Source organism: Aplidium turbinatum, chromosome 17, assembly GCF_918807975.1.
Source record: "Aplidium turbinatum chromosome 17, kaAplTurb1.1, whole genome shotgun sequence".
Classification (NCBI taxonomy): domain Eukaryota; kingdom Metazoa; phylum Chordata; class Ascidiacea; order Aplousobranchia; family Polyclinidae; genus Aplidium; species Aplidium turbinatum.
In genome coordinates, this window is record NC_137488.1 from 15,372,422 (window position 1) to 15,516,600 (window position 144,179).

The following is a 144,179-nucleotide window of genomic DNA, read 5'->3' on the forward strand; positions in this document are numbered from 1 at the left end:
GTGTAGCCGGGGGATTTCATGAAGTCGGGGGAGGAGCTGCTTGAGATGGAGCATTACGATTACAGGATGTACACGAATAGCATGGATATCATTGGTCATCCCAGGCCTAAATACTATAGCACGTGCCCGGCGTTTCATGGCAGACACACCTTGATGACCAGCATGCAGCGTCGAGAGTACTCTAGGCCTAAGCGATGGTGGTACAACAATACGATCATGATATAGAATTACGTCGTCTTCAACAAACAACCCGCCAAGACAGGGGAGATATGGGCGAAAGTCACCGGTGTTGAGAAAGGTAGAGGTGAATCTCATTTCAATAGCTGAAATTAACTTGCTGAGATTTGGATCGGCGGCTGTTTCCCAAACGATTTCAGGCCATTGCAAGCAAATCGTATTGGCGGCGTCTGCCTGTATGGTAGTCACCAGTGCCATTTCTGCTACATTACTTTCTGCACACGACGCTACAGCAATGAAATCGCATGATACTGAGTGACGTGAGGCAGCATCGGCTGCGCAGTTGGTTGTGCCGGGTAAGTGTGCGATATCAAAGCGCCACATTAGTGTACGCTGTTTTAAACGAAACAGGCGTCCAACGTACGTTCTCCGTGATTATTAGTGATTACGTCCAACGTACGGTCTCCGAATATTCTTACCAATGGTTTATGATCCGTTGCAATGACCAAGTTATCACAGCAGGGCCTGATTAAGGCTCACGGGGGCCCGAGGAACAGCTAAATTTAGGGGCCCCTGTTGGCAATCGCTTTCAAAGCAATGCCATGTAGTCTCAGCGAAGCTCAATTGGTTAGCGCGTCACTTCTGGAACAAAGAAGCTTCAAGATCAAGCGGCGCTGGTTCGACTCTCGGGGTGTGCGCTTGAGCAACGCACGTTAAGGACTACTCTCCATTCAGCGGCATCTAATGGATGGAATAGTTCCCCGGCAACAACACTTTAACAATCGGAAACTTCACTCTGTCAATCTCGGTGACCGGGCCTGCGTCAGTGATCCAAAAGCCTCTACAAGTATGCGAAACTGCCAGGATTAAGCTCTGCAAGAAGCTTTTCCAGTCCGAAGATAAAGATTCAATCAATCAATCACCGAATGATGAAATATGGGCTAAAAAATAGTTCAAGCAAAACTATAACTTCATAAATATTAATTTAGCCAATTTACCTACAACTTTCTAACAGTATGAACACTTTTATACTGATTACAAAAATTATTGGATGAAAAATCTCTCTAACAAATTGGCAATTGAGCTCATTTCAATTTCATACAGGAAACACTAGCAAAATATAGGCTATATTTGAATTTGAACTAGCAGAGTTTATTAATGGTCCTTGAAACCAGTGCTGTGTTAAACCCTTTGTGGGCCCCGGGGCCAGAATAATTTTGGGCCCTCTATCGTCAAGCAGACCTATAATATTGTGTATATTTTCACTGCATTGACATGGAAATGTGGTTCATTTCAATAGACTTTCTCACCAGTTTAGAAATTAGAAAACAACACAAGTGTAAGGAACCGCAAACACAGGTCTATCATTTCTTAGCTACATCTTTGCTCGGAATGAAAGCCAAAAGTGTTAACAATTTCTAATAAAAAAAAATACTGGGAAGCTGATATACAAGTCCCCCCCCCACCCTTGGCAACTCATGATAAAGAGGAATTGACCAAAACATGTGGATTGAAGTGTGTGAACAGTAAAGCAAAGGCAGGGATATCTAGCGAAGGGGATATGAAGGCTCGCAGCGATTGCCTTATTCTCATGACACTACCAGGGCGGTAGTTTGTAGCGCGTGAAACATGTGGTTCTTTTTAAAATCGTAGAAACTTTTGTAGTGCAGCTGGTACAATAAGCTACAGAAGACAGTTAGAAAATGTTACGTAGAGCATATTTAAAGAATACTTGTTTGGAAAGACAGTTGAAAAGTTACCAGTAGGCCTAAGCTGTTTTTCTTAACAAAGCCTTTGCAGTAGGCTAAATGTAAAGCAAGTATATGGGTAGTTGAATTAACAAGCAACCATGAGCATGCAGTGAATATCCAGGCCTGATGCTAATAGCGCAATGAGTTATCATAACAAGATTTATTAAACTATTATCGGTGCCAATTGTCATCTTGCGATAAACACAGATTATTTACAATAAACAAAAGCCCTTCTATTGTCAGACGAAATAAAAGCCTTCGTATATCCTTCTTTAGATATCCCTGAGCAAAGGTAAAGTAGTTTCACCTTATATGTTTGGTTGAGTCCTGTCTTTGTCATGAGTTGCCAAGGGGGGTAGGGGGGACTTGTATACCAGCTCCAATACTGGCAATGGAACATTATCGGTCACGACGCGGTCATACCATCGTACCACACAAAATTTTGACTGTTTTAACTTTGCCCTGCTTTGCCGCCCGGTACCGCGCAGATAAAATCTGAGGATAAAACCAAAACTGTAGAAATTATTAATTTCCATTCAAATTTGGTCATCTGGTAACATTATTGTTTTTCACTATTTTTATGTTTTATCTGGCAACATTACTTGTTCTGTCAACCAAAGTGAAAACATTGTGATTGCACGGTAATTTGTAAATAAAAGCAGTGAAAAGCGTTTTGAGGATCAGGTGTTCAATTATTTTTATTCAACATTATTTCATTCCAAGGCAAAGCTTTCATAATTTTATGTAGGTATTCAAGTTAATTAAAGTGTTTAGGGTATGGTAGCCTAGGTTAGTGGCAAGAATAAACAGGTCCCTTGTGTTAAGAATGATTTTTGTTTTGTACCGTACAACATGTGATATGCCAGGCTTATAAGGTATTTGAAGATAAGAGCAATTTCATGTGCATATATTCAGAAAAACTAAATACAGAAGAACGTTTCTGCTAAAAATACAGGACAGGTTTTTCCTGCTCGCAATATCACTAGTCAAGGATATTTATAATTATGGTATATATTATAAATGTTAAAATTGAAATGATAATTAAACTATAAAATCCGAAATGCTATTTTGCTTACAGCTAACAATTTTTTAACACAAAACACTTTTATTGATGAAAATAAATTAAATATGTGAATTCACAAAGGGCCCAACCCCATTTTTTTATTTTACTTTTTGTGCTTTCCGATTTCTTTCAATGAAAAGAAATTGAATATGTGAATTCAAAAAGGGCCCTCCAGTTGTTTTTTTTTATTTCACTATTTGTGCTTTCCAATTTCTTTCTATGTCTTCTAAATGATACTTAAAAAAAAACAGCCAGATTTTTCAAACATATCGGTAAACACATAAAAAATACCCTATTAATTTTTCCATTGATTTTGAAATGGGCCCAACTACAGCAATTGCACTTCAACTTCTCTATAGTTTCTCCACAGAATCTTCACTGAATGAACTTTGTAGGTATGATGCTTCTTACCAGTATGTTTAAGCATAGAATCATTATCGAAGTTTCACCACAAAAGTAAATGACCAAAATAATTAAAACAGTTGTGCCAAAAACACTTTGTGGCAATTGGGCCCTTTTTGAATTCATATATTCAATTGCATCCAACCTGTTATAATATATGTTAAATACATTTCTGCAGATCATGTTACTAACGTTATCGTATTTTAACTTTGTTTTTAGGTAGTAATGGTGTTTTTAGAGATGTTTCAGTGTAGTTAGGGCCCAAATTTGTATAATTGGCCCCAAATTTGAGATGTTTTAGTATAATAAGGGCCTAAATCATATTCTTAATGGACAAGTACATGCAGTGAACTTTAGCAACTCAAAAAACACTTTTCTGAAATGCAAAAATGTATTATTTGTGGGCCCCTTGAGATGGTGGGCCTGGGATCTGGGCCCCCCTTGACACGGCACTGCTTGAAACCTATAAAAGTATTGACGCCTACGGTACCAATGTAAAAAAATTGGGGGCCCCCAAAACCAGGGGGCCTGAGGCCTGTGCCTCGTGTGCCTCATGGTTAATCGGGCCCTGTATCACAGCCTTGCGTAAAATACTTTGTCTGTTCCAGGCCCCACGCAACTGCTAGAGCTTCGCCTTCTTTGGGGACATTTTCCAACCTGTGGAGCATCAGTCCGGTATAGTGGAGGCACATGCGCAATGTTTTTGGAGAAGGAAATATCCAATGCCTTTATTAGACCAGTCAGGGCGCAAACAAGTTTGACAGCTGGGGTCGAAGATTTCTATCCCGTAGCGAATAGCGTCAACAATTGCCGATTTGGAGGCGGTAAATGCGGAATCCAACCCCTGAGACCATTCCAACTTATGCTTTGAGCTAAGGAAGGGCTTGAACGGTGCCATTAGGTCACGAAATTGAGCATAGTTTTCTACTTGATTGATCAATCCGAACCAGCTGCATATGTCTGTGATATTATTCGGACTGAAAATTCTTGGATGGCGTGCAAGTAATTTGGGGAGGGGCTTAACCATTGCTTCTGAGTTACGAAATCAAGCAAAATTTACGGTACGTTGATAAACTGGAACTTGTCAGGGTTGAGGACAATGTCCGCCCGTCTCACTAAATTGAGAAATTCTACCGTTCGCCACCAATGTTCTTCCAGGTCGCTATCGTAAAACACTGTGTCGTCAACACAACGTTCTTTGCCCACAAAATCAGTTAGTATGGTATTGGAACGGCGATTGTAGCCATCTCCAGAGGACCGAAATCTTTGCGGTGCCCTAGTGTAGCGCCATCTTCCAAAGGGAGTGATAAAAGTTGTGAGGTGCTGATCAAAAGGATGTAGTGGAACACTGTGATAGTCGTTCCATGCATCAGTCACCCATTTCCAAGTGTTTCTGGGGACACGACGAGATATCTGGAATGGAACTTCAAAGTCAAATTTCTCTCTTTTGGCAGAATTTATTTAAAGGGGATAAGTCGACGGTACGGCGTGGTGAGCCATCATATTTCCGTATGATAACCATGCGATAACACCATGTAGTGGGTTTGCCGTGGGGGACTTTTTTATGGATTCCCAGAGCCGTGTCGCGGAAGAGATCAGCGCGTACTTTCAAGGAGATAGACGCTGGTGTATGAACGGCCACTGGTTTCGCGCTGGAGTAAACATGAATTTCTATTGAAGGACCAGCCATGCAATGTAGCGCGCGGTGCGGGCAAGTGTTGAAAATGGATGCAGCGTACCTCTGGAGTAGCCAGTTTGTCATCCTGTCAGGGGAACGGAAGCCTCGTTGGGTCACTTGAACTGCACCACATTGAGGGCAAGTGCACGGCTCCAGTTGCTGACGACTTTGATTTCTGGTTCGATGAGATTGTCCGCCATTTCTTGCTTGATCTGATGTTCCTTTAGAGTTGGGAACTTCTGAGATAGGGCACCTAAGTTCAACAGTGTGTCATGAGATAAGTATAACTTGTCAACGTGTTAACGGATGTAGGGCATGCTCCGACATTCAACATTGCAGCCGTGCGCTGTATCCCGAATGATGGCACGAAATGCTTTTGTAATGGAAATAGTAGAGCGATTTGCGGCTATTAGGTTTGGTGAGGGTACAAGGGTCTCTTGTCCAAAGCCGAAAGGCACAAAGTTTTTCAATGACCATACATTTATTTGGGCACCAGTATCTGCGATTGCTGTCACTTGTTGTGGTATCACGCTAGTGTAATGGCCATGATGGCATGAGTCATCCATAGATATGTCTACCTGAACTGTGGGATTTTCTCGCATGCGGAATGGTGTCCAATGCCCTTTTTGGAACGTGTGGTGAGGACCACGAATTGTTGAAGATATTGGGTCTTGGGCTATGATGTTAGTATGTGTAGCCGCAAATGTGCCTATTTGAGGTACAGTATAGGTGCTAAACAGAGTGCTACGACTGATGCATCTTTAGGAGGAGCGCCCCATTTGTTTTTATGACGTGGTGAACGAAAGCAATCGAGACATAGGAAATAAGGCGTAGTGTTCCAACCTCTGGGGCCTTCTCTGTAAACATTGAATAATTTATAGCATTTAGGGCAGTGAGTTTGTTTTGACCGATTGAGAGAGGGGGGTGCTGCCTGAATGTGTCCACGGCCTCTTGGAATAGGGTTTTTCTGCGCTTGAAAGTCAACACTGCAGAAACATCATGAGGTGGTACAGCATTGCGAGCCATTTCTTTACTCTCGACCAGGGCAATGATATCGTTAATGGGAATAGACAATTATCATGTCGCAACGAATCTCATTGTCAGAAATTCCACTAAGTAGTGTATCTCGGATCATGTGATCTGTATAGCTGACTTTCAGGCCTCAAGAACATTTAGTAGTGAATGCACATACGTCCGCTTTCATTCGCACACGAGCTGCAAACGCGCAAAAAATTTTCATCTTGTGCATAGTCATGAACTCTGTCCGTAACACACCTGTGGCGATAGGTATTACGGACAGTTGTCACATTGCAAGTAAAAGTTCAAACATTTGTTCTATTTGGAGAGGCGACAAAATATACCAAAAATCCAATTAAATTCTTTTTAGGGGTTCGCGATCGCTTCGAAGGCACCAAAAAGGATCTACAAAGGCAAAAAGGTTGAAAACCACTGTACTTCAGAGAAGTTGCTATTTTGTGAAATTGAATTGATGTTCTTGTCTATTCTTTTACAAGAAATTACGTTTTGACCTGACAAAGCTAATCTCTTTCGAGTTCATTTAATTAAATCGTGTGAGCCTCTGGGCCAAGGGTCTATCATTTTACCACAACAGATTTACGATGTTCCCGAACTACACTGGAAGGCTGTTGCTGTAGAAAACAGCCAGTCTTTGGTTGATCATCCAAGACACACAAACCTTCCATTCCGTTCGGTGGCTTGAAGATGTTACAATCGTTGATGATTTGGTATGCGATCTATTCCTCGACACCACGTTAACAGGAAGAAAAAGAGGCCATTCCCATTTGGTGCATGGTTGAGTGAAAAAGCTTGACACCCGTACAAAGACTGTTGAGGAAGAAGATGAATTAAGTGAAGCTCGTTAATACATGCCAACAAAAAATATCTACAAATTTATTGATCGCTTTTAAAATACGTGTTGTTATACAAAATATCAAGTTCGTTGGGTAAAAACAAAATAGAATTGAGAAAATTTTTAGGTTATAGGAATTGGCATCAGATATCGAGCTTGCAAAAAAGCCCAGCTGAACCGTTTGAGTTTTTTTTTTATCAAGCTGCGCAAAAACTCTGTGTATGAAAGAGGACAGGTCATGATGAGAAAAAAATCATCTGTCTCAGAAGTTACACAAAGAGCTAAATTTATTGAAATCTCGATAATTTTATATAGAGTACAATGATTGAAAAAAGCAAAGGAAACTATCATATAATAAGATTTGCTTGCACAGCACTGGATAAATAAATGCGACTAACACAAAACAGATGGACTATCCAGTGTTGAGAAATCGTGACAAACAAAACCATAAAACAAAATTTACGCAAAACACGTAAACGTTTGCTTTGTAAATGCTATCTTGTATTTCATGATCGAATTCATTAGCAGTTTACTAAAGCTTGTATTTGATACAACCATGGCCACCTGGAGATGATACAACAATTAACTACAAAAAGCACAATGTAAAGATTAAATCTAAAGTTGTTAAACTTGTATCAACGTTACTTTGCAAGAAACACAGACATTTTTGTTGACCGACTGATGTTGACTTAATGGAAAACCTGCTTGTTTAATTTGATTTAGCAAACTGATTTTACGACAACACAAGTCGCAAAATCTGCCCAGGTAGTAGACGTAGCCAACGAAAATTATTGGAGGAACCAAATGAACAGATGAACCAAATAAATATTATTCTGAAAGGACAATGTAGAAAATTATTTCAGTATTTCTGAAATAGCAAGTACAGTAGAAACGTTAAGTGTTAAGTAAAGACTTTCGTTAGAAAATGACAGCTAACTGAAAGATTTAAAGACAGGATTATGAAAAAATATAATCAAGATTGGCAGCGCCACACTAATAGAAAATGAAATTATATTTTGCAGACACCAGCTTGTGATAAGCCAGGACCAAAATAAGCAGATTGATTCAATGAAAACACAGTGGAAAGATTATAAAAAAAAAGTACAGAATCACCATCGAAGATTGTTTATCAACATTTGAAGCATGCTGTCCTTTTATTTAGTATGTTTTGTCATGATTATCATCTGCTGTCATCAAATCTTTGCACGTAAGTCGATGACTTCCATACTTTCGCTCTTATGTACCAACCTTAACCTTCCTTCTTCAGTTTAAGAAAAATCATATTTTGTTTTATTATCAACCTAGGAAAATAAAAATTATCCATCGTTCAATAAAATGCAAACAAAACTTGGCAGCACTGCGACGCTGCATTTACCATTATACAAAACAAAACAACAAGTGCTAACGTTTTCAGCCATAAGCCTACGTCTGAAAAAATGCTAATTTTTCACTTATGTTTTTATTTTTGAACAATTTTTACTGCTTAACTGAAAATACATTTCAATAAAATAAAGCATTACTTCTTATGTTCTTAACACAGATTTTATGGCGTACCATGGCTTTGACGTGGCGTGAAAAACGTTTCAGAATCAAATAAATAAAAAAGAAATAGAACCTTCAATAGATAATAACTAGACTACTATTAAATCCAGATCCTACATAATGATAAACGTATTCAATAATGCGTGGGAAGGTTTAATGTTTTTTTAATGCAAGTAAACAACAAATTGAAATACAACAGTGTTAAGATATATTTTCACAAACATCAAATTATATGCGGTAATAGCAACACAATAACAGCTCGTTTTTGTTGGTGAAATTCTTTGCAAGCAAAGTTTTAGCTTTATTTAAGCCTAACATCTTTGTGTTGCTGCTTATTAGATGCTAAAATTTGCTTTGCGTAGGTGTAGCAGCAAAATAGACTTTGATAGTACTGAATTTTGATTGCCTAGTTGTAATGTAAGCTATAACTTAGGTTTACGTTAAAAGTTATGCTTTAGCATGGACACAAGCAATAAGCATGATTAGTAAATCAAAATCTTCAGACCACTAAAATGTGAAAATGTAGTTACTTATAGTAAGAAACGCTCTTCTCAAATTATTTTGCTCTCTCAATAATGTCAGAAAAGTATGGATAAAATCAATGAAATCAACAAAAAATATAGATTGAAACTAAATTAAAAAAAACGAAAAAAAGACAACGTTAGACAAACTCAACGAAAATAAAAATTAAGCTAGAAGAACAAATTGGAACAAGTCACTACCCACACATACTTACGGTCACACATTACACGAGATGGAAGATACACCAATTATGTAAATAAACGAATCGGTCAAGCAAAAGAGTCATGTTGGAAATGTAAGGAATTTTTAAGAAAAGATATAAAATAAATTTGCAATTAAAACTGAGATTATTACTTTGTTATATCAAACCAGTTACGTCACATAAAAGTAAACTTTGGACCTACAACAAAGAAATTCACAAAGAAATTAACGCTTTTCAACTCTGATGCTATAGAAGAGTATTAAAATTATCATATAAAAAAAAAACATTACAAGCGAAGCAATCATTAGAGTGCAAGATAGATAGACACACGATTTAGTACAGTAAAAACCGCCTAACTTAACGCCTTAACCCTTATTAGCACAGGAATTTTAGGTAACTTAATCGGCACAGATGTTGACGATTTGTCAACATGGCATTTCCTTGTATTTTTCGATACAATTGCGCTGGTCTCAAAGTGAAGTTGTTATTTTAGATCAGGGGTCACCAAACTTTTTTCTCTGAGGGCCGGATTGCTGCGAGATTGTCAGCTGCGGGCCGGATGCATCTTGCGAAAAGATATACAACTATTTAGAATTTTCGTTGGCTTGAATTGAGCACAATAAATAACAAAGTCAGCATTGGAATAGCTAAGTTGTGATGAAAATCGAAAGGTTGCTGCAAAAGTTATCCCCTGCTGTGATACACTATAGGCCATCGTGCTGTTGAAAAAGCATTACATCTTTCCAAATTTGGCCTAGGCTGTCCCCATTTGTGGTGGCCTAATGATAAACAGCAACGTCAGTCCTTTACAAAAGTTTGGTAACTTTTTTCCTTAACTGTTGTAGTGCAGCTGTTATTTCCGCAGCACGTGGAGGCCGGATGAAATCAGTTCGCGGGCCGGTTTCGGCCCGCGGGCCGTAGTTTGATGACCTCTGTTTTAGATGATTTGATGTTGATAAAACTTTAACAGAACAACCATTAATGCTAATTGGGAAGTCTGCTTCCTACCCAGAACATAGTTTTTTTAACTTACTAGCTCTCAGAAAAAATGCAAAGAAATCTTAACAAGCGAAGTTTTACCACGTATATTTCGAACACAAAAACGTGGAGCACTGCAACAAATGCATTCCAAGCAATATTGGTTCTTCTGAAGTTTTTTGTGTCGCTGGCAAACCCGTCGGCTACAAGTGACACATTCAGAGCAAGTATGCTTTGCACATCTGTAGCATCTTCTCCGTTTGATACTTTGAACTGTGCGATTGAAAGTGCTTGAAGTAGCAGCATCGATGAATCCGAACTTTTCGGCAAGTTTCTCCCGCCAATTTACTTTGTTTGACATACGGTTGAGCAAAGCTAAGTTGTTTGAGAAAATCTGTTTTTTTGTTACTTTTCCCATTGTCTCTCATTATGAGAAATGCGTTATTACTGGCAACATTTATCAAATTGTAATTTATAACCATTGGCCAACAATTTTTTTTCCTCAAGCAATTAAAGTCTTCACAGTTTTCATCAAGAATGTCAACTCCACCTTTATGCTTGTTATAATCCATGACAACTGTAGGTTTTCTGTAAGAGTCAGTGATGGAAACAGAAGAGTGTGAAGAAGACATCATGAGGACATTCCTGTTTTGTTTTGGTACATATGACAATAGCAAAAACTTGTTCAAATGGTCATACAATGCTTCAGTACTTTCCACCTCTCTTCCCCTTTTTGATTTGAGCTGCGATGGAACTTAACGGCGATTAGCCATTACTGTTGCTACCAATGTAAGATTTTAAAGCAAAAGATTGCAAACCAGTCCACAAGATGTAAAATATCTGTCAACGTATATATCCCGACCACTACCAAAGTAAACAAAACACAGGTTCATCACTATATCATCTGCAAGATTTCTGTGAGGAGCCGAGTCGGGTTCTCTTCCGGAATAAAGAATGCCACTTAGAGCAAAACCTGATGTGGCTTCACACAGCCAAAAGACCTTTAGACCATATTCCCTTGGTTTCGATGGCGTGTAGCCTATGTTTTTCCAAGAATTTTGCCTCGATATCCGACCAGTTGTTTATCCACAGTCAATGCTTTCTTAGGAATGTAGACGTTGCTGTTGAATGCTTCCCATACTTCTCGAATAGCAGCTAACCTGTCGTTCTTTTGTCTTTCTGGTCGATTGCGATAGTTATCAAAAAGCATGCATCACAGCAGAAAGTTGAATCGATTTAGTGCCATAGCCACTCTATAAAAATAAAATAGCCTGCTATATCAAGAGGATCCCACAATCGACGTAAATCGGTGAAGTTATCTCTGCCCAAGCCAGCACGTATCATAATTGCAAGACCTGTCTCAACTTCTTCAATTGTGAAGTTTTTGTGTACAGAATTAGGCAACATCTTACATTCGTGCCTCACGTCCCTTGCTTTTCTGCTCATCTCACGTACTATCTGAAGTATAATTTCAGACCGATAAAATAATTTGAAGGCATCCACTTCAAGTTCAGGAGCAGCATCAATCCGAGGCTGTTGCGTCAATATATTACTTCTTCTGAGCCCGACTGGAAAAGGTTTGCATAATAGGTTGCATTTCCAGCTGTTATTGGTAGTTTTCTTCTGTTATCTGTTACTTTATCTTCTTTAGCTGTTATCTTCATCTTCTGAGGAACCATCATTATATTCTTGATTTGCATCACTACCAGTCTCGTCATCTTCATTTTCTTCCTCAAAGACATCTATATCGAACAGTTCCTCCTCTTCCAAAGGCAGGTCATCAACATCTGGTATAGACTCACATCCACTAACTTACTATTTGTAGCCTCAGCAATAGAGTCGCTATCAACATCATCAGAAGTTATTTGCTGTTCTTAAGGCCTCTTGAAATGAAAATCGTATCCGTTTGTCCATCAGTAAATTTGCACCTTACTGTCATTAACCGAAACAACCTTTGAATTTCAAATAGTTAGTACGGTATTTCATGCCAAGTATTTTGTAAGAGCAAATTAGAGCTAAGGCAAACGTTTTCGACACAACTGCTTAGACCAGGGGTGTCCAACCTTTTTGGCCAAAGGGCCACATGCAGTTTACGAATGATCGCGCGGGCCACTTGAATATTTATACACTGCTAATTTTTTAATCTTAAAAATGACTGTCTTATAATTTCTAATTAAAACCCTCACACTAAAATTCTGATCTTAGAAATGTCTATTATTTCTATTTTACAGTTATAAGAACAATAGACAAACCAAGATATAGTAAAATCAACAAAGTTTTTACTACACGTCAACATTTCCATGTAAAGTTTGGCACTGTTTTTCTCTAACAAGTTAGGCCAAATGCGGTGAAATGGACGATTTAGAAATGCAAAGCGAGTTTTCCATATGGCTGTCAGAAATTAGTGATCACTCAGGGGATTTAACATGGTTCATCCGCGAAAAAACTTACCCGCACAAGTATGTGCTGCCGAATTATAATGTCACGAAAACTGCCAATCTGTGGATTCTCTGATATTTTTCTTAAGAAACAATTGTTTGTAAAATTCTAGAAATAGAAAGTTTTGAACTTCTCCTTTAAAACAAGAAATATTACTGATTGACTGACTCTTGAACCACGAGTACGATTGTGTGGGAAAAGGCGGACGTAACAGTGTGGAAAATATGATGCGTAACAATGTGCATGGTGATGCAATAAAATTAACTTGAACAGTTGTGCACCCCTGCACTACGGACTATAGAATAATAGACAAAGAAAGCAAACAATAAAATCAATTTCTCGAAATGTAAGTTCGCCATAAACTACGTAGGCGATTGAATTGATTATAACTAACTGTATAATTATGTCATTTCGAAAAATATCACGCGGGCCACTCAGAACCTTCTAGCGGGCCACGAGTTGGACACCCCTGGCTTAGACAGATATTTTTCTTCTGAGTTATATCAACTGGCAGTCCAACTCCTTCCAGTGACTAGGACCTAGTCAGACAGCGATTCACTAAATACACCTGCACCATCCTATAAGTCGCCCTTTATCACTTTGTGATAATACCTAGATACTGCATAGTGGATTTAAATTCCAAACTCCTATTGTTTGTGATTGTTGACATCTTGTCAACAGATGTGCCGATTAAGTTAAAACGCAAATAACTCATCGTGGAAACAATTTAACGTTTTTAAATTGCTACAGCACTAAGCTACTCCGAAGTTCTCCTTCGTCACTAGAAGTTGCTGAGCTAGTGCATAAGGGGCGAGAGCAACCTTACACAAAAAAGTCTATGTTGACAAAATGTCAACGCATGTGCTGATAAGGGTAAACCCTTTGTTTTTCAACCTTTTTTTGGAAGTTAACTGCTCAAGGGGGGGTCGTTTTTGGATCAAATTCAATCAGCTGTTACGTCTTATCCGCTGGTGCTATTTCAACAGAAGTTGCTCTGGCGTGAAAAAAAATTATTTGTATATAAGTTTGAAAAGTCATTATTCTAAAATTTTATATGTTAAACTTGATATTTCAGCTTTTGCAAAGGTACCCAAAAACGACAATTTTTCTTTATCTTGCCGCAATTTAATTACCGTGCTAATCTGATTTCATGCAAATTGCTGAAGGAACAAAGAGATCGATCAATCGCACGAAGTGTGCGCGCGGTTGATCGGCCGCGGCGGCGGGGAGCGGCGTGATTTAGGGGTGACGATGCACCTGCAGGGGTAAGTCCACCAGCTTAGGTCGCGGGGTCAGGCTGGAGAGTCGAGGTACCTGTGGAGGGAGAGTGTGGATCGAAAACGTTACATGACCCGTCCACAAATTTACAATGGCGGATCGGGCCAGGGAGACAGGCTCTTTCTGCATAGCCCAGAAAGATGACCTGCGACGGGCCGGGCGACCCGTCGCGTGTGGACGCTGGAACCGGCAGTAATTGACCGCCGGGCGGCGCCCACATCTCCTTCACGCGTCCTCGGCGCAGGTACTTTGACTCTTATATCCGGTCTGCCAGTAGGCAGAGCGGATAAAATTGTGGTCTACCACGAGGAAGAGTCGAACTATTTAAGGATAATTTTGACTCTCGTGGCAGACAAAATTCGAATAAAAATGTGGAGCAGAGGCTCGATTAATCAATAGAAACAAAACAAATATAGGTGGGAGTGTAATAAATACTCACTGGAGAATAGCAAGCTTTGATTCGGCGTGCACGGATGTTCACTGACCAGACGTTGAGGCAGGTTCGCCCAGCTGGGTCGGGGAGGCTAGCGATCGAAACCAGAGGCACTGATAGGCTACATTACCGGTAAAAGTAGAAAATAGGGGTGAAAATTTTGAGGCTGCATCGAGTTGATCAGGAGATCGTGTTGATCAATGCGCTGAAAGCAAAGCTAGGTTGATCCGAGCGGGCAAGAACAGCGTCACAAGGCGAAGGCAGCGTATGCTAATTCGAAACAATTAATTGATTAATACATAAAGATCTAGTGATGATTGAGGTTACTTAATTGCTGTTAAACCAGTCTCGATTCACAATGCATATGAGGCATTTTATTCCTTTTCTTTGTTCATTTTTGGGTTTGATGAGACTGGAGCATTATAAAAATAGTGGCACTGGTTCATAGGCAAAAGGTGATGATATAAGGTGATGAATCTTAGGCAATTGATATAAGGTTATAACATCAAAACGGTTTGCTGTCTTGCGCGCTCGGATACTTACTGCAACGTTTCTGTTATTTGAGAATAAGTTTCTGATCGCTGAAGTCGTCTTTTCTATGACGTAGCCCCTCCACAAGTGAGCCCGTCGTTCCAAGCTTTCCAGACGCGGAAGGATCCTTCGATTGAGAGGGAGGCCACTTTTCTAGCCACCTCTGCTACCCCACGAGCAGGAACGCCCAAGGCCGTCAGAGCTCGAGAGCTCGTCGGGGCATAGCTCCCGAGGGAGCCTACGACGAACGGAAGTGACAGGACGTCCCTGCAAGGGCGCTTCCTGTCTTCCTTTATGTTGACACATAACTCGCCGTACTTGTCGTGTTTCCTGTCGGCGGCTTTTCGAAGAGAATCCGCGCCGTAGTCGAACGGGCATGTGACGTCACATACCACCGTGACACCGTCAGGGCGTTGCAAGACAATGTCAGGACGCAGATCGGCACCGCCCGCTTCCACGTGCTGTGGAACCGTACTATCTATGGCAAGCCCGGGTTGCCATTCGGCAGGCACGTGCCCCACGATCTCCCTCAATACTGAATTGTGTCGTTCCGTGACGACAGTCATCGCGGTAGGGCAGTGATTCAATATGTGGGGGAGAGTATCTTCCGCTTTCCCACACGCACGACACATGGCAGGAAGGTAAAGACGGCCATGGCTTGGTTTTGATTTAGTTGGCATTAAATTCAATCTAGCTTTGTACGCAAATACTCGGTTTGCGTGATCCAGGAGCTCCGGGCGCCGGGTCCAGGAATTTGAAAATCCGGAAAGGCAGTGGGCACTGACCGTCTTGCCTTGGTCAGGTTTAGATTCCCACTGTCTCCTCCAACACAAGTCATTGTGTTGATGGAGGGTCGGCACCACTTTTTTTCTTATAGGAGAGGTGATTGCGGAGCTCCCCGCAGCCAACTCAAGGCCACCATCCGGGTGGGCGGACCAACGTACGTTCAGGCGACGGGTGGCCGCCGGTACACGGCCCCACAGGCTCTCGCCTTTAGGGCACGGTCTAGAACGGGCGCCGTCAGGAGGGAGGTCACTATTCAGATAACTGGCCAGGTGGTCAGTCGTGGGATCTGGAGTGCCGAACCTCAGACAGGCATGACGCCTAAGCTGCCCGAGAGCGACGGCAGAGACAATGCTGTCAGGAGACGTCAGCATCTTGAAAGCATGAGCTACCGAAAGCGTGTCACTTTCGCGACACAAGTTCGTGATGCCCAAACCTCCCAATGCAGGCTTACAGTAAAAGAACGCGCTGCAGGCCCACCTGGGAAGACGCCACGCTACCTTCAAACACCGCAAAACCAGTCGGTCAAGCTCAGAAGCTCATACTGTCTAAAGCGCCGCACTCGTAGATGGCATGACGCGGACGGGAGAATGATGGAAGTGAGGGCAAGAAGTTTCTGGCTTGGGGTAAGAAAGGATTTCATCAATAAAGAAATGTGCTTCTCCAGAGTGGAGATGAAGGGTTGGGTTAGGGATGCGTCCGAGGCGTAACCGGTTCGAGCGCCGAGGTATTTATACGTCTCGCCTTTGGGGATGACTCGAATTTCCTCCCCGGCAAGGGAGAAAGGTTACGGGTCGACCCGCAGACGGGACGCCGACACTTTCCCATACGAAAAGGTGCCACACTTGCGTGGGTTGAACCGTAGCCCGGACCAGGAAGAGAAGGGTTCAGTAGCAGATAGGAGAGAGATCATCTGCTGGCGATCGGAAGAAACGAGACAGATGTCGTCCGCATAGGCCATACAACGTACTTTGATATCTTCTTTGGCAGGAAGGTTGTAGCAATCCGTTTTGTCACGGACGCCCCTGAGGAGCACCTCGATGACCAAATTGAATAGCAGCCCAGACAACGGGCATCCCTGACGGACTCCCCGCCCCACAGGGATACGGTCGGTTTCACCATTGCCGCAGCGGACGGTGCAGGTGTTGTCGACGTATACGTCGGAGATGCACCCAATAAGGTCTGCGGGGGCGTCGAAATGACGCAGGACCTCGGCTATGCATTCGTGCCGTACACTGCCAAAGGCGTTTCGAATGTCCAGAAACGCAACCGACACAGGCCTTTTGCGTGACTGTGCATCCGAGAGGATGGTGTCGAGCATGAACACATGCTCATAGACGCCCTCTGTGGGCATGAATCCCTTTTGTTCTCGGCTGATAACATTCCCCTCCACCGCCCATTGCTGCAGGCGCCGGGCCAATACGGCGGCGTAGATTTTATAAATGTTTCGGCAGATGGAGATGGGCCGCAAGTTGCTGACGTCGTGCAGGTCACCTTCAGGGTCTTTACATATGAGTGTGATCCTGCTGGTTCTCCACTGGTCCGGTACACGACGGTTGATACGGCAGGTCTCGAAAAGGCTGGCCAAGAGTCCCCCTCTTGGGTCCAGGTTCTTCCAGAAACCGTAGGACAATCCGTCAGAACCAGGGGCGGAACCGACATCAAGCGACTGGAGGACCGCCTCCACCTCCCGGGCCGTAATGGGACCTTCACCGTCATCGACGGGGAAGAGGTTCACACTATCATGCTCGTAACGTTGGGAGTTCATCCACTCGGGCATCTGCGAGCAACTCCCAGCTTCAGGAGCCGTCATGTCGCGTCGAAATCTCTCTTCAATTTCTTGAGATGGGATTTCGCAACGACGGTCACTGTTTTTTCCTTCAACAATCCGGCGGACCGTTTCCTTCGCGTCCCGCGAGAAGGCGGCTCGCAATCCCACGCCCCTACGATATCGGGCTCCGTTCCCGCGCGAACCCCCGCCGTCCGACCGAGGAGAAACCCCGTTCGAACGACGGCGAGCCGCACGAGCCCGGGCGCCACGATTGAAGCGTGGTTTGCGAGGACGTGTCTTCTTGGGCGGCGAAGTGCCAGCGGTCCACTCTTCCACATCAATGCAGAACTGGTCGAAATTTATGCCACCCGCTAAAGTAAGGTTCACTAAAGTGCAAAAAGCCCGCCTGGAGCTCTTCGTCTTACTTTCCCTGACCGGTTCAACAGGGTCTTGGATGGATCGTTGAGTGTTGGGTGTGATGGACATCCCTGGGGTAGTCTGTGGGAGTCCGGGGTCATGCGTGGCTTGGTTGCATGCCATGGTGTCGCTTCGGGGTCAAGTCAAGGTTTGGGAAGAGATAGTTGAATGGAATTCATTGCTATCTAATATAATACACTGGCACAAACACTCCGCATTGCGTTGGAGCGGGCTCATTGTTTTGCAGCGCTTTGCGTAAAATTGGATTAGCACGGTAATTAAAAGGCCACAAGAAAAAGCAAAATAATCGTTTTTGGGTACCTTTGCAAAATATGAAATATCAAGTTAAGCATACCAAATATCAGAATATTAACTTTTCAAACTTATAGACAAGTGCTTTTTCTACACATTAGTACAAATTCTCTTCAAAAAGAGCCAGCATATCACACGTAGCCTAACAACTGGTTGAATTCGGTCCAAAAACGGCCCCCCCCTCCTTGAGCAGTTAACTTGCGAAAAAGGGTTGAAAGGCAAAGGGTTAAGAAGTCAGTTGTTTCTATCGCGTCGTCTAAATTTGATTGATACACTGCAGAATGACACATTCTTGGAGTTATATATATCGCCGGAGTTATATACTGAAAAGGGCCACATACTGTACTGAGTGGTAAGCTGAGGACACATAAGAAGATGGTCCACTGTTTAAAGGTTTGGTGCCAGAAATACATGTAGCCTAACTGAGCTTCTGTTGTAGCTCCATTTTACCACTGCAGATTTAGTAGGCTACGGCCAACACCGGTTCCAAGTCGAGTTAATGTTTCAACTGTCCTCAGGGTGGGTTTGCTCCTAGGGAGAGGGACGCTGATGGTGGAACCTTCATTTCAGTATAAGATAAGTCATTTTCGAGTTCCTTGTTCCATTGCATAGGCTAAGTTTTATGATTTCTTTTTGTTGAGGTTAGTGGCTGATCGTGTGTTAGAAAGCTTTTGCTTGACTTCAACCTGGTGTGTGCAACTGTTTGTCTACAGAGAAGATGTTTTTTGTCACATGTTTGCTTTAGCATTTCATTTTGACTGTTAACATCAGCAAGCGCAGGTAGTCTCGTCTTTCTTCTTTTTATGAGTGTCGAATGAAATGTTTTAGCACGAATTTCGAAAGACATGATCATTGGTCATCTAGCGAGATTGAATTCTGAAATGCAAAGACTGTTGTGTTGCAATCCATAAGTCAGAATTTTACTTTGCATAGGATATTAACCTGTAGACTTCTTCTTCTGGCTTTGTTCCCACTCCAAGTGGGGTCGCCGATGCAGATTGCAGTCCTCCACATTATTCTGTCAGCAGCATCGTTTTCTTTTACTTCTACTGCTTCCACATCTTCTGCCAGACACTCTTTCCATCTACGTTTTGACCTTCCTCACTTTCGTGTTTCAACTTCCAATTGTGTCATTCTTCTTCCGAGATAATCATCAATTCTTCTTACTACGTGACCCAACTATTTAAGAAGTGTCTCTCTCTTCCTGTCTTTCAATGCTGAAATACCTGGACTATTTTCTCTAGAGTAAATGGTATGTGAAATGAGCATTGTAGTTTGTCGTATCGGGCTATAACTTTTGGTTTGACAAAAGTGAGCCGGTTTAGTTTCTAAATTCCCCGGGACACCCAGTGCAGAACTAACATCACATAAAAGTAAAAACAATAACACTTGATAAAAAAAAAACAATAATACCATTAAATTATATCGTCATATTTGATGAGAAAGCTCAGAATTAGCTTGCCTGGGGTAATTAGTAATTAGCTTGACTGGGGTCAATAATAAAGAAACAAGCTCTGCTCAGTGAACCAAAGTACACTACTAAACAAAAACATACTTTTTAGCAGAAAATGGATTGCTGGAAGATTTTGGCAAATACAAATTGCTGCATTTTTTCATAAATATTTTTTACGATATGCAACTATGTTTCTTTTAAATATAATTATGCTTTAGTCATAGTACCCTAGTATGGTGTGATCATATCCAAGTGAACTCTATTAACTTTACCCGTCCACCAATTTGCCAATTTAAGCCATCTATTCAGTGCTTGATATAATGTAGGCTACCAACATTTAGCTTGTTAAAGCTTTGTCGATTAAGGAGAGGAAGAGGCAAATTTTACTTCAATGTTGAACTTGTTCTGCCAAAGGCTCGTCTTCCAAGTAATATTTTTCTTGTTACTTTATTGTTTACTAAAGTCGACTGTGATTTGTTTGACCAAGGTAATGACTTTTCTTTTTTTTTTAAAATAGACAAAATCAGACATCAGAAAAGTAAGCCTTATCAATAAAAATTATGAAACTAATTGTACTTTTTGTAATCAGCATTCCAAACATATCCATAAACAAGCTTAATATTCCGTGAATCAAATATTGTACACATCAACAGTGGTATCATTGTTAAAATATTTTAATCTTATATGGTCCAGTCTACAAAAAATCAAAAGCTTCAAGTTATACTACAGTATTAATTTATTAAGTTTTTAATTTTATGTTTCCTTCTGTGCACTACGTCAGTGGTACGCAATGCACGTTAAAACAGTTTTATTAAATTTCTGTTCAAATTTTATCAGGTCCGAAAGCACCAGAAGACATACAAATATCAAGCTCGAATACCACTTCACTTGACATATCGTGGGAAGATAATGACGTGCAAAATGGATTCCCTTGTACTGTTATTCGATACGATATTGCTTACGAACTAACTGAGGATGTATCAGGGCAAATCAACTCATCTCCAAGACAAACTTCTCCGCCAACATTTCTCACTGTCACCGGCCTCACTTCTAACATGAACTACATCATCACTGTTACGTCGAGGACAGAGTATGATACCAGTGATCAGCGACGAAAGTTCGCCAGAGATCGGAACAACTTGTGAGTTGTGTGTTTATAGTTGGTATATAATTTCAGTTTGTATATCATGTAGTGCAATATTCGCTTTGTTGAATATAAGCTACACACAAGCTACACATGAAAACATTACCAACTAACTGCATTCAAAGCATTGTTTGACATTTTTATTACTAACTTACAAGAAAATTATTTATTTGCTGAGGTTAGGATTTTTCAAAGCTTTATCCCAAAAAGTGGGGCAACATTATTTTCAATACAACAAACTTTTGTAGTTTGTACTAATTAATGAAGGCTGTAACTTCTCATTGCATAATCTATAAGGCCTAAATGTAAAAGATCCAATTTTTTCAATAATGCTGCTAGACTTCAGAGTCTCAGACATACCTATACGATATGGAACAAAATTTGTGATTTTAGTCACAATCCTGAGAAGTCTCCAGAAGAAATTGAAGCAAAACAATAATATTGCAACAATTTATTCCTCTCTGGGAGGCACAACAAGAAATGAAAGTGACCACATGGGCATGGGCAAGCCGTTGTCGTCTTTTCAAAGTGCATAGCTTGGCTTTACATTGGTAAGTCACTCGCACATTGTTCTCGTTCACGCTGACTGCGCAAAAAGCAAATGTTTTGCGTCACCTTTGTGGTGGGTAGAAACATTTTACGCATAACACCTAGGCCTATAAGCATTGTAAACTTGACTGCAAATGCACTGTGATCTAGTGCCGCAGTGCATGCACCCATCTCATTAGTTATCTAAAATACCACGTGGGTATTATGATTGGATGCCTGCATCCCAACCAGCATATAAACACCCGCCTATTCTTGCAGGATTAATTCTTGCAAATCATTAAGTTTCTCATAAAATTCAATGTAAAATCAATCCGAAATAATCTCGAAAAGTAACCTAGCTGTTTCAAATTCGAATGCTAGCAGTTTTAATATGGACTGAGTAGACTACGCTACAACCCTAACCATACGTTTGGTCTAGGGCGTTTTTGACATTTTTTATCGTAGGGCGCACCTGTAGACCTCTGAAAATGTGGTGGCGCACAACCTGAAATTTGTTGGATGTAACGTACCGATATTTCTTATAAATTACTTGCAAGGTTTTCATTACATAGGCCTCATAATTATATTATCTTTAAGGTAGGCTACTGTATGCTCAATGAGATAAGCCTAAACAGAAAAAAAACAAATAAATAAAGTATTCAATATTATAATAACTTTAAAATGTGAAAACACACAACACAACTTTTGGTTGAAAAAAAAAAATTGGGGCTGAGTTCAACAAAATATTACACTATTTAGTAAACCAAATTACTAAACTTCCCTGCGAACAGAAACTGAAAGTATACCAAAATCATACAATCTGAAAACAGCAAAATAGGCTATTTATAAGAACTGGCACACACTTTGATTGTTACGCATTGGTAAAATAGGCAATTTAATGTGAGACATGCGCTAAGCTAACTTGGCGACTTTGCAAATGCTAAGTTGGTGGTAAACACACTCTTATTTCTTCATCAACGCATGTTAAATTTGATTTATTTTTACATTTGATGTTAGTTAGAATCTAAAATCCTTGTTTACGTAGATATGAGGTAGAAATAGAAAACTGTAATAGAACGATTATTGTTTTTTTGCGATTAAACCTATTCTACTATTCTGCTTTGCCTGAAATCCAAAAATGGCATGTTTTTAATTCCATTTTCCTGCATTGCACTTGGCAATTTCCCATGGCACACAGGTTAAGAAACGTTGGCCTGGGATATTAGTAATTGGGCTTTTTTATAATTAGGTATGCTTGAAGAGTTCATTGGTGGTACAAAACTTAAAAATTGCAAGTATAGAATGTTGCTCATGGTAGCTCAAAGCTGCAGGTTTACGTCTGATTATTTTCAGGAACTATCGTCAAAATAAAATATGCCTAAAGATGGTGAAGTATTTATAGTAGAAGAAAAACGAAATGTAAATTTGGCTAATCAAAAGAATTTAAAATTAACTAAGAAGTTTCAAGGCATAAACGAATTCTTTTTGGCGGCATAAGATTGGATCGAGAGTTTTTATAAAGACTGCTTAAAGTGCTGCGAGGTGGAACGAGAAACGGCCTTTAGCAAGAATTGAAAACATTTCTAGTCTAAAGTTAAAAGCACATTCTTCATTATCCAGCCTGTGTTGTCCTATTGCAGAGTCACTAGATATACTTTTCTCATTTACATTTGTAAATCATTTAAATTACTTACTGTTGTTATTACTGTTAAAACTGGCCACAGCCCAGTAACTACTTGAAGTAAAAACATGATTTTGGTGTCTAACAACGCTAAATCATATACCAGCTATCCATCAAAGTCGTCATTGATATTTTGAATACTGGAAAGTGCCAACAAATGGCCGATTTCAAAAAACTGGACAATTTTAAGTATGCAAAATAAAAACATGTTATGTACTGTATTGGCGTTAAAAATACGAAATGATATTGTTAGTTTGTTACTTATAACAATTTATTAAACGTTCCGCTTATGTTTGATATTCCAAAGAAAACAATTTACATGCTGTTGACACATCGTTATGATTTGTTATCGTCAATGAAGATGAATCATTATGATCAATTTCATTCATTCAATAGCACTGAAGATGAATACAGTCTACGTTTCAAAACGTTTTTCTGGAACACGACTTTAGTATCTACACTTTAGGCTCTCTATTTTTTGATTAGGTAAAAGTTGTTGAAAAATATACGAAGTTTTCTGATGCATTCTACTGGTCGTTTATTCCATAGCAAGCGATGCAAATCTTCCGTTCTCTCAGATCAAATACAGCAATATTTAAAAAGAATACTAAAAAATTGTAAAAAAAACTTTATCTAAAATATAAGGAATCCTGAGCAATTAAAGTTATTCCACAAACAAGTTTATAAGAAAATCGGATCTGCAGAGTCAATTTGATCTTGGTTGTGCATCCTTGGATTAATCTTGTTTGTTATTTACAGTACCGAAAAAATCTAACTCTCCATCGTTCAACGTTGATAGAACAACAGCAACATCAATTACTTTGTTATGGATGGAGGTTAACGAAGGTTCAGCTTCAAAAACTTACAGAGTCAATTGGACACCAATTGATGGGACAGCAGGTTATAAGGGCAACATTGATGGACCCTCAACAACTATTGACAACTTACAATCAAACACAGAGTACAGTTTTACAGTTGAAGCAAGAAACGATGCTGGTCTTTGCGAAGCATCGGATGTAGAAACATCTTTGACTTGTACGTGATGTGGTAGCAAAACATCCAATACAATATTATGTGATTGTGGATAAACTTTTAAATGTAATATTCCGTATAGCCTAATAATCCTGCCATAGATTGAAACGGTGGTCAACACACAATTTGGTACCGTGATTGTATAAAATAATTTTAAAATTTTTTATTGAATCGATTAAAACAATAACACCGGTTATTTAAAGAATTGATGGTGGTAGAGCATTCAATGATAGCTAATAAAAGGTGGTTGATTAATCAAAGTCCTTTTCTATGATTCTTTTCAATAACTTGTCTACAGAATGAATTCAAATCCACCTTTACGAGCAATACCATTAGTTTGATTTCTTGCTTTAAAGTATGGAAATGCTCTTTAAATTGCGTTTTATTAACCTTGAAAGAACAATGAACGAGAGCGCTTAGCAGAATTATTGTTCATTTAAAGACCATTTTTTAACTAATAGTCAATTTCAAGTTAATTGAATGCAAAGTGTCCATGTTTGAGCACAATTTGCAAACTATTCCATTATTATGAGGTACTGCATGTGTTGCATTCAGTTCCTGGAAGACCTGCATTGCCAACTGATGTGCGACTTCAAATATCAAACACCACAGTCACATTTGTATGGGGAAAACCAGAAGGTGGAGACGCGATTTCAAATTACTCTGTGCAATACAAAATTGACAAACCAGACATCGATTAGGCCACAGCTGCAGTTGTTGATCATGTGATCGGAACTTCTTTGTACAATTATACGATCGAAGACCTGACTCCCGGTCAGCATTATGAAGTGACAGCAACAGCTCGCAATTCAGCTGGGGTGGGCAGTCTTTTGAGTGTCAAGAGAGATACAAGTTTCTAATAGCCTATGTAATCCTGAAAAAAAATTCCTGGGCAATATCTTCATTTTTATGTCGTAGTGTAATTTTTTTTTTTGTATTTTAAGATAAGTTACTTTGATAGAAAAGTAGGCTATTTTCCTTTAAACTATTGCAATATTATTGTAAAACTTATTAGAAATCGCATGGTTGATAGATGACAGGTGTAAATCGGGTAAAAATTTATGTGGTACCAATAGATATCTTTCCATGAATATGATTTTCAGCAGAAAACCTTAGATTCGATCAATTTTAGATACGTAGTATTTGCACAAGAATTGACCATATCAGTTTAGTTTATCACAAAAAGCCAGGTTTATGAATTGAATTACACCACGACAAAATTTGAAACTATAAAAACGACTTGTTTCATTTCTAACATGAAGAGCTTTGTATTTAAATTAACAAACAACCAATTTGCACTGATCTAATCTAATAGATCAATTTAGATCAGTGCTCTTCAACATTTAGTGGAGTTCCGTGGGTTTAAAGGGTTCCGCAAAGATTTCTCGTATTTTGAGAAATTGATTTCTTGTTCCAGTACATTGATGAGCCATTCAGAATCTTTAAACTACCGTGTCGCATTTGCACTCTGAATAGGACAATTAAACAAGAGGTTGAGTGTAGTCAATGGACGAAAAAAAAACACTGATAGTTGTTGCGTCACTTGTTCATTCTTATGCTATTAAAAGTAATAAAATTGTTTTAATCTAAAGTTTTGTTAGGGAAGGGGTTTCGCGACAACGCGAAAGTATATCAGGGGTTCTGCGATGACAAAAAGTTAAAGAGTGTTGATTTTGATTGTCACAAATAAAGTGAAGAATTGATGCAAAGTTTGTAGGAATTAAATGAAAGTTTCGTAAACATTCATAGCAAAAGTGATTATTTGAAATAATTCAAAGATATCTGAAAAGTTTATTAATTTTCAAAACTGGCAACATGTTGCTTTTTCACAACTCAGTTTTCAGTTCAGTTTAATTTTATTTCCAACCTTCACAACGAATAAACAGTATATGATAAACATACAGTAGCAGAGGTCTAGAAAAAAGTAGAAGCTGATCATATGTTCCATAATTTATGGACCATCAATGGAAGTTTTGTGTGTGTTTTAATTGATTGTTTCATAAATTTCAGTTCCTCATCCAGTTTCTTTACTTCGATCTATTCAGAACCAGGAAAATAAAACACACATTATCGACTTAACATGGAAAACCCCAGCGGGAGTAGGAGATGTTATTCAAGTAATTAATTTTGTTGAAAATTCATATTTATGTAGCTTATTGTGAAATTTACTGAACAAATAGTTATGTGGCTTCGAATTTTTAATAGCTTATGTACATTGTACATACTGTTGGAAGTCCTACATTATCTTAAGTTTCTAGGCATATGCTAACTTATTTGCAGTGATATCCGAAATATTCAAGGTCAGTTCAGTTAATTTTTACAGCACTAAGTTTTACGAGAAATAAACTGAAAACGAATATATAAACTAAAATTGTGCTAGAGTCATTGATCAGATTCTTGTGTTGTCAGTTACAAGTGTAGTTTGTGACATAATTGGTTGCTTGTTTTAGATAACCTACCGCGGGTCACACGAAGCAGCATCAACTAACTCGTCTATTTTTCAAGACTTCGGTGTAGAAATGTATTCTTTGTTAGTTCAACCTGGCAACAACTACACAATCACATTGACAACTATTTCTGAAGTCTTAAAAAGTTCAGAAAAATCAACAGTGACAACTTCAAGTTAGGGTAGTTGCTATTTCATCTGAGGCGTATCTAATTTGTTGAAAAAAATTTCATTTTGTTTACTTTCTTACTTAACTACTGGTTGATTTTTCTCAAAAGTTTCACTGTAATAAAGTTTATGAAGTAACTTAAAGAAGAAAACCCATGCCTAATATAAACTTCTGAAACAAAAGACAATGCACATTTGAACGTCTGAGGCCCTTTTTGTGCTTTTTAGTTAGTGAGGAATGTAGTGCTACTGTATAAATGTATTGAAGAGGCTTGCATTGTCCGCAGAGCCATCTTTGCCAAAAATGATACAAGTTTCATCTGTCAGCAGCTCTATCATTGTAAACTGGGATGAACCTCTTGGATATGCAGATTCGGTTATTTTGAGAATAAACAATAGCGAAGAAAAAAAGGTAATGCTATTTACTGACTTACTTTAATTGACTTACTGGCCTATAGCCAATGTTTACAACATTGATTTGTTAACACAGCCAATGTAGCCATGATAGTTGGATTGACAATCGCTGCTGCAGAATTTGTTATAATCATTGCAATCTTAACATATTTGTTTCGAAAGAAAAGATCAACCAAAAAGAAGTTGTTATGTAGGCTATGAAATATTTGTGTGTGTGAAACCTTCAATTTGTTTTTTTTATTCCAATCTCAAATATTAGAAACGTTCATTCGTGCCAATCAAATTGTCGTCCGGACGTCATCATTGAAATACAACACATTACGTCATAACAAAAAAGATCAACCAATAAGAGATCATCTTCATAAACAGATGTTTATTTTGAAAATCTTTGAAATGTTTGAAAACATTTTGAAAAAAAAACTTATATGATTCTTGAAACAAAAAAACTTGGATTCATGTTGATTGTAAATTGTGCAGTGATGTTTAATTCTTCATTACTCATGCTGGTCACTCTTTCCTCTGTTCTCATTTTAAGTTTTTTTTGTTGACGGTTGATTGATAACATTAAAAAATATTTTTTCAGTTTCAAAATTTTTGCGCATTCTTTTTTAATTGAATTTCATTTTGTCTGCTCAGTTGTTTTACAGCAACACGATTCTTTGTTCTTCCATACTAGAAAAATAGCCGTTACTTGATCTATCCAACATCGACGACATGTCGGAATAAATGCAGATTCTCACCTGAAGTACTTTGTGATAATTTAGCTCATTTTGTATCAAAAGACCATATCTTATTATTGAGTTAAATGCTTGGTGAACAGTCTCATTTAATTCTGAACTGTAGGTAACTATTACTTTTCAGCCATTTTAGGAGAAGGTGTGAGAAGTAGCCTAATTGTTGGTTACAAGGTTATGTCAACAAAGAAAAGATTGTTAAAGACCATTGGTTTGCATGCTGGTGTTTCGTTCCGATATAAAATTTTAAGTTTGTTACCTGTGATATATGTTCCAGACCTGGAATTGAAGTCATCACGAATGCTGATTCTTTACCAAAGCCTTTGATCTCACCGTCTCGGTGAGTGTGTTCGTTTTGTTTTGTGTAAGGAGTTCCACAATGACATTTTTCATGACGTTGTGCCATGTCATAAATGTTTTGTCATGTCATAAATTTTCCTTAACCTTCTTTAAAAATTCATGTCTTAGCATTAGTGCACTTTAAATACCGTTTGTACTGGTTTACTTTTACTCAAAGGCATAAAAAAGAGCTATTGATGATCATAAGTTGTACAGATCCGGAAAATATGTTACAGCATTATAACAACATTTTTTCTATATTTATGGTTGCATCAACATCGTTATTCGTAGCAAATACACAAAAATTTTACATGGCTGGGCACAAGACTATGATGGGCAGTAATAACCTGCAATTTTGCGATGCTTTGTTGATAAACTAGTTTATTTGATTTTCTAAAACGTGATAAATCGCCATGAACTTGAAATGCTTGAATCAAACTTCGCCAAATTGTAAATAAGCCAAGACACAAACATTTAGAAACCAAACAAAGTTTTGGAACTTGATGTAATGGTGTATTTTGTATGAAATATTAATAAAGAAAAATCGTTTGCAATATTTACCTTTTTCAAATGAACTCTTTCAAATTATTTTTAGAATTATTAAGCTGTCGGACGTCAGCGAGTGCATGATAGAAATGTCAAAAGATTTGGGTGCAAAAGTTAGATTGGAATTTGAAGTTAGTTGACCTTGGACCTACTTGATGTTGGTTTGATAAATATTGATTGTGTACTAGATTTAAGTATTGCCTCAAATTTTCTTAAAATAAATATTTATATTGAATGTGGGCTGCTTTCCAACTTATATAACTTTAAATCTTCCAGATAATTTATTTAAATAGTTTAAATTTATTTTTATTTTATTTTGTAAAATTTGACCAGTAGGCTATATTGTAAGTAAATTAAAAATTGCACCTGTTTGCATTATTTTTCTTAGACAGTCTTGAACAAAGTCTAAAAATTAATTAAACTGACTTATGCTTAAGGTTCGTTTTTTCAACAATCGAAATAAAAAAAAGACTTATACACAAATTAGTTTTTAATAGTTATGCTAAAAGCTGCATTGCAGAATGTCACGACCGCATCTCTTTGCTTTTTCGCTTTACGCTTTCCTTTTTCACTGACCTTTAATCATTCTGGTTTATTGTAAAAATCACTACACAATTCAGCGAATTTTTTTGCAAAATAAAAGGGATACTTCAGAAATAAACTATTCAAAGTGTGGTCACGGCTATCTTGTACAAAATAAAAGTTACGCAGAATCCCAGAGAGTAAAATTTAATTTCATCAAAACATTGCAAGCGCACAACCATACTCGATCATTTGACCAAGTTAGTTCTTCTGGTGTTAAAAAGTGAATTGCTCCACTAGTGTAGTTTAAAATTCATAGTAGCACCATTTTCCAACATCAAAACTAATAAACAAAAATTTTGAAACTCAAAACCGAGTTAAATTGTATTGAATTACAGGAGCTTGTCAATATTGTCAGAAATCAAGTAGTAGAGGTTGGTTTAATGGCTATTAACAAAGAAAATAATCGACATAAAAACATTCATCCATGTAAGTATCAAAACAGCTTGATGAAATATTCTTAGGTTCTTATATTCTTTAATTTTTAATTTTGTTTTAAAACTATATTTTCAATCAGATAAGTCTGTTGAAATGCCATAAGATTCGATCCGCACTGTCACCAATCCTTGATTGTGTCAGCTGTTTAATGGTGTAGCCTAAATGAGCATTGTGCTGACTTGTTTTTGTTTTTTGATTCTAATTGAAATATATTATCAAAATCTTGTCAGTTGTGTGGCCAAGTAATGGAAGACTGAGAGAATCTTATTTCGAAATGGTATAGGCTAGATTGTATCATGACAAGTAAGTTATATGACGTGCTTTGTGTTTGCCCACAGTTTGACTTCCTTGCTCACCCAAACACTTCAGTTGAATTTAATCTTCAGTCTTCAAGCATAAGCCTCCTACAACCAATAACTAAAATATATTATTCTGACAATATCTTGATATTAATTTTTGTATCAGACTCATTGAAATCAAGGATACAGCAAGAAAACACATTTTCTACACAGAGAAATAATATATCTTTACTTTCAGATTACAACAACAGAGTCAAGCTTAGCATGGTGAATAATAAACCTGGATCTGATTACATCAACGCTTCGTATATTTCGGTAAGAATCACGTTAGTTACATAATAATTAAGAAATTGCTGCGTAGATTTAAGTGCTGTTTAAATTATTACATTTTAAGCGATGTCAACGTACTTTTTGGGAAACACTCTCTTTCACAAAACACAAAGCACACATTGAGATAAAAAGCAAGACAAGTAACTAAAGCAAACAAACAAATCTAATGTGAAATAGTGGGCATTGGTTTGAAGAAACTGTATTGAACGCTTAAAATTATATGGTAAATATCATAATGAACATTTTTTTTCAAAACCACTAAGTTAAAGTTTACTTTTTCTTTGTGGGTAGACAATTAAGCACATAGCCTATTACAGCTTATTATTCATTAATTGCTTTTAAACAGGGAGTATCAAGTTGTAGAAATTACATCGCCACACAAGCACCTCTTCCAAAAACAAAAGCTGACTTTTGGAGACTTGTCTGGGAGCAGAATTGCAGAAGCATTGTGATGATCGCTCAAACTGACGAGTTGGGTAGGTTTAAACTAGATCAAGTTACACTCAACAAAACTGGAAAACGCAAGTAACTAAATAATTAACTGATGTAAAAGTAAGTCAATGTAACTGCATGTGTTGTTATTAAAATAATTCCACGTTATTTTATAGAAAACCATACAAGCGACGTTTACTGGCCATGTGAGGGAGAATGGTTTTCGTCACGTGATCTCACCATCACTTGGATTTCTGAGTCAATGCACGAAACATGGGGTGTCCGAGAATTTAACATCGTGAAAGTAAGGTTGAAAGAATTTTTCACTGGTTTTGAAATATCATATTACTTGATAAAGTTATATTTTTTGTAATTCAATGTAGCCTTGCTCTAAGCAGTAAAAAGTTGTTTATTTTTTACATTGCAAGGTAAAGGTTAGTGGCTTAATATTTTTTCTTTACACAATCGAAACATACAATTGTGAAATATATCCTGTATCTGCGATTCTTTTAAAGATATAGAAAATGTCTTTGCAGGGAACAGTCCATCGTCGTATTCAGCCATTCAACTTCTTCCATTGGCCAGATCATGGTCTTCCAGAAAGTACAGAAGATTTGATGACATTTGCTCACTTCGTAGAACGTTGTGTTGACAGCAATGTGGACAACGGTGGACCTTTGATTGTTCACTCAAGGTTAAACATTGTTTGTCAATATATTAGTGGAATTTACAGTTACATGAGCAGTCATTTTTCATAACCTACTCCACGATAAAAATAATCTTCTGAGACTGCACTGTAGATCAAGGAGATTAACTTACTACGCATTTTTTGATAAAATTTTGTCAATGAATGCAATTAATTATTTATACTTCAAAATTGTGTTTTTTTACATATTCTCTTTTTTCCTACCACTGGAGATTTTATTAGCTTACTTATTTTATAATCATTTTATGCAATTCAAACAACTCTTTTTAAAAAAACACACGTTGTTTCAACAAAAATAATTTGATTCTTTTCCAGCGCTGGTGCAGGACGAACAGGAAGCTACATAACAATTGATCACATAATGCAGCATTTGCAAAAACACCCAACCGTCAATATTTTTGGAATTGTTTATCAAATTAGAATGCAGAGGATGGGAATGGTTGAAAATGAGGTAAAACCCAAGGTTCTGAAATGTAAACCAATTCACTTTCTTAAATGACCTTTGATCTTCATTTTGTTCAGAAGCAGTACATGCTACTTCACAATATGGTGCAAGAGTTCCTGGCTCCTATGTATGAAGTTGTTTTCGATAAAGGAAATCGTGATCATCAAAATTCATCTGCCTACGAAACTTCAATACCACTCTCTTCACAATATAAGAATACTGTATAAAGCTTCATACAATGATGATTTTCTACAGCCAATTTGTCCTGATGTGCGACATGATACGATATGTGATCGCAAAATTGGCAATGAAAGCTAAATTTCCAAACAATTTTAAGATTCCACGATTGCATATCGCTAAATCGGCGTTTGTAAATATTTCTTTAATCACATACTCTCATAATTCCTATATTTGTGTTTACTTGTTATTGGTGTTTTGTTTGAATTCACAATCATCATCAACCACCCATGCCACAGTTATCGGATGGCCTTTATTAATTCTTTTCATGCCATTTCGAATGTCGTTTTTCCCTTTCAAGTGTTATCAATCTTTTCAACCTCAGTGTTGAAGTCTTCCGTTTTGGCTCTTCTATTGCATTTGAGCCAATTCATTGGTCACTATTTTAGCCAATGATTCACACATTTCCTGCTTGAATGTCTTGCTGGTTCCTGATTATACAGCATAATTCTTGCCCTTTCTTTGATAATTTCATTTCTGATTGCGTCTTTTTCATGAACATTGAATGCACTTTCTTGTAGTCTTCGGTTTCTGCCATTTTCCTTGTTGCTGCTTCTTTTTTGTTGTTTATATTGTACTTTTAAGTGTTCATTTCTACATTTTCAATATTTCAGCTTCTTATAATTTTATCACACAGGTACTGCTGTATGTACATTTTCAATTAAATTATGTTACGTGAATTATTTTCTCTGTTGTGTTGATTTATCAAAAAATGCGTAGTAAGTTAATCTCCTTGATCTACAGCGCAGTCTCAGAAGATTATTTTTATCGTGGCGTAGGTTATGAAAAATTACTGCTCATGTAACTGTAAATTCCACTAAATATTGATGATAAACTTTACGTTTCGTCATGATGCTGCATTACAATTTTATTAGGGTTACGTAACTTACGTATACTGTAGGCTACGTGATTACGTGACGTTATGACGCTACGTTACAATTGTTCAATACAGTGCTTTTCAACCCATGGGATGGTACACACTTGTGCGGATGATAAGATTGTAATGAGGATGATAAGCGTGATGCGCATGAGGGGGATGAAAATGCCCATGATTTTTATTTTGCGTTTTGTGCAATAATTCAAATAAACCATTTGTAATTAGCAATAGACTTTGTCACGATTTTTTTATTTCTTTTCAGGAAAAGGACTTAGAAAGATTTATGACGTTGTTTATTAATTAATAGTAGCCTAGTATTAATTCAATTATTCAATTAATAGTAATACGTAGTAATCTTTTGAGGCCTTGAGTTGAGAGGTATCCCTTTACGTACCCTTTCACACCCTTGTCCCCTTTCGTGATAAATAGTTTTGTTTTTACAATATTCCAGTGCGATCACCGAGCTATGGTAAACATCTTTAGATAGCTAGTGTGAGCAAAGTTAGTGCTTATCTAGTTTAATCATTCTTTTTACTTGATTAACCTATAAATGTAGGCAATATTTTTCTACGAGCTTTTACGCTTTATCATTTTAAAACAGACTCAAAGCTGAGATAACTAAGCTGAGAAAGCCTCTGATAGGTTATTCGTGACAGTTTGGCATACTTGTAAAGGCTTTAAACTACTAAAGTAGGGCTGGTTGCCGAGGTTGACAGAGTGAAGTTTCCGCGGCACTAGGAAAATTGCCCGTCGGATAATTGCCTGCTGGAAAATTGCCCGTATGGGAATATTGCCGTGTGGGAACATTGCCGTCGAGAAAATTGCCACCTGGAAAATTGCCCGTCTTTGAGTAAGAAATAGCTGCGAAAAAATTCCAGCTGTGAGTCTGTATTGAACCATTGTTCCTCTAATAGAATTCATGCGAAAAAAATATCGATACTTAAATGTCCGGCTTAGAAATTTTATTTCAAAATATAACAGTAGCCTAATAATAAAATGTCATATGTAGTAAGCGTGGGCTATAATATGCATAAATTTTGAATTTTTAAAGTAACCCCCAATTTTAAAGCTTCACCGACATGCGTTTGTAAATCCCTGTGATTGATGTTGTTATTGTTAACTATGAAGTGAAAACTTGCTGATCTGCCATGCACAACGCACATGGCACGAATTGTTATGTTGCCACCCTTCTTAATTGTTTTACACTTTGTGTAAGACTGTTTAAAAGTAACTTTTACCAAGACGTATCGGATTCAGGAAAGACACCACTTGGTCATGGACACCACTTAGTCATTATCACATCCGGCCTGGAGCCGGAGTTGAAAAACCTGGGAGCAGCCGGAGGATGTTTTCCATCACTACTTTTAATGGAGGTAGCATATGTCATGAAGTATTCGTTGTATATTATAGGAAAAAGGTTGAAACACGTTGGACGGACATTCACAAACAAAGTTTTTTTGCCATTTCAACAAAACAATAACTAGCAGAAATATTTGTAGCTTTCCCAACAACTTTCACATGCAAAAATTAGACAGTTACAACGATCTCCAAAAGTTTCTCTCCATTCCAGCAGTATTCATCTCTTAATTAACACAAAAGCTTCTTAAATTGTAAACCTAAACATTTAACTTCAGCTTCTGTAGAATTTGTGACTGATGACTGTATAACTTTATGACTGTATAATTTTGTGACTGATGTATGATTTGTGACTGAGTGCATCTAATGCCATTGTTTGAAAACATTAGGCCAGTTAAGCTACCATAAACTTGAGCCAGAGCTGAATTTTTGGATAACAAGTAGGCCTATACTAGAATTGAATAGTTTCTATTACTACTATGCAGATAAAACCCAGTTTCATGATTGACAGATATTATTGAAATGAATATTTTTCGTCATAGCCAAGCCCTTTCACATCTTACTCCTCTACATACCTCAACCACGATTGAGTGTTTGTGTTCCTCATCATCGTTCGAGCGTCTGGGACCAATAGTGTCAGAAAATCCACCAGGAAAGTCCCACAATTCCCAGTGGGTTAATCTACACCCTTTTACGTCATATATTGTTATTCTGCAGGGTTACATTCGCTTATGAAGCGTGTCAGTTTAATTTAGTAAATGTAGGGTATTAAATTTAGTAATGTAAGGTATTAAATTTAGTAAATGCAAACAGTAACATTGTTAGAAGTAACGTTTGTAGAAGATCCAAGGAGTAGTTTATCTTAAGACCCCCACACTAAATATTTTGAGAAACTTATAATTTTTTCAGAGGCTCCTTGAACTCGAAGAAATCACTTGGGTATTATTTGGACTGCTAGTGCTGTGAAATGTGTTTGCATTCATTATGCATTGTTTTAGGAGAAAACTATCTGTTTCTTCGGTAAACCTAATGGTAATTGCTTGTTTAGGTAGCCTACTTGAAGAAAGTATTTTTGTATAAGTGTCTTGTTTGAGAGCTCATGCCAGTTGTAACAGGCTACTGGATCCAACTTATTCTTTCAACGGCAATGCAAGCAAGTTACGTATAATAGTTGTGTTTTAAAAATACCTTTAAAACACTTCACTCCCAAAACTTGTTTCTGCTCCCAAAATGCTTTTGTCTGGTTGTGCCATAGGCAACGTTTGATTGGTTACAATTAGATACGTGAATTCAATTGGGCTTTTTGGAATTTAACTTTTTGGGGTGATTTTGACTTCTTTCAATGTCTTCTAAATGATTCATGATAAAACGGCACATTTTTCAAGCCTAATAACCACAAAAAAACTGTCAATATTTCCAGTCATTTTAAGAAGGCCCCATCTCCAGCAATTGGGCTTCAATTTTTCCATAGAATCTTCACCAGTGAAATTTTCCGGCATATTCTTCTTACTGCTTTATCTTAGCATACAATCATTATCGAAATTCCACCACCAACACAAATCGCCAATATAATTAAAACGCGTTTATCTCAAGGGGACCTTCTTGAATTCGTGTATTCAATTGTCATCCGAGTTTCAGGAGTGGAATACTCAATCTTCTGGAGTCCTTGCACTAAAATCTTTAATTAGCTGCGAGAACAACGCAGCGAGAATAGGACGAGTAGTAATAATGTGATGACCTCGTAACCCCGATATAAAATTAAAAATGAGCCTTGTCGCTAAAAGACCTTGTAGCAGTTGTAGAGCGACAATAAATAAAACCATAACATCATTAAAGACCAATCAATCAATTGAAGGTTTAACAGCACAGAGAACAAAATCTAGAGTATTCAGGACATTTTTTACAAGCGTCCCGTACTCAAATTAATATGGTTTGAAATGCTTGGTCAGAAAATGTGGTGTAAGAGATTGATGCAGCATAAGCATAACATCCAGCATACATCCAGCTAGTAGCCTATTTACTGCAGTGAAGTTTTGATTTGATATTTGTAGAATATTGATTTGATATTTGTAGAATTTGTTCTTAAAGTGAAAGTCTTTTGCAGTAGAAGGGAAATGTAGACGAAAAGCTTTAACAAATTACACAGCAAGCTCACTCTGTGTTATGCATCCAAACAATACGTCAAGTCAAATATTTGCTCACCAGTCATCGTAATGTTGAAATAATTTTGCATTTAGATCACGAATTGTCCGCAGACTAGCGTTGACTGCGAGAAAGCGTTTGCTACCAATGCGTGTGAGACGATTTGTTAAGCTGCTATTTTTCTTTCTCGTGTTTTCTTGTTTAAAAGTTATTCCAGAAAGATTATTCAAAAGTGAAAGGCGAGTTGCATTGGTTGACTATGAGACTATACGAAAGTGATCAAAGTCTGCCAAGTACACCGTGTAACGAAATCTAAAATACTATATACAGTAGAGAAGGCATTAGTGTTTAATTCGAAAAACGTTCTTAGAAATATTAAAATCTGTAAACTGGCAAAACCAAACTGTTGAATTAGGTTGCTGTAGCAATCCAATTCGCAACAGGAAATGCAGTTATCGTGATGACAAAGGTAAAGAACTGCTGTTCTTGGGAAGGCTAGATCAGCCTACTTACAAGCTATTCACAATTACAAGCTACCTACTTACTCAGAACATTCAGGCAAAAAAGGCATCAACTTACTAATTATTTTTACATCGTCGTGAGCCACAAACATATTCAGTCATTAAGAATCAATACAACGAGTTCCGCTTATCGTAATCACTGCAGTTCAAATGCTGAGGCTTATTTAAAGTAAATGAACAGAATAACTGACGTCATTTGAATCAACTGAAATTGTTGAAGGTGAATGTAAGATTTTTAAACTCAGGCAGCTTTGTAGACTGTTGGAATGTGGGCTAACAGCTATTTTACAGAATATTGTATTTTAGCAGCAGTAATGATGCAAAGTGTACTGATAATGAAGACTGCGTTGTTAGATTTTGTATTACACAACTAATGAAATTGCTTTTTCAGAAAAAAAATGCATATCATTATTAATATTAAAATAAACTGGGCAATAATATAGTCAATTTAATAGCGCAAAAGAAATATTTGCTCCGAAAGCGGTTCAAGCTTTGTGAAAAGTGTTTTATGTGACTACCACAGATTGCTACAAAGTATCATAACTTCATCGAAAAATGATTTCATGTTGGAAGAAAAAGCTGTTGCTGACGGGAATGATCTACATGCACGCATGCAGGATATGTGTAAGTACAAATTATTTATGTGAAAACGTGCAACAAAAACTACTGTAGCCTACATACTTTTAATAAAGTGTAGATAGGCCTCACAGCTTTTGTGTCAACATAAAGGAAGACAAGCAGCGCCCTTGCAGGAACGTCCTGTCACTTCCGTTCGTCGTAGGCCACCTCGAGAGCTATGCCCCGACGAGCTCTAACGGCCTTGTCCGTTCCTGCTCGTGGGTAGCAGAAGTGGCTAGAAAAGTGGCCTCCCTTTCAATCGAAGGATCCTCTCGCGTCTGGAAAGCTCGGAACGCCGGGCTCACTCGTGGATGGGCTACGTCTTAGAAAAGACAACTTCAGCAATCAGAATCTTATACCCCAACAACAAAAACGTTGCAGTAAGTATCCGAGCGCGCAAGACAGCGAACCGTTTAGACCAGTGGTTCCCACCCTTTTTGACCTTGCGGCACCCTATCAAAGAGATAAATAGTTTGCGGCACCCTGGCAAAACTGGATCAATTTTATGAGGTTTCTGTATTTCAAATAACTGTATGAAATAACACAGAACCGGTTATACAGTATAGGCGTGTAGGCTAAATAAATGTATTTATTCAAAAGTCAGTGTGAAATTTGGGCTTGACTTCTTGCAGAAAGTCCCTTAATATCTGGGGGCACTATTCGATAAAGCCACCCGCATTTCTTCCTCGACTATAAGCAGTCGTTCTCGTTTTTATGTTCATTTATACGGAAAATTCACTCTCACATAGCCTAAGTATGACGTGGAAAACTGCAGAAAAAGCACGATAGCTTTCTTTCCAACGCAAGGATATTCATTTTGAATTTTTTTCCAGAACTCGTCGAGAGGCATCTGCTTGTGCAAAAGCTTAAAATTTCCATCGTTACGAATGTCTATTAATTCTTCTTCTTTAAGATTCAAAACAATATGAGAGTCCAGTAAAAGTGGATTTCTCACCCATGCGTAATTTTCCGTGGACAAGCTGGGGAAAATATTCTAAATTTTTTCTTCCAATGATTTTAGGTGCTGAGTTATAATAATGAAACAACTTCTTTGTTGTTCATTTCAGAGAAATGTGAAAGCATGTCAAAGTTTTCGTTCTCCACTTTTAAGGACCACATTTGCAGTTTTTCTCTCAGTGCTTTCATTTTATCGGTTGAAGTTAAGAGAGTTTCATCTTTGCCCTGCATTCTCACATTCACGTTGTTTAAATGGTCAAAGATGTCTACTAAATACCCTAACTTGGAGACCCAATTGTAATCGCAAAGCAATTCACAAAATTCCTTTTGCTTTTCAAGGCTGAAAAAAGGAGCATTTCATCCTTCAACTCATATACTGTAGCCTAGTTGAAAAGGAGCGATCTTCCTGGCGTCAGCACTACCTGACTACTTACTATAGAACAGCGAGCATTGTGTTTCGCTAACCATACCGGTGTAGCCTCCACACTAGCCATTAAGACTTTTCCCAAAAACATGTGTTTCTCGGCAGTCGAGTGTAGCAAGAACTCAGCGATAGACACTTGTTTCGCCCATGAGGCTGGGCTCATCAGTACCGCACCACTAGTTCTTGCTACACTCGACTGCCGAGAAACCCATGCATCCTATACTCGTGACAATGCTTTTCCTCGCGACAACCATCTTACTTGGGACGGTATGCAACAGAAGATTAGCATACTGTAGTTTGCTCCCATATCCTTACAAAGCTTGGCAAATAGACGTGATTTAAGTAGTCTACACTCTACAGTACTTTTGATGTAGTTGAACATTTTGACAACTTTGTTTAACACTTTTTTAGGTCTGAACCTAATGTTTTCCGACAAGAACATCGCGATGAAGAAAACAGTGTGTTGTTATAATATCACTATTTTGCCTTTTTGCTAACGATACAAATCCTTCAATTGACCTTGACCCAACCATCGGTTTACAATGGTTCGCAAACAATCGTGCAATTTTATAATCGTGCTGGGTCACACAATCCAATAATCCATCACTGCAATTTGACTTTGTGCGGAATGTGCGCGTGAAACGCAAAATAAAATCATGAAATCTGGTAATAATGATGCGTTTCAAACGTTTTTCTGGAAAGAACAGCAACGAGTCACATTATCTTTCACGCTGTTTTTCCTGGGCGAAAAAACGAAGGCTTACCGCCAGCCCAGCGACTTCCCCACTAAGCGACTCTCTAGAAAGGAGCCGGGAATACCTACGAGGCGCGAAACTTAACACGCACTGAAACTCGGTTAGAAATAAATAAATTTTGCACTTAACGGGTTAAAGTTAAAACAAAGAATGGGCCGCACTATTGCAATATCTCGCGGCACCCTTGAGCATTGCAATTGGCACCCCGGTTGGAACCACTGGTTTAGACGTTATATGACGGCATAACATTATAATTGTTGCCTCATAAATCCACCACCATTATCAACCTGTCTATAAATCAGTGTCGTTTTATCAACATGCTTCAGTCTCAACAAACCCAAACATGCAACAATAAAAAGGAAAGGAATAAAATGCCTCGTGTATATTGCGAATTGGAACTGGATTAATATCAATTACATAGCTTCATTCATTGCTGGATCTGTAGCCTATATGTATTAATCAATCAATTCTTTCGAAATATCATACGCTGTCTTCGCCCTGAAACGCTGTTCTTGCCCGTTCGGATCAACCTTGCTCTGCTGTCAACGCATTGAACAACATGATCCCCCGATCAACTCGATGCAGCCTCAAAAGTTCCACCCTGAATATTTTCTTTAAGTTTTTCCGTAATGTAGGCTATACGTGCTTCCTCTTCGATCGCTAGCCTCTTGGACCCAGCTGGGTGTCAAACAGTCATTTTATAAGTTACTACTAAGAATTTTCCTAAAGTTTATGAAAACGTATTAGATTTTTTATTCTTGAAGAAAATTACATGCTGCAAGTTATATCAAAATTTTTATTTTTTTTTGTGACTTGTCTCAAAGAGTCTTTCTAAACAATTGCTATGTTCTCTAGCACGGCATTGATCCTCCTGGGAAACCAAATCGGGAAGTAAGTCAATCAACAAGCATTAGAGTATCATGGCTCGACGTTGATGGTGCAGATTCTTATAAAGTCAAAGCCGTTTTGACTGGTACACCATTTAGTAATTGTAACGGTGCACAAGTTGACGATGCGCACTCACCTGTAAGTATATTTTGTTATTTTTTTCCTATTTTCCATGCTGGCCATTCAACTCCCAAGTAGAAATATTAATCAATAGCCTTAATCAAGGGCAGACTGACGACTTCATTTGCAGTTCAATTCATAAATTCATCAATTTATGAACGACAAAGTCGAAAAGCCATCGTAGATGAAATAGGCCAGTCCAGCTTGACCACAAGCAAAAGGTACAGACTCCCTATTGTCATAAAATGACGCAAATTTGACCAAGAATCAACAATTATTTGGGGCAGAGGTTGCTAAATAAATTTAAAAAATTGCAAGTTGTCACAAATATGTAGCCCACTGTAGAATTTAATTTGGCAGACTCGCAGATGTTTTAATGACAAAATAACAAAATTTTATGAAATTCATTTATGTACAACTGTATGATGTTGATTTGGTCAGTAAAATAATATTAAGTTGTCTGGAATCTGTTTAATCATTTTTATGAAACTGACCAAATCAATACGATGTAGTGGCTCGAAAATCCATAAATCCTTAGTTTTGCTCTAAAATATGCTCATGACTGTCTCATTTCTTCACTTTGCAGCAATAAATAGGATTTTATTTTAAAAAATAAATGTTTTATTCAGAAAACTTATTCATTAATTATGTTTCCTTCCTTTTTTGCCGTCCCCACAAGCCTGTAATCTTTGAATTTGTCCACAACATCCATTGGATAGCTACGCCACCGTCTACATTAAGTGCATCATGTTTAATAAAATGAGCAACAACATCGAGTTACTTTGCACAGTTACATGAAGAAGTTAACCAAGACTCAAATAATTTGTTGCTTTGTGGATGCCCAGATATGCGTGATGCTGTGTGTAAATAAACAAAATTAGTCATTAGAAACACCTATATTGTGTTGATTTTAGCATTTTCATGAAAAGTTTGCTCAGATGCAGAATTACTTTGTATTTTCTTTTCAACATAAATACTGTAATATGTTATGCAATTTGTAATTTTTTAAATGTAATTTAAGGCCTTTTGTTTAGCAACCTCAGCCCACATAATTGTAGACTTTTGTTCAAATTAGCAATCCTTTTTACAACATGAGAGGCAGTTTTCCTTCTGGCTCGTACGCCTATGACGCATCTACAGCATAGAATCTACATTGCATATTCAGTATGTTCAATAAAATGGGCACATATAGAGCGGGAGCCAGGTCGATTTATTTGACTGTCAGGCTCAGTAAGGTTTGACAAGTGTTTCTAGACTGAAATTTTGTGTAGATTTCAAAAATAAACCTCTTACTTGCACTAGCCTGACCGTTTTTGTTATATTAAGCATTTTCCGAGATGATACCTGTCAATATCGTTATATCCGTTAGGGTGCACCATTTGCCCCCCGACCTTTAGCAAAAAGCCTGAACTTTTTTTTGCTTATAAGGTTATCTTAAAAAACAACTTTCGCAAAGTTTAATTTTGATTGGACAAAGTTTAACCCCCCCCCCCCCCACCCGGCCATTTTCTAAGGGGACTAACGGCATTTTCTTCACATTATCGCCACTAGAAGAGCTGCTTACAAGATGCAACTGCATATATACTTTGAAAACATACCCCTTTTCATTCTGCATAATTAAAAAAAAAAATTATCTGAATTGGCCAATGGGAAGCAGAAATATGGGCAGTTTTGTACTCTCTCCTAGCGCAATACTGCCTCTAGTGGCCAAAACATAACAACAATTATCTCCTTAAATGTTCATCCAATTGAAGCAAAACTGGTGTTTAACCCCCCATTTTCAAGGGTGGTGAGTTTATTTTTGCTGCTAGTTTTAAAATTTCTAGCCACTAGGTGGCAGAAAACCTGCTTTTCATAAGTTTAACCAGTTGAGCGTGTCGTTTATTTGTTGGGTCTGTTCCCCCAGTGTGTAATTATTTTTTTGCGAAACGCCGCAAGCTGTAGGCGTACAGTATCGCGCAGTAAGACGCATTTAAATGTTTATGTACAATGATGACAAAAGTGTCTGTCATACGCAGTACCGGTGTAAAGCGTCTGTGTCATACGCACTGATGCAATGAATTTCCATGACACTGATCAGTGTCATACGCAATGGCGGGTGAAAACACCATGACACAAATGAGTGTCATACGCGCTTAACTGGTAGCTAACGTAACCGCTTGGACTTGACTTCAAATATGCAAAGGTTCAACAAATGCAACTCATTGAGATGTATATCATTGGAAACAAACAAAGAAAGAACAGTGCAACATCTATTGTAATTGTGATAGATATTGTACAGCAATAACCTTACACGAATTTCACATCATAAAGGTCACACTGGTAATGAAACAGTAAACTCGCAATTAGATTGTCAGATACCATGACGCTGAATCTATTTTCCTATTTCTTTGGTTTGGTATTTTTTTTCGGTAATTCTCTACAATATGTAAAATGTTTTGGTATCGTTCTTCCTTGAGAGCAGTCCCATGAAAATCTTGGACCAGTTTGACTCCTCGCTCTGCTGTGTCATTAATCACACCACACTGATGTTATTCACACTTGTTTTTGCAAATTTGTAAGCCTCATTGTCATCTCAGCTTTCGATAGGTTCACTTAAAAATGTTGAGTCAATTTTCAAGATTTTAAAAAATGACCTAGAGTTTTCTCCAATATAGTCCTGGAGATCCCTGGATATGTCTGCTGGGAGTTCAGGGAAACAAAGTATTCCAAATCCAGAGCCAAACCTTTTTGTGCACACACCGTCATTTTTAACTATGATCATTTTTTGTGCCATCAGTTCTTTGGTTGAAGTTTTCACAATCTGACTAAAAAAAGCCAAACGTAGAAGCTCTTCTGCTAGATACCACATATGTTTTACAAAACTTTTCAGAGCTACACCCGCAATGGCACCATCAATTGCTTGATAATTAAGGAAGAAGTGAATGAACATTTGGTCATTTTTTGGAGCAGTTGATGGTTCAGGAGCAGTTAGCCACCACGGGATATAACAAACATGACAATGAGAATTACAAATTTGCAAAAACAATTGTGAATGACATCAAACTTTGCATATTTGAAGTCAAGTCTAAGCGGTTACGTTAGCTTAAACTTATGAAAAGCAGGTTTTCTGCCACCTAGGGGATAAAATCTTTAAAACTAGCAGCAAAAATGAACTCACCACCCTTGAAAATGGGGGGTTAGACACCAGTTTTGCTTCAATTGGATAAACATTTAAGGAGATAATTGTTGTTATGTTTTGGCCACTAGAGGCAGTATTGCGCTAGGGGAGAGTACAAAACTGCCCATATTTCTGCTACCCATTGGCCAATTCAGATAATTTTTTTTGAAATTATGCAGAATGAAAAGGGGTATGTTTCCAAAGTACATATGCAGTTGCATCTTGTAAGCAGCTCCATCTAATGGCGATAATGTGAAGAAAATGCCGTTAGTCCCCTTAGAAAATGGCCGGGTGGGGGGGGGGGGGGGTTAAACTTTGTCCAATCAAAATTAAACTTTGCAAAAGTTGTTTTTTAAGATAACCTCATAAGCAAAAAAAAGTTCAGGCTTTTTGCTAAAGGTCGGGGGGCAAATGGTGCACCCTAACGGATATAACGATATTGACAGGTATCATCTCGGAAAATGCTTAATATAACAAAAACGGTCAGGCTAGTGCAAGTAAGAGGTTTATTTTTGAAATCTACACAAAATTTCAGTCTAGAAACACTTGTCAAACTTTACTGACCCTGACAGTCAAATAAATCGACCTGGCTCCCGGTCTAATAGTGTTGCTTTGGGTAGTTACATTAACGGATTGATTGGATTCAAATGATTTGGTATTCTGTGGTTACGAAGATCAGCACGATACGTTTGCATAAATTTACAAAAGGATTTGACCCAGTAACCTGCGGCTACGATCTCAACACGCAGCTCCATGTCGTAAGGGCATCTTTTGTGCTCAGCTTGTATTGAGTTTGTTTTTTGTCTTGTACCTTCGTTTATAGGCTAAGAATTTGTTATTATTGTTATTTCGTGTCATATTTTTCCCATCCCTATCTTTTTTCACTTATAAATTTTTACAACAAAATTGTTCTGACAGCACCCACGCAGATTCTATTAGTTTGTTTAGCTTGTTAGGCTTGAACGAAAAATAACGTTTTGTCATGCAAGTGAAGACTATATTCATAGAATAAAAGTTGCAATAAGTAATCTTCAACTATACTGAAGATTACAAACCGTAGCCTACCTCTTCTGCAGCTACTTCTTATAGAAGAGATTATAACAATTTTAAACAAACCAATCCACCATAGTTTTAGTAAGCGACGCTGCAAATAAAGCGATGTTTGATTTGAATTCTTTCCAATGGGGTCAGAATTCAGATACATCTCGGCATGGTTGACGTAGCAATTTGAAAAGGAATTGTTACGCTTGTAGGTAAACGTAAAGAATTGAAAAGAGGTCTCAACACGAGTAGAGCTAGAAATGAACTAAGGGCAAATCATTGTGTAGCTACCAAGAAGTCCTGCTGCCGTAATTACCAACTACTCACAGCCACAGGGCGGCACGACGTAATCAAGTGCACGTGACCCGGTGCAATGCATTAGGCAATGACCATAACGCAAAACTAACGTTACTAACTGTATCACTCCTCCCTTATAAATTAACACTTAGCAGTAGAAATAAAACATTAGAGCTAAGGGAGGGTGATACTAACCAAGTATTCACGACTTAACATACACAATATATATAGTGCTTCTGACAGATCACTGCAATAATGGTCATATTACAATTGGGGTCAGAAGCACATACGACTAACAAACGTATTGACTAAGCCTGATAAAAATCAGGTTTGCGTCTGTTTCGAACTGGATAGCGTCTCTGTGGGACAGCTTTACTATGCCCAGAGTGTTCATTGGTATCGGTCGGTTCGGAATCTTTCTTTGGAATTGGTGCAACCTTAACTTTACTTGAATCAGAAAAGTCACTTTTACTTTCAGTATGAACGTTGTGAAACCTGGGTTGAAGTTGATTTATGTGTCTCTTCCAAACACCTCGTTCCGTTCGTACGTTGTACAGGACGCGTCCCCGTCTTTTAATTACCGTACCCGGGAGCCACTTCGAACCAGATGCATAGTTTCGAGCATAAACCAATGAACCTTCTTCATAGCTTCGCTTATGAGATGCAGGTTCTTGTTTTGAATTACTTTTTTCCTTTGGCGAGAACAAGGACAATAGCGTTTTCGGCTGGCGCCCATGAAGAACTTCGGCAGGAGTCTTCCAGTCGAGGCATGGGTGTGGTGTGCTTCTGTACGTTGTGACTACTAAGAGATGAGCATTTTGCTTGCTCACTTCTCCCTTATAGTTTTTTTCCATCGCCCTTTTGAAGGTTTGGACGAAGCGTTCCGCTTCGCCATTTGATGCAGGATGGAACACTGGCGAGGTGATGTGATGTATTCCTAACTTGATGCAAAATGTCTTGAACTCTCCGGACGTAAACTGACTTCCGTTGTCCGAGACAATCGTGTCCGGAGTGCCTTCTATCGCAAAGATTTGTTGAAGTGCGCTGATCGTTGCTTTAGAAGTTGCCTGTCCGATGTTCTGCATAGAAACATAAGGATATTTTGAGTGTGCATCAACGCAAATCAGCCACATCTTTCCTAAGAAAGGTCCAGCATAGTCGAGATGAATCCGCTGCCACGGCTTTGTAGTCTTCGGCCATGCTTGGTACTCTTTGTCCGGAGCTTTTGCGACAAGCCTGCAAGGTCCGCACGACTTCACCATCTCTTCGATGCTTTTGTTGAACTCCGGCCACCATACGTATCTGCGTGCCATCTGCTTCGTTCGGGTGATTCCCCAGTGACCTTCATGCAAGAGTTTTAAAACTTGTGCCTGCAAACATTGCGGAATTACTGCTCGTGGAAAACCGTCACGTTGTAAAAGTATTACATCGTTTTCTACCCACATCGAGTCTTTATACGAAGCATAACAGCGAAGTTTATCATTGTCAGGTAATCTTCTAGGCCAACCGTCCTGGATATACGACAAAACTAATTTTAAGACCGGATCGTGAAGCGTTTTTGTTTTAAGCTCGTTCGAAGTTAAAGGTAAACCGTCCATGGTTTCCTCTACAGAATGGGAAACCTCTGCATTCTCTCTCTCCTCGTTTTCGTCAAACGCTTTGTCTACCCCCATAGGCAATCTAGACAGCCCATCTGCATTGCCATGCAGATTAGTTGGCTTGTACTGAATATCATATTGATATGCCATTAAAGTAATAGCCCATCGTTGAAGACGCTGAGCTGTTAGGACTGGTAGATTCTTTTTTGGTGAGAAAATCGAAACTAGTGGCTTATGATCCGTAATTAAAGTAAACTTCCTACCGTACAGGTATTGGTGAAACTTCGTTACTCCATAGATGATAGAGAGCGCTTCTCGTTCAATTTGTGAGTACCTCTTCTGCGTTTTACTCAAAGTTTTCGATGCATGGGCGAGTGGACGTTCCACACCATCGTGCTTCTGCATCAAAACTGCTCCTATTCCGTACTGGGATGCATCGGTGGCTAGTATGAGTGGTTTGCTCTCATCGTAGTGACTTAGCGTGGTTGCATTGATCACGTCCTCCTTCAGTTGTTGAAAAGCGAGTTTGCAATGTTGTGTCCACCTGAACACTGCACCTTTCTTCAACAAAGAATTTAAAGGTTTTGCCTTGTCTGGAAGATCTGCTATAAAACGACCATAATAGTTAATTTTCCCTAAAAAAGCTTGAAGTTCTTGAAGGTTTTGCGGCTGGGGTAATTGTTTTATTGCTTCGACTGATGTGCTCGACGGTCGCTTGCCGTCTTTGTCGATTACATGACCAAGATATTCAACCGAATCCTTGAAAAATTCACATTTTTGTACTTTAACACAAAACCCATACTCGCTTAAACGATCCATAAGCTTATTTAAGTTATTCCAATGATCTTTTTCTGTCGGTCCCGTAACTAAGATATCATCTAGATATGCTGCTACACCAGGGATTCCCGAAATCATTTTATCCATGCAACGTTGAAATTGGGCTGGGCTTGACGCCACACCGAAGCACATACGATTGTATTGGAAAAGACCAAAAGGTGTGTTTATGACACAAAGTTTTTTTGCTTCGTCATCAAGCTCTAATTGCAAGTAAGCATCCGACAAGTCAATTTTAGAAAAGTACTGACCTTTTCCCAGCGATTCCAGCAACGTGTCCAACGTCGGCAACGGATGTTGATCCACTTGTATTTGCTGGTTCAGTCCCTTGAAATCGCCGCAAATTCGTATACTTCCATTTGCTTTCGACACCGCTACGATCGGAGCTGCCCAGTCGCTATAATTTATTGGCTGCAAAACGTTGCGCTCCACAAGTCTGTCCAATTCTTCTTTGATAGCTTGCTTTTTGGAAAATGGAATTGGTCGTGGTTTGGAAAAAACGGGCTTTGCTTCCGGTTTTAGGTGTATAGAAACTTTTGTCTTAACACATTTACCAAGATCAGACGAAAAAACTCTGGAAAATTTGCAAGTTAAAGCTGAAACTTGCCTTTCCCTCTGCTTTAGTAAGGATTCTTCTGTCTGCTGAACTTGTGAAGATACGAGATGTTTTTTCTTGTCTGAAACTTGATCTAACACCGAAATACCCTGACTGGTCAAGCCAAAACTGTCACTCCAGTCTAGACCCATTAGGTTTGTGCCTTTGTTTTCATTTAGTACGATTAACTTCATCCTTGACTTTAGTTGACAACCTATTTTAACATTTACGAAGCATTGACCTTTAACATGCAAAGGCCTACCACCATAAGCATGTAGTGAGGTTTCTGATGGATAGCACGTGGGAGAACCTAACTCATGATATCCATCTAATCCAACCATGGAACATGTTGAGCCCGTGTCCCACTGGCACGTGAACGGTTTGCCGTTAACTTCGGCACGGATCCAAATTTGCTTTCCGATGCGTTGGTAAGCTTTTGAGTTCCGCTTTTCCTTCCATGGAGGTGTCTTTCGAATTTGGTTGCAACTGCTTACATGGCCTATAGCTTCTACTCGGTCTTTCTGCTGGCATTGCAACCCCTTTGCCTGGCACACAGATTTGATGTGCCCTTTTTTTCCGCACTTGTAACACACGTAACTTTTGAACGGACATTCACCCTTAGAATGTTTAGAAAAACAATCCTGACATGACTTCCACGCCTTGCGACCTTGATGTGTGGAATCAACTGAAGGTTTCTTTCTCTTCTTAATGTAGGTTGCGGACATCTTATTAACGACAACTGCTTCATCTGATGTCCCTTCCCCTCTTAGGATATTATCGGTTTGCACAGTTCTGATATAAACTTCAGCTTTGTTGAGAACATCATCAAGTGAAAAATTTAAATTCGTTAAGCATTGACGCCTGACTTCAGGGTGTGGGGTGTTTAATACAATAACATCTCTAATCTGTTCGTCCACATAGCTGAGATGATTGCACTGCTCACTTTTGCATATAAACTCACAATTTTGAGCAAGCCCTCGTAAAGTTGCTGTCCAATCTCTATAAGACTGACCCACTTGTAATTTACAGTTGTAAAAACTATGGCGCGCTGCTTGAACATGGATGGTTTCTTTAAAATGCGATGCTAACTTATCTGAAATTTGGTTGAACGATTTATCACGTACGTTTTTGTCACCAAAAAGATTCTCAATCAAACTATACGTCTCGGGGCCAACCCAGGATAACAAACATGCCTTTTTCTTGTCATCAGTTGCAACATTGTAAATGTCCATGTGATGCAAGAACCTTTGCATATACTGTTTCCATTTTTCCTTATCCTGGTTGAAACTTTCAAACTTTGGCGCTGATTCGTTGGTTTGCATTCGACTAATGTAATTTAACGTTGATAAAAACTGTTCCTGCTGTTTCTCCATTGTGGCTAGCATTGCTTTGACTGTTTCTTCCATGACTACTTTGTGCAGAAACCACTGCGACAATGTAATAACTTCTCACTTCAGAAAACTGCCACGTAGATTCTATTTCACTTCTGACACCACTGTTACGCTTGTAGGTAAACGTAAAGAATTGAAAAGAGGTCTCAACACGAGTAGAGCTAGAAATGAACTAAGGGCAAATCATTGTGTAGCTACCAAGAAGTCCTGCTGCCGTAATTACCAACTACTCACAGCCACAGGGCGGCACGACGTAATCAAGTGCACGTGACCCGGTGCAATGCATTAGGCAATGACCATAACGCAAAACTAACGTTACTAACTGTATCAGGAATAAAGGAAGGTCTATCGTTTGTAATTTGTGTTGTCTAATGACGACTGTGCTGGTCAGCTTTGGAAATATTGTTCGCAGTTCCTAGCATAGATAGCTTTTTATCAATCGTAACTTTCATATTGTAATACACGTGACGTTGCTCTACACAAGCCAACAACGTTATTTTGTATCTGCGGATATTTTAATGTCAATGAAATAAATTACATCAGGTATGAATATATTTATTTGTTTTGAAGCTTTTTTAACTATTCATGTATTGATACATATCAGAAAATTTTAGTCCGATTTAATTTTTCAGTATACAATCTCTTCACTTTCACCACGAACTTTGTACGACATCGCGGTTTGTTCAAACCAAGGAGGCAGTACAAGTACGCCATCAACAAAGCTAACAAACATACCGACAGGTGAAATTTAATGTTCCTTGCAAAAAAGTAACAAAAACATGCAGTTAGGTGATCTCATGCATTTCCAGTAGAGGCAATAACTGGAGTCAATCAATTAAACGAGACCCTCAACAGAAACTGTAGTGTCCTGCATGAACTGTAACAATTGTCTAAACCTAGATTGCAAGCTTAAACTTTTGAATATGATTTCACATCCTTATTAGTTAATTGTAGTATGAAAGAAAAACAAAAACGCACTATTGCATGCCAAGGGTTGTTTAAGTATGTTAGTTTTGTCGTTCTACATTATAAGAATAATATCACCTGCGATTGCGATAAAATAATTCATTTGATTATGATGTTTAGTAAAATAGAATGTTTTCAAGCGAGCTTTAAATTTAATTAAATTTTTGTTTTTTCTGTACAAACATAGAAAAATGAATTTCTCGGCAGCCGATTGTAGCAAGAATTGATAAATACCGTGTTTCGCTCATGAGGCTGCCAAGTGATTCTATCGCCGTGAATTCTTGCTACAATCGGCTGCCGAGAAACATATAGTTGATTGGATGGTTTAAATGGCTAGCGTGGAAGCTACACCGTTATGGTTAGCGAAGCACAATTGCTCGCTGTAGCCTACTGATGAGTGCTCAGCCTTGTGCTGACAGCCAGGAAGAACGCTCCCTTCTTTGCAATTATTGATGTTGCAAACGCAAGTTTTCGCAGGATATGAATACGTGAGTAAAGCGTACAGACAACTTAGACACCAGGCCATGAAAAACTTTGTACTCAAATATAATTGATTTCCTGTTGCTCAACACAACAAACAGTGTACCAGCCTCATTTTTGATTACAAAAATGAAGCTGTTGTACATCTTCATAATATTGCAAACATAAAATTGTTAGTCATTTTCAATCTTCATATAGTTCACAAATTAGTTATTGTGGCCGATTTGTTTCCCATCATTTCTGCTATATGGCCAGTTTATTACTTTTTCAGATTTTTGCCATTTTCAGAACACCTTTGATCTGCATTCTTTGTCAGATAACTATATTGTTTCTTTTATTTGCACCGAGTATGCTTCTTTACGTGTATCTTCGGGTTTCTAGCAGCTTGTTTATTATTTTCTGAGTGAGTATGCTTTAATCCTATCAAATGGTGATGGACAATGCTCAGTTTATGGTCATTCATTTTGCAGGCAAGTGCCTAGGCTGCATTCCAAATTTTTTAGTGTCAAATGTTCATTTTAAACATTTGTTCTTTCCATTTATCTTGGTTTAGGAGTAAGAGTAACCCGGTTTTTGGACCATATGTAGCATTAGGAAGGATGTATTGGTCGTAGACTTGTTTTATGAGAAAAGGAGGCAGTTTTTGTTTCAATATTGAACTTGTTTTGCCACCGATGTTTTGTCATCCAAGTAATATTTTTCTTGCTATTTTTTTGTTTTTGTTTGCTAAAGTCGGCTGTGATTTTTTGACAAACGTAATGTCTTTTCCCAGGAAAAGTATCAGGAAAAGTACGCCGTATCACTAAAAATTATAAAACCAATGATTGCACTTTTAGTTTTGTAATCAACATTCCAAACATATCCAGAAATAAGCTTCACATTCCAGACTCCAAATTTTGTGTAAATTTAATCACAATCTTATCATTGGTAAGTACATATCTCTATCTCGTATGGTTATTGCCCTGGCCTGGCCTAGCAAAAGCTTCAAGCTATAGTAAATTAAGAAAATGAAATGTCTTCTGACAGGTGTCAAACCCACAACAATGCTTAATAAGAACGACTTGGTTACATATCTTGTAATACAAACGAATTCATTTTCACACGAGTCAGTTCAAGTATAAACAGCTAAAAATGGATTTCAATCAACTAACAGATAGATCATCTTTAGTTGAGCTTATTCAAATAGAAATCTATTTGAATAGGCTTAACTGAAGATGATCTAGCTCAGGGATGTCCAACCTTTTATTAGGGCCGCATTATCACTTGAAATAAATCAATGGGCCGCAGGATCTATTAAATTTCAAGAAAAATATGTAACTTATATAAAGAAACAATTAACGACCATTAATTTCATTTTTGAAAATAGGAATGAAAGAAACAAAAATTTATTTTTACAATACAAAGTCAATGAGATTTTTGACATTGTTTTCCAGCTAAGAGATTATCAAAATTGGCATTAAAAAACGTTGTCTTGATTCTTAGGATGTTTGCTAAGTGTTTGTCGGTCAGTCTGCTTTTTTCTGTAGTTTTGATGTTTTTCATGGATAAAAATAATTGCTCGCAACAATATGTGCTGCCCCACATAAACGCTAATTTTCTGGACAAGTTAACTAATAAATTCATTACATGAATGTAATTCTTTATAAAATAAAGGAAGAGTGTGCTCTCTGTGGAAAGTTTTCAAACTTTTTCAACTTCGCAGTTCAATCAGTTCATGTTGGAATTCAGGTGGCACTTTATCACATTGGAATGAAAATGGGTCACTGAATAATTTTAATTCAATTTCAATCTTTTTGAAGTCAGAAAATCTTACTGTGAACTCTTCAAGCAAATCTTCACATAACTTAGCATACTTTTCATAGTTTACAGACCAGTCTGGAGCTCTTTCAGATAAACTACGAAAATGTCCAATTTCGCCAGCTTTCAATTGTGCTATGAAAAGTTTTAATTTCCTGGTAAAGCTGCTTATTCGCTCGAGCGTTGAACTACACAACTAACCATTCTCTTGTAAATGCAAATTGAGCTCAGCTAGCACTCCTGTGAGGTCAACTAAGAAAGAAAAATAATTTAACCATTCTTCATTTTCCACAAAGTTCACATTTTGCTTCTTCTCCATGAAGTTCAAAATATTACTTGGAGTGAAAATGATTAGCGGGCAGCACAATAATCTCAGGTGGGCCGCAGTGCGGCCCGCGGGCCGCAGGTTAGACATCCCTGATCTAGCTGATAGCTGATCGAAATCGATTTTTAGATGTTTATAATTGAATAGACTCGTGTGAAAATGAATTCGTTTGTATAAGTTATAGAAAACTATTATTTTAAGTTTTTATTAATTTTTTTCATTTTTTTCCGTTTGCTACATAAGTAGTAAGCAATATAGGTTAACCAAATTTTGTTAATCTTCTGTTCAAATTTTATCAGGTCCGAAAGCTCCAGAAGACATACAAATATCAACCTCGACTGCCACTTCACTTGACATATCGTGGGCAGATAATGACGTGCAAATTGGAAGCAATTTTCCTGTTATGCGATATGATGTTACTTACAAACTAACTGAGGACGGACCAGGGTCAATCAAGTCAACTCCGAAACAAAATTCTCCACCAACATCTCTTGTCATTAACGACCTCACTTCTAACACGAATTACATCATCACTGTTACGTCGGTAACAAGTAGTGAAACCGTGATTAGCGACGAAAGTTTGCCAGAGACCGGAACAACTCGTGAGTAATATGCTTATAGTTGGTATGGAATTTCAATTTGTATATCATGTAGTGCAGTGATTCCTAAACGTTTTTCTATTTGCGTACCATTTAGCAGTTTCATACAGTGTTCCCATACCACCTACATTCAGAAAATCTTTAAAAGTACAATAAAATGCAAGAAAGTTTAACGAAGATCAGCACAGGGCTCCGACAAACAGATTGTTAATATTAGACTGCTGAGTATAATTAAGCTGTTTAGCTGTCGCATATGTAGAAGATCAAATAAATAAAAATTATTAGAATTCCTATCGCTTGGTACGTCGCAAGTCTAGCAAACGTTTCCTAAGGCGTTGCAACAAAAAAAGTTTGAAAACTTCTGACCTATAGGTGTTGCATCATAAATGCTCAAATCCTCTTTAAAAATAAAATTAATTATGACAAAATAATGCACATTGTGTAGTCTGAAAGTTCGCGAAAATTCTATTATTTCATTTTAACTACGTATTGTCAACTTAAGTGAGTTTCTCGTGTACCACTGGGAAGATTTCCGCGTATCACGCTAGTGTGGTACACTACCACAGATTGGGAACCACTGTAGTGCAATATTCGCTTGGTTGATTTTATAAGCTACACATGAAAATATTACTAACTATAGATGTATTCAAAGCATTGTTTTGAATCTTTTAAAATACAAGAGAATTATTTTTTTACTTAGATCATGTTCATTAAGCTGGTGTCGCAAAATTGAGACAGGATCTTTTTCAATGCAACAAACTTTTACAGCATAATTTGTAGTCATATTAAATATTGTAATTACTTATTACGTTACCAAGATCGGTTGCATCTATTCTAAAACATCATCCAACTGTATGAGCAATAACTCCTATAGTCTTCAGATGTAGGCCTACATCAGGGCCGTAACTACTGCGGGTTCAGCAGGTGCAATGCACCATGACCAGACCCCCGAAGTAAAGGGGCACCCCGCATTGCTACATTTTCTTGTAAACTATTTACGTTAAAATTTTATGTAAATTTTTCATTATTTTGTTATGAAACTAAAGAACTAGCCTATAATATTTTTCGTGGTGGATTTTTATTTACTACTTGTCACGACTTAGATTACTTAGAAGCCCGCTCTTTTAACTTAATGTTTGTATTTGGCCAGGCTCATTTTCATTCTTTGCAATTATTACTCTGTGACTCAATAGTTTCAATTCGCAGCACTCATGCTATTATTTCGTATTTGATCACTGCGTTGCTAGAATCACTCAGCGAAAGTAAATATACTTTTATTAAACTTTTTAGGTATGAGTAACAGTATCGTGAATCTCCAGTTTACCGCATTTGATATGAAAAGAGCTCAGTTCTGACTCCTGAGCACAAAAGAGATGACCTGAAAAAAGGCAGCTGAAGCCGCCAGAAACTCCCAGCGATTAATTTCTTGAATGATTCAAATCAAAAACATTAAAGCATAGGCCATAGAGATGATTTAGCAACAGTCGAGCAAGTAACTTTGGTGAATTATGTTAGTGACGACTGCCGATAACAATTATAGCAGGGGTGTCCAAATTCTGTGCCCGTGATACGTTTTTGTATGGCTCGCGCGCAATTTTTTTTCCACGAACTTTCTGTCTCATTTGGATATTTCTGTAAGTGTAGCCAATACTGGTTACCGCGCAGCGCGCATAACTGTTTCTACTGATTCATTTTTTTCGCAAGGTTTTCAAAGTCAGCAGCCAATTTTCGTTGTCCTAGTCAAGTCAAGTTTAAAAATGTTGTGAAAACAAATTGATTTTATCCACTCTAAAAGTAAGACTTTCCGACCTGATTAACAATTAATCCTAACCCATTAACCCTAACCCTACTTGTTTTGAAAATGTTTTGTGCACCGCAAAAATTAATTTAAAGAAAAAAAAATTAACTTTGATGCGCGTCGAACCGTTTTCCTCACGAGAATAAGGCAAAAGATGAAACCACTTAACTAAACACGCTAATGAAAAATGCTTGCATTCACACGTTATTAGTACAAACTCTATAAGAAGTAGCAGAAAGTTCGTGGAAAAAAAATTTCGCCGCCCGCGCGTGTTGTTGCACAATATATTATTTTTGGCTTGCAGAATGCAGACACACTGAAATGAAAATAGTAATTTCTCACAAAGCCAGGCGATAGAAGTTAAATTGACGTCATAATTGCAAAATGAACTATTATTGCTTGGAGAGAATGATAATGAGTGATACAGTCGAGCATTCATTTATTTTCTTGCTAACAATTTTAACGACCGCTTTCGAGATTTTGCCGCAAATGTAAATTGTAAAGGACGTATTGCTATTCAGTTTCTTTCTGCTTGAACTCTGATGAGTGAAAAAGATTCAAGCTCACTTGCAGCTAATTGACCTTCTCTGCGACGCCGAAGTCGACAGCAACATTTCACTCGTGCCTTTTTACCAGCAGCTCGATAAAAACAAATTTCCAGAAATGCAAAAGATTGCAAGAAAATTGTTAAGCTTGTTTGGCTCAACATATTTGTGTGAGCAGACGTTTTCCGTTATAACCGCTTGAGATCAAAACTAAACAATCTGCTATTAACTTCCACCCAGACTTAACCTAGGTATAGAAATCAAGACGTCAGTTTTATTCCTCACATTAACACGACTGTGTTTAACAAAGTTTCTGAGGGTCGAATGCACCAACAGTGATTAAACTGTATTTAACTTAATCTTAAATTAAACTACAATTAAGTGAGACTTTGGTATGCACCAACACCAAGGGCTATTTAAACCATGATTAAACTGTGATTAACTAGGAAGTTAAGTAATAGAGTTAATACAGCTCTAGAGTAGGTTTAAAGCTTGATTAACTTTCCAGCAAAGGTTTCTATTTCTAGTACTGGTATTGTATTAGTTCTTGGTAATTGCAACATCAGGCTGCACCTTTTGAACTATGGAAGGGTGATGTGTGATAGGATTAGAATGACCAAAATGTAATTGTAAAGGTTCTCCACTTTTCATGGACAGCAACTGATTTATAATTGTATATAAAATAGTTGAGGTTATGGGTTGCTTACCAAAATTTGGCTATTGTAGCCAGGGGTGCCGGAACAATTTTCGACTGGGGGGGGTGCAGGATTATGAAAAAAGGGCATTTTTGTTGCTGAAAGGCCAATTCTTTTAAAAGTTTTAAGATAAGATATAGCGATAATGCTCATCTATTAGCTCACTTGAGTACCGTAATGAACAAGTGTCCGGTATACAAAGAAAGGCATCATGCTTTGTTATAATGATGTAACCTACTGTGTTGCAGAATTTTGTGCCGTAAATATTATTTTGAGGCAAAAATGAAAGATTATAATTAGGCTAAAAGCGAATAGCAGAAATTGTTATATTGCAATATGTGCAGTAGCTTACCGGCACCCCTGATTGCAGCATATGCGCTGTTACTGATGGCTTGGTGTGGCTTTATACCTGTAATACACTGTCCCAGGCCTATAACAAATTGTTTAACAAGCTGTTTTCGAATAAGGACCTTCTGCTGATCCTTCTTTTAGGATGAAACAGGCTGTAGAGGTTTTAGAGAGTATGATACCGTAATAACTATATTTGATATATTATAAAGATAAGTTAAGATCAATTAATCCCCTTTTGCGCAATGTTATGTCTTCTGATTATTACTTTAATTCTACATTTTATATTCACTACAACAGTATTTTGTACGTTGTTTGATGTAGCCTGCTTGATGTTGTGTTAGTCTGATATTTTGTGTGATGACTGTAAAAATTTAAATTCTATGGACTTTGAGTCTGATTGCAAATAAATAAATAAAAAAATAAAAAATAAATATACATGTGGCTGTCCATATTTTAGCATTCAATGATATGTTATATAGAACTATTTCTATGGTAGGAGTTGTTGTATAACATAGATACTATTTTTAGACCCCTTTCTAGGGATGTCCCAGAATACATTGTCCCAGGCCTATTAAAAATTGTTTGACAAGCTGTTTGAACATATATATATATTTATATATGTGACTGTTCATATTTTGGCATTTCATGACATATAGAACTATTTTTGTGGTAGGAGTTGTTGTACAACATACATACTTGATACTCATACTACATTGTCCATTCTTTTGCTTGCCATCAATGTTTACCTAATCACAGTGACCATGCACACCTATCACTTTGTATTTTCATTACATGTATGGAATTCATGTATACCAGTGTGTACAATTAGATACAAAATAGTAATAACAACATGGTTGATGTAGTGGATTGTGCTGAACTTGATGCTGAAGACCTCACAAAGCGAAGTTTGGAAGCAAAGGTTTCGGTGCTTGCGAATTCTTCTCCGAACTAAACTGGACAACACCCTTCCCATTATAGTCGCAACTGCTTGTTTGCATAATTTTGCTGTTCGCCGTGGTGAATTTGTGGATTTTGAAGAATCTTCATCTCACGCCAACTCCAGCATAAGGAGCCAACAGCAACCCATGCCCACAGTTGGTGGAAACGCAATGAGATGGCAAATTATCAGTCAATACTTCTAAAGTAATCCGGTCTTGGAACTCATACACCAATCTTGTCACCAGGAGGACATGGGTTGTCAATATTTTTAAACTAAAGTAATATTTTTAACGTAATTGATTGATTTTCACCCAGTGCTGTAAATGAGCCGGTTGCTGTTTTCTTTCATTGTACACCTGATGAGGGATCTGTGAGTAAATAAGCTACTCAGCCAGCAAATCATTTTTTTACATTGATTCAACGTTTACAGACGTTGAATCAATGTAAATAGTGGTTGATTTGCTGGCAGGGTAGTATCCTGAGGTACTAGTTTTTTCTGTCTGTTTTAATGAAGTTATGAAACCATGGCTACAGGTATATACCTGGTGTGTTTATTTCTAAATTGTTCTGTATGAATAACAATTACGAACAGCGAAAAGTTACAACCATTCAATTGTACATATACAAACTGTTATCACTAGGGCAATTTTTTGTAACCAAAATGACTTCAATTTTGCAAAAAAGTCACCAAAAAGTAACTTTATTCAACGAAAACAAGAAAGTCAAAGAAATGGCAGCAATTCCACATAAAAAAGCATCTAAATTAGTTTCAATTTGTACTCAAATCAGAATTACACATTCAAATTACACAATGCAATGTTTTGCATTCTCTGGGAAGAAGTTTCTGTCAATCGAACACTTTATACAACTTAGCTGTTGCAGGGAAAACAGCAGGAAAAAACAAACACTTTAGCTGTTGCAGGGAAAACAATTGGTTAAATACAGTTAACACAATTTGTTTGATCACAAAAATTATTATTGAGTTTACGGTAATACACGTGATACGAACAAGCATGGGCTCGTGCATACCTAAAATCCATACCATAGTAGAAGATATATTAAAAGTCTAGGCATTACAGTACATAGAATGTAAATTCATCTCTCCAGTAGCAATAAAAGATATACAAATAGGGGAATTAGGCAAAAAAGTATGCAAAATAAAGTGACCTAACAAATGAAAAGTAATCTAAAAACACAAAAAGTGACTTTTGGTAACTTTATAACATCTTAAACATTGACCCCACACAACCATGAAATTTTGGTTATACATTTCTTTTGTTAATTGGTACAACTATAAAAAATTAACTTTGGTTACAAAAAATCGCCCTAGTTATCACATAAATACTTAAACAGAGTAGCAAAGCTCAAATTTGTTATTTTTTACATTGCTCGATTTGTGCCTGTATCAGTTGTTCAGCTAATTCAAATTGTCTTTTTCGTTGTCATTACTCTTTTGGGGTGGACCACCGCCAGCGGTGAAGCAGTCTTGGCGGGCCAAAGAGACCCTTTTTTTGCTTGGGCCTTCATGTTTGTCCACAACCTTCGAAGCGTATCCTCTTCTCTAACTGCGAAGGTTGAGGCACCATTAAAATCTTTGGTGAGTTCCCGCCAGGCATCATTTTTGTTGTGTATAGTCACACCATCAGTCTTCTTGCATTCAATAATATTGCGATATGTTGCAATGCAAGTGAGAAACAGATCTTTTTCGTGTGGAGAAAACTTTTGCAAAGGTTGTTTTGACATTTTATAAATGAATTAAATTTAACAGTCAAGAAAAAATTTTGAAATATTTGTTCTACACTGAAATACAAAACAGTAAAATAATGTAGTCAAATCATTTCAGAAAAATTTACATTAGCCCAATGTTTATGAAAATAAATTTCTAGTTGGCAGTTGTGTCTTGATGAAAAGCATTCCATTACCTCCACCTTAACATCTAGCCGCCTGACTGGTGAGAGCGTCTGCTCGATAGCTGTATGGTTCCTTCACTGCTTCCAGTCGTCTGTTGTGTTGCATGTGTAATCGCAGTGTACTGTATGTTGTCGCAATGGGCGTAAAATAAAACATGTTGTTTTTAACAAAGCCTGAGCACTACTGTACTGTAAACTGGTCTGGTCAGTTTAGCACCCTGTAGTCTTGTAGTGGCATTGCCAGGAGTTTAAACAGCAAGGAGTTAATCCATGTAGATGGACCCCTCCAGTGTGTTGACTTAGGCAACCCCAGTAACAGGTGGAGGCCTCCCTCAGAGAATTTTGAAAAAATTACATTAAATTTAGTTCATTCTGAGTATTTCAAGCACAAAATGGTCAAAAACAAGATAAACCTCTTTCAAAATGCGACGGTTTCTATCGGGGCCATTGAGAGAACATTTCGGGCCCGGTACCAAGCAAAAATCCTGGCCCTCAAAGCTTTGAAAAGCAAAAACTTGCAAAGCGACCTTGCACAACCGTCGCTGACACTTGAAATGCCCTTTCACAACTTCTTAAAAAGCATGAGAAATGGTTTCTTGATATTAGACTGTCATAACACCTCTCCCACCCCAGGTTAGGAAACACTGTTCTAAGTGGAATTGTCTCAAAGATTCACTTTCAAATTTCTGATGAACAACCTTGTAGCCTAACTGCATCTGCTAAATTCAGCTGATTTCAGGCTGCTTCTGCAATGTAGTGAAAGTTACGGCACACCAACTTCAGTAGTTAAAATTAGGGAGCACTTTAAAAAGGTGTTTCATTGACACCTGACAAAAGGGTTGCTTAGTGCCTGGCTCACATATTACACCAGATATCATTTCGAGCAAATTTGTGAATACCGGTCCAGCTTACGTTTCTAACAAATAATTTATCAAAACAAGATTGTCAGGGGTTGTTGGCCGGCGGGCACTTCCGCATTATCAAATTTGGCCTGCTTGGGAAAAAGTTTAGACACCTCTGAATTATAGCCCACCACGCAAAATCTCGATTACAGGACAGAAATTATTTCCATACTTTTTGTTCAAAAATTTGTAGTGATTCCCGTAAAACTTTAGTGGGTCTTGATAATAAAAAAAATAAGCCAGGCGTTAGCATTTAGAAGATGGAATCTACACCCCTACTTGTTGACGATAACAGTTTCAACAATAATACCAGTAAGGAAACTTCCGATACTAATAGCCAAGAAGTGATAGATGACATGCAAGCAAATATTATAACCTTCCCTCCATTGTGGCAAACTCAAACATCAAGAAGGTCATTATTGCATCAGGTCCCAAACAACCTCAAGATCCTTCCCAAAAGGTCGTTCGTTTTCAACAAATTAAAGTATTGTGTAACACCTTGTGCGATTTAACACAATCAAGTCCAAAACTAAGAAGATATTTGTCATGTTATATTCACCAAGCATGGACCGTGTTTACTGCCAACCTTGCTTAATTTTCAAAAAATTACAGAGAATTTAAAAAATGAGCCGGAAAGACCGAACTACGAAAAATTGAAGGTATAGTGTGTAAGCCCATATATCCTTCTCATCTTGCCTTTAAAGAGTTTTCCCTACTCTTCACGTCTCTCCAGAAATTATTCCTTATTGCAGTGGCAAGATAGGCAAGGTTTTCTTGCATTTAACTTTAAAAAAATGAAGTTTAGGAAGCCTAATTCGGTGGCTAAGAGCCTGGTTTAATAATCGCTTACAAATTTTAAAACCTCACATCTTTAGGAAAAAAGAATTTATTCGACCCTAAAGATCTACTAAAAGCAACAAACTAACAAAAAAGTAAAAAAAGTGTTTAAAATAGGTAGGCCTACTCACACTCCCACAGGCGCCAAAGTTACAATTTTAATTCCTTGGTTTTCACTTTTTTATCTTTACTGCAATGACCTTTGATGAAAAACAACAAAAAAAGAAACATTTGAAAAACGTTATCTTTCCGCTTGGTTATTTTGATCATTTCTTGTCTGCTGTGTATGTGTTGTATAATGTTGTAATGCACTGCCCTTTACCGGTTCTTTCTAAACCAAGTAACAATATTTTCTGAATCAAAGTAAGTGTGTCTAATTACAGTAAGTCATGGTTGACAACTTGTGGGTTGTATTCAAAACATGTTTGTTTTGCACGTTGTTGTATTTCAGGAAATGTTTACGATCACACGTTTTTCTATGCAGTGATTTCTCAACCCACAAACATTCAAAAATCTGGAGCAAGTTCAAGTTCAACTGCAACCATCAGTTGGGTGCCTCCAGACCTTGGAGGAAAAGCTGAAGGCTTACAAACCTATGAAGTTACTTGCAATCCAAATGATTGCAACTCATTCATAACTGAAACAATTGCCACTATTTCTGATTTAGTTTCAAATACAAGATATTTCATTACAGTAAACGCTGTAGCCACATCAGGAGCATTGGGCATGCCTTCCAGTGCCCTTCTTGTAACTACACGTAAGATAAACTGCTTTTACATTGTAGCTAAAAATTTTCTATATTAAGCTACATTTTAGCATATTTGCCAAGCCAATGCAACACTTTGTAACCAGAGATGTGTATAAGTATGAGGTAAAAATTCGAAAGTTAGAGGTCAAGGTAGCTTTATATAAGAAATACTGTATAACTGCTTTGTTTTTTGCCATATTAACGTATTAAACTCCCTCTGTATCGATGGTTTCTCTACAACCAAAGAGCGATGAAAGTGATGGTTTGTGCAAATGAAATCGTTTCTGAGTCATTCTGAAAGGTTTATGACAATCTGCAAGTTTCGATATATTTGCGTCATAAGTTTTATATTTTGATTTCAACATTAAGTTCAAGATAAAATTACAGCAGTAGTACATGTCACATATATTTGTTCTGCAATGAGCATGACCTCACAATCAAGGGAAGATATGAGCACGCTAACTTTTTTTAGATAGTTTGTCACTTCCGTCGCAAGCTTTTCTAACGTTCGCGTTTTGTCGTTTTGCCTTTTTTAGACTCTTGTTACTTCCTAATGCATTATTCTTCAATCAACTCTTTGTATTTATAAAGTATATCTTGAATCGAAGATAGTGTCCATAGGAGATTCTGAATCGAAGATAATGTCCACTTGTGGTATTTGTATTGAACTGAAGGTTGCGGTTGGCAATTATTAAGGTACATTGCATTTAAAGCGTATACATTGTGCCAGTTAGGGTATTTATTGGAATTTTTCCCACCATACTGTTTCTATGCAGTGATTTCTCAACCAACAAGTGTTAAGTTAACTGGAACCACAACAAGTTCAACTGCAAGCATCAGATGGATGGCATCAGACCTTGGAGGAGAAGCTGAAGACATCCAAAGCTATGAAGTTGTTTGCATTCCAAGTGGTTGCAACTCAACCATAAGCGGAACGACTGCCATTGTTTATGATCTAGCATCCAATACCAATCATGTTATAACTGTAACCCCCATGACTAACCAAGAGTTGGGTGAACCATCTGACCCACTTTCTGTAACAACACGTAAGATATACTTTGTTTTTCGAAACTTGGTTTTTTACCTTTTTATAGTCACCGAGATCTTTTCCGATACATTATTCCTCAAGAGATTCTCTTCAAGCTAATTAAAGTTGGTGTCTACTGAGTTAATCTTTATTGATAAAATTCACATAGAAATTAGTTGAAATTCGCTGATTTGATATCACAGCTGAAAACTTGATCGATTTTCACTCGAATTGTTTCTGTTCGGCGCCCGTTGCGTGCGGCGTCAATTATCGAAAGCGTGTTTCTCAGTGCTGTGTCTTTTTTCAGTATTTTGGGTGAATAACTTTAATCAGCTCCAGCGCTTGTCCTGTTGGAGATAGCAAAAAACATTGCGTAGCAAGTTTGTTCAGTATTCAACGTAGTTTATGATTTTGTACTATCTCATGATCAGAGATGAAGTTATCATGCATATAATGTCAGCAATGACGTCAGAACTGATCTTACAAAAAATATTGCGACATTTGATTACTAATTAATTTAAACAATAAAGCGACTATTAAAATATTCAAAATGCAGTAATGTAGAATGATGCACCCAGTGATAGCTACAACATTCACATCAAGAATTTTCACAACAGATAAACCTAAATTTTAATTTTGCTTTATGCACTTACCGTGACACGTATCTGTGCTATTCGCATTGTAAAAGACATTCACACAATACACACATGCATGTCATTCGCATTTAACGTGTTTACCTTAAATTTTAACTTTGTTGAAAATTGAATGAGGCTGTTCACCAGGCATTAAATTAAATGATATGAGATGTTCTACTAGTGCAAATTAAGATAAACTATCACAAGATGTATACAGTGACAATCTGCTTTTATTCCGACGTTTCGTCAATCAGACACGACTGACTTCTTCAGGGGGCTAGACCAGGTAGTGACTACCTGTCTAGCATGGCAAAACACAGGACATATTGCTGAAAACAACTAAACATGCAAAATGAAAATTCAACTTCTGGACAAAAACTTATCGCGCGCAAAGTTTGAAATAAGTTAGAAAAAAGGGGGACTTAATTGCGATCAACAAGAAACTTAAATAACAACAAGGTAGGAGAGTGAACGGCATTATTGAAAGTAGACTCAGACTCAGACAGAGACTCATAATATTACTGAAAATTAACAGAGAACTCGAACTCACGAATAAAAGAACTTGAGACTCATTGTGTTATCTCTACGCCATCGAAGCTTTGTTACGCCAGCAGCGGTTCTGCTGTCATCAGGAGTTATAAACATTTAATATAAATAAAACCTCGAACCCCTGCATTCAACATAAAACCTAGAACCCCTGCATTCCCCTGCATTCCTAGAATTCTGCAGGGGTTCTAGGTTTTATGTTGAATGCAGGGGTTCGAGGTTTTATTTATATTAAATGTTTATAACCCCTGATGACAGCAGAACCGCTGCTGGCGTAACAAAGCTTCGATGGCGTAGAGATAACACAATGAGTCTCAAGTTCTTTTATTCGTGAGTTCGAGTTCTCTGTTAATTTTCAGTAATATTATGAGTCTCTGTCTGAGTCTTATACTATGAGTCTCAGTTAATTTCCAGTAATATTAAGAGTCTCTGTTAAAATTGAATTTTATGAGTAAATCTTATATTATGAATCAAAATTGTTTTGTGCAGAGGTATATAAAGCACTTTCAGAAAAAGGAAAAATAAACAGTTTCGTAATTTAAATTAATTCATGACTCATGCCGTTCACTCTCTTATCTTGTTGTTATTTAAGTTTCTTGTTGATCGCAATTAAGTCCCCCTTTTTTCTAACTTATTTCACACTTTGCGCGCGATAAGTTTTTGTCCAGAAGTTGAATTTTCATTTTGCATGTTTAGTTGTTTTCAGCAATATGTCCTGTGTTTTGCCATGCTAGACAGGTAGTCACTACCTGGTTTAGCTCCCTGAAGAAGTCAGTCGTGTCTGATTGACGAAACGTCGGAATAAAAGCAGATTGTCACTGTATACATCTTGTGATAGTTTAGCTTAATTTGCACCAGTAGAATATCTCATATCATTTAATTTTAACTTTGTGTTATATAATAAAATGTGAAGTTTTCAGAATCTCTGAAAAAGCTTATTGATTGCTCTCCGAAGTGTTGTAACATAGTTTGTATTGTTTTTTGTTTTTGTAAAGGTTGAAAGTTATTTCGAATTCACTTTCAAATTAATGTTTTAACCTGGTTGAAATCACGAAAATCCTTAGACATTATTTTTTCTTACGTGTTTTTCTATTTAGTGATTTCTCAACCAATAAGTGTTAGCCTGACTGGGGCAACAACAAGTTCAACTGCAAGCATCAGTTGGATGGCACCAGATGTTGGAGGAGGAGCTGAAGGCATTCAAAGCTATGAAGTTGTTTGCATTCCAAGTGGCTGCACCTCAACCATAAGCGGAACTACAGCGATTGTTTCTGATCTAGCTTCTAACGCCAACAATGTTATAACTGTAATCTCTGTGACCACGTCTGGGAAGTTGGGCGCACCTTCTTCCTCGTTTAATATAACTACACGTAAGATAAATTATTGTTTTTTATCGATATCAAAAAACTGTTATTCGGTTTACAGGCTTTTTTTTCAGTTGTCATACTTGAACTAGTCATTGACTGCTTCATAAGAACATGTATTACAAGTTTGGTTTTTGCATGATTTTTGGATAATTGTTTTTGCCTTGTTTTTAAATTGTTTAGGATAAGTTTGTCGATTTCTTTTGTCGAATGCAGCCCTTTGAACACTTGGCAACGAGGCATAATACAGCAAATATAACGAAGTAAATGTATCCTATACAAAAAGACAAACGTGGATAGGCCAAATGACATGAGCAGCACAGTTATTTACCATTCTTGCTTTGCTGTTCTTTGATGTCCACGGGCACGTTTTCAAGGAAGCGACCACTAAATGCTGCACCATTTTCTTGTAAAAACCACAGCTTCTATGCCCTCACTTATGCAACTACTCCCTCTTCGTTTGAGTCCCTTTATTTTCAATTTTTGATTGGTGGACCATCCTGCCTACTTAAACTTTTAGTCAAGCCCAAATCCGATAACTGATGCAATTTTTTCATCATATTTTTCTAATTGCCGTTTGTGTTTTTGTTTAGTTCCAGGAAAGCCAATATTAACAACCGATGCCAAGCCACAAACATCAAATAACACTATCACCTTTGAATGGAATAAACCAGACGGCGGAGATCTAATATCAAATTATTCTGTGCAATACAAAGCTTCTGAAACAACGAGAAGTGGTTATATCACCGCTAAAGTCATTGATCATATAGTTGGGATTTCTACGTACAATTGCACAATCAAAGATTTGATTCCTGGACAAAAATATGATTTGCAAGTTGTGCCTTTTAACACAGAAGGGATGGGTACCCCACTGCAAGAAGTTAGAAACACAGGTTTGTACCAAGTTGACAGATATTTGATAAGCACTTTCACATGTAGACGTGTTGTCTGAGATATTTCGTAAAATAATATTTATTTCTTAATCTATATTATTTTGACACTGCTATTTTGCATTCATCAAATGCTGGCATTCTATCATCTTGTCAATATTTATCATCCTTTAAGTTATTTTGGCAGCCGATTGTAGCATCGAATAGACAGCGATAGACACGTGTTTCGCCCATGAGGCTGGGCTTATCAGTATCGCACCGTATTCTTGCCACTTGAGTAATCGACCGCCGCTTTACCAGTCAGTTTAACTCTTATCTTTGTGGAAAGAAAGAGCCAACAAAACCAGCAGGTGCCAGGGGTGCCAGGGCCAACAGGTGCCAGGGCCAACACCCCTGGCACCTGCTGGTTTTGTTGGCTCTTTCTTTCCACAAAGATAAGAGTTAAACTGACTGGTAAAGCGGCGGTCGATTACTCAAGTGGCAAGAATACGGTGCGATACTGATGAGCCCAGCCTCATGGGCGAAACACGTGTTTATCGCTGTCTATTCGATGCTACAATCGGCTTCCAAAATAACTTAAACGTTTAATTGGAGGTCTCAATGGCTGGCGTGGAAGCTACACCGTTCTGGTTAGCGAAGCGTCACTGCAGCTCGCTGTGCTAGTGAGTAATCAGCCTTGTGCTGATAGCCGGGAAGAACGCCTTTCTTCACATTTATCATCCTTGTTACCAAATAATGTGCTCAGAGAAAACTTCTACAAGTGAAACAGAACTGGTAGTTTGTAATGTATCAAATTTTTTTCTTCTAGGTTTGTACTTGAAGAGATAAGAAACGCTTCCTTCCTGTATTGTTATGTTTACAATCTTGTTGTGAGCTAATAGCTATACTAAAAAACATTTTAAAGGCTGTCAAATATGGAGTTTAAAAAGCTTGTACAGTACATAACATATTTTTATGGCAGAAAAAAAGGTGATACTCGCATATGCAATCTGTGCATACATTGATGAGCCATTCAAAATCTTTAAACTATCGTGTCGCATTTACACTCTAAATAGGACAATTACACAAGAGGTTGAGTGTAGTCAATAGGCGAAAAAGAAATGCTGACACTTGTTGCACCACTTGTTCATTGATATGCTATTAAAAACAATGCAATTGTTTTAATTTAAAGTTTTGTTAATAGGAGAGGTTCCGCGACAAATGCGAAAGTATATCAAGGGTTCCGCGATGACAAAAAGTTAAAGGCATAGTAAATAAAATTTTCAAACGGAAATTAAGCATTAAAATGCGTAAACTGAACATTCAAGAATACATTTCAAAACGAATTACCGAAAAAAAATTGTTTTCAATAGCACTGGCAAGGCCCAAAGTTCAATGTTTCATTTTTTCAAAATGATCAAAAAGTGCAAACACTGCTCGAGAATACGTCACTATAGACAGCAATAACAAAAGCCACGTTAACACTAACATCAGATCTGATGTTTGAGCAAACTGTCTGTTGTTTTGATGTTGAAACCTGCTGTTTTGATGTTCATACATAGGGGAAAGGTGTGTATTTTGAACCCCTTAAAGAAAAATAGGCACAACTCAGCCAACTTCCGGTCAATGTGTATTATTTTTCACCCAGATACAGTCTAGGTACTTGCAAACCAGCGTAGAAAATATAAACCACGTACAATAAAAAAAATACAGAATAATTAAGCAATAAAAAATGTTCACAAATGGTCCAAATTACACATATGGTGTGTATTTTGGACCATTGGGGTGTGTATTTTGGACCATTGAAGTATGTAATTTGAAACGAAGTTGCTTGAGGTCTTTGCAATGAAATTTCTGGATTACGGTTCAAGAATCCCCTCAGCCAACCTTTTCCAGCAAAACTCTTTTCACTGTTGAAGCGGTATTGATATTATTGGCAGACGCACTGTCATACGCAGGGCTTTTTTAAGTCTATGGCCCTTAAACCATAAAATCTTGACTCCATTTCCAAAACATGTTTGACCAGTTGATCTTCAATATTTTCGGAAAGATCAAGTTGTAATGGTTTTTGACCCTTGTGTAGCATATTTATTGGTAGCGTATTATTGACATGTCTTTACACTGAAGCTTTGGGAATTTTGAACTGACGCGATGCTGCATAGGTGAGATGACTGGTCCAGATTACACACGGTCATGCAGTGTTAAAAATTACTAACTATGACCTCCATACTTGTTTATAAGTTTTGTAATTGATCACAACATCCCCTTATAGGTTAGAGATAATATCAACATCATATCAGTCTCAAACGTCATGCCAATAACATCTGAGGGCTAAGCATCCAACTTCACAAAATAACATCAGCATACCCAAAACCACAAATTCCAATCTCCAATCCACGTTTCTAAACCAAATGCGCTGAGGTTTTCACATTAGGGCAGGTCGATTTTAAAATTTGATGTGGAATAAAGTACCGGTAGTTGCCAATAAGTGAAAAACGTCTTTCGCAAGTAAAAAAAATAAGCAAAGTGCAACGATCGCTTGCGGAAATACGATTAAATTCTTAAAAGTTGCTCCCCGCGTTTTGTTTGAAAAGCGCGAATATGTAGCGCCGTTAGCGGAAGTCGTCATAGCAGCTGCAAACGCGCGATGACTTTCTCCATACTTTTTAGATGATGTAGGCCTACCTAATCACAGCAAGTTAGCGGAATTTTATAATAATAGGAGACCTGAACAGTGAAAAAGTTGTTGTTTAGCTCGAATTGAAATTAAGCACTTAATTCAGTGATAGACTGTAGGCCTAGTGCTTGTTATAAGCCTGACGCGTCTCTATGTAGGCCTACTTAGGCTATCCATTAGATTGAGTAATCAGCTTATCATTACAGCATTGGAAATGTGCTTTTTATGAATATAATGAATCGTTTTGAGCAATGATTTGACAAGTCAGTGAATCAGTTAATCTAAATAAAGCTTTTTTAAATCTTATTTAATTTCAGCTAGTATGCAATAAACTTTCTTGTTTACAAACTCTTATTTAAACATGCCAAAAGAAAATCCGCGTTTAACACGACAAAGTGAACAGCATCATGGAGGAGGTCCTTGCAAGCTTGCTAAAACGGAACCCAGCACTTATAAACAACTAATTCAATATTATTACCATCTTAACAATGCAAAAATTAAAAGAATTATTTGAGGTATTGTTTTGCGCATCAGCGAGGATTTAATTAGTATTTGGCAGGCAGTAAGCTAAATCCCCGCCTACGTTTGATTTCTGACAAAGCCATCAACAAAAAAATTAAAGATTTATTGAAATTGGTTAAGGATATAAACTGCATACACGCAAAAGGCCGAGCAAAGGCTAATCTGGGCATGTATTTGTTTGCTGGAAGTTGTGGCATGCAGGGATACTTGAGTCAACTGCAAGCTCTTGGATTGCAAGAAAGAGCACATTCTCTATGTATTCTCAGCAAATGCGAAATTCCATTGGAAGAAAGAGCTTATCTGATGGATCAAAGGCTAAAAATTGGTCCTAAAGGTATCTTTCAAATGTTATTGGTTGATCAATCAGCAGTTTTAAAAGCACAAAATAATGAAAAACGGCTACAAAAACTTCCCCATGACTTCCACAAGGAGGAAGGCGACATATGTGGACCATCAGGATTACCCGAATGGATAAGTACCGTAGCTCAAGCACGTCAAGTTCGGCGTCAGACAAGGTAAGCACGATTTATTTAGTCGATTGAAAGTGATACATATGAATTGGTACTACAATGAAAAAATCAACACGTGCATCATATTGATGTTATAAGCGCAGTGCACAAAGAGTATAAGTAACCTAAAAATTTATATACCGAAACTATTTTACCTTTGTTTGCCATAAATCCCTGATGTTTGAATGTTTACAATTTAGGTCAGTAACATTTGATTTGTATAACAGATTTATTATTACCGTAAATTACTTTTTTTTAATGTCATCATGTTTTATTTGAGGACAAGCAAGAGTGCCGGCCTGCGAATACAGCACCGTAAAATTTTCTTTTTTCCGTTTAGAGCTTGTGAGGAGTGACTGTAGCCTATCATCGCTTGGCAATGCATTATTACATGACATAAAACATCTTTTGAGACTGAAAGTTGATCTCCGCCACATTATTATGAATAAGTCTAAACTGGATCGAGCCAAAGCAAAACTGTAGAGTTGCAGGTTTATTATAACTCTTTGGTGAATTTGGGTTTTCACGTTTTATTATAACATTGTCAAGTAATTTTTTCACATTTTATTTCTCTATAATTCTTTCACTTCGGCAAATATTGTTTACTACATTTATTTGTTGACACAGCCAATATAGCCATGATAGCTGGATGGACAATTGCTGCTGCAGAATTTGTTATAATCATTGCAATCTTAACATATTTCTTTCGAAAGAAAAGATTAACCAAAAAGTGAGTTGTTAAGTAAGCTATAAAATATTTTGTGTGTGAAACGTGCAATTTGTTTATTCTTATTCCATTCCTGAAACATTAGAAACGTTTATTCGTTCCAAATAAATTGCCGCGTTGACGTCATCATTGAAATACAACACATTACATAATAACAAAAGGCAAGATCAACCAATGAGAGGCCATCTTCATAAACAGATGTTTCTTTTGAAAATCTTTGAAAATTTGAAAACATTTTGAAAAAATTCTTAATTAATAGTTTGCTTTAAAGAACGTAGACTACTCTTAGATTTGAACAAAAAAACTTTAAATTTGTCGAATAAAAAATAACTTTCAATTTTAGTAATCACTTCCAACTTAATAACTCGTAGCATTGCTCCATGAAGTTGAAAGCAATTACAAAATCGAATATTTTCTGAAGCTTGGTTTATTAATTAAAGTCTCATGTAAGATAAAGGTGAGTCCCATACTTGATTCAAGCATCAGGGAATAAAAAAATAAACTAAGCTTTCGGCACTAACGACAGTAGGATAGCAAGTTCCTAGTTCCTTTCTCTCTTGGGCGCATTTCCTTCAGCAACTATGCCCATCCAATTGATTACACTCTGGGTAGACGTGAGCGGTGTTTTTCAACAACCAGCTGAAGCCGGGAGTCGAACCAGTATTGTATGATTTCGTAACTAATTTCGGCGTTTTCACCGTTACTTGATCTAGTTGTTTTACAGCAACACGGTTCTTTGTTCTGCCATACTAGAAAATGATAGAGCTTCGGTAGAGAGTTTGTCTTGTTGAACCATAGGCATACGAAGCAGAGTAACGTGATCATGTTTAACATCTTCAAGTTTATTACATATAGAAGCACAAAACTACGCAACAAATTAAGTATCGAACGTTTTCGACATCACACGATGAGAGGATATCGAACGTTTTCGACATCACACGATGAGAGGACATTGTGTGATGTCGAAAACGTTCGATACTTAATTTGTTGCGTAGTTTTATGTTTATGTAAATGTAATAAACTTGAAGATGTTAAACTTGATCACGTTACTCGGCTTCGTATGCCTATGGTTCGTACTAGAAAATTAGCCACTACTTGATCTATCCCACATTGATGACATGTCGGAATAAATGCAGATTCTCATCTGAAGCACCTTGTGATAGTTTATCTTATTTTATGCCAAAGGACCGTATCATATTATTGAACTAAATGCGTGGTAAACAGTCTCATTCAATTCTGAATTGTAAGTGACAATTACTTTTCAGCCATTTTAGGAAAAGGTGTGAGAAGTAGCCTAGTTTGTTGGTTGTAAGGATATATCAACAGAGAAAGGATTGTTAAAAACTATTGGTTTACTTACTGGTGTTGTATTCGCGACATGGAAATTTGAGTTTGTTACCTGTGATAACAAGATATATGTTCCAGACCTGGACTTGAAGTGATCACGAATGCTATTGCTTTATCAAAGCCTTCGATCTCATCATCTCGGTGAGTGTGTTCGTTTCGTTTTGTGTAAGGAGTTCCACAATGACATTTCGCATGACGTTGTGCCATGTCATCAATATTTTGATGTAGAAAACATACTGTAATACTGTATACTCACAATTTGTACTGTAGAGTGGGCAAAACATTTTCATTGACCTTCTTTAAATGAATGAAAAGTTATTTTGTATAAAACATCAATAAACAAAATCGTTTGCAATATTTACCTTTTTTAAATTAACTCTTTCAAATTATTTTCAGAATTATTAAGCTGTCGGACGTCAGCGAGTGCATGAAAGAGCTGTCAAAAGATTTGGGTGCAAAACTTAAATTGGAATATGAAGTTAGTTGACCTTTGACCTACTTGATGCTGGTGTGATAAACATTGATTGTGTGCTAGACTTCAGCATTGCCTCAAATTTTCTTAAAATAAATTGTTATTTTTAATGTGGGTTTCTTTCCAACATATATAACTTTAAATCTTCCAAATAATTTATTTAAATCGTTTAAGTTTATTTTTATTTTATTTTGTAAAATTCGACCAGTTTATTGTAAGTCAATTAAAATTTGCACTTGTTTGCATTATTTTTCTTAGACAGTCTTAAACAAAGTCTAAAAGTTAATTCACTTAACTTGTACTTTAGGTTCTTTTTTTTTTTTTACAATCAAAATAAAAAAGCATCATACATAAGTTTGTTTTTAAAAGTTATGCCAAAAGCTGCAATGCAGAATGTCACCACCGCATCTTTTTGCTTTTCAGCTTTTCGCTTTCCTTTATCATTGACCTTTAATCTTTCTGGTGTATCATAAAAATCAATACACATTTCACCGAATTTATTTTTTTGCAAAATAAAAGGGATTGTTTAGAACTAAACTATCCAATGTGTGGCCACGGCTATGTTGTATAATGTAAATGCTACATAGAACATCAGAGAGTAAAATTTAATTTCATCAAAACATTGCAAGCGCACAACTATTTTCGGTCATTTGTTCAAAATTCATAGCAGCACCATTTTCCAAGATTAAAGAAATTTTTGAAACTCAAAATGGAGTTAAAACATGGTGAATTACAGGAGCTTGTCAGTATTATCGGCAATCAAGCAGCAGATGTTGGTTTAATGGCTATTAACAAAGAAAAAAATCGACATAAAAGCATTCGTCCATGTAAGTATCAAAACAGCTTTATAAAATATTTTTCAATTTTCAATTTTGCATTAAAACTACATTTTCAATCAGATTAGTCTGTTGGAATGCAATAAGAATCGTTCTGCTCTGTCACCTATCCTTGATTGCGCCGGATGTTTAATAATGTACATGGGCAATGTGCTCGCTTTTTATCCCAATTGAAATATATCATCAAAATCTTGTCAGTTGTGTTGTCAGGTAATGGAAAACTGAAAGAATCTCATTTCGAAATGGTATAGACTAAATTGTGCAATAAGATGTAAGTCAGTATAGCATGCTTTGTGTTTGCCGATGGTTTGACTTCCTTGCTTTATGCTCACCCAAACAGTTTACTTCATTTTAATCTTCAGTCTTCAAACATAAGCCTCATCATCATACAACCAACAACTAAAATATATTTTTCTGACTATATCTTGATATTAGTTTTTGTACCTGGCTAATTGAAATCACGAATACCGCAAGAAAACACATTTTCCTGCAGACAAATAATACCCTTACTTTCAGATAACAGCAACAGAGTCAAGCTTAGCATGGTGAATAATAAACCTGGATCTGATTACATCAACGCTTCATATATTTCGGTAAGAATCATGTTAGTTACTAACTGCTGCGTGGATTTGTGCTGTTTGAGTTATTACATTTTAAGCGATGTCAACGTACTTTTTGGGAGACACTCCACTTCATAACCAACAAAGCACACATTGAGATAAAAGCAAGACAAGTAACTAAAGTAAACAAACAAATCGAATGTGAAATAGTGGGCATTGGTTTGAAGTAACGGCATTGCACGGTCGAAATTATCTGTTGAATAACATAATGAATATTATTTTTCAAAAGCACCAAGTTAGAGTTTATTTTTTCATTGTTATTGGACAATTAAGCACATAGCCTATTACAGCTTATTATTCATTAATTGCTTTTGAACAGGGAGTATCAAGTTGTAGAGATTACATCGCCACACAAGCACCTCTTCCAGGAACAAAAGCTGACTTTTGGAGACTTGTCTGGGAGCAGAATTGCAGAAGCATTGTGATGATCACTCAAACTGACGAGTTGGGTAGGTTTAAACTAGGTCAAGTTACACTCAACAAAACAGAAAAAAACACAAGTAACTAAACAATTAGTATGTAAAAGTAGATCTATGTAACTGCATATATCGTCATTAAACTAATTCTATTTTATTTTATAGAAAACCATAAAAGCGACATTTACTGGCCATGTGAGGGAGAATCGTTTACGTCACGTGATCTCACCATCACTTGGGTTTCTGAGTCACTGCACGAAACATGGAGGGTCCGAGAATTTAACATCGCGAAAGTAAAGTTAAAGAATTTTCAATGGCCTTGAAATATCATATTGCTTAATAAAGTTCTATTTTGTCTAATTCAATGTAGTCTATCTCTAAGCAGTAAAAAGTCGTTTACTTTTTACATTACAGTGTAACGGTTATAGTGGCTTAATACTTTATTATTACAAAATCGAGATATAGCCTACAATTGTGAAACATATCCTGCATCTGCGATTCTTTTAAACATATATAAAATGATTTGCAGGGATCAGTTCATCGTCGTATTCAGCAATTCAACTTCTTCCATTGGCCAGATCATGGTTTGCCAGAAAGTCCAGAAGATTTGGTGACATTTGCTCGCTTCGTAGGTCGTTGTGTTGACAGCGATGTGCACAACAATGGACCTTTGATTGTTCATTCAAGGTTAAACATTGTTTGTCAATGAATGCAATTCACCATGTAACAAAATTTCGCAAAACTTTTAATTGCATAAAAAATTTTATGCATTGTGTTCTGTTACTTCAAACTAATCACCAAAATAGCAAAAAAAATCTTAAGTTTTCTTACTTTTGATAAAATGTCACTGTTTCTGATTGTTAGTTTTACTCAGAGATGTTCTGTATTAACTAACATAGTTTTCTAATAAACGTGTAAGCATGCAAAAACAAAGAAATAATATGCAAATATAATTCATATATGCATCATGCAAAGATGAAAACACTTCAAAAGTGGTCACATTTGTGGGACTTACGTCTATACACTGAGAAATCTTCTCGTATTGCGGATCATACACCCCCCTCTTTCATGTTGCAAATCCACCGCCCTAGATATTTCCTTTCTATATAAGATGAAACCTTTCACCATCTTTTCCGCTTCCAGCAATCACCCATACAAAGATCAACACACTCAAGATGATAGTGCAGGAATGGCATTTTTATGGACATAAAATACACCATTTTTCATATTCTTTCATCACAGTGTTTCCAAAAGTTGATAATAATTATTGCTTCGTTGTGCCTATTACTAAAATTCTGAAATTATGTCTGTATTAGATATGTTAATTTGTCATGAGAGACTTTTTCTATATCTTGAGACACTACCGTGTCTTATGCAGCTTTTTTGCTCGAGGGTTTGAGAATCCGCAACTAAGCTGCTGACTGCTATGCGAAGCAGGTGCAATAGAACATAATATGGAAGAATATGCAATGTCATGTCGGTTTTTTGTTTTTCTAACTCGTGAACTGTCAACCATATAGCAGCAACGGTCTTCTGTATGGTTTCGGGGTTCTCTCCAAACTCTTGAAATAGCAAATACTGTAGTATCAAATGTCGTTTTCTCTTAATCAGCCATATAAATTGGACCGATGTGTTCTGCAAATCACATAAGGTGCACAGTTTTCAACTTGGTCAATTTGGTCACTAATTTCCATACCAAATACATTTCATAAGTATAAAAGCTTTGCTTCTAGCTTTGTTTCATTGCACATTTCGCTTGTTAGTCTGATATGGTTACTGATATAGATAGACCACAGACATAGCAAAAAGTTTCCAAACAATCAGTAGAAAGTGAATAAAGAAATAACAGTTAACCTCTCAAGTACATGTAGCTCCACACAGAGTGAAATTTACATGGCTTTTGACTCTTTTTCTATTTGGGTAAAAATTATGTCTAAAAAGACATTTTAACTCTTTTTTGTTTGTTTAAAAATAATGTCTAAACGACATTATTAAAAGATAACTACGGACAATGGCCAGTGTTTCGATCTTCCGATCTCTTCAGCGTAGTAAAATGAAAGTGAAAAGTTGTCTTGAAAAGATGGTTTCTGAGAGTAGTATCAAGTAGTTCCCTGTTGAGTATCTAATTTCTTGCATTTTAGATCCATCTCAGATGATTGTTATGTCCTAGCTTAGTGATAAATTTCTGTCTTTTTCTCAAGTTTTTATTTTTAACACATTCCAGTCATTGCTTAGCACAACTTTTCTCAAAAAAGTCACATCTTCTAATTGGCAGTAAAATTACGTTTCGCTGAAGTCTGAAATCAAAAATTAAATCAATTCTCATTGGCTTATTACATCACTCTCAGAAACCATCTTTTCAAGACAACTTTTCACTTTCTTTTTACTACATTTAAAATTTTGGGTCATTTTTGACCCACTGTGACCCAAAACTTTGGGGCAATCTCTCACCCAATTGAAATCGCTTTTCAAATTTTTTTTTATGTTCCACCCGTGCCAAAGTCCCTTGTTGCAAAGTTGCATATATGATTTCGGCAATATGTGTGTTTTACAACACTTATGGGGGAAATTTCCTTGGTTAAAAAAAAATTTAAAACGTTATGTACCTTAAAGGTTTTTAATCAGCAATATCTTTCAAAAAATACTAAAAACTTGACACAACTAATTTTTTGTTACATGGTGATAATTTCTTATACAGGGTGACCCAAAAAGATGCGTACTCATGAAAATTTCAATTGTGACTTTGATTGAAAAGCTATTTATTTCAAATTATAACTACACATTATTCAGTTTATGGAAGACCATTGACCAGAGTTTCAGCATTTTCTGTCAATTTTTAGTCAATTTATGGCTTTCCCAAGATGTGTTCCAAATGTGAAAAAATCGAATAAAACATGGGTACGCATCTTTTTGGGTCACCCTGTACTTTAAAAATTATGTTTTTTTCATCTTCTCGATTTTCCTGCTAGCCAAGATTTTATTAGCCTACTTATTTTATAATTATTTCGTGCAAGTCAAAAAACTTCTGAAAACACACGTTGTTTCAACAAAAATGTTACAGAATTCAATTTTTTCCAGCGCTGGTGCAGGACGAACAGGAAGCTATATAGCAATTGATCACATGATGCAGCATTTGCAAGAACACTCAACCGTGGATATTTTTGGAATTGTTTATCAAATTAGAATGCAGAGGATGGGGATGGTTGAAAATGAGGTAAAACCCAAATTTCTGAAGTGTAAACCGATTCACTTTCTTAAATGAACCTTTGATCTTCATTTTGTTCAGAAACAGTACATGCTACTTCACAATATGGTGCAAGAGTTCCTGGCTCCTACGTATGAAGTTGTTTTCAATAACGGAAATCGTGATCATCATAATTCATCTGCCTACGAAACTTCAATTCCACGCTCTTCACAATATGAGAATACTGTCTAAAACTCTAAAGCTTCATACAGTGCTGATTTTCTGCAACCAGTTTGTCCTGATGTGCGACATGATACGATATGTGATTGCGAAATGGTCTCAAACGTGCAATAAAAGCTAAGGTTTCATGACTACATATCATTGAATTGGGGTTTGTAAATATTTCTTTAATCACATACTCTTGTAAATTGTATGATTTTAGTTTCCTATATGTGTGTTCTTAAGCTCAGTATCTGAGTATGGGACCTTTACTTTACTATATGTGTGTTTACTTGTTATTGGTCTTTTTTTGACTTCATGATCATCATCAACCACCCATGCCACAGTTATCGAATGGCCTCTATTAATTCTTTCATGCCATTTCGAATGTCGTTTTTCACCTTTCAAGTGTTATCAGTCTTTTCAACCTTATATTGCCATCCTCGGTTTTGACTCTTCTCTTGCATTTCAGTCAATTCATTGGTTGGCCACTAACCCAACCCAATCACTAACGCATTTCCTACTTGAATGTCTTACTGGTTGCTGACTTTTTTGTTTTTGTTTTATGTTTTATTATCTTTATCCTGCAATGCGGGAAAGCGGACTTGAGCGGTATGCATCGGTATACGCCTTCCGACGTACACCTGACCCACGCTGCAGCCGACTGCAATGTCTGTTTCTGGTTGTCTACTCTACTTATGACTTAAATTTGGTACTACCCATTACTCGAAATCGATCACTAGGTAGAGGCAATTATCGTAAAGTTTCTTGCCCAGAGAAACAACAGCAAGTGCGGGTGGCTGGATTCGAACATGCAGGCTCTCGACTGCGAGCCCAACGCGCTAACCACTCGGCCAATGCTTCCCCTTTCTTTGATAATTTCATTTCTGATTGCGTCGTTTTTATTGACATTGAATGGACTTTTATGTGGTTTTCGGATTCTGTCGTTTTCCTTGTTGCTGCATTTTTTAGGTTTCTTGTATTGCATTTTTAAATGTTCATAGTTAAATTCCCTATATTTCAACTTCTTATAATTTGTTCACACAGATACTGCTGTATGTAGGCCTACATCTTTAATTAAATTATGTTACGTGAATTACTTTCCTGTTGTGTTGATTTATAAAAAAAATGCATAGTAAGTTAATGTCCTTGATCTACAGCGCAATCTCAGAAGGTCACTGTTACCGTGGCGTAGGCTATGAAAAATGACTGCACATGTTTTACAAACCTACAGCGAGCTGAGCATGTGACTGAAAAGCAAACTAAATATTGATGATAAACTTTAATACGTTTCGTATGATGCTGCGTTACAATTTTCGTAAGGTTACGTACACTGTATACGTAATTACGTGACGTTATAACGCTACGTTACAATTGGTCAACAAATCAATGGGAGGGTACGCACTTGCAAGGATGAAAACAATGATAATGCAGATGAAAATGCTAATCATTTTTACTTATATTTGTGTACAATAATTCACATAAACCATTTGTAATTAGCAATAGCCTTGTGTCTTTGATTCTGTCATGCCAATTCAATCTTTTAATGTGGTTGACTTTGTTTCAGGGTTGCCACTTGCGCAGTTTTCTTGCGAATTTGGGCTAGTTTTGATTCGCACTCACAGGAAAAGTTTCAGAAGTCACAATCTTTCGACTTGTGTTGGTTCGAGTTAATAATTTAGAAGTGTGTTATTTTTTCACGTGTACACTACAAAAGAACGAAAGGCTGTTTTGCAATACGTTTATGAGGCGAACGGTGCTTATAACCATGGAAAACATGCTCAATTGTGGTCGGAGCTCTTGATGGACTTAAAAAATGGCAATCTAAGCACTCAAAGTTATTGTGCACAGTTCCATTACCAACTTAGCTGAAAAGGGGATTTAGTGCACTCGTTGATGAGAACGAGAAGTAGGAATAATGTTGCATTATTAATTAGACCCATGATGGCCTGACGCAGGAGACTTTGCAGCAAGAAATTGTGCAGCTTAACTGGTCTGAAATATACGGCAGCAAATGCTTCATTAATATAACTTACTTGGATGGTTGAATAAACAAAGCTAATTCTCTTGATGTACGACTATAGTAGTTTTCTTAGATGTTTATAAAATAAAATAACCTTCACGTACCTTAAAGTGCCTCTGACAGGTAAATAAATTCGCTAAATTTACCTAAGATACCAAAGAGATGACACTAACAAACTTCCCTGACCACCAAATCGTAAAAAATATCAACAGGCTACTAAGTTACACGCTTGCAAACTTTCGTTGACATCGGCGAATCTGGCACTCATTCAATTGCAAAAATAAAAACGGCAACACCGCAGTGACGTCACAGTAAGCGGGAATGATACATTCTTTCTCTGTGATGACTTGGTAAAGTATGGTACGACTACTGCAAAACGTGAATGTGTGGGGCTCTGTTGGTCTTCTCTAAAGCATGTGCAAATTAAGAATTACCGAAATGAAAAAGTGAACTTATTATTACTATCAGGTTTCGATCAATTAGGTTGAGTTTACTTTTATCAAACAGCATCTCAATTCAATTGAAATTGCAGTTTCATAGGGCTACAATTTTCATACTTTTTTATTTGTCCTAATCTGCGTATAGCCATTTGCAGTGTAACAATAGTATCTCACAAACAGTAGGCCTACCTTTAATTTATGGTTAAGACAATGCCTACAACTTGCTGTTTATGTGACATAGTCAGTGACAAAGACCGTGTGCTTTCTTTTCCCACATTCCCACAAAACAAGGTAGGCTACAGAGAAGAAAATAGTCAAAGTTTTCTTCAAGTGTTCGAAAGTGGATGGGCCATACAAAACTAGTCGTATGTGTTCACTTCACTGAAGATGATTTTGTTAATACCACTCAAGTAAAAATGCCTACAGGCATGTGTTGGAGTGTATACTACAAGGTGATGATCTCGGAAGCAACAATCGGATTGTGATGCCGTCATGCATTGTTTGGCGAATCCGAAACAATTTTCCAGATCCAGATGGCCGTTACACAGGATTTCAATGTCCAACTGAAGGCACATTATGAGAGAGAGAACTTTTATTTATTTATGAATAGTGAATATGAATGATGATTCGTACGATTTTTTCATTTTTCACTTCAAGTATATTTTAGGTTTTGTAGGAACGCATCCAGTACAGTTTTATTAAACTGCAAAAAAACAACAAATCTTCGAAAAAAGCAACCGCTTGTACCAACTCCGACCAAACTGTGATCCACCAATTCCATCTAGGAAGCGTTTGTTTCATCCGTTGCTAACGACGTCCACTTAGGATGACGTAATACCACCAAAGTCGTCCCAGAGCAGTGAAATATGAGTTTCGCCTGTGGTGACGCTGCGGAACAGTCGTTTGATATAAATTACGCCCTAACCAGTCGAGCTACGAGGTTAAGATTAAAAAGTTTGCTAAGTGTAATTCTGCGCTAGGAAATGCTTTAAAAAGTTACTATACTTGGACCCAACCTGTCAGGGGCACTTTAAAGTGCCAAGGCCTACTTAGAGTAGCGTTTACAGGGGAGGTCCAGAAGGTACTTTTGGACCCGAGCCTGGGATGACTTCAGGGGTCTGAAACTCAGCGTTGGGCGCGATAACTCATTTTTCAGTTAAGCGATAACGATAAACGAAAAATGCCTAAAGCGATAACGATAAACGATAAAACAAAAAAAAGTTAAGCGATAACGATAAACGATAAAATTATCGCCGATAATGTCCGTAAATGATAAAAAAAAATTCTTGATTAGCGCTGCCCCATCCCATGCACCACGAACTGTTTTCATCAACATGACGAAAAATCGAACATAGGGATACTGTAAAGGGACAAAAATTTTTGTAAGTTATGCATGATAAGAATCGCAACAGCGGCAGTGGGTATCGAATCTTCAACTTCTTGATCCAGAATCAAACCACTGAGGTAACCGCCGTGCTTATAATTATACCTTCAGATACCAGTTGGATGCTTTTATCAATTGAGTTACACTGCCGCTTACGTGCAGTAGGCAAAATAATTAAATCAAATGAAAATACCATAAAAAATTCCAAACTTTGTATTTTGCTTTCTGCTTAAAGGGCTGTTTAGAGCAAAGTCAGCAATAATTGAAAAAATTCCAAAAAACTCAATTTATATCGGAACAACAATATCCGATTTTTCAATGTTAAAATTAGCCATTTAATGCTAAAAACTTTCTGATAAACTCCCTGAGCTTCCGATCCTCGGATTCCACTGAGTGAGTTTGCAGCGCTTCCCCAGTTTTCTGGCTGAATTTTAAATGATTTTTCAGTCAAATTCACTAGGCTATTATTTGTTACGTTTTAGTTTCTGTGGCCTCTCATTATAAACCGATTTCTTATTATTTTGATTAGTTATTTGTTAACTCTGGTTTGCAAAATTACCATTCAACATTCATAATATTGTTGCCCCACGAAAACTAATGGCGTTTATTATGTGGCCGGCATTTTTATGACTTGTTCATTAGGATAACATTTTGGTGCTCTCTCACTTAGGGCAGGTGCCCCCCCTCCTCCCTACCTTTTTTCGCTCTGGCGAGACCACTGAACTATAGGTAGGGTTGCCATACCGTCCTTATTTCTAAGATATGTCCTTATTATGAAGGACCAGGTGTTAGAACACTTAAATGTCCTTGTTTCTAAGAGATGTCCTTATTTTCGAATTGCGTCCTTATTTTGTCTTATTTTCAACAATTACACAACTTCGATCGTTTTCCTCTGGTATCCGGTGTTGCATAATAATCTAAAGTTAATCTAATTAGTTTCCTCTAATCATCAGTATCTTTAACGAAAGTGTGAGTACGTCTTCTTGACCTGCGATCGATGCTAGGCGAGACCTCGGCACAGATCACAAACTTTATTCTCTCCTCTATTCAAGAGAATGGCCTAGACATGAAACAGCTGTCATTCTTTTGTGCAGATAATTAATGCACCAGTGAATTTTGGAGGATCACAGCATAGTAGAAAAAACAACGTCTTCTCTCGTCTTAGAGCAAACATTGCACCTGATCCCAGTCGGCTGCCCTGCTTATATTTTGCATAATGCAGCAGAGAAGGGATCAGAGCACCTCACACTTGACATAGAAACAATCGTGCTGAAGATTGGTAGTCACTTCAAAGCCCAAACTGGTAGAACGATGAGGCTCAAGCATTTCTGTGAGGAGCTAGATAGCAATTACTCGACTTTACCAAATCGATAGACACACACGCCGACTCGATAGACCACAGTTGATGCTGTACTCAAGTGAATGATCGATCTCTGGGAACCACTCAAAGCGCATTTTCTTTTGCTGAAACATCCACCAAGAATATTGGAGGATTTCTTTAAATCGGAAGAGTCACTGATCATCGTATCATTCCTCCACAGCGCTTTATTGCTCTTCAATAAACCACTGTTACTCCTGCAAAAGTCAACTGCATTATTTCCAGAACTGGCAGAGATAATTGAATTTTTCAAGATCAAAATATTGCAACGCCATTGTTCAGGTTTTTTTGAAGCAACAACAGAAGAACTACTAAGAACAGTCGATGAAGAGCATGCTAAGGTTCTCAAAGCGAGCTTCCAGAAGTTCTACACCATTACTTTGGAATATATCAACAAGTGATATCGATTTGAAAAGCATCCAGCGTACATCAACTGGACCCTGCTGAAGCATCAAGCAATCGAGTACGAGGAAGTCAAGGGGTTGGCGAAGCAAGTTGATCCACTAATGGCAATGAAAGATAAGCTGTTCGATGAGGTCTCGGCTTTTAACGCTCTGCTCAAGAAGATTCCAAATGATGTGTTCAGCAAGGATGAGCCTGAAGACAAGTGGATGAAGATCTTTACCGGAAACAACTCTTTTCCGCTGCTCTACATGCTGGTTAGCATCGTTTTCTCCTTTCTGGTCAGCAATGCGTTTATGGAAAGAGTGTTCTCTCTTGTTTCGGCGCAGTGAACCAAGGAAAGGAACAGACTTAGTGAAATGACCGTCAAATCCCAGCTACAATTAAAGGTAAACCATACCTGAGTTGCCGTGAAATCCATGAAGGAATTTCTAATAACAAGGAGTTGCTGGAGCAGATTGTTTCTGGCAAAAAGTATGGAATGTGATATGACACGGCTCGTATAAATTTTTGTTGGTTGTCCTCATTTTTAGTTCATGTCAATGGCAACCCTGACTATAGGCCTACTGTATTGTTCTTGCATCTTTTCTCGACGGTCATATATAGCCTATCTACTTTATACTTACTGCATGGCTAATTTTCTTTAACTTTAAACAGGAACAACTTTTCACTTGCTACGGCCCTAATCTAAGCCTAAGCTATGCAATAAAATCTCACTCTCCAGAGTCTTGATTTTGAAAAGTGCGGTAAAATGCACGATGCTGCAATCAGATTTCTCTTTCTGTTGTAATGCTTACTTGAAAGCGGCCTCGTATTCATAGGCGTAACCAGGGGGAGGGCAAAAGGGGCCATGCCCCCCCCCCCAAATTTTTAAAGTTTTGATTCCGAAGTTGAGCCCTTTGTTGAAAATGTAATAAAATTTGTAGAAATTTATTACGTTTTCCAAGACATCTGGCTATTAACACCTCCAAGAACTTGATTTAGACACACAGAAAGACATCAATAAGTTTTGCAAATCGTAAATCGCGTAAAATTTACGCGCTTTACGTTTCTTTGAACTAATTTGTGGAAGCAATTTAAGAATGGCTTACTCTGTTGGGTTTTTGTGTAACTGAGTTTTTGGTGTTCTCTAATTTCAGCCGCAGTTTTGCCCGTTCGTGTGTAAGAGCTACCTTTAATAAGTTAATAGCTGTTTATCTGCTAATAGCCGCCCCGATAGCTCAATTGGTTAGCGCGTCACTTCTGGAACGTAGAAGCTTCAAGATCAAGCGGCGCTGGTTCGACTCTCGGGGTGTGCGTTTGAGCAACGCACGTTAAGGACTGCTCTCCATTCATCGGCATCTAATGGATGGAATAATTCCCCGGCAACAAAACTTCAACAATCGGAAATTTTACTCTGTCAATCTCGGTGACCGGGCCTGCGTCAGTAATTCAAAGCCTCTACAAGTATGCGAAACTGCCAGGATTAAGCTCTGCAAGAAGCTTTCCTAGTCCAAGGATAAAGATTAATCAATCAATCAATTTCATACAAATATTACTATAAAAGTGTTTCCAGAAAGCGCAATAATCCATTATTTGAGTGTAATTTTTTTAAAATATTCCGGGGGAGCATGCCCCGGACCCCTCTAGGATACGCGGCCTTAGGCACGCTCTAACCCCCCACCAGTTTTATTGCTTGCCTTGATCAACCCACCAGGATACGCCACTGCACATCAAGTGGCGATGGCTTAAATCAAACACTTTGTTGTTCTCTTCAATCCATCAAATGTTTGGCCGCTCCCCAAATTTCTTTTCTGACTACGCCACTGCTCGTATTGCGAAACTTTCACAAATCACATGCCAACTTCTTTTGTTTTGCTTCAAAGGAAGCTGTTCCACATGTGCGATTACATTTTAATTGTAAAATTCACTCGCGATTGCCGGTTGCAGCAAAACAAGAAGAGAATTTTTGCATGCATTTCATTGCATTGCAATTTGCAACTCTAAAAATTATTGTGTTGTCACGGCCGTCGCTGCAGGGGGGCGTGCCCCCTCCCGTGACAACGACCTGTGCACACACACTTCAGGCACTGAAGAAGAACTGGTTTCAATTTTAGTTTCATTAACTAGGTGGCTAGTAAAAATATTACTTTTTATGGTCTTTCCACTTGTGTGTTGATCCGAAATAAAATTTATCGGCGATTATCGGCGATAACCAAATATTGCCATTGGCGATAACGACAAACGATAACTGAAAAAATACTTGAGCGATAACGATAACCGATAAAAATTTATCGCCGATAATTATCGCCGATAATGCCCATCACTGCGAAACCATTCCAAAGGCCAGGGAACTTCAAGAGACCACCTCGTATTTGTTGGATATGGTGCGTTTTTCTTAGAAGTGTCTGAATTTGGGACTTAAAAGTTTCATTGGTACGGATCCAAATTATCCTCACAACCGCCCTGCCTACTTATAACAGTTGCGAGTGGAGTAAATTATTGAATTCAGATCAACCCATTGCAATTCAGCTTCGATTTAACATTCGGCTTAGTTGCACGATTTTGCTGAATAAACCCTTCTATCGTTATTCCACAATAGGAACAACAAATAACTGCAAACTAATTATTTTTGGTTTGTGCTGATGAATTTTTTGCAAAATAAAAAAGTGCGAAACTTTGTTTCAAATACTGAAAAGCACAAGAATTTTCCAAGCAAACAAAATAACAGTCACAGGTTGGTAAGAAGAAATGTTGCACCACAGATTTCACCATTGTTACAATCAACCAAACGAAATACATCAAAGTAACTTTTGAATATTGAATTGTTTATTTGTTGGGCGGTGGATGGCGCAGAGGGTAAGGGGCTCGCTTTCCAATCACACAATCCTGGTTTGACTACCGGATTATGCTGGTTGTTGACAAACACCACTCACCTTTACCCAGGGTGTAATAAAAATGGGTGGGCGTAGTTGCTGAAGTAAAGGCGCCCGAGAGAATAGAACTGCGGCCACCCTACCCTCGTTAGTGCCGAAGGCTTAGTAAAATAAGAACCTTATATTCTCATCCCCTGATGCTTGGATTCAAGTATGGGACTATCACCTTTACTTACCTATTTGTTGGTAAATCATTTTTGTTATTTTCTTCTGCTTAAAAGTAGTCGTTTGAGCCCTTGAGTTGAGAGGTATCCGTTTGCAACCCTTGTCCACTTTCGTGAGAAATGGTTTTCTCTTTACAATCTTCCAGTGTGATCACTGACCTACGGTAAACATCTTTAGGTTGGAAGTTTGAGCATGGTTAGTGTTTATTTAGTTTTTAATCATTCTTTTTATTTGATTAGCCAATAAATGTAGGTAATGATTTTCTACCAGTTTGCAAGCTATTATTTTAAAACAGACTCAAGGTGAGATAACTAAATTATACTTGGTGGGTTTGAATCTTTATCTTCGCACGGACAAAGCCTCTGATGGGTTATTCCTGACAGTTTCGCATACTTATAGAGGCTTTGAACTACTAAGACAAGGCTGGTTGCCGAGATTGACAGAATGAAGTCTCCGCTTGTCTAAGTGTTGTTGGCTGTGAAATATTCCATCTACCAGGTGCCGCTGAATGGAGAGCAGTCCCAAAACATGTTGCTTAAGTGCACACCTCGAGAGCCGAACTAGCGTCGGTTAACCTTGAGGTTTCTTTGTGTAAAATAATCGGCCGCATAACTACTGAGCAAACGGGGAGAACATCAATGTAAGTAAAATATATTTATTGTGGGCTACAGATTACAAGTTTTAAAAACAATAGGTTACTCTTCATACAAGTAGAGTGATTACCTCAGCCATATCCTGTTGTGTGATGTGACAAAAAATGATGTCGCAGTGGCTTTGATGTACAATGACAAAGAACTCTCATACGATTTCAGCGTCACAATTTGTAAAATTGTACTCTTTGCTGGATTTGAACTCACAACCCATGTATAATGCCCCACTACTTCATCTTTGATCTGCCAATTGTACGTTGATTTGTCACTTTGTGAAGACTGTTTTACAGTAATTTATATCAAGACCATAGCGGATTAGGGAAAGACACTACTTGTTCATGGACACCACTTAGTCATTATCATATCCGGCCTGGAGCCGGAGTTGAAAAACCTGGGAGCAGCCGGAGGATGTTTTCCATCACTACTTTTAATGGAGGTAGCCTACGTCATGAAGTATTGCTTGTATATTATAAGAAAAAGGTTGAAACACGTTGGACGGACATTCACAAACAAGTTTTGTTGCCATTTCAACAAAACAATAACTAGCAGAAATAATTATAGCTTTGCCAACAACTTTCAAATGCAAACATTAGACAGTTACAACGATCTCCAAAAGTTTCTCTCCATTCCAGCAGTATTCATCTCTTAATTAACATAAAAGCTTCTTAAATTTTTCACCTAAACATTTAACTTCAACTTCTGTAGAATTTGTGATTGATGACCAAGCTTCCTCTTTAGACCAAAGTGCATCTAACACCATTGTTTGAAAACATTAGGCCAGCTAAGCTATCGTAAAGTTGGGCCAGAGCTGAATTTTTGCATAACAAATAGGCCTATACTAGAATTGGATGATTTTCTATTAGGCTACTATGCAGATAAAACCCAGTTTCATGATTGACAGATATTATTGAAATGAATATTTTTCGTCATTGCCAAGCCCTTTCATATCTTACTTATCTATATACTCCAACCACGATTTTTCTTGTGTTTGAAGCCGCCGCAAATCACGTTGTTACATCCAGGCGCAGCAGCCAATGGATTGTGTGTTCAACGAGCGTTGTGAGGTCCACATATCTGTCCTGGGGTCGATATGCAGCACAATGGTAGATAATGCGGAGTGCAGTCTGAGAATCTGAACCACATGCACAAGATGGTGAGTCGGCGAGACCCCATTGGAAGATTGCTGTTGAAATGGCTCACCGCAGTCCGCAGGCAATTGAGCTTCAGCAATTAAATGCATGAATTCAAAAGGGCCTTTTTAAATTTAACTTTTTGGACATTATCGACTTCTTTCAATGTTTTTCTGAATGATACATGTTAAAACAGCACATTTTTAAGTCTAATAACACACAAAAAACTATCTTGTCAATATTTCCATTTAATTCAAGAAGGCCCCCATCCCCAGCAATCGGGCTTCAATTTTTTCATAGCTTTTCCATAGAATCTTCACCGAGTGAAATGTTCAGGCATATTCTTCTTACTGCTTTATCTAAGCATACACCATGGTGGGAGTTGGGACCTTCTTGAATTCACGTATTCAATTGTCATCCGATTTTCAGGAGTAGAATACTCAAACTTCTGGAGTCCTTGCAATAAAATCTTTAATTAGCTTTAGGTCTAGTTGTATCTAGACAGTAACTTGCAATACATTTTATTTATAAATGAATAATTTTGCAACATTTATAATGTCCAGTCCGTTGCGACCTAAGACTGAAATCTTGTTATAGCAATCTATGCACTGGAATCTTTCATGAAACTGTTAATTAACCGCTGCAACAAACTTCTACAAACCCAGCCAACAAAATCCGTCACTTTTGCATTCAACGATTCAACGTCTGCATACGTTGATGTGAAAATGACTAACTTTGCTTTTTTTGACAACAAATTAAAATACGGACTGACATGAAAACATTTTGTGTGTTTCAGCAGAAGAAATAGTTAATGACCGATTACCAGCTCAGTGGCCGAGTGGTTATCGCCTTCGGCTCCTGTGCTGGTAGATCCGAGATCGATTCCAAGTCGGGTCAAACCGAAGACTTTAAAAACGGCACCAATTGTGTTATTTTTGCACAAAGATCGAGTAGCAATAATGTGATGATCTTGTAAACCTGATAAAAATTAAAAATGAGCCTTGTCGCTAAAAGACCTTGTACCAGTTGTAGAGCGACAATAAATAAAACCATAACATCATTAAAGACCAATCAATCAATTGAAGGTTTAACAGCACAGAGAACAAAATCTAGAGCAGGGGTGGGGAACCTTTTTAGTATTGCGGGCCACATAAAATGAGGAATAACACAGGCGGGCCACTAAAATTTCGAAATTTTATTTACAGATGAAAAATGCAGCGAAGTAGACAATGATTTATTTCACTTTCACAGCTAGTGGGATGGCTGAAAGTTTTTATTTTTTGGTGAGTCGTGTGATGTCTGCTGACACGGAAGATGTTGCAACTCTTAACTGCATCTCCACGTTTTTATCAGTCAGTCTGGAGCGAAGTCGACTTTTTGTTAGATTCAATTTGAAAAAAAAATTGTTCGCAACGGTAGGTGCTTCCAAACAGAGACACATATTTCAAAGCATGTTTCCGCATGACTGGAAAATCATCAGCATTTATGTAGCCTTGATAAAAGTTGAGCAGTTGGATGTTTTGGTACATCGCTTTCAACGTGCCGTCACTCTGGAGCTCTACTATTTCATGTTGGAAGTTACTAGGAACATCAGTTGCAACCACATTGAAAGGAGAGGAGATATTCAATATATTTTGGGTAAAAAAATTTTGACGCGGGCCACATGGAACAGTCACGCGGGCCACATTCGGCTTACGGGCCGCAAGTTCCCCACCCCTGATCTAGAGTTTTCAGGATATTTTTTACAAGCGTACAGTATAGCCCAGACATGGGAAAACTACGGCCCGCGGGCCAAATCCGGCCCGCCGGCTCTTGTATTCTGGCCCGCCGGATGTTATCGACATGTTGCAAGTTTTATTATTGTGAAGTTTCAATAGGAGGATTAGATACCTCTTGTCTCTAAATAGCGATACAATGTAGAATGTAGAGCATTATGATGTCACAGGTACATTTGTGCGTCGCTTGACGCAACAGTGCTTTCTGCTTTTAACCAGTAATGTCTCGTTCTGTTGCTCAACACAACAAACAGTGTTGAGCAACAGAACGAGACTATAGATAAGAGACAGTCAACCGCTTCAAGTGGACAGTTTGCTGGGAGGTTCACTAAAAACAGAAAGTTTTATTAGTCAATTTAACCAGTAATGTACCATATTTCTTAGTTTAGTGTTTTTATCAACAGTTTCGTCAGTGTGGAATGCTAAGCGAAATAGACATTGCTAAGTTGTTAATAAATTATATTGTTAAAATGAGTGCAGCGAAGAAGCGTAAAGTCGATAGTGAGCGCAGAGTGTTCAAAAAGGAGTGGACGACGAAATACTTTTTTACCGAAGTGGGATCAACTGCGGTATGCCTTATTTGCCAAAAAAACGTTGCTGTTTTGAAAGAATACAACATCCGCCGCCATTTTGACACCAATCATGCAAACCATCATAGCAGCCTGTCAACTCAGCAAAGAAAGGACGTTTCTCAGAGATTAGTGGCAAATTTTCGGATTCAGCAAAGCACTCTTTTTCAGCAGAGTGCAGTTTCTGAGTCAATCACCAAGGCAAGTTTTTTACTGGCTTTCAAAATAGCACAAGCAAGCAAACCATTTTCCGATGGAGAATTTATCAAGCAGTGCATGGTAGAGACAGCAAGTCTCTTGTGTCCAGATGCAAAAAGCAAATATGAACAAATCAGTTTATCACGCAGAACTGTAACTCGCCGCCTCAGAACTGTAACTCGCTGTAACTCGCCTGTAACTCGCCAGAACTGTAACTTTAATCTTCCGTTTTTTTTGTCCCTTTGTTATTCGTGTGACAAACTATATGTAAGTGGCGGCTCGATCACTTGGCCCGCCAGTCTAAGAACAAAATAATTTTGGCCCCTAATTCAAAAAGTGTGCCCACCCCTGGTATAGCCTATTCAGATTAATTTGGTTTGAAACGCTTGGTCAGAAAATGTGTTGTAAGAGATTGATGCAGCATAAGCATAACATCCAGCTAGTAGTGGCCTATTTACTGCAGAAAAGTTTTGATTTGATATTTGTGGAATAGAACTTGTTCTTAAAGTGAAAGTCTTTTGCTGTAGAATGGAAATGTAAACGAAAAGTTTTAACAAATTACACAGCAAGCTCACGCTGTGTTATGCGTCCAAACAATACGTCAAGTCAAATATTTGCTCACCAGTCATCGTAATGTTGAAATAATTTTGCATGTAGATCACGAATTGTCCGCAGAATAGCGTTGACTGCGAGAGAGCGTTTGCTACCGATGCGTGTGAGACGATTTGTTAAGCTGCTATTTTGCTTTCTCGTGTTTTCTTGATTAAAAGTTATTCCTGAAAGATTATTCAAAAGTGAAAGGGCGAGTTACATTGGTTGACTATGAGACTATACGAAGGTGTTCAAAGTCTGCCAAGTACACCGTGTATCGAAATCTAAAATACTATACAGGGAAGGCATTTGTGTGTTAATTTCGAAAGATTCTTTTTAGAAATATTAAAACTGTAAACTTACAAAACCAAACTGTTGAATTAGGTTGCTGTAGCAATCCCATACGCAACAGGAAATATTGTTATCGTGATGACAAAGGTAAAGAACTGTTGTTCTTGAGAAGGCTAGATCAGCCTATTTACAAGCTTTTCACAATTACAAGCTACCTACTTACTTAGAACACACAAACTGTTCAGTCATTAAGAATCCATACAACGAGTTCCGCTTATTGTAATCACTGCAATTCAAATACTGAGGCTCATGGAAAGTAACTGACCAGAATAACTGACGTCATTTGAATCAACTGAAATTGTTGAAGGTGAATGTAAGATTTCAAACTCAGGCAGCTTTGTAGACTGTTGGAATGTGGGCTAACAGCTATTTTACAGAATATTGTATTTTAGCAGCGTAATGATGCAGAGTGTACTGATAATAAAGACTGTGTTGTTAGATATTGTATTACACAACTAATGAAATTGCTTTTTTAGAAAAAAAATGCATATCATTATTAATATTAAAATAAACTGGGCAATAATACAATCAATTTAATAGCGCAAAAGAAATATTTGCTCTGAAAGCGTCTCAAGCTTTGTGAAAAGTGTTTTATGTGACTACCACAGATTGCTATAAAGTATCTTAACTTCATCGGATAATGATTTCATGTTGGAAGAAGAAGCTGTTGCTGACGGGAATGATCTACATGCACGCATGCAGGTTATGTGTAAGTACAAATTATTTATGTGAAAACGTGCAACAAAAACTACTGTAGTCTACGTACTTTTAATAAAGTGTAGATGGGCCTTGCAGCTTTTGTGTCAACATAAAGGAAGACAAGCAGTGCCCTTGCAGGAACGTTCTGTCACTTCCGCTCGTCGTAGGCTCCCTCGGAAGCTATGCCTAGACGGGCTCTCGAGCTCTGACAGCCTTGGCCGTTCCTGCTCGTAGGGTTACGTCATAGGAAAGGGCTACGTCATAAAAAAGACGACTTCAGCAATCAGAAACTTATTTCCTAACAACAAAAACGTTGCAGTAAGTATCCGAGCGCGCAAGACAGAGAACCGTTCGTTTAGACGTTATATGACGTCATAACCTTATAATTGTTGCCTCATAAATCCATTACCATTATTAATCTGTCTATAAATCAGTGTCGTTTTATCAACATGCTTCAGTCTCAACAAACCCAAACGTTCAACAATAAAAAGGAAAGGAATAAAATGCATTGTGTATATTGCGAATTGGGACCGGATTAATATCAATTACATAACTTCATTCATCACTGGATCTGTAGCCTTTCTGCATTAATCAATCAATTCTTTCGAAATATCACACACTACTAAAAATTTTCCTAAAGTTTAAGAAAATGTATTAGAGTTTTTATTCTTGAAGAAAATTACATGCTGTAAGTTACATCAAAATTTTTATTTTTTTTGTGACTTGTCTCAAAGACTTTCTAAACAGAATGCTATGTTCTCTAGCACGGGATTGATCCTCCTGGGAAACCAAAGCGGGAATTAAGTACATCAACAAGCATGACAGTATCATGGTCTAGCGTTACTGATGCAGATTCATATAAAGTCAAAGCCGTTTTGACTGGTACACCATTTAATAATTGTAACGGTGCACAAGTTGACGATGCGCACTCACCTGTAAGTATGTTTTGTTATTTTTTTCCTGTTTTCCATGCTGGCCATTCAACTCCCAAGTAGAAATATTACTTGATAAAACTAATCAAGGGCAGACTGACAGTTTCATCTGGAGTGAAGTTCATGAATTTATCAATTTATAAAAGACAAAGTCGAAAAACCATCGTAGATAAAATTGGCCAGTCCAGTCTTAACCACAGCATTACAAGCAAGGGTACAAACTCCCTTGTCATAAAATGGCTCAACTTTGAGGAAGAATCTACAATTATTTGGAGCAGAGGTTGCTAAATAAATTAAAAAAATTGCAAGTTGTCACAAATATGTAGCCCACTGTAGAATTTAAATTGGCAGACTCGTAAATGTTTTAATGACAAAATAACAAAATTTTATTAAATTCATTTATGTACAACTGTATGATGTTGATTTGGTCAGTAAAATAACATTAAGTTATCTGGAATCTGTTTAATCGTTTTATGAAACTGACCAAATCAATACGATGTAGTGGCTCGAAAATCCATAAAACCTTAGTTTTGCTCTAAAATATGGTCTAAATATATGTCTCAGCTCAGCTCTAAAATATGGTCTAAATTACTGTCTCATTGCTCCACTTTGCAACAATAAATAGGAGTTTATTTTAATAAAATAAATGTTTTATTCAGAAAACTTATTCATTAACGTGTTTCATTCCTTTATTGCCGTCCCCACAAGCCTGTTACCCTTGAATTTGTCCACAACATCCATTGGATAGCTACGCAACTATCTAAACTGAGTGCATCATGTTTAATAAAATGAGCAACAACATCGAGTTACTTTGCACAGTTACATGAAGAAGTTAACCAAGATTCAAATAATTTGATGCTTTGTGAGTGCCCAGAAAAGCGTGATACTGTGTGTAAATAAACAAAATTAGGCATTTGAAACAACTATGTTGTGTTGATTTGGGCATTTTCATGAAAGGTTTGCTCAGATGTAGAATTACTTTGTATTTTCTTTTTAACATAAATACTGTAATATGTTATGCAATTTGTAATTTAAGGCCTTTTGTTTAGCAACCTCAGCCCACCTAATTGTAGACTTTTGTTCAAATTAGCAATCCTTTTTACAACATGAGAGGCAGTTTTCCTTCTGGCTCGTACGCCTATGACACATCTACAGCATAGAATCTATATGACATATACAGTATGTTCAATAAAATGGGCACATAGTGTTGTTTTGGGCAGTTACATTAACGAATTGATTGGATTCAAATGATTTGGTATTCTGTGGTTACGAAGATCAGCATGGTGCGTTTGCACAAATGACAAAAGGTTTTGATCCAGTAACCTGCGGCTATGATCTCAACACGCAGCTCCATGTCGTAAGGGCATCTTTTGTGCTCAGCTTGTATTGAGTTTGTTTTTTGTCTTGTACCTTCGTTTATAGGCTAAGAATTTGTTATTATTGTGATTTTGTGTCATATTTTTCCCATCTTTATCCTTTCTCACTTATTAATTTTTGCAACAAAATTGTCCTGACAGCACCCACGCAGATTCTATTAGTTTGTTTAGCTTGTTAGATTTAATCAAATTATAACGTTTTGTCATGCAAGTGAAGACTATATTCATAGAATAAAAGATACAATTAGTTAACTTCAACTATGTTGAAGATTACAAACAATACCTCTTCTGCAACTACTTCTTAAAGAAGAGATTATAATAATTTTAAACAAACCAATCCAACCATAGTTTAAGTAAGCGACGCTGCAAATAAAGCGACGTTTGATTTGAATTCTTTCCAATGTGGTCAGAATTCAGATACGTTTCGGTATGTTTGACAAAACAATTTAAAAAGGAGTAGAGGAAGGTCTATCGTTTGTAATTTGTGTTGTCTAATGACGACTGTGATGGTCAGCTCTGGAAACATTGTTTGCAGTTCCTAGCATAGATAGTATCAATCGTAACTTTCATATTGTAATACATGTGACGTTGCTCTACACAAGCCAACAACGTTATTTTGTATCTGCGGATATTTTAATGTCAATGAAATAAATTACATCAACAACAATCACATCAGGTATGAATATATTTATTTGTTTTGAAGCTTTTTTAACTATTTATGTATCAGAAAATTTTAGTCCGATTTAATTTTTCAGTATATAATCACCTCACTTTCACCACGGACTACGTACGACGTCGCGGTTTGTTCAAATCAAGGAAGCAATACAAGTACGCCATCAAACAAGCTAACAAATGTAGTGACAGGTAAATGTAGTGACACACAGTTAGGTGATCTTATGCATTTCCAGTGGAGGCAATAACTAGAGTCAATTAATTAAACAAGACCCTCAACAGAAAATGTAGTGTCCTGCACGAACTGTAACAATTGTGTAAACCTAGATTGCAAACTTGAACTTTTGAATATGCTTTCACATCCTTATTAGTTGATTGTACTGTTTTTTGTTTTTTTTTAAGCAATATTGCATGCCAATGGTTGTTTAAGTATGTTAGTTTTGTCGTTCTACATTATAAGAATAAGAGCACTTGCGATTGCAATAAAATATTCATTTGATTATGATGTTTAGTAAAATAGAATGTTTTCAAGCGAGCTTTAATTTTAATTAAATTTTTGTTTTTTCTATACAAACATAGAAAAATGAATTTCTCGGCAGCCGATTGTAGCAAGAATTGATAAATACCGTGTTTCGCTCATGAGGCTGCCGAGTGATTCTATCGCCGTGAATTATTGCTACAATCGGCTGCCAAGAAACAAATAGTTGATTGGATGGTCTAAATGGCTGGCGTGAAAGCTACACCGTCATGGTTAGCGAAGCACAATTGCTCGCGGTACTGGTGAGTGCTCAGCCTTGTGCTGATAGCCAGGAAGACCCTTTCCTTCTTTGCAATTATTGATGTTGCAAACTCAAGTTTTGGCAGGATATGAATACGTGAGTAAAGCGTACAGATAACTTAGACACCAGGCCATGCAAAACTTTGTACTCAAATAATAAAAATGAGGATAATGTAAACAACAAAGTTTGAGGTTTAAAAACCAATTATTACACTAAAGGCTTAACTATACTGTAGTTTTGTATGGTAATATCAAATCACTGCAATTAATTGGCACTCGCAGCGGGCGTAATGCTTAGACAAGTACAAGCAACTACATAGACAGTAGCCACCCATTCCAGCACTAATATAATATGGAGCTAAAAACAATAACAATTGATGTTGTCTAACACTTGATAACAAAAACAAAATAATAACAGAAAAATTATATTTTAATGTTTAATGAGTAAACTCTGGTCTTTGTAATTAGTCTGCTAATATACATGGCAGTCTAATGTATATGTGCTATAGCATAAGACAGGTCTGATTTAATACACCCTGATAGAGTTTGGAAAATAAATCAAACAAACATCTTCAACAATTCACGCGAGCACCTATTATTGTAAATGCAATCATTATCAAACATTAGAGATTTTGCTACGTTTTACATTTTGAAGAAAAGCTATGCAAAATAAAAATAAAAAAAGAAGATCTAGTGAAACAAAGTAGGCTACTAAACAAAGTAGGCTACTAAACAAAAAAATAATTTTTAGCAAAAATTTTAAAGCCCTTAGTATATGTTTTATGGAAGATCTAGCAGATACAATTTGTTGTGACTTTTTCAAAATACGTTTTACAATATGTAATACTGTTTCATTTGAATATCTGCTTATCCATAGTAGCCTATTATGGTGTGATAATATCCAAGTGAACTGTGTAAACTTCAAAGGTCCAGCAATTTGCTAATTTAAGCCAGCCACTATAAGTATTTGATACAATGTGCCATCGTTGAGTATTTTGTTGAAGCTTTGTCGATTAAACCTAATCATATTAAAACAAAATACTTTTTTCTTGTGACAAGTCTTTTTAAAAGCCGCAATAAAAACTTCTTTCTTGAATAATAATAGTTGCTAAGTTTACAATATCCCCGTCTATGCAAAAATGTATACACCTTCAAATATATGGGGATTTGTCCAAACAAATAGTTTTTCTCATTCATTACGTCCCTTCCTGGTGGCGAGGGTTGGATTGGTTACAATGCGTCATCATTCAATTTCATGGCCATGACTCATTTGCAGTTAGTACAGCAGAGGTGACGAACCGGCGGCCCCCGGGCCGCATGTGGCCCGTCAAAGAATTTTGTGCGGCCCGCCAAAGAATTTTGTGCGGCCCGCAAAACAATTTGACAATCGCTCATGCATTAAAGACAGAAGACATCGCAAAGCTGTTTTATGCCTTCACTGGTAGGCTACACCTTTCCTTTGCTATTTTCTTGCCGCTCACGCTCTCAAATGGTCATCTGTTTTCGGCAGCACGTAGGCTACCTATGCGAACGGTTCTTTTCTAAAATGCACTTTACAAAAAGTCGTTACAGGTCGAGGTTGACAGATGAAATTCTTAGTATGCAGTTGAGAGTTGCCACATCGTCTGTTCGACTTAATATTGAACGCTTAGTCAAGCAAAAAACTTTCTAAAAATCCCACTAAGCAAAAAAATTCAATCCTTCAATGTTATTTTGTAATATTTTATGCTTCTATGCTGCATTTGATAGCTTCAGGTGTATGATTCGGATGGGCTTTTGTTTGTTGTTTGAAAAAGAAATTTCATTAACTGATTTGTGGTTTCGGAGCATAGGCTAATGGTCGAAACATTTGGTCAACTTGAGCAATTCCAGTTAATTGGCGTCGTCGTGCTCACACGACGACGAACTTGAGCAAAAAGGAGAGAGCCCGAAAAAAAGAAGAAATCATACTCATGTGAAAGCAAACGATTCGAAAATTAAACTGCCTTCATTATCAGTGTAATTACTGTTGCTCTATCCTTTTTGCTCAAGTTGATTTGTTTTTATCTTTTACTGTTGTATGTTTCGATTCTGCGTAAGGTAATTTCAACTAGGTAGGTTTTATTACTTTCATCTGCCGTTTGTTACTTTTCATGAATAATGTCTTGTCGCTTATAGAAGATTTCATAGTAGGTTACGATTAAAAAGTTGTGTGGCCCGATAACTCATGTGTAATTGACAAAGTGGACCGCGATCGCAAATAGGTTCGTCACCCCTGTACTACAGGATGTGTATAAGTTAGTTTTGACCATTTGTAATGTTTGAATTTCTACATCATTGTTCACAAATTTGCCTACTTTATTAATAATGGCCTTTTCCTCGAAGTTTATGGCATTTGCCTGTTAGGTCTGTGCTCGAAGATATCAATCCGTTTTTTCATTAATTGTAATGTTGTCCCGGCTGTAGTATTGTACAATAGAATTGACCAGTGACGTAGCCAGGAATGAAAATTTGGGAGACCAAACGAACATTTTGAAGGGACGTATTTTTAAGGTTAAAATGTAAGTCTATTAAAAACATACCTAACGTATGTTGTTTATATGTAAATTTAATAAACACAGCTGACGCAATGTATAATATTATACTGTAGATCTGCAATTATTGATTATGACAAAATATGAAATGATGAACCTGTTGTACATCTTCATAATATTGCATACATAAAATTGTTGGTCTTTTTGAACCTCTATATAGTTGACAAAGTAGTTCTTGTGGCGTATTTGTTTCCCATCATTTCTGCTACATGGCTATCCTATCACTTTTTCAGATTTTTTACCATTTTCAGAACACCTTTGATCTGCATTCTTTGTCAGATAACTATATTGTTTCTTCTATTTGCACCGAGTATGCTTCTTTACGTGTATCTTCGGGTTTCTAGCAGCTTGTTCATTACTTTCTGAGTGAGTATGCTTTAACTCTATCAAATGGTCATGACATGGACAATACTCAGTTTATAGTTATTCATTTTGCAGGCTGCATTCCAAATCTTTCAATTCCATATGTTCATTTCAAACATTTGTTCTTTACATTTATCTTACAGTAGTTTAAGAGTAACCCGTTTTCTGGACCATATGTAGCAGTAGGAAGGTTATTGGTCGTAGACTTGTTTTAAGAGAAAATGGGGCAATTTCTATTTCAATATTGAACTTGTTTTGCCGATGGTTTGTCATTCAAGTAATATTTTTCTTGATAATTTGTTTTTGTTTACTGAAGTCGGCTGTGATTTTTTGACAAACAATTTTTTTTTGTCTTTTCCCAGATGTATTAAAAATAGACAAAATTCGGCATCAGAAAAAGTGAGCCTTATCACTAGGGCGATGTTTTGTTACTAAAGTTACTTTTTTTGGTTGTACCAATTAACAAAAGAAATATAGAACTAAAATTTTATGGTTGTGGGGTCAATATTTAAGAAGTTATAAAGTTATCAAAAGTCACTTTTTGTGTTTTTAGGTTACTTTTCATTTAGTAGATCACTTTATTTTGCATACCTTTTGGCATACCTTTTTGCCTGATTCCCTAATTTATTTATCTTTCATCGCTACTGTAGAGATGAATTTACATTCTATGTAGGCCTAATGCCAAGACTTTTAATATATCTTCTACTATGGTACGGATTTTAGGTTTGCACGAGCCCATGCTTGTTTGTATCGCGTGTAGCCTATTCCCAAAAACTGGTAAAGTAATTTTTTCCATGAAACAAATTGTGTTAACTATATTTAACCACTTGTTTTCCCTGCAACAGCTTAAGTGTTTGATTGACAGAAACTCTCTGCCACAGAATGTAAAACATTATGTAAAAACAATGAAAACTATTAATACTACAAAAAGTGCTCAATGCTAAGCAAAAAAGCAAAGCAAAGCGAATTAAATCAAATATAGTTATTGCTATACAGTATTTGATTTAAAACATTATATATGTGTAATTTGAATGTGCAACTATAATTTGAGCACAAATTGAACCTAATTTAAATGTTTTTTTAATGTTCAATTGCTGTTTTTCTTTCGCCTTCTTGTTTTCGTTGAATAAAGTTACTTTTTGGTTACTTTCTCGCAAAAATAATGTTACTTTTTTGAATTCTTTAGGTTACAAAAAAATCGCCCTACTTATCATTAAAAATTATAAAACCAATGATTCCACTTTTATTTTTGTAATCAGCATTCCAAACATATCCGGATTTTGTGTAAGTTTAATCACAATCTTATCATTGTCTTTATTTCGTATGGTCCGGCCTAGCAAAAGCTTCAAGTTACAGAAAACTATTATTTTAAGTTTTTATTAAGTTTATTACTTATTCATTTTTTTTCGTTTGCTACGTAAGTGGCCAGCAATATAAGTTAAAGGGGTATTAAAGGAAAAACCTGACTTGGCGATTTTCCACGTTCTTTGTGTTTAACATGCTACCATAAAACGATTTTCAATAAAATTTTGCCCCATTGCGGTCTGACCACCATTGTGCGCGTGCTTTTGTCAGAGCTTTCAAAACGAGATTGGCCTGAGCAACGAAGCGTGCGACTGTAAAGAACGTCATAAAGTCTACGTCATAAAGTCTAGCAATCAACCGATCACGCAATAATTGTTACTGCGGGCGATTTGACTGAAGGCTATGTATGTATTTACATCAAAACAGCACATTTTAACATCAAAACAGCAGACAGTTTGCTCAAAACATCAGATTGGTAACGTGGCTTTTGTTATTGCTGGACTTTATGACGTATCTTGAGCTGTGTTTGCACGTTTTGGTCATTTTGAAAAAAAATGAAAATAAATGAAACACTGGACTTTGGGCCTTGCCAGCGCCATTGAAAACAAATTTTTTTGGGTAATTGTTTTTGAAATGTATTCTTGAATGTTCAGTTTACTCATTTTAATGCTTAATTCCGGTTTGAAATTTTCCTTTAGTATGCCTTTAAACAAGTTTTGTTAATCTTCTGTTCAAATTTTATCAGGTCCGAAAGCTCCAGAAGACATACAAATATCAACCTCAACTGCCACTTCACTTGACATATCGTGGACAGACAATGACGAGCAAAATGGAGGGAATTTTCCTGTTACGCGATATGATGTTACTTACAAACTAACTGAGGACGAATCAGGGTCAATCAAGTCAACTTCGAAACAAAATTCTCCACCATCTCTTGTCATCAACGACCTCACTTCCAACACGAATTACATCATCACTGTTACGTCGAGAACAAGTAGTAAAACCGTGATCAGCGACGAAAGTTTGTCAGATACCGGAACAACTCGTGAGTTATATGCTTATAGTTGGTATGGAATTTCAATTTGCATATCATGTAGTGCAGTGATTCCCAAACTTTTTCTATTTGCGTACCATTTAGCAGTTTCATACAGTGTTCCCATACCACCTACATTCAGAAAATCTCTAAAAGTACAATAAAATGCAAGAAAGTTTAACGAAGATCAGCACAGGGCTCCGACAAACAGATTGTTAATATTAGACTGCTGAGTATAATTAAGCTGTTTAGCTGTCGCATATGTAGAAGATCAAATAAATAAAAATTATTAGAATTCCTATCGCTTGGTACGTCGCAAGTCTAGCAAACGTTTCCTAAGGCGTTGCAACGAAAAAAGTTTGAAAACTTCTAACCTATAGGGGTTGCATCATAAATGCTCAAACTCTTTTTTTAAGTAAAATTAATTATGACACAGTAATGCACATTGTGTAATCTGAAAGTTCGCGCAAATTCTATTATTTTATTTTAACTAAATATTGTCAACTTAAGTGGGTTTTTCGTGTACCACCTGGAAGACTTCCGGATACTGCTAATAGTATGCATGCCATAGTTTGGGAACCACTGTAGTGCAATATTCGCTTGGTTATAAGCTACACATGAAAATACAGTATTACTAACTTACCGGTACTGCATTTAAAGCATTGTTTTGAACCTTTTAAAGTACAAAAGAATTATTTTTTTACTTAGATCAGGTTCAATAGGCTGGTGTCACAAAACTGGGACAGGATCTTTTTCAATGCAACAAACTTTTACAGCATAATTTGTAGTCATTTTAAATATTGTAATTACTCATTTCGTGACCAAGAACGGTTGAATTTAATTCTAAAACATCATCCAATTGTATGAGCAATAACTCTTCTAGTCTTCAGATGTAGGCCTACATCAGGGCCGTAACTACCGCGGGCTTAGCAGGTGCAATGCACCGGCCCCCCAAAGTAAAGGCGCCCCGCATTGCTACATTTTATTGTAAACTATTTACGTTAAATTTTATGTAAACTTGTTATTATTTTGTTATGAAACTAAAAAAGTAGCCTATAATATTTTTCGTGCTAAATTTTTGTTTATAAGACAAACAAAACAAAGTAACCTTAGCGGGTTTAACATTATGTAGTACTGTTACACACAAAACAAAATATATAACATAATAAATCAAACGTTTCGACACGTACGTGTGTCCTCATCAGAAATTAAATCCGCAATATACATACGTGTACATACATACGTACGTGTCGCAAATGTTTGGTTTATTATGTTATATATTTTGTTTTGTGTGTAACAGTAATACATTATGTTAAACCCGCTATGGTTACTTTGTTTTGCTTGTCTATGGTACAAAAATGCAAACTCTCTACCAAAGTTTTTGTTTATTACTTGTCGTGACTTAGATTACTTGGGGGCCCACTCTTGCAACTTAATGTTTGTGTTTGGCCCAGCTCATTTTCATTCTTTGCGATTATTACTCTGTGACGCAATTGTTTCAATTCGTAACACCCATGCTTTAATTTCGTATTTGACCACTGCGTTGCTAGAATTATTCAGCGAAAGTGAAAAACTTTTAGTAAACTTTTTAGGCTTTGAGTAACAACATCATAAACCTCTAGTTTACCACAATTTGATAAGAAGAGAGCTCAATCCTGGGCACAAAAGAGATCCTCTGAAAAAAAGTAGCTGAGGCAGCCAGAACCTCCGAGCCAGAAGATCACAAAACATAAATTATTTTCATACTTTTTTTTCAAAAAAGTTGTAGTAATACACGTGAAACTTTATTAGATCTTGATGATGAAGAGAATAATCCACGCGTTAGCATAAGATGGAAACTGCTTCCCTACTTGTTGACGATAACAGTTCCAACAATAATACCAGCGAAGAAAAAAATCCCATACTAATATTAATGATAGTTAAGGTGCAAGCAAAAATTATAACCTTTCCGCCATTATCGCAAACTCGAATATCAAGAAAGTTATTGCATCAGGTCCCAAACAACCTCAAGGACATTTTCTTGAAGATCCTTTCCAAAAAAGTCGTTCGTTTTCAACAAATTATAAGTACTATGTAACACCTTGTGCGATTTAACACAATCAGGTCTAAAACTAATATATTCACCAAGCACGGACCGTGTTTAATGCTAACCTTGCTACTTATTTCATCATGAAAATGCTTCTTCAGGGGTTTCTAACACACTTCAAAACCCATGAGGTACAACAGGTTTAAAGGACTGGAAATTTATTTAGTGAATTTGAGGCCATGAAAGCTCATGATGACGAGACAGGTGTCATATATGAGCAATGGAAAAGCAGTAAAACAATAAAAGCGTTGCACGAGTCTTTACTGAAAAAATGTAGGCTACAGAAAAATAAAATGGGGGGCCTCATATTAAATTTTTGCACCGTGGCCCCAACTGACGAAGTTACGGCCCTGGCCTATAAATACGTTATGAAACAAAAGTTATTATTGTAATACAAACCTCAAAAGTCACATTATGAAAACTCAAGTTCTATTGTGAAGCACTATACTGATAGTTTTTTTACTGTTTTGCTCTTTGCATATTTTACGGCGGTAACTTAGATTCTTTGACTGCCTTATTTCAAATACACGATATCTTCTGCTATGTAATTTTATAGTTCAAAATCATTAAGAATTCGTGTGCTGCTTAGCTTAATTTTCAAAACTTGTAGAGAATTTTGAAAATGAGCCGAAAAGACTGACCTACGAAAAATTGAAGGTATAGTGTGCAAGCCATATATTCTTATTATCTTGCCTTTAAAGAGTTTCCGCTTCTCTTTAGTCTTTACTTCTCTCCAGAAATCATTCCTTATTGTTGTGGCAAGATAGTCAATGTATTTTTGCAGTTAGCTTTAAGAAAATTGAGGCTTAGGAAGCCCACTACGATGGCTTAATAAAAATCTTGAAAGACAACTTCTATGGAAAATAGAGCTTGATTTCATAATCGCTTACAAATTTTAAAGCCACACATCTTTAGGAAAAAAGAATGTATTCAACCCTAAAGATATACAAAAATCACCAAACTAACACAAAACTGAAAAAAAGTGTTTGAATAGGTACCCATAGGCCTCAAAGTTAAAATTTTAATTTTTTGGTTTTCACTTTTTTATCGTAACTGCAATGACATTTGATGAAAAAAAAATAGAAACATTTGAAAAACGTCATCTTTCCACTTTGTTATTTTGATCATTTCTTGTCTGCTGTGTATGTCTTCATTAGGCTACATCACCGCTACGAGCAACGTAATCTATTTTATCGCATTGCTAGCATGCTTCAGTGGGATGGTGAAGTAACTTCATGAGTTGCAGTTTAGAAACCTTAGAATTAGATCGCTATTTCATAAATACTTTTCTATGGAATATTGATGACCGCCAAAACTTTATGTGTCGTAAAGCATTTTGATAACGTATTTACGCAAAATTGCGAACACCATCAAATATACTTCGGTCCCATATCAAATCATCTTTGTTATCATGCAGTCATTATATCGAAACTATCAGTTTTATAGTTCCCGTGTAGACCACACCTAGTGACCACACCTACAAATAGGCCAAAACTAAAAGTGAATAACAAAGTGAATCAAAGACCTTTCTTGCATATAAAAGTCAATACATACTTATACTGCTGATCGTTGCACAGCTACCTGTTCTTTGATTTCACTTATGACTGAGTGATGATGATGATGAGTAAGAATTTGAAAAGAAAACATTTTTGCGTTTCGACAGAACTTTACAAATCACACTAAACATCAAACCATTTTAAAAGAAACAAGAGGGTTATCGAACACAAAAAAATCACTTCTGTAATGCAAATTTAGGTGATTGTTTTACAGTGCCAAAGAAATCCAACTCTCCGTCATTCAACGTTGATAAAACAACAACAACTTCAATTACTTTGCAATGGATGGAGGTTACCAACGAAGGTTCAGCTTCAAAAACTTACAGAGTCAATTGGACACCAACTGATGGGACACCAGGTTATAAGGGCAACATTGATGGACCCTCAACAACTATTGACAGCTTACAATCGAACACAGAGTATAGTTTCACAGTTCAAGCAAGGAATGATGCTGGTCGTGGCGAGGCATCAGACCCTGAAACAAATGTAACTTGTGAGTATTGTATTGCAATAATATAAAGTTGTAGCTTAATGTCAATAATTTATGCACTTTTTTATGTGAAAATAATATGGAATATGGAAATATTTTAATAGACACACAGGTAGTCAACCACAGCGACTTTGTGGAAGAATCAGTTGTGAGCAGTAGTTCTACATATATTTTTAAGTTTGATAATAATCGCCTTACATTCTTCGTTAAACTGTAACACAACTTTGTATCACATGTGCCACGGAAATGTTATAAATACTGCATATGTTCTTGGCCAATGAGCAAAAATTGTTAGAAAAAAAAGGTCTAAAAATGAGTTCTTATTTCCAGTGCCAGGCAAATCCAACTCTCCATCAGTCAGCAATAGTGGAACAACAGCAACTTCAATTACATTAAAATGGGAGGTTACCAACGAAGGTTCAGCTTCAAAAACTTACAGAGTCAATTGGACATCAACTGAAGGAACATCGGGTTTTGAAGATAACATTGATAAACCCTCAACAACTATCAACAACTTACAATCGAACACAGAGTATAGTTTCACAGTTCAAGCAAGAAACGATGCTGGTTTTGGCGAGGCATCAGATGGGAAAACATCACTAACTTGTATGTTTTAGTGAATAAAATAGATAGTCTTGTTTTTGATTATATTCTTTATGCAGTGTATTAAATACTTAAAATTATGTGTTGTACGCTAATGACATCAATGCTATTTGATAGTTTTTATTCACAGTATATATTACTATTAGATTACATCTGGTAGAAGCACTGAACTAATGCATGATTACTGATGCAATAATACTAAAAGAGTTTTAATCTTGATTCTACAACCTTTTTGTAATAAACATTGAATGAGGTCATTCACTAGGCACTTAATTTCATAACATGATACACTCCGCTGGTGTAAAACAAGCTAAACTATCATAAGGTGTAGCAAGTGATAATTTGTTTCTATTCCCACGTTTTGTCAAGCAGACACGACTAAGCTTGTCAAGGATCTAAACCAGGCAATGACTACTTGTTTCACATGGCAAAACACACAACCATGTTGTAAAACAGGAATGGCGGACCACTAACCTGCGGGTCACCAAGGTACCTATCGCAGATTTTCAGTGACCCACCATAAACGTAGCCAAGGGGGCCAAAAGGCCATAACCCTCCAAATTTTCTAAAATTTTAACTGTCAATAATTGCATTTCTAGCATTTTATGAGCAGATGGTCGTTCATTACGCTGGTCTTTATTACGCCTCTGCCATACAGTGTTAGCCTACATTGCAGACCACATATCATCCTATCATGATTTTACTACTCGTGTAGTCTACTTAGCTATGATTTTCGCCATTGAAAAGGCATTGTGTTGTATTGGCAGTCAATTTTAGTTAAGTCGAGATTTGCACTCTGCGATTTCGAATTTTAAACCTTTAGCCACCTTATCATATGAATTTTATACCGGGTTATCTATGAAGGCAAATACCTAAACAAGCAAAACTTTCGTCAAAAGCATGGAAACAGGTTGGAATGTGTGCGTAAACTTGGAGGCAAAATACGCTATACGCAAGCGATAGAAAACAGGAGCATAACGACTTCCAGTGATGTTACGTGCCTCAAGTAGCCTCACATAATTTTGTGCGGACTTTTTGAAATAAAGGGAATATATTTAAGCTTGTTCAATTTTGCTTTGACCCCGGAGATGAAGATTTAAAAAGTATTTGCTCGAATGGCCGGAGCGCTTACAGATTCCTTGAGTGGTGAACAAACACACATTCCCAATCCATGTCACCGTGGTGTTAGCCTCGACAACTCTTGAGGCTGAGAGATCTTTTTTGGTGCAAGAAACGAGTCAAACACACGCCTCAGCGATGCCTTTTTATCTCCTCTCAGACTAGTATGTACTTTATTGCCATCGTAAAAGATAAATCGAGTTGCTGGGCTGCTGGTCTGGTTGGCGGAAGCGACAAATGGGCTTTTAATTGTGGTGGTATTTGGTAATAACGTTGTAAATATTTATTATGTTTTAGTTAAAAAAAGTTTGGAAAAGTCTATTTAATATTGATAAAAGCTTTGGTAGAGAGTTTGCATTTTTAAACCATAGACAAGCAAAACAAAGTAACCTTAGCGGGTTTAACATAATCTATTGCATACAAAACAAACTATCTAACATAATAAATCAAAGGTTTTCGACACGTACGTGTGTCCTCATCAGGAACTAAATCTGCAATATACATAAAATGAAAATCTCAACATAAATTTGACTTTGCACTATAACTGTAACGACACTCTGGACTGAAAAGCACAAACTGAACAAATGACACAAGAATGATTACGAGTACATTATACGGTGGAAACAGATCACATGAGGTGTAAAATTGTTTGTCCAACGCCTGTAGTTTATACCTCATGTGATCTGTTTCCCACCATAAAGGTTACTATGTTTTGCTTGTCTATATTGATAAAAGCTAGCTACTTATATCTTTTATGTTTTAAATGATTAAATTAGTTTGCCAATTCAGCATGTTTTGTTGAAATAGGCAAAATATTTAGTCAAAAATTTTGGCCCACCTCAAAATCTTAAGATGGCTATGCCCACTGTGACCCACTTGTCTTTTTTTAAATAACAAAAAATAGAAAATATTTTAGCACACAATGAATGTTTTGCTAAATATTTGTGTTAAGGTTTTTAAAAACTTCCTTGCAAGTAACAGAAATACCAAGTTTAGTTTACAAAGTTTTTTGTAATGATTGCAATTTTATTTTATTGTACACGAAAGTTTTGAACAAAACAACAAAAACTTAAAAACTGACACAATAATTGTCATCATTCTGTTTCAGCTGTTGAGTTTCTGCTGTCAGATTTTAGAAAAATTGCTTGTAGTTAGTGCATAGTCAAACTTGATTTTATAACTGTCATTTTCTCTCTTTTTAAATGCAAATTTAATTATTATTAGGTTTCTCCTGATAATATAATTTTCGGTAGAGAGATTACTTTTTAAGCATAAACAGACATAACTGAGCAACAACACAACATTTAACATTATAAAAACAAAATAGCGAACGTTTTGTCTTGATAAGGGTTATACACATAGCCGAAAAAGATATTTTGTTTTTGTTTTTTATGTTAAATGTTGTGTTGTTGCTCAGTTATGTCTGTTTATTCCTGATAAGGACACAACAATGTGCCGAAAACGTTCGAAAGTATTTTTTACTCGTTTAGTTCTGTATATTTTCCGAGTAAATAAATCTTAAAATCATTGATATTATTAACCTTAGTATGTCTGTGGTACAATATATTTACTATAGAAATATCACTTGATGCAATACGCAGATTCAACTGACGGCAGCCTTTTAACAAAAACATTTAAGGCGTCATCACTAATCTGCAATTAAATTCTTGCACAGTTATGTTATTATGTAAAAATTGCAAATTATAGAGCTGAGTTTGAAGTTTGGCAAAGCGTGAAATACAACGCAGTTATCTGTAAACATATAATGTCAACTATGTTATGATTATTATCGATATATTAGTAGGCCTAATCAAAAGAGTAAATTCTTCAATGGTGGTTGTTATTCTTTAGAGTTTAGACAATCGTGCTTGCGTAAAAAAATACGGTGGATTTGATATGCTGTTTGTTTAATACTTTTTATTTGTCAAACTAACTAAGAAAAAAGAAATACGTGTGTGCTCTCCACCAGTGCAAAAGTCGAACTTATTAAAATTGAACAAAACACGTTGCAGTCAACGTAAAAATGTAGCTTAAGGAGAATCAGATATTCCTCGCGCTAGTTGCAACAAGCAGTGCTTCCAGCATGCTAACGCAAATACTGCAACACGCCCAACTGGTGGAGTTTAACTTCATAAATAAAAATTGCAAAAAGAACCAAAAGTCGCAGTTGACACGAGGAGATGCTAAATAAAACAACGTTATTACACTAGTTATTTAAGTATTTCTATCATCACGTTCTTTTCTATGCAGTGATTTCTCAACCAACAAATATTCAACTTACGGAAGCAATTTCAAGTTCAACTGCAAGCATCAGTTGGATGGCACCAGATCTTGGAGGAAAAGCTGAAGGCATTCAAGACTATGAAGTTGTTTGCACTCCAAGTGGTTGCAACTCAACCATAAACGGAAATACAGCGATTGTTTCTGATCTAGCTTCCAACGCCAATCATGTTATAACTGTAACCACCATTACCATGTCCGGGAATTTGGGTGTAACTTCGGCCTTGTTTAATATAACTACACGTAAGATAAGGTGTTGTTTTGATCGTAACTATAAAACTGACATTCGATTTATAGTTTTCTTCAATTGTTATGCTTAAACCAGGCATTGACATTTGACAGCCTCATAAGAGTAGGCCTATTTATTCCAAGTTTTCATTTGGCATGATTCATAGATAATAATTGTATTTTCCTTGTTTTCGACTTATAGCAGAGTTTCAAATACTTGGCAAAATACTGTAATGCAGTAAATATAACCAAGCATAAGTATACCATAAAAAAAGACAAAACTGTAGGCTAAATAACATAAGACTTCATTTATTTACCATTCTTGCTTTGATTTCTACGGGCAAGTTTCTACAGAAGAGACAACACCTGATGCATCATCTTTTTGTAAAACGACAGCTTTCATGTCCTCACTTATGCAACTTCTCTATCTTCGTTCGAGCCCCTCTCTTGTCCACTTTCGATTAGTGGGCCATCTTGCCCACGTGAAAACTTTCAACCCTAAATCCGATAAATGCTGTAACTGCTACATCATATCTTTCTAACTCCCGTCCGTGTTTTGTTTAGTTCCGGGAAAGCCAATATTAACAACCGATACCAAACCACAAACATCAAACACCACTATCACTTTTGAATGGAATAAACCAGACGGTGGAGATGCAATATCAAACTATTCTGTGCAATACAAAGCTTCTGAAACAACGAGAAGTGGTTATACCACCGCTGCAGTCATTCGTCATAAAGTTGGGATTTCTTCTTACAATTACACAATCAAAAATTTGACTCCTGGACAAAAATATGATTTGCAAGTTGTGCCTTTTAACACAGAAGGGATGGGTACTCCACTGCAAGAAGTTAGAAACACAGGTTTGCACCAAGTTGACAGATATTTGATGAGCACTTTCACATGTAGACGTGTTGTCTGAGCTATTTCGTAAAATAATATTTATTTCTTAATCTATATTATTTTGGTATTAATCTGATTTTATAATAATTTTTATAATAATTAATAATTTTTAAACATTTAAACTTAAACTTAAATTTTTAAATTATTTAAATTTAAAAAAAAATTTAATAATTTATTTTATTTTATTATTATATTATTTAATCTATATTATTTATATTTTATTATTTATATTATATTACTCTATATTATTATAATATTTATTTTTTTAATCTATATTATTTTGGCACTGTTATTTTGCATTCATCAAATGCTGGCATTTTATATCATCTTGTCAATATTTATCATCCTTGTTACCAAATAATGTGCTCAGAGAAAACCTCTACAAGTAAAACACAATTGGTAGTTTGTAATGTATCAAATTTGTTCTCCACGGTTTGTAGATAAGAAAAGCTTCCTGTATTGTTATGTTTACAATCTTGTTGTGAGCTAATAGTTATACTGAAAAACATTTTATAAGCTGTCAAATATAGAGTTTAAAAAGCTTGTACAGTACATAACATATTTTTATGGCAGAAAAAAAGGTGATACTCGCATATGCAATCTGTGCAATTTATAAATGCTACAATACAACTGTCGAAAGATAACTTGAAGATGTTTTAAGTAATAAACATATTCTCAAGATATAGGAAGACTGAGCTAAACTTAAATTCTTCTTGCTTCAGTTCCTGATCCAGTTAGAGACTTACAAGCCAGTCAAAGCACGTCAGATAAAGAACATCTAATTGATCTCAGTTGGATAAAACCAAATGGAGTCGGTGATAAAATCCAGGTAAGCTAAGAATATAAAAAATACCATATCATAACCAATGCGGTCTTTCGACAAACTAAACTCTGAGCTATTTAAATCTTACCAACATGCCCTATGACGTGCAGTGTCGTGCAGAATTGAAATGTTTTTGCCAAATAAGTAAAGATTCGAGAGCTCACAGGACGTTTGTGCTGACGTTACTTTGGAGCCTTTCAAGAGCGGGCGACTAAATCTTGACAAAAATGTTAACCACATGCTTTAAAATCGACACAAAGATCGGCTTCCTGACTTCCAGTCTACTAAATCTAAATCTTTACCGCTTGGACATATCAAAAATAGTTCTACTCAGTAGACTGTACCATACTCAAATAAAGGGATGTTGTTGCTATATTTACAATAATTTTCTTACAAAATCATTTCGAATTCTTCTTTTTAAGATTGCTTATAAAGGCAACCATGACACACAGTCTAATACTCCGATACAACAATCCTTCGAAGTGGAAAATTGTACATTTGAAGTTCAGCCGGGAAACATATATGACATCACGTTATCTGCACTTTCTGGAACGCTTGAAAGTACACCCATATCAACAACTTTAAACTCCAGTGAGTGTAACGTTACAAGTCGTTATATCTTCAAAAAATATTGTCAAGTTTTAGTTTTGTAGTATACAATTTTGTGACCATGGTAAACTCATATGAACAGTTTTGCGATCATGGTATACTCACGTCATCAATTTTGTGATCATGATAAACTCACGTGAATAGTTTTGAGACCATGGTAAACTCACTTGAACAGTTTTGTGAAAATTGATGCAACCTTTATTAGGTTTTGAGGTCTAAAATAGCTTTTCAATCTGCTACATGCAACATATTATTTTGTTATTTTACAGAACCATCTTTACCAAGTAACATCATATTATCATCCAACACCACAGCAATAAATGTAACCTGGGGTGCACTGGATGGATATGTTGATGAGATTATGTTGAAAATAGATGATGATGATGCGATACAGGTAGCTACTGTATTATGAAGCTGCTGAGATTTTGAAGTCTTCTGTATCAGCTTGAGGAAAATAAAATTTGCCATTTTTTTTAGTTTTTCTTTAAATTTATGATGAAAACTCCGTCTTTAACCTATTTTTAGCCAACTTTTATTTTGTTTTCTTGGACAGGGCTAATTTATACATCACCAAATCTCATCGGGTTTACAAAGAAATATCAATAGAATATAGGCTATAAAGCGTTCGCTAGATCATATTTATCTGAATTGACTTGGCCCAGCTTAAGTTTACAGCCAATTTTACGTTACCGAATGTCTACATAACGTTTACACGATATTTACACAATTTTTTACAGGTGCCACCGCAAGCGAACTCCTTTTTTGAGTTTGGAAACTTAGTTTCAAACACAGAATACAATATTGAACTGTATTCTCAAATTTCAATTTCTTCTGAAGAAGTCGATGCAAGTAAAAAATTTCAAAACAGCATGAAAACAGAATCAATTTCATCAGGAAGCGGTGAGTCCTCTAACTTAGATCAGTTTTATTTGTTTATGTCACACTCATTTATTTTCATCGTTTTGTTCTTCTTTCAACATGGACAAACCAAAATTTTGAAAACCTAATGAACACTATGGACAATCAATCGTTGTGGAGACTCATGGTAGCCGACGCCTTATTCAGGCATGGCCAAGACGGACTATATAGAGGCCATGACAACGTACAATGGGATTGTTAAAACTGGGGGCAGATAGTGACGTCATAGTGCCATTGTCTTCAATTGAACCGACATTGAACCGTACGTTAGGATAATATTTATAACACTGAAACGAAAGCTGTGGCACTGTCTGGCAGCTTTAAAAAACTAATATGTTGTTACAGAACGGTAGCCTACTGAAAGTTGAAATAAATCACCAAGTACGCTACTCGTAAACAATTTATATATTTTTTAATCTCGTATCAAACGGGCCCACCACAAACTTGTAAAAGGAAAAATACAATTAAATCGTTCATTTGATATTGTACCACTTAAAAATTGCGATGGATCAGCCATGATAACACTGAGATATTTAAAAAAGTGGTAACTTCACTAGCAAAAAGTATCTAAAAAAAACAATGCACCAGCTACTCGTAGCCAAGACTCGCTTAGTTAAAAGATTAATACTTTGTTGATGAGATAATTCCATATAATGCAAGAATCTCACAGCTTCTTGAATTTTTGACCATCTGGATCATTTACTTGCTGATAGAGACGTTATAGAGCATTTTACTCCAGAATGAAATGCTTCAAAGCTCAGATTGTCATCAATTCTTAACACAAACTTGGGTATGTCGGAATCTTGCATAAATTCCTTGCATTGAAAAACAAGCGTCTGATGAGCCCGAAATACAACATCATCACCTGCTAAAAAAGGAAATTGGACACTAAAAGCATTAGCCAGGACATTTTCAAAGCTCACAATAATGTCACTTTATTGTCAAAACTTGGTAATTCATCAACAGGCTGATTGCGAGTTACACTTAACGTCCTTTGAGTACTTCTAGGAAGAAATGGTGGTGAAGGAACTAAACTCAAAGGGACACAGGTAAACACAGATGGTGGATACGAAGGTCTTACTTTCCCATACTTGATAGTGGTAGGATAGTTTTCTGGCCAATGGCGTTCACAAACGAAGTTGTCCTTTGAATCGGGAATATTATCCCTTGGGATAGTGGCAAGCCATCTATCACGTTTCGGTTCGCATTTAGGTAGTTTAAACACTGCAACTTTATTTTCTTCACTATAATTTCCATTGCAATTAAAGACACAGCACTTCTTAACCACATTTACAAGAGTACTAATATATCACAAACAATGCTTCACAACGTAAAACAAATCAAATGTAAGATTGAATCAAATATAGACGTATTAGGACGTTAAATAGCCTATCCATCAAGGCTGTTCAAAACAAACATATTTCGAAATATGGGTACTTACGGTGCATCCTGACTCATTACTAGTAAGGTAACCGGGTTGCTCAAGGGTAGACCCTCCAGGGGCGCCGGAACGGTTCTTGACTGGGGGAGGGGGCAGGATTATGAAAAAAGGGCACTTTTGTTGCTGAAAGGCCAATTTTTTTAAAGTTTTAATATATAGCAATAATGCTCATCCATTAGCTCATCATCGAGTAATGATACAAGTGTTCTGTATAAAAAGAACAATGGCACGGAAGGGCATCATGCTATGTTATAATGACGTAGGCTAACCTACCTGTGATACAGAATTTTGTGTCCTGAATATTATTTTGACGCAGAAATGAAAGATTATAATTAGGCTGAAAGCGAATAGCTGAAATTGTTATATCGTATTGCAAAATGTGCAGTAGCTTACATGACTTTAAAAGGGCACCATTGCCCCCCCCCCCCCCCATCCACAGAAAAATTGAGGGCAGGGGCATCCGCCCCCTCGCTTCCGGCGCTCCTGAGACCCTCCGCCCTAATAGCTCAAATGACGACCAGCAATTCAATTAGGCTATGCTGTTTCGAATCAAATCATCCATGAACGTAAAAACAATCATTGTATTAACAACCGGATAAGCAGCTTACCACGCAATAACACTGGGGGTTGGAAAACTTCTTGACTGATGATTTCAATCTGTTTATTGCAAAAAGCTCCGAAATATGGATTCAGGGGAAGCCAAGAAAATATAATTTGCTTCAAATCAAAATGAAATGATAAAAAAAAACACTCCGGAAAAGGCAAAAGTAAATTATTCGTTTTCTACCTCATAGAAACTGACAGGCCTATTTGAGATTCTCAAACTAGTAGCCTATTCTAGTAGTTTTGTATGGCAGTTTCATACACTCAGCTGGTGATCTCAAGAACTGCTGACTTGTAGGAGACTCTCTCATTCATGTAGACGTCAGACGTGTTGGGTCAAATTTAGTCCGGCAGCTTATTAGGCCTACGTTCTCAGATTCTCCAGTCTTTCACAATCGTTTCAAACGCATAACCAAATGAAATTGCTTGGATTTTGAAACGATTAAAAAAACATATTTTGAAATACCAAAACAAATCAAAGTAGGCTATTTCTATTTCAAATATCGATCTATCTCATCCTTATGCTGATGTAGGACACCGATAAATCACATTCCTACCAAGTTTTGAGTTGTAACTTAAGTAGGCTACTGTACCGGTACTCATTAAAGTAAAATAATTCCTGACTACCCTGAACTAAACGCACTGCAAAATGGAAGCATCTGTAGAGAAATTCAATTGAAGACAATGGCACTATGACGTCACTATTTGCCCCCAGTTTTAACAATCCCATTGTACGTTGTCATAGCCTCTATATAGTCCGTCTTGGGCATGGCCGATGATGATGGTGGTGATTGTTCAGGATTAGCAAACTTCGATTTTACCTTGGATTTTACTAAATTGTGAATTTTTTTGGCTGTAAAATTTCTAAAAGCACTTTGCTTTACAAGGTTTAATCTGACAATTTTGTGGGGACACTTGCATTAGTAGTTATTGCGTGGTTGCATTTATTTAAATTAATTTTGATAAAACAATTGAATCAATATTCGCATATGTTGCTAATTGTTAAAATTATGATTAGTTTGAGACTATAGAATTATAATGTAAATTTTCCTGGAATATCGTCCTTTTCTTTTCATTGCCGAACACGCTTGTGCGGTAACCAACCTTTCACCAACATCATCCTACTTCTTCAACACCTCAACGTTTGACCGCCATTTTCTCCTATCATGCTGATATTTGATAATTAGCATTTGCCTTCAGTTTGACTGAAAATAATGTAATAGATTGAAACTTATGTCCATCTGCATTGAGTTAAATGGCTTGTTATTACTACCTTAAGTCAGTTTTAACCCGTGTTAACATCCACCAAATTTGTATACACTCAACTCATTGCGAGTTTACTCATACCGGTATCATAAAAAAAAGTTTTATACAAACTTTATCTACACGTTGGCATCAAATATTGGTTACAAATCATAAGTTAATTTTCACCAGTGTGATAAGTACATGACAAATAAACTTCAGGAGCGCATTTTTGTGTTGCAACACTATATAGAACGACCACGATTTCGGACTAGTATAGTGACGACCAACACGTCAATTGACGCATCAGAGTAAGAAACTTTGTCATCAGGATATAATTTGCCAGAAATGTTTTCTTGAAAACTCTGAATGTTATCAAATGTCTTTTGTGGCGTGGTTGCCTTGCAACAGTATCGAGTATTGAACAACGACAGCAGGTTTGTATGTGAAAGGGGGTTAAAAGCTTCGTAAGTTCAGCTACCTACCACTCTTATTATCGCCTTGATGAATTACATTATTCAGCCACCAAGCACTTGAATCACTTTGATCACACTCATTCATAGATCATTAGTTCACCTTGAATAATGTGATGACTGATGAGCTATTCAAACCACGAAGATGAAAAGTCGATGCGAGCGAATTTTGCATGAAACATATTTTTCATACTTTGATGTGGCTGCAACGTGCAAATGGCCTACAAAAAAGGCTGTTTGCAGTATCTCGCATACTCATTATATTGTTAGCCTTTTTTTCCTGTAGAACTGACACGCTAAGACAAAGCAGGGCAGCTTATTCTCTGCATATTGAGCTTGCTTCGATGAGCAGAACCGTTGTTCTGTTCTGGAACTTTTTGTCAGCTGTTCGCTTTTTTGTCGGCGTTTCATCTGACTCAATAAGTTTTCTTTGTTCAGTGCATTTTTACTGTCAACTTTACATTCAATTGAACAAATTAGTTTTCAACCAAACTGAATCACTTTCCTGCGATTGATGCTTAACTCAGAAAAGAATTAAATTTATGATCTTCATTGATTGATCAATAAGATTAGGCTATAGGCAGACCATAAACAACACGGGTGAATCACCTGAAATCTTTCTACTTTGAAAAGTGATGCAATCAGTATTCTTAGGCATTGGTAGTTTTTAAAATGTTACAAAGTAAAAAGTTATCCTTCCACTTTTGAGTAGGCTACGCGTAAAAAGGAAGCCTTGTCCTTTTGCGGCTTGTGGCTTTCTGCACTTCTACACTACCGGACTTGGCAACAATATTGAGTTTTTACTCTAAAAAACACAAAATAACACCAAAACTTGAATAGAAGTTGTCGAAAGTAACACTGTCATAGTTGAAAAGTGACTGTATGATTTTTACCACAACGCACTCTGATAAATCTACGGAAGTTGCTTTGTTTTTATCCTCCTAGATATGAGAAGTAGTTGTAGAGACATTTTGGCTCCGCATCTACGGGTCTACGTGAGGTTAGCCTAAAATGACAGTATATTCTGACATTTAGCATGTTATATTTGGTGGTGGTCAATGGTTGCACACTGTATTTCAATCAAGCCCTATCTGTATCTACATGATTCTACAGATCGCTTTCATTGTCTACGACTCTACGACTATTGAGGTTTTTTAATGTAGTCGGGAAGTTAGTAATCTCATTATTTACTGAGCCTTTTGTGTGATTTGTAGCAACTAGAAAGCTTGTTATGGTGTAGAAACAGTTGCACAATTAATTGATAACACCCATCAAAACAAAATAGTTTACGATCCCTCTCCAAGTAAACATTTAAACACTCATAAAAATATGCATTGGTCATATGCATGGAAAACAATATTTTCAACATTATTTTCTGTAGCCTGCTAACAATTGCTCATCCTTGTATTGATAGTCATTTACAGCTTTCCAAATGTAGTTTTAGTACTTATTCCAATGTCACTGTATGACTACAGCAATAAATCAGGTTTCAATTTTTATTGCTTTTGAACCGAAACCTTTTGACAACTCAATGGTCAAACATTAACGACTATTGATTGTGAGGGAGGAAATAGTCAGAAATGAAATCAATCTGAGGCTATCATGTTTTTTTGCATTGCTTTCTCACAAAAGAGCTGTAGGCCTACAAGCAAATGTTTAAATGGACGAGTCTACTGACGCCCTCGGTCGTTCTAGGTAGAAATGACAATAAATTCGTTGTGTTTGTATAAACATTCACAGAATCAACATAAACAGATAGTTACCTAAAAACCTAATTATCATAAAGTTTCAGCGGAAAAGATTAATATGAAAGGGACACACGAGACATTGAACATCTAACTTGCGTCAATTTACGCTCACGGTCGTTCTAGTGTCAAAGCTTGGGGCAGTGTTCATTGATTTTTGCTCTAGCAAAACCATCATAATAATGTTTGAACAGACTTTTTCTGGTTTAGTCAATCATTGCTCTGTGTAATAAGATTTTAAAGTACAGCAACGTAGCCAACTTGGTTCTATGTTGTGTTTGCAGATCAGACGGGGACAATTGTTGGCGTGGTTGTTGCTGTGGTAGCAGTAATCTGTATTGGTGGTGGAGTATTTTATTACTACAGAAAAAGAAACCTCAAAAATATCCCGTACGTTGTACCTTTTCATTATGTGTTAAAAAGTAAATGGAAAGTGTCTCATCTTTTCAACGATTTTATAGCGATCGATGCTCTATGTACTGTGTTACGAAGTAAATACCATATGGTGGTAAGCGTAACAGACAATTCAAAGCAGATAATTCAAAGCCGCCAATTCAAAGCCGATGATTCAAAGACGAAATTTTAAGGCAGGGATCTCGAATGAAAGATCCCTGTTCTTCAGAGATCCCTGGGTTAAGGTTAGGCTTAGGGTCAGTGTTAGGGTTAGGGTTATTGTCTTTATCGCAAATAAATTATCGGCTTTGAATTATCGGCTTTGAATTATCGGCTTTGAATTATCGGCTTTGAATTGACGCATAACCATGCGTAACATAAGACAACTTGTCAATGCGATAACATTTTAGCAATCAGGCCAGCAATCAAACTGTGAAATGGACTTATCATTGTTGTAATCTGAGTACAATTTTGCTCGAACTTACGTTCCCCGCTTTACACAAAAAAACACTTTTGGAAAAAATAACTCAGTCGGCACAAAAGTGAAAGGCGTTTGGTACAACCGGGGACCTGTAATTGGACCCATGTGTATCAAATGCAGTGGCTGAAAAACTTAATACCATCTTGCAACTGAGCTGATTCAGAGTAAAACTGCAATGTGCTGCCTCTCAGAGTCTCAAGCAAATTTAATTTACTTCATGTGCAGTTTTCCTCTGAATGTATTTTCGAAATGCTCTGCAGAAGCGTGACTTAAAAAGGTCACATTCGCATATCCACAAAACAGGTTGTGGTTTTGTTAAAAAGTTTGCTGCTAAACGCTACACTTGATTGAAATTCATCATTGCCTTGGTTAAAAAATGCATAGTGAGATATCAATGTTTGTATAATTTGGATCCCGTCAACTCCAAAATTGAAGGATATTAGGAGAACAACGACCGGGAGCAGCTGGTTTTAACTTCCCACAATAAACGTGGGAAGTTAAAACCAGCTGTAAAAATAGCTGTTAATACAGCAGATCTAAAACTGGAAAGCAATGCTTGAACTTTGTTTTACACTCTTGTAATATAAAAATTTTAGGGATAATTTGCTGCTATAGTTATATCTCATAGCTACTCTCATTTAAACTTTTATATTTGAAAATTCTTTTGTTAAAATTTGCTTTTGCTTCCCCAGGCCTCCTTTCCCAAACACAACTACTGTTATTCGCAATGAGCAAGCTATGCAAATTACGCCATCAACTTTAAAGTGAGCAAATATACTGTTTTAACGATTGTTTATCATCGCCTGTGTCAGGCAGAAGCGGTGTGCCACTGTCAATAATTTTATCACTTTTATATTACTTTTGTAGAGCATGTCGGTATGTAAGAAGTCTAGCGGACTAGAAAATTCATGATGATATAATTTAATTGATGACATATTTAGAAGTAGCAGGCTATCAGTATAATTGTATCGTCAAAACCGTTAAACCTTGGTAAACAGGCTCCCATGAGTGACACAATAGCATCAATGCTTGCAATATATTTTTTTAAATGTTTTACCGCAAACATAATTTATTTTTACAGCCTGTTAAACACTTGTTTGTTTGAAATGAAATAAGGTTATATTCGATTCTGTGTTTTGGAAAAAAATAAAAAATAAAAGTTTTGAAAAAACGTTTTTTTAAATGTTTTTGTGTTTTCTGGCAAAACCTTCCATATGCTGAAAATGCCACTCAGGCTAACTATTGGCTTGCAAATGATGGATCAGCAACAATATACATTACACACTTGTGCCAGGCAGTTTATGACTTGACTGTTTACACATAATTTGCATACATGTTTTCGACCTATCCAAGTAATTTTCAAAAGCATTCCGTTGAAAAATTGGCCATTATTGGTGCTTCATATATAGCGTGGCCCAGCGGATCCTGTCTGATAGATGCTAACTAAGACATCTGTTCGAAACCGAAGGACAGCACACGACTGTGTCTTGGCTATACAGTAAAATGATCTGCTTAAAAGAGTATCCGGATTTTGATTTTCTTGCCCTCTTGTTTGACTAAGCCTGAGCACCAGCAATGCTGCCAATGACGTAATCGTTGCTATGACATCAGTTCCTTGGTGATATTTCCAATGCTTATGCAGATCTAAAGTCGTCAGTTTATCTTCATTCAAGAAATACATGGAGACGATGGAAGCCAATTATAGTGAAAAGTTTGGAGAAGAATTTGAGGTATATGGTGGTGTCACACAAACCAAAAATGTTTCGTACTCTTTTAGGTAGAATATTGCTTTAAACTTCATTTTGGGAAAGAAAACACACAAAACGCGATTGACGCAGCTATGAAATTTCCAACTTTTGTAGCAGTAGGCTACGGTATTGTCAGTTTTCATAAAACAATACGTTCTTGTGACACTTTTTATACATTTTATGCGTTTTCTAGTGCGGTATAACTTAATTGTGTTTTGCCATTGCTAACATTGGCGCTAGTGTTCAAGTCCGTCCTGTGGTGGGGTACTGTACGTAAATTTGATTGAACGTCTCACAGGCGCTAATACCGATCGGGCGGGACCAAGCATTTGATGTCGCATCACACCCAGACAATAAAACCAAAAATCGCTACAAGAACATATTGCCATGTAAGCATATCTTTCATTTTATCTTCTTTTCTCGCCAAAGCCAAGTTACAATAAACAGTGTGGCTTTTTAGATTGTTTCTTCTTATATAATATCGTTCAGCGGCTAACTGAATATGAAATTAAAAAAGTTTGCTAATTAATGGGAAAGTACTGTAGCCAACAATGATCAAAAATTTTAATTTAGCAAAGTCAATTCCAAGAAACTTTGCAACAACCCAAAGGCCATCAACCTCCATAAGAAAACTTCTACTTCCATGAAACATTTTCATTTATGTTATTGGCATCTAAAGTACAATTTGATTTTTAGATGACAACAACAGAGTGCTGCTTCTCAACAGTGATGGAGATCAGCTATCAGATTACATTAACGCTTCTTACGTGGCTGTAAGTGATGACGTCATCGCTGACGTTTCGGTGTAGAAATTTTGACAAAAAAATTAAGATTAAGAAATCTAACAAATTAAATAAAGTGAATAAAAGCTGGTAGCCTAACATATTTTTACACTTTTGGTTATTTTTTGTTTAAACTTAGTATTTGTTTATGTTCATAAAAAGAACAGACTACAAGTTAACTTATAAAATGAAAATAGCTTAACCATAAAGTTGCCTTTTGTTTTGCTGATCATTTGAAATATCTCACAGAGATTTTTGCCTTATTTTGTATTTTTTCTAAGTCATTATCTGTCAAGTTGTTTATATTCTTGCACTTTTACGAGGTTGGTTTTGAATAAAGCGTTCAACGTTTGTGGAGCCTAACTGAAAAGAACACCATGTTGGATTTGTTGTTTTTCTAAATTAAACTTTTACTTTGTGTTTTCAGCACAACCATCCGCAAACAGAGATATCTTGTTTGTACCTGATACAAATTAGATGTTTTTAATTTAAAAGCAAAGTGAGAAATTTATCGGTAAAAAATTCATATGTTGATTCGTACATAAATTTCTATAAAAGCAGTAACCTTTTTCAAGAGCTGCTTGACATAACGAAGTTTAGTATATTTTTAACTACAAAAGCGCAAACACAGTTAGTTCAACCAAAATGTATGTATTGATCTGTCACAAATGCTGGATGAAAAGGTTCTGTTTAATATTTGTTTTAAGGGGGTCAACGGAAATCGAGAGTACATCGCCACACAAGGACCTCTTCTTGCCACAAAGGATGATTTCTGGAAACTTGTTTGGGAACAGAATTGTCGGAATATAGTAATGGTTACTCAGCTTGTGGAATCAGGTTAGCAATTTAAAGCTGGTATAGGCTTGCCAGCATACCTAATATGGTTTTGCGTAGCTACTTTGGATAAACAGATCAAACTTTTGAAAACGAAAGATTTAATCTTTGACATTTTTTTTCAGTAACAAATAGATATTGGTAGTCTATCACTTAAAAAGTGCGTCACTGTTTACTAATACCTTTTCAATTGCAAACAAATCGTCAGACTACGTTTTCATGATCTGATGATATAATTCTTGAAAAGGAAATCTTGTAATTATGGTCTTGTGTTAATGTTTAAACTTCTTTGTACAAATAGAGTTTCATTGCTTTTTAGGATGGTCAATCTACTTTTGCATGGCGTTATAAATTTAAGAAGTCATTAGCTTTTCCAACTCCTGCAAACTTGGTATTGCTGAAGAGCTAATGTTTAAAAATTTAGGGTAATAGTTCATCGGGCTCTCGTCTTGTCTTTACAAGACTCCAGCCATGGCATCTTCTGTTTGCCAAAGTTATATCAGGGTTGCCACAGAAGATTATAAAATTAGGCAACATGTGCTATCATGACCGAGAACATAACTAAAACATAAAAATACGTGTTTTTGTATCACAACCGTTAAAGCATTGATAGTAGCTGTGAGTATGACAAACCACTAACAAAAAGTTTATTGTTGGCTGCACAATGAGTTTGTTTGATTGCTGGATTTCAGTCATAATATTATCCTAAAATTATAATTTAAGTTCTTCTTAAGGCTAACTACATATACAGTAAAGTCAATTCTTTTTTAATTTTTTCACCATAATAATTTACAAAAGGGCTTGATATTCAAAATGTTGAAAAATCAATGCATTAATATCACAATGGAAATATGTAATTAAAGTGAAAATACAGTGATAAGTTCCAGTATAATTATAGTTTCAAACCAGAACAAACTGAGCCTAGTAAGCTCGGGTTGTTATGCATATCTTAACGCAATAGCCTACCGATGCTTTTTGTAACGACTCTGATTGTAAGGTAATGTTTTAACCAAAAAACATTTTTGGTAATTTTTGTATACCGGTATGTTTAAAGTATTAAATCTCCATCTATCTGAATCTTGCAGCTCCAAGTGACATTTTAACGACCACATTTATAAATTCCAGTTTACAGTAAACTACCAATTTGTTTATGTTTTGTGTATTTAAAGATCAACAGTACGGTAGGTTAGCCTACTGCTTTTTATCACAAAAATATTATGTAGTCTCAAATGAATAGGGAAAATTAAATAATAAGCCACTTCCAACATTTAAATAACTCATAAAACTTTGAATATAATTGAACAATACTTTGAATAAACTAACTTAAACTAAATAATATCTTTGCATAAGCTTGGAATGTCCCCCTTATCAAAGTTTGTTTATTCATAAAAATAGTTTTTTCCGATAAAAAATAAATACCCTATTGTTTCTTACCCCATTCGCAATTATAGTTTGGTCTATAACCTATTTTAAAACTATTGAATATGCATAAGTTTTGATTGAATACAGTATATAGCCTACAGATGGTAGCGATACCAAAAAAAAAACGTTGTGCTGGAGCCACAGAGTCTTCAGCACACTTTCATATCCGGCCATTTACTCTGGCTGTACCACATTTATCCTTACTATCATTTGTGGAGCAAAAATATAAATGAATTTGCTTAACGCAAATAAACTGCTGGATAAATCGATAAGCGTCGCCATGCCAGATTTACTTTTAGTTGTTTACTCCACTAACAGATCAAACATTTGATTTTTAGCCTACTTTGCTGGACCACATAGATTAAATAAAATAACACCGCAAAATTCAGTGGATACAGAAAATTTTAAGTAATTTTTTTGTATCTGGGTTACAAAAATTTTAATCTTTATTGTGGCATTGATTTTGTATATATATTGTATAGAACAAGTGTCACAAAGTCTTATAATATCTGTTCCTTATTTTTTCCTGCTTTAATTAACTTCATTTTGCAGTTAAGATAGATAGTTAACTGCCTTTATACTAAAAGGAATAAGTTACATGCTACTTTGAAAAAAAATTCATATTTTGTTACCAGGGAAAGTGAAGAGTGTGACTTACTGGCCCCCCAATATGTCTTCCGTCGAATCACGTGACTTGACTATCACAACAATTTCGGAGAGCTGGGACAGCGATTGGTGTTTGAGGAAGTTTAAAGTTTCCAATGTAAATTTTTGATTAGAAATGTAATTGATGTAATTTAACCCTATTCAGACCAAACTATTTTTGAACGTTAATGGCTTAATGATAAAATACTTGACCAACATTTTTCTTTCCTAAACTGCCTTTTCTCACATAGCCTACACTACACACTGCAAGATTGCTTTTTCGGATAATGCTAAGCAATTGGCTGTCGTTTTTCATTTTATATTACTCTATAATTTAAAACCTACGCTTAAGATGTCTATAGAGTAGACCAATAGAGTTAAATTGGTTGTCTGACTCATTTGTTACTAGGTATACAATATCCAACATGATGATTAAACACGCAAATTGTCTCTAATTGTCTGTTGTTGTGTCTAACATAATGGCGTTTGATTGACAATAGTTTCCAGTAGCAGCTACGACATAAACCATCTTTTTCAAAACTAGTTAATTTTTTTATGACACTGCTATTCAAAATGAGAGTCAAAAATAAATACATTGTGGTAGGCATTGTAGCTTTTTTAGTTTCAACAGCACTATGATCGTGCTTTCTATTGAAGCAAATCTCATACTAGGGTAGCGAAGAAAGATGCATCAATCACTTCAATTACACATCGTGGCCTGATCATGGAGTACCTGAGACCACAGAGAGTCTGGTCAGGTTTGTACGATTCGTTAGACACACAGTCAATGCTGAAGAAACCCAAAGACCCATTGTCGTACACTGCAGGTAAAATAATGTTGAAGCTACGTTATTTTGTATGCAAAACTATTTTAGAATTAATTGGTCGCTTTAAAACAAACGTTTAATGTTTTTGGACTAGTACAATAATATTATTTAAAATTAAAGAACCGTGTAAATATTCATTATGTTCCATTCAAATCTGATTTTTAGCGTTTTGTGATTGGTCGCTTTTTGTGAAATATATTTACCAATATTACTGTACTTAACCTTACCATTGCTAAGGGTAGCTCATCTTTTTTTATGATATTACCAACAGAAGATTGTTTTATATTTATTGATTGATAAAAGATTATAGTAATTTTATTTCACAGTAGTAGTGTCAGTCAGCACATATTCTTCGGAATAGTCTTTATGGTAATTACTATCACAGAAACATCCTCACAGACTACTTTCTTGTCGTGCATGATCCATGTCACTAAGCAAACTGTCTCCAAGATTTCTGGTTTACAATTTGTATTTGCATATACAGCGCTGGCGTTGGCCGAACCGGAACGTTTATAGCAGTAGACCACATTCTTCAGCATCTGCAAAATAATTCTGACGTTGATATTTTTGGAATTGTCTACCAAATGAGAATTCAAAGAATGTTTATGGTTCAAACAGAGGTTTGTGAAGCTTTTATGTGATCAAGTTCAATAACGATTCGTGACTTAATGATTTGTCATAATGATAATGTGCCTCATATGATACAAATACTGATTGACATTTGTTGACGATAAATTATTATTAGTCCGAGCCATTGTCTCATATTTGATATCTTCTGTTAAGCCTTGATAAAACAAAAAAACAGAAACAGTTTTAACACCACATTGACTGCCTTTCAGTTTTGTCCTTGGAGGCAAGAAGTTGCTCATACGTAGTTAAAGTACGACTCTAAACTGCAAAAAAGGGAAGCATCTTGCACCAGGGATCGGCAACCACTGCAAGTCCGTGGCCCGGTGTCGGTCCGTGTGAAATTTGTTATACTGGCCGTGAAAAACCAATAAATATACAACTGCAATGCTGCTACAAAAAATGCACAACTTTTTAAAGACAAAATTTCAAAGTAGGCTAGGGATAACAAACACACTACGGGTATCATTGACTACCATAATCACGAGATGAGAGCACTTTATTGCTGCAAAACAAGCCTAGGGCTATCAGCGTTATGGTGACTGAATGAATTGAATTATGTATGTGCAATTGCGCATGCACCAAAAATTTGTGTTTTATTGAAGGCCGGTCAGCAAAATAAGGCTTGCCTTGAACAGGAGCGTACTGCGAAAAAGGTTGTCGACCCATGTCTTACACTATTTTCCATGGTTTACCAAAAAATTGGGTCACATGCCGTTACCTCATAAAGTAGATAAACCTCGTAATTGTTATATCAAGCTTCATGTCTTCTTTGCAATCTTAAAAATATTAGTAAATAACACGCTTATTGTATAATGGTGTAGTAATGTAGTTATTAGATTTATTTTACTATGAAGATTGATTGCTTTGGTAATTTTGACAGTTATCCCCTAACCATGGTCATGTCGGTTTCGTGGAGAGTGACATACCAACAATCGAAAGTTTCTTTATTCGACTTCTGTCGATAGCAAGTTTCTATGCCTTAACAAACTTTGGCATAGTTGAAGATGTAACACCAAATTTTACTTCCTTGTTCTCCCGTCCCATACATTAAAATATCTTCCACATAACCGGCCTCGTATAAGCCTAGCCCAATGCACTTGCGCTGATGAAGCCTAATTTTCCCAAATGATATGATTTGCAGTACAAACATATATTGACACTTGATGCAAACATATAGGCTGCACAGCCGAGTGGTGAGAACCCTAGTTTGACACCGCTCAAGGCCGCGGTTTGACACCGCCCAAAAGCATGTGGCTGTGTCTTTGGAAAGACGCTTAAAGGCATGCAGTCGTTTGCGGAGTGGCCCTCTTTCGATTATACTCCTTAATTTCTCTCATGTATGAACAATACGCTGCTCTAGAAAGAAATTCCTGCGGTCCTTCTTAGGGCTATGGCATGTTGAACTAAACTGATGCTTATCTCGCTCATTTAGTTTGTCTTCTGAAGATACTAGTTATTAATTGAAAGCGCGATAAAAACAATGCTAGAAGATTGAACTTTGGCAATGTTTGAAATGACATGATCTCAACACACTCCCCAACCTTCTTCAAACAGATGCTTTTGTACACTTAATCAACGCCACAGCCCAGAGAGCAAAATTCGTCTTTTGCATTGATTTTATGTTTGCAAACGTTGCATCAATGCAAAAAAAGCACTTTGCTAGCTGGAACACTATCTTGAAACTCTTGCCAATTTATAGAAACTGTATCAAAGATTTTTTCCCATTACAGGTCAAAGTAATGGTGGAAAGAAAATCCTAACAAAAAGCTTTTTGGTTATAAAAATTCAACCCAACAAAGTGTGTGCTTGAAGCAGCTCAATTATTTATCTCAATGAGGAAACCAGAAATAAAATGTGGTTTAGTAACTAAGTCTAAATGTTATTGAAGAGATTAAGTGAAGTTATTATTGCAGCCAATGAATCTACCTATTCAATCCGATTTATTCTATTTGCATGTTGTCTATTTGAATAAGAACTAACAATGTTCCAAATACTTAAATCGCTTTTGTTGATAATTTTAAAAGAACAACCCGGATTTTATTATTGTATCCATTCCGCGTACAACTTCAATTAAATATGATAACTACATGTCAACTATGTTACTGTGTTAACTGACTACTCAGCCTTGTGCTGATAGCCAGGAAGCACGCTCTCTTCTTCACAACTATGTTATATATTGAATTATGTTAACTATATTAACATGTTAACAATGTTATCGACAATGTTAATTAAATATGTTAGTGTCAAAACCACTAATTCTTCTATTTGGATTATTTTGAAATTCAAGAAACGTTTTTTTTGAAACATTACTTTAATCGATTTTCAACAATATAGACAGCTTGCGCCTCAATAGAAAAGATTAATTTACTTTTATTTTACTTGCGTGGTTTCTGTAGGTTGACTAATCTATGGTCGTTCACAAGATTTATTTGTGATATGTACACATATGAAATCGTTAATGTTTAATTTCAGTTTCGGCGAAACTAAAGATCCAACAACGAATATTTACTCAATTTTGTTACAATAAACAATCTTTATTTGCAGAAACAATACAAACTTCTACACAAGATGGTGCTAGAGCTTGTTGAATGGACTCATGACGTGGACACTACAAACGAAAATCCGGTCTACGAAAATGCTTCAAATTTCCAAAACACTCCTACAGCAAACCCCATATATGAAAATGCAGAATTGGTGAAGTAAATGTGTCATCACGATATGACAAGGATGTTGTCAGAGTTGAAACATTGTTGGACATTAATTCCGATGTTACGTCACTAAAGAACTAATTTTTACAAGAAAATACTGGAAATTTGAATACAATTTAGTTTCGTATTACATCTTTTAAAAACAAGAAAAATATCAATTTATGAAAATTGATGTTTGGTTGATATATAATTGTGCAAGGACATGAGAAATGTCATCATAAATAAAGTTTTGTTTGATATGTTAATACATTAATGACTTTTATTTTTTTCAGATTTTGTTATGAGTGTAAATACGTCACTATTGGCCAATGTGAACAGTGTTTGACTTCTCTTTTCATTTATCACTGGTTTTTTGTTTGTTTGCAGTCACTTTCCATTTGTGAGCTGTCGCTTTTGTTATTTTTACTAAAGTGAACTTTTGCTAGTGCTAGTACCAGAAAAATAAGGTCATTTGCTTTTTCTAAACTGTTTTTTTCCTGAATCTGAAATTCTAAGAGTCACAGATCATCTTCACCAGTTCACCACGTACTTAATCCATTGCTTTGTATATAACTTACACATGTAGGTTGAGAGGATGATTTGGACCGAACCAGTTATAAACCCTTGGGCTCCAAATAGACGCTTCAAAGAAAAAACTTACCGTAATGAAAGAATACGTGGTGGTTCTTCAAGTTTTTGAGCCCCTTGAAAAGACACCTAAAATCATCGCAGGCCCTGGTCCAAAAGTAGCCTATCTCTTAGACTTCCCTGGCAACGCTACTGTACATATGCTATCATTATACGCAGCACTGTATAAGTCAGTGATTTTCAACCGGTGTTAATACTAATGTTCCGTAAAAGATCGTCAGGTGTTCCGCAAGAAGTTTGTTAGTTTGACTAGTGTTCCATGAAACACCAGTCGAAAATCAAAATCACAAGAGCTTCGAGTTTGTCTTTCTGCAATTCATCTTAAGAATATCAAGTTTGAGTTCATCCAAACCGACCCAGATATAGCACTGAGAAAAACTGGAAGTGAAAACTGTTGTTAAGTCATTTATTTTATAGCATTATTATAAAATTTTGTTTGGAGTTCTACAAGATTATTTTCATGCATAAAAAGTTCAGTGGCTCAAAATATGTTGAAAAACACTGGTATAGGCTATAAAATATTATTTCAAGGTTACGACATGTGCCATAATGTTTTGTAATCGTAATTCGAAATTTCAAATTTTTCTACAATGTCTAATCATGTATTTTATAAGCAAAACCAATATTGGTGATGATCTGATACTTTTGCAAACCAACAAGCAAAATCATTCTTTAAAATAAAAAACGTTTTAGCTGTCCTTAGGTTTGGAAAATGCTCCCACATCAAGACAAAAATATTTCTTTTTTGAAATAAATATCAAACAAATTCCGATTAAAACAAATATCACTTAAAAATTATTTATTAAAAATGTTTAATTCAGAAATACAAAAAAATGATTAGCCAATTCAATGAATATCAGGAAAATCTAAGCACGATTAATAACTTATCTCAGTTTTCTAGTGACCTTAATTTTCCACCGCATGGATAGCGTTGCAATTGTTTCATATTTCTATTGTACAATTGGAAGCGATTTTAATGTCCTAAAATAAACGTCTTTACTTGGATAGTCACATTTTTTAATAATTTTCTTAAAGTTTTACTGTTCTCATTTTAATCGTAAAAACTTATTAACTCAGATCTACAAAACTATCACTTTATACCATCATGCCTATAATTCATGGTTCCTGTTCTAAAATTCAATTTAATTTTATTTTTTGCTGCTAGCGCAAACACGTACAGAACGACAAAGTAAACATACGAATTTGACACAAACAAAAGAAAAAGATGGCAAAACCTGGTTTAAAATATGCATTGGTAAAACAGTACTATAGCTAAACTACCATTATCTAAAATACCGTAGACGTGTTAATGATTTTTTTATTGGTTCATGATTTGTTTTTCTGTATTGTATAATATATGCTGCAATGGTTTTTATATATGGCTGGCCATGTATATTTCAAACACTGCATTCACCAAATATACAGTAATATACCTGTATATTGAAAAATGTAAAATAGACAAGGTAATTGTATTTGTCGCAATCTATATAAGCTTAATTACACATAATAACGGAAGCCAAGTTTTTGAGGCGGTTTGTATTTTTGTGCCAATGTTAAATTACTGATTAAGGATTATTTGTTTGTTGAGAATTACCGGGTTTTACGTTCAAACGTTTAAGTTTGGATTTTATTAATAGGCCTATTACGTTAGATTTGTCTATCTTGGTCCTTGTCTTTTAAATTAATAGGGGCAGACCAGTGGCGTAGCTGGGGAATGTGCCGCCCGTGGCGGATTCAGATTTTGCCGCCCTTTTAAGAAAAAGCATGTGAAAATGAAATGCGTTTTTTTATCAGATTATAATCAAAATCAAAAATCGTAGTCTGAAAGTGCCGCCCCCAGACGTGCCGTCCGGGGCGGTCCGCCCCTCCTAGCTACGCCACTGGACTAGCCTACTTAGTAGCCTGACAAATTTTAATTGGTTGCCGGTTTTTGTGTATTTTAGGCTTAATAGGTTAATCATTTTGTTTTGTTCAAGACGTAGCATAAATTTTGTATGCAATTAAATTATCATTGAATTTTTGTAGAAGTTTGACTTCCAAGATTTAATTTAAAATTTTCTTGAAGTTTTAAAATAGTTTTTTACCACTACAGAATTTCATTAATTAAATTATTGACAAAGGTTTGCACAGTTTCGTGTAATCTTTCAGTGAGATTTTGTCTGAGGTGTTCCCATTTATTTTCATTAGCTCCTATATGTACTTCTCGATTATAGAAGAAGAACGTAACCAGGGCGGGTGAAAGGATAATTTGGGCCCGGTACCAATGACATCCGCGCGCCCCAAAGCAAGACACGTTTAAAACTATATTCAATGGCATTATATTCAAAGACGACGTAGCACTTTTTTCAATTTTCTAGGCCCCTTGTGAAGTTACCGGCCCCTAAATTCATGCCGGCCTGAGTCATAAAGTACCCCTAGATCTCTCTGTCAACGTTACTGCACGTAACCTAAGTGTGGCTCTGTATCCCCCACTGAACCCTTTCTTTGTGAAGCGTTTGCAATATCACGATGCTTTAATCTAGCGTAGCTTGCGAGAGCACTAAAATAAAGGCGATTGAACGAAGTACCATATTTGATTGCATTTACATTGTTTTGAACAAGATGCAAGTAGGCCTGGCTATTTTATTGGAAAGCATTTTTTCTCAGTTTTTCTGAAAAACAGACGTTATTAAAATGGACCTTACTTTAGTTGTTTAGGGTAGCTTAGAAAACCTGTGCCCTACTGAAGGAAGCTTCCATTGAAATTAAAACCTGATCAGCAGCAATGAGGGAAGAGACGACTTATTGAAGAGCAATATCGCGGTAGGCTATAAACTAACTGAATGATTTTGCAGATAATAGCCTACACATCTTAATTGGCTACCTGTTGCACCGATCATAGTTTTAACGTTGTGTTGAAAGCAACTCAAATATTGTAACGTTTTGATAAAAAAATAGGTCACCAGATGGTATGCCTTTTTTATTTCTCCTTCTTCCTGGATAACTGGACCATGGTATTACAGGCTGAACAACTTGAAACTGTGTCCGCTTTGTCAGTAGACTTGCGCTCACCACCCACGCAACCAGTGGCATACGCAGAAGTTTTTCAAGTAGGAGTTTAAAAATTATTGCATGAGACCATTTTTACCAACGCTTACTTCACGACAAAAACGAATGTAGGCCTATGGCAGATCACAAAATGTAGGCTTGTAATATTGCTGATGATGGGGGCTAGCCTACAAGCAGTGATGGGCATTATCGGCGATAATTATCGGCGATAAATTTTTATCGCTTATCGTTATCGCTTAATTATTTTTTCAGTTGTCGTTTATCGTTATCGCCAAAGGCAATATTTGATTATCGCCGATAATTAATCGCCGATAAATTTTATTTCGGATAAACACACAAGTGGAAAGATGATGAAAAGTAATATTTTTACTAGCCACTTAGTTAATGACACTAAAATTAAAACCAGTTCTTCTTCAGTGCCTTAAGTGTGTGTGCACAGGTCGTTGTCAGGGGAGGGGGCACGCCCCCCTGCCAGGGATGGAGGAACCATTTTAAAAGTAGGTGGGCCCAAAGGCGTAGCAGTTAAAGTTAATCAAACTTCTGGGGGGCGAAGCCCCCCAGACTCCCCATGACATTGCTGCATTCCTAATACTTCAAATCGCTTATACATTGTGTTTTCATGATTGCCTTTTATGCCAACCAGCGAAAAATTTCCATTTTTGGGTCCGATTTGGCCAAATAAATTACAAAATTGTTAAATTGCTCTATAGCGCTGTACAAAATATGGCGATGTACACACAAATAAAAAGGCAATATACACACACAGTTATAATACCAACCTGGGAGAAATAATCTGCAGCATTACACAGTAGGCCGACGTGCATGCACTGCATAGTATGTAATGATATCATTGTTTTAACCTTGGAGAACAATTAGATTGATTTATAGATTACCACACGCAACCACACCCACACGTGCTTCCCATCAACAGTGGGCTCAACAGAAAAGTTTGAAGATTAGATTTCATCATTGAGCTATCAAAGATAACACAGGCAAACAAAAATTTTTTTTTTAAAGGCACGGCATGTGAGAGTCATTTTAGGGTATTTCGAGGCCCCTGATTCCGAAAATGCACTTTTTTTTCGAATTGGCTCTAGTTTTTAAGATTGCCTACAGCAAAAACATTTTTTTTGCAATTTTGAGCCTCTATAGACTTAACATCGTGTCGTTTATTACATAGACAAAACTGAAAGTAATCCTAGGCACATTTCTGAGTTGTATAAACGCCATTTAAAATCAATCACCTTAATACTGTATATTTGTTGACTTCAACAATATCAGACTTACTAAGCTACTAAGTACAAATAAAATACATACATTGTTTTGCTTAACAAACTAGACGAATAAGCAAAACAAAGCCATCGATGAACAAACGCAATTCTTTATTATGGTAGACTTACTATAGGCCTACTGAGCAACACCCATCAAGGTACGAAGGCCATTTATACCGTATCAATAAAGTAGCTGCTTAAAATTTTATCCTTGTTACGGAAGAATGTAATCTTGGTTCGAAATTCAATTCCTGGTAATTTCGAAAATTCGAAGAAACTAAGTGCATTTTTGGAATCAGGGCCCTGAAATAGGCCTACTCTGAAATGACTCTCATCTTTTGTGTCAAAATTGTTTTGTTGGCCTGTGTAATCAAACCACTGTGTATCAAATGAGTGAAGAGCTTTTTTTTGGAAATCCTTCTCTAAATTACCGTTTTCACTACCTTTTCAAAGAAATTTGGCTTTCAAAAGTGGGTGGGCCAGGCCCACGCAGAAAATAAAGTAGGTGGGCCCAGGCCCACGAGGCCCACGTGTTTCCTCCATCCCTGCCTCCTGCAGCGACGGCCCTGACAACACAATAATTCTTAGAGTTGCAAATTGCAGTGCAATGAAATGCATGCAACAAGTCTCTTGTTGTTTTGCTGCAATCGGCAATCGCGAGTGAACTTTACAATTAAAATGTAAGCGCATGGCGGTACAGATTCCTTTGAAGCGAAGCGAAAGAAATGGGCAAGTGGTTTGTGAAAGTGTCGCAATACGAGGCCGCTTTTACATCGGAAACATGGTCTTTCGCGCCACCTCACGATCAACTATTTTATTCTTGTGTTTTCTTTTTTCGTTGGAAGTGTTAGTTTTTAGTAATTGTCGTAAAAAAATAAAATCTCTCGCGTAAAAACATGAAACTTACTGTTTTAAGCGCATTAAATCTTTAGATGAGTAGATTAACTAAAATTGTAAGAACTTGCCTTGAGACGTGTACGTCACAAACTCAGTTTAAAAGACAAAATTCATACACAACAACAACACAAGATCGGTTATAGACTGTAAGATCGATTTTTTTTCTAGCTTGGCGATATAACTTTAATCCAAAAATAATAACCAAATGCGTAAGTGCCATTTAACTTAAAAAGTTAATCCATTTGTGCCGAAAGTGAAAGTAGGCCTACTTAAAAAAATTTCGGAAAATTTAAATATTGCATAATTATGACCTAAAAAACATATCACAATTATTTTTTTCCTAATTGTGTTTGTACTTTTTGAGAAAAAAGTCGTCCTATATATAAGACGATAGGCAAATCCGTTATCAAATTTCACAAGTTTCTTGTGCGTAATGCTTAAGTGTTATTACATTTTACTTAGGCTATCGCTCAAAGTGATAAATGGGAAAACGCACGTTAAGGACTGCTCTCCATTCAGCGGCATCTAATGGATGGAATAGTTCCCCGGCAACAAGACTTCAAAAATCGGAAACTTTACTCTGTCAATCTCGGTGACCGGGCCTGCGTCAGTGATTCAAAGCCTCTACAAGTATGCGAAACTGCCAGGATTAAGCTCTGCAAGAAGCTTTCCCAGTCCGAGGATAAAGATTCAATCAATCAATCAATCTTGTTCATGTTTTGTCATGTCAATATTGTCATCGAGCATTTTATTGAAATGAAAGTTCAAAAAATATGAAGATGAAAATTAGCAAAGTAACACAACATCACTGAAACAAGTCATTGCGAAATATGATATTGCTTGAAGCATTTGACATGCAGACCGACATCATATTTTTTGCATCTTGTAGTAGTTTTTGCATGACAATAGGCGCATCGAGTTGCGTGGTAAAATTATGCTAAATACAGTATTACCTTTCTCATTTACTTATGCGAATGCGACATAGCCTACCTCAATCAAATATTTTTATTCCCACTAATACAGTGCCTATAATGTAATTCTTATCTCAACAACTCAGCGTTCTGCCATTGCTTTAATGATGGTGTTCACAAAGAAAACAAAAATATTTATCAGTAAATTACGATAATTATGTTATTGTTCTAAAACAAACACGACTAATTTGACAAGCTTGATGGATTTCACAGTATGCACATTTTTACTCCCCCAATAACGCTTAAGATTACTGATAAATTTTCAAGCATTTTGCGTTTTTTGGAATTTTTTAAATTATTGCTGACTTTGCTGTAGCCTAAACAGCCTTTTAAGCAGAAAGCAAAATACAAAGTTTGAAATTTTTTATGGTATTTTCATTTGATTTATTTATTTTGCCTACTGCACGTAAGCGGCAGTGTAACTCAATTGATAAAAGCAGCCAACTGGTATCTGAAGGTATAATTATGAGCACGGCGATTACCTCAGTGGTTTGATTCTGGATCAAGAGGTTGAAGATTCGATACCTACTGCCGCTGTTGCGATTCTATTCATGCATAACTTTAAAAAAGTTTTGTCCCTTTACACTACAGTATATTATGTTCGATTTTTCGTCATGTTGATGAAAACAGTTCGTGCTGCATGGAATGGGGCAGCGCTAATCAAGAAAAAAAAAATTATCGTTATCGGACATTATCGGCGATAATTTATCGTTTATCGTTATCGCTTAACTTTTTTTTGATTTATCGTTTATCGTTATCGCTTTAGGCATTTGTCGTTTATCGATTATCGTTATCGCTTAACTGAAAAATGAGTTATCGCGCCCAACACTGCCTACAAGATGGTCGAGCAAGCTTCAGTAACATTAGGCTACTGTAGCCTACGTTTGAGAAGTGCTGAATGGTGAGAACAATACATATTTGCAATGGTTACGGCGTTATAGGCTACGTTATACAAAAACACTTATTGTTATCGTAGTTTCCTAGCTCCAACCCCTTTCCTCACAATATGATCCGTCACGTGAGTGGGCTTTTTGCTGTCCACAATAGCTTCTAGAGTTTAGAAGAAAATACTTTAGCGGGGATGATAAAAAGTCTGGTCTATCACTAAATTAGATCATTGTTTAGAAAACTGTGGCACACCGAGGCTATGTGCTGAAATTTAAGCTCTGATTTGTGTTTAGACTAAATAGCATATATTACATGCTTTCTCGGACGAAACAATGTGATAAATTGCCCAATTCAACTCATAAGGCTAGTTGAAAATGATAGATTTGAATAACCAATTTAAAAATAAATTCAAACTATACGCAATTAAACTTTAAAACCATGTAAACTAGCCTACAGCCATGGACTTCTAAATAGTAGCATCTGGACTGGAAACTCAGTGGGCAACAGTAGGCCAAACAGTTGGTACAACAGTTGGCCAACAGTGGGCCAACAGCCAAGTAACTAACCCTGTTGGCCCACTGTTGGCCAATTGTTGTACCAACTGTTTGGCCTACTGTTGCCCACTGAGTTTCCAGTCCAGATGCTACTATTTAGAAGTCCATGCTACAGCATTGTAACCGAATATTATTTGTAACGTAACCTTGTAAAAAGCGTTAGCAGAATTTGTAGCCTATATGGAAATCAGAAGAATATAAAAAGTGTAGTATACTGTATGCCAGAGCTCCCCAAACTATTTCGAGGCACACTAATGTGCCACAAGAAGGTCACAACTGTGCCTCGAAAGTGTGGTGATTTGAATGTTGCAGTCGTAGCAAAAAGTTCCAAAGTGTCAAATTTGATCAGAAAAGAGCATTTGCTTTAATGTTGCAGTAGGCTATTACAAATTTCCAGAAATTAACTGTGTAAATTGCTTAATTATTATAAGTTTATCAGATGTTTGCAAAAAGGAGATGCGTCCAAAAAAGTCTAAACCAGTTAGTGGACAATTATTTGCAATGCGAATCAACGTAGACAGGAGTTTTAACCCTGCAATCACTGCTCATATTGCAGTAAAAATAAATATTTTAATGGCATAAAGCCATAAAATATCGTGCTTAAAATACAGCTTGAAGTAGGCTAGCTTAACTTTTATCACGTAGGCTATAGTTTGTTCAACATAAACGTTGGTGAAAGACAATATTTCACTAAGAAACAATGACGTTGGAGGAGATTGTGCCACAGTAGATTTCGAACTTCTTTGGTGTGCCGTAGATAAAAAAAAAAAAACTTTGAAAACCGCTGGTCTAGGCTAGGCCTACCTACAGGCATCCCTGACTAAAGCCACACAAATAATTAATTGATTAACAATGATCAATTTATTGCAGTAAAGCTACCGTACCCGTAACAAATTTTACCCAGCCCAGCACAATGATACAGCGAAAAAATTTTGATGTTGGCAGTTTCTTGAAACCAAGCTTGACTAATCAGTTTAGTTCGAACTGTAAGCCTACTTGTCATATTATAGCAGAGAGGATAAAAGAGACAGAGGGAAGGAGAGAAAGAATAATAAAAAAAAAAGTTTTTCTTCTGTTGCAAGAATATTATAAACAATACGAATGAAATAGCACCACAGAAATCTAGATACCACAACAGACAGGAAGCAGCGAAAGACTATAGGATAGGCCTATCAATTATCGAGTCAGCTGCTTCCTTGTTCATGTGACAAATGTCAAGCATCGGCAAATTACGTTAAGTTATTTTTTCCTTTTTCTTATTTTTCCAGTTTTCCTTTTCATTACTTTGCAATTCACTACGTGTTCGCGCTAGCAATGAAAAATAAAATCGAAAACAAATTAAAAAGCAACAAGTTTCCTGAACTTTTTACTTTGAGGGTCTTCAACGGTATTTTCAAAATGAATTGTGATGTCACAGAAGACTCCGCAAAGTCAAAAATTACAGGAAACCGACAGTGTGATCGGACGACTTTAAAAAACAAAACAAAACAAAAAAGATAGCCTACTAATACTATTGAGCATACAAACTTTCATCATTCAATTTCAGCTTAAAAACAGTGGTATTAACACGAAGGAATTAGATTACAATGCTACCCAATTGAAATATGCAGCTTGAAAGAAAAAGTGGTCTGTTGCAGTTAATGGATCAAGTAGCCTAACTAAGATATCAATTACTTTAAAATGGGAAAACAAAATAAGGAAAAAATCCAATGTTAAAACGTGGAGATTTCAGTAGTAATTATAACTAGCCTAGGCTATAGCCTAAACTAGACACTGACAGGGTTACTCAACTCATGTTAATAAAGGTCCAGTGTGACAAATTGAATGCTTTTAACGGTCCGGTGAATAAATTATTTCATACGCAACCAAGGAAGCTAAAGTATCAATGATAGTAACGAACCATTTTTTTAGATAACATGTAACTCCTCTAAATATAGAAGAAAATGCTTTCTCCCAGTATAAATTTGTTTAAACGGGACGGGGCAATGAGATTATTCTTCCAAAAGCCCGAGGTCCACTATAAACACTCAGAAGGCCCGGATTCGGACTGCGATCCGCCAGTTGAGTAGCCCTGAGCTAGACCGAATCACCAATATTATAGTAATCTACATAGCCTACAGTAGATTGGTCACAGCGGAAAACCATAGGCTAATATCTTCGTGGGAAAGTTGTAACATAAAATTCCCGAATCCTTTCGTCTGTATGCGATGACACCGAAAAAATACTGTTCTGAAAACGTCTTTTCACGAATTTTATTTCAAGAAAAAATAGCCACAGGCTGTCGAAAAGGGAACGCAACGCGGTACGCACTAAAACTTGTCACTACAATACAAATTAGTGAGGATAAAAAACGGAAATTTCGTCTAGTTGGTAAGCACAAGCAAAACAGTTTTAATATTCGACCAACTTTTCTAACGACAATTCTAAAATGAGGGAATTGATTGCGATATTTCAAATGCACATAACCAGCTTCTGTGATGTAATAGTTCATAATTATGCATTATGCAATTTCACAGGTGTTCAAAAGGATTGTGCAATGTTTTACAGGTTTTACGAAAGGACGATGAAATCTCTGCTCATTTTTTAGTAATATTCCGTAACGTAAGACGCCAGGTTAAGTAGACCTTAACGGTTTTATGTAACGTTTGATTTGGGGAACGATTGTCCGTAACATTCATATAGGCCTAGCCTCTATCGGAGTTTAGTTCTTGCGTTTCCGTCGGCTCTCACAAGGTTAACGATTATTATCTTTAACAAAATTCGGCCCCGTTAGCTTAGTGGTTACGCGTTCGACTTAAGACCACGTGGTGCTGGTTTGACTCTCGGTGTGTGCGCTTGAGCAACGCATTTCAGGACTGCTCTCCATTCAGCGGCAACTTGTGGATGGAATAATTCCCGGCAACAACATTTCAACAATTGGAAAACTACACTCTGCCAATCTCGGTAGGCTAACCGGCCCTGCATCAGCATTTACAAGTATGCGAAACTACCAGGAATAATCTACCAAGGCATTGTCAGTATGGGTATAAATATTCAAAACCAAACCAAAAAATCGTTGAGTGGTGACCAACTGACACTCGTTGTCTTGCAGCCAGTTTTTAAATATGTTTTCGCCCGGGGTTTCCGCATTGATAAACTGTGTTGAAACCAACCGGTAGTGCAGTCCATGGACAGTCTAAAATCAAATGATCAGTGACGATCGGTGAGGGAAAGCAAAGAAAGCAGTGCTTACCTGAGCGAAAACTATGCAAAATATAATGAGTGAATTCTAGGTTTAACTTCTTATTATTTTTATCACGTCTATTTTAACTTGAAAATTACTGTATTCGTGACTAGAATTACTCGTAACGATTGTGAGTAGTCCAAGTCCTCACCAAACCGCATGTCTTGCCTATAAATGCCAATTAACGCAAATGCTCCTGTCAGAAACAACCACTGAGGCTTCAAGGAAGCAACTATCAAAGTTGCTTTCCCCAGGTTCAAAAATGTCAAAAAACGCCTTCGTTTTATCCAATCCTCACTCGTTTTGCAAAACGTCACCAGCTGCTTAGCCAATCAGATGTGTTATGGTTAGAATTGCTTTCCTAGTGACGTCAATGCGTACATTCGCTAGAGCGGCTAGACTAACTCGTCAGAATGGTCTCTCGTCCCGGTACACAGCACAGCATCATAATGCCGAAAAGTTTGTTGCTGTTTTTTTATGTCTCCTCGCCATGTACTTTAGCCTACTAGCTTTCATAGTCATGGGTTTGCCCTTTTTACAGCGTTGATATAACGTTACTTCGCCAATGAACGTTCGGGTGCGGATGTAATATTTAGTTCGTTAAGCTTCTATACGCAGGAGGCAAACATCCAGCTTTTTGTACAAATTGCTTGCGGTTGTAATGTTTAGGCCTAAGTGTTAGTTTTTGTAGTGTAGGCCTAACTGAATATCTGAGAATGAACATTCATGACGAATTAAATATTTAGACAACTATTATTCCATGTCTAACACAGGATTTTGGTCCTGCAACGTTAAAATTAAGATTGTTCGTGACTTCTAAACATTAAATGGATGTACGATCACGACATAGGTGAAGCACAATTTGACAGATTTTTATTTTTGATTTGTTTTGGAAATGCTCTCAGAGCGCACCAAATTGAAAGTGTTTTTCAAAAATTTCTGGGGAAGGCCCCCCAGACCCCCCGCTGGAAGTGTTGCCTTCAGCAACACGCCCTCGGGCTTCGCCCGACGTTAACGCCCTTTGTGCCTACTACCTTGCTGCAGCATATTTCCAAGTTGCTTTCCCAACGGTTTAAGCCACCGAACGTCACTGCAAATGATTAACAAGTTGCCTGCTTTTTTAGCCATTTGAATAGATTAATGAGTTTTGATAGCCCCATGCATGAAGAGTAGTAGCAGTTGGGGAATGACAGAATAAAATGTTATCATAACTGATTTATTTCTCTTCTGTTGCATGTCGAGAAACCTGAGAGAGGTAGCGTTAGATCGTCGATAATGCCTCCACCACATGGTCGATTTTTTGTCCAATAGATTCCTTCCATTCATTATGTAGAATATAGATCATAGTTCTAGAACAGGGGTGACGAACCTTTTTGCGGTCGCGGGCCACTTTATCAATTACACATGAGTTATCGGGCCACACAACTTTTTAATCGTAACCTACTATGAAATTATGCAATCCTGGTTCGACTCCTGGCTTATGCTGGTAGTTGACAAACACCGCTCACCTCTGGGTGTAATAAATTGGGTGGGCGTAGTTGCTGAAGTAAAGGCGGCCGAGAAAAAGGAACTGGCCACCCTACTCTCGTTAGTGCCGAAGGCTTAGAATAATGAGAACCTTATATTCTCATCCCCCGATGCTTGAATTCAAGTATGGCACTCACCTTTACCTTTTACCTACTATGAAACCTTTTAGAAGCGACTCAAGATATTATTCATGAAAAGTAACCAACAGCAGATGAAAGTAATAAAATCCACACAGTTGAAATTATCTTACACAGAATCGAAACATACAGCAGTAAAAAATAAAAACAAACCAACTTGAGCAAAAAGGATGGAGCAACAGTAGGCCTACTTGCACTGATAATGAAGACAGTTTGATTTTCGAAGCGTTTGCTTTCATATGGGTATGATTTCTTCTTTTTTTGGCTCTATCCTTTTTGCTCAAGTTGACTAAATGTTTCGACCATTATGCTCCGAAACAACAAATCAGTTAATGAAATTTCTTTTTCAAACAACAAACAAAAGCCCATGCGAATCATACAGCTGAAGCTATCTAATGCAGCATTGAAGCATAAAATAGTAAAAAAAAATAACATTGAAGCATTGAATTTTTTTGGTTAGTGCGAGTTTTTGAAAAGTTTTTTGCTTGACAAAGCGTTCAATATTAGGTCAGACAGACGATGTGGCAACTCAACTGCATAGGCTTACTAAGATTTTCATCTGTCAGCCTCGACCTGTAACGACTTAGAAATAGAGAAAATATTAGAAAAAGAAAATAGCAAAGGAAAGGTGTACCAGTGAAGGCATAAAACAGCTTTGAGATGTCTTTTGTCTTTTATGCATGAGCGATTGTTAAATTGTTTTGCGGGCCGCACAAAATTCTTTGACGGGCCGCATGCGGCCCGCGGGCCGCAGGTTCGTCCCCTCTGTTCTAGAATCTAGATTGATGATGCGTAACGCCAAGTGTTCACTGCACTTATTTTTAACAGTGTTACGTAACTGCAAGAGGGCAGAAAAGAGCTTCATAAAAAAAAAAGTTTTGTTGTCCATGTGAAAAAATAGTAGGCTTGAATGGCCACGGGCAATTCGCATTAGGGTACTTTACCTTTCTTGGAAGTTTGCCTTCGAATGGAGTAGCGCACGAAAAAAGGCCGCGAATCGGCAGGCGTCAAATGATGTCTGAGAGCAACAATAGCGACAAAGGCTGCAAGTGCAGCAGTTGGTTTACATGTTGTATTGTAACCAGCTTGGACTGCGTGATATTATCAAGTATAATTTTTAAACCAGATTATGCTAGGCTACATCAGAAATTATGCCGTATTGGCTTTCGTTAGAAAATGTATTTGCCTAATCTTCTGAGGTTTAC

The 144,179-nt window shown here is 36.7% G+C and overlaps 4 protein-coding genes across 6 annotated transcripts; all 4 read left to right on the plus strand.

Moving 5' to 3' along the window:
• The first annotated feature begins 29,553 nt into the window (after positions 1 to 29,553).
• On the plus strand, positions 29,554 to 32,093 carry LOC145786243 (receptor-type tyrosine-protein phosphatase O-like). The gene is made up of 7 exons (XM_082597884.1): positions 29,554 to 29,645; positions 30,192 to 30,268; positions 30,630 to 30,759; positions 30,892 to 31,019; positions 31,252 to 31,409; positions 31,737 to 31,872; positions 31,944 to 32,093. The coding sequence occupies exons 1-7, from the start codon at positions 29,600 to 29,602 to the stop codon at positions 32,091 to 32,093; spliced, it is 825 nt and encodes a 274-aa protein (XP_082454010.1). The 5' UTR covers positions 29,554 to 29,599.
• Positions 32,094 to 37,395: 5,302 nt separating this feature from the next.
• LOC145786448 (uncharacterized) lies at positions 37,396 to 68,163 on the plus strand. The gene is made up of 9 exons (XM_082598102.1): positions 37,396 to 37,623; positions 40,609 to 40,779; positions 50,310 to 50,418; positions 53,545 to 53,847; positions 62,306 to 62,578; positions 63,346 to 63,615; positions 65,875 to 66,147; positions 66,735 to 67,034; positions 67,840 to 68,163. The coding sequence occupies exons 1-9, from the start codon at positions 37,555 to 37,557 to the stop codon at positions 67,857 to 67,859; spliced, it is 1,788 nt and encodes a 595-aa protein (XP_082454228.1). The 5' UTR covers positions 37,396 to 37,554; the 3' UTR covers positions 67,860 to 68,163.
• Positions 68,164 to 69,180: 1,017 nt separating this feature from the next.
• Positions 69,181 to 80,567, plus strand: LOC145786449 (receptor-type tyrosine-protein phosphatase beta-like). 3 transcript variants are annotated; one of them, XM_082598104.1, is made up of 11 exons: positions 69,181 to 71,209; positions 71,346 to 71,448; positions 72,871 to 72,933; positions 73,189 to 73,270; positions 74,001 to 74,091; positions 74,617 to 74,693; positions 75,040 to 75,169; positions 75,302 to 75,429; positions 75,666 to 75,823; positions 78,215 to 78,350; positions 78,423 to 80,567. In XM_082598104.1, exons 2-11 carry the CDS (start codon positions 71,357 to 71,359, stop codon positions 78,570 to 78,572), a joined length of 1,107 nt encoding a protein of 368 aa, XP_082454230.1. In that variant the 5' UTR covers positions 69,181 to 71,209; positions 71,346 to 71,356; the 3' UTR covers positions 78,573 to 80,567. The 3 variants fall into 3 exon arrangements, with proteins under 3 accessions (XP_082454230.1, XP_082454232.1, XP_082454229.1); XM_082598106.1 differs by having other exon boundaries at positions 69,181 to 70,724; XM_082598103.1 differs by having other exon boundaries at positions 69,182 to 71,448.
• Positions 80,568 to 110,569: 30,002 nt separating this feature from the next.
• LOC145786245 (receptor-type tyrosine-protein phosphatase H-like) lies at positions 110,570 to 133,020 on the plus strand. The gene is made up of 16 exons (XM_082597885.1): positions 110,570 to 110,618; positions 111,168 to 111,467; positions 112,230 to 112,336; positions 112,753 to 112,921; positions 113,209 to 113,333; positions 113,677 to 113,839; positions 119,646 to 119,751; positions 120,928 to 120,999; positions 121,878 to 121,965; positions 122,282 to 122,372; positions 122,680 to 122,756; positions 123,473 to 123,602; positions 125,657 to 125,784; positions 126,339 to 126,493; positions 126,978 to 127,113; positions 129,668 to 133,020. The coding sequence occupies exons 1-16, from the start codon at positions 110,570 to 110,572 to the stop codon at positions 129,824 to 129,826; spliced, it is 2,055 nt and encodes a 684-aa protein (XP_082454011.1). The 3' UTR covers positions 129,827 to 133,020.
• Positions 133,021 to 144,179: the final 11,159 nt, after the last annotated feature.

What these genes read in the sequence shown, in the direction of transcription:
- LOC145786243 (XM_082597884.1), top strand. Translation starts at nt 29,600, where the DNA reads ATGGCTATTAACAAAGAAAATAATCGACATAAAAACATTCATCCAT. An exon ending in GAGAATTTAACATCGTGAAA is followed by an intron (nt 31,020 to 31,251) that starts GTAAGGTTGAAA and finishes ATGTCTTTGCAG; the next exon opens with GGAACAGTCCATCGTCGTAT. An exon ending in CCTTTGATTGTTCACTCAAG is followed by an intron (nt 31,410 to 31,736) that starts GTTAAACATTGT and finishes ATTCTTTTCCAG; the next exon opens with CGCTGGTGCAGGACGAACAG.
- LOC145786449 (XM_082598104.1), top strand. Translation starts at nt 71,357, where the DNA reads ATGATAGCTGGATGGACAATTGCTGCTGCAGAATTTGTTATAATCATT. An exon ending in CCTTCGATCTCATCATCTCG is followed by an intron (nt 72,934 to 73,188) that starts GTGAGTGTGTTC and finishes AATTATTTTCAG; the next exon opens with AATTATTAAGCTGTCGGACG. An exon ending in AACTTAAATTGGAATATGAA is followed by an intron (nt 73,271 to 74,000) that starts GTTAGTTGACCT and finishes GGTGAATTACAG; the next exon opens with GAGCTTGTCAGTATTATCGG.
- LOC145786448 (XM_082598102.1), top strand. Translation starts at nt 37,555, where the DNA reads ATGATTTCATGTTGGAAGAAAAAGCTGTTGCTGACGGGAATGATCTAC. An exon ending in TGCCCTTCTTGTAACTACAC is followed by an intron (nt 62,579 to 63,345) that starts GTAAGATAAACT and finishes GTTTCTATGCAG; the next exon opens with TGATTTCTCAACCAACAAGT. An exon ending in CTCGTTTAATATAACTACAC is followed by an intron (nt 66,148 to 66,734) that starts GTAAGATAAATT and finishes GTTTTTGTTTAG; the next exon opens with TTCCAGGAAAGCCAATATTA.
- LOC145786245 (XM_082597885.1), top strand. Translation starts at nt 110,570, where the DNA reads ATGTCCGGGAATTTGGGTGTAACTTCGGCCTTGTTTAATATAACTACA. An exon ending in ATCAATTTCATCAGGAAGCG is followed by an intron (nt 113,840 to 119,645) that starts GTGAGTCCTCTA and finishes TTGTGTTTGCAG; the next exon opens with ATCAGACGGGGACAATTGTT. An exon ending in TTAACGCTTCTTACGTGGCT is followed by an intron (nt 122,757 to 123,472) that starts GTAAGTGATGAC and finishes ATTTGTTTTAAG; the next exon opens with GGGGTCAACGGAAATCGAGA.